General features: G+C 42.0%; 1 long non-coding RNA gene across 1 annotated transcript; it reads right to left on the reverse strand.

The window, feature by feature from the left end:
• Nucleotides 1–4,449: 4,449 nt before the first annotated feature.
• On the reverse strand, nucleotides 4,450–104,639 carry LOC117054915. The gene is made up of 3 exons (XR_004427554.1): nucleotides 104,405–104,639; nucleotides 95,816–95,864; nucleotides 4,450–4,526 (listed from the first exon to the last, which is right to left on the reverse strand). It is a non-coding gene; the product is annotated as an uncharacterized LOC117054915 (long non-coding RNA).
• Between the last annotated feature and the right edge of the window lie 18,881 nt (nucleotides 104,640–123,520).

The raw sequence follows: 123,520 nt of genomic DNA on the forward strand, positions 1-123,520 counted from the left end.
GTGGAACACAGGAATAAACAGCTTTTTATTTCAGAAGTGATAAATTAGTTTTCATTCAGACAACATGCAACAAATGCAGCTGACCAGTATTGTTTGTATTCATTGTTACTTTGCCTTTGGGATTCCGCCCCCCCCCCCCACATCAGTTTTAGGGCAGTTAGCAAATATTTAGCAGATACAGTTAGAGTCTAGATAAAGGATTTCGCTCCCCTCCACCTCTGTTACTTTTATGGACAAAGTTAGCGATGGGAACTGGCACTGTTTCAGCATACAAAACATTTTCATTTTATGTTTTAAACAAAGCAGAAAGAATAAGTGGAAACCGTATGCTACTGCCCTATTTGTATTATCCAAATATTGCAATGTACCATGTAAATCATTTTTTTAAAACAACAACAACGACTAATCTAACTAAAGAGAGCAGGGTTACTGTGTAGATTCTGGGATTTATATATACTATTGGTGTACTGTTTATTTTGGGCCTACGGACTGTAATAAAGCTTTGTGTGTTATTTATTTATTTTAAAATACCATATAAGTTGGATATAGTAATATGATAGTTCTGGTTTTTCTATCTCAGAATTACTATTTTAGAACAAAAGCATTCACATAATTTTGAATAAAAGGATGGAACAACATTAACATCAAAGGACTGACATACATCAGTTTATGACATTTCTGATAAAATACAAGATTTTCCTATTTTAATAAAAAATTTTTTAAAAATAACATACCCCTTTGGTTTAAAGTGAGCACCACAAAATTTAATAAGAAACCTGGATTTCTATATTAATATGATGAGAAACATAAGTGTAATGATATTAAACATAGAAGCCAAGAAACCAAAATACTTAAACAATTATGTTACATTGCAAAATTTGTGTTATAATCCTAGCCTAAAAGCAGAACATAACATGAACATGTTATATAATCTGCTGCAGTTTACCTGGGAGCAGGGACCACAAAACTCTGTGGTGCTAGGTTTTGAGTAGACATATACACAACTGCACTGCCGAATTTTATTAAAATTTGTTTTAAAATTCAATATATTAAAATGTTTAGTGGGTTTAATTTAAACATTATGATTGCCATTGAACAATGAACTAGTGGCACTTGGTTCTGCACGGGATTATGGCCAAAGAATTTTCTTACATCCAGCTCAGACAGAAAGGATATAGCAAAAACTTTAAAAAATAAACCAAACTTTATTACCTTATAGTCCAATATAGGCCTATTCCCACAGACTTTAATAGGGCATACTCCAAGGTAAGTAAATATAGGATTGCAGCTTAAGGGAAGAATTTAAAGATCCTGCATTATATTAATTCACTATCAAATAGCAAATCTATTGATAATTACTCAGAAGTAAACCCTTCAGTGTCCTATGGGGTTTATTACTGAGTGTGTTTAGAATTGTAGCCTAAAGATATAATTGCTTATCTATAGATGCATATTAAAAGAGCTGTAGTTTAAAATTGTTATTTGGGGGCACTGAAAAGGTTGGGCCTGGTTGTTCTAGCAAAATGAGCATATATTAGGGAAATTGGTACAATAGAGGGCTAAATTTTCTGTCAATCAAATGAATCAGAAAATGGCTTTTAACCAATACAGTAAAATTTCTGAGAGAGACTTCCTAGATCAGTCATGGAAACAGATAACCTTGTTTTTCCAATGCATTACAGATTTTAAAATAAATGAATGTGAAATGAATGGAAGGAAATTGTATGGTTTTAAAATACTGGGGCACAGTCCAGCACACATTCAAGTCTACTTCATGGTGGCCCTTGTGCATTAGCTGCTAAAACCAGTAAGATTGGGCTTCATTCATCGTCTCAGGCAAAATCAAGTGGCCTTAGAGACACAGCCATCTTTCTCTTGAGGAAACTGGATACATGCTGCTTTGCATTGTAATTTGGGAGAGATAAGGCACTTTCTCCCAATCATATTATTTGCCTTTCCAAATTATTTTCTCACAAAGTTTCTCCTTAGTCACGGCAGGTTGCCTGTTCCACTTCTAATAAATCTGGATCTTGTGGGCTGTTTGGTCTAGATATGCAGGTTTCCATGTTAGGAAGCTGGAGGAAATGGTCACCAGGGCCCTTTCTAGCCCAACGTCACAGTTACTCTCTCTGCTCTTTCTCTGGCTTGGAGGAATGAGTCCTCCATTTCTTTGCGTGCATTATGGGAAGACATTATATCCGTGGCCTACTTCACAACAGAGGATGGCCCCATCCAAGTATAATCATCTCACAGAGCAATTAGAGAATTATCTTAGCAAATGAAATGACATGAGTATTTCATCCCCTTTACTTCCTTCCTTGGGGGTTTCTCTCAGGAAAGGGTTATTGGCCCCATAATTATGGCAATTTAAAATTTTTAATTTCTTTTGAAGCTTTAAGGTCTATGGAGCTTACTTAGAGACTTTTAAATTTGTAGATAATAGATGTTAATGACTTAAAAGAGGGTAACATCAAGAATACTGTATTCGGTATTAAATCATCTTCTTTTCATTTGAAAGCCTCATCAGAAATGATCAGTTAGTAATCTGAAATAGCAGAATCATTTATATTTCATATTTATTACTCAGACATAATAGTTCATAGTATTAACTAATCAGTTACTCACTGCTTACACTTGGGCAGGTAAGGAAGGTCTCGTTTAAACTAAATTATATACCACTGCTCCAGGTCATAGATGTAAGTAGCTACTCCCAGATTCCTATAAATCCCAAAAATACAATACAGTGGTGCCCCGCTAGACGAAAATAATTCGTTCTACGAGTGTCTTCATAGAGCGATTTTTTCGTCTAGCGAAGCGGCAATGGAGCGCGGAGGTTTTCGTGCCAATTTTTTTTTTTTTTTTAAATCATCTTGCGAGGCAGCCCCATTGACATTTTCGTCTTGCGGGGCAGCCTTCTGCTAGCGAATGCCGTTCGTCTAGCAAGTTTTTCATCTAGTGAGGCATTCGTCTAGCAGGGCACCACTGTATATGTTCCTTGTTCATGGTCAGCTACATAAACCAAGGACATTTCCACAACTCATGGAAAGAGTAGCTGTAGCAAATCAGTTTATACCACAATTCCAAACACTCCTACTCAGAAGCCACTTTTACTGGCATAAAGGTAAAGGTAAAGGTACCCCTGACCATTAGGTCCAGTCGTGGATGAATCTGGGGTTGTAGCACTCATCTCGCTCTATAGGCCGAGGGAGCCGCTGTTTGTCCACAGACAGCTTCCGGGTCATGTGGCCAGCATGACTAAGCTGCTTCTGGCAAACCAGAGCAGTGCATGGAAACGGCGTTTACCTTCCTGCCGGAGCGGTACCTATTTATCTACTTGCACTTTGATGTGCTTTCGAACTACTAGGTGGGCAGAAGCTGGGACCGAACAACAGGAGCTCACCCTGTCACAGGGACTCGAACCACCAACCTTCTGATCGGCAAGCCCTAGGCTCTGTGGTTTAGACCACAGCACCACCCACATCCCTTTTACTGGCATTAATGGCACTATATTCAACACTGGATCCAACATGTAGTTTGTGTTCTGGGCACTCCCTGCCTACCTGAATGGAAACCATTGACCAGAATGGTAACATTACATTGGAGGAAAATATAAAATTCTGAGAACATTCCTGTGAAAATAGCGGCAGCCACAACTCTCAATTTGCCTGCCAATATAGAGGTATTTCTGTACACTGGTACAACATTTTGAAGTTTGAAATACATTAAAACAACAGCAACCTAGGATTTGAGATGGAAATGAAAAGAGTTGTCTATTTTCTGAAACTCACCTCAGAAATGAACTTAAATTATTCAGTAAATCCAAACCAGAGCAGAATATACAAAGCCCTGTTGCAAGAATCCTTCATAGTTAATTCAAAATAAAGCATTTTCCATAACTTCTTCTCTGTTCCTCGATGAATGTTATTAATTTAAACATCTTCCAGGTAATTATGAAAGATGAAATGAATACCTCTTATTTTTTACATTTATTGTCTCATTATATATGTAAATATAATACATGTCATTCAGGATTCTGTGTCTCCAACATTCTGTTTTGTGTGTGTTTAATTCCTGTTCCTTAGCACAATTAGCTAAGCATTCAAGAATGCATGAGTCAACTATTATATGTGTTTACCTCTGTCAGCGAGCCCATTATCTTCACTATTATTCTCCTCAAGCACAATTTTAGTTTACTTTCGTTTGTATCTCTTTTGGTAATAATAATAATAATTTATATATCATTTTAGAGTGCTCAGTAGCTGCACATGCACAGTTTCAATACACCTTACAATAGCGCTGTTAGGTGCCTCACTATTATTACCCGGATATTGCACAGAGGTGACTGAGGCACAGGGCGTTGCCTAAACCATCTAATCTCAGTCATTAAGGCTGCAATCTGATACACACTTACCTCGGAATAAGTCCCATGCAATTCAGTGGGACTTACTTCTGAGCAGACACGCATGGGATTACATCTTTGGTCACTGTGGAACACCAGCTTTCTCTAGAATGGAAGTTTCACACACCTGAAAGAGTAAAGGGTTTAGGTTATTTACCATTTTCTATGTTTATATGTTTCCCTTTCTCCCAGAGGAGCTCAGGGTGGTTCCAACATGGTAAAATATGATGAATCTCAAAGTAACAATTTCAATTCTGTATGTAGGTCTATTATGGTGGCAAATTATAATTCCCTAAAGAGTGCTTTACTTCTGTTAGCCAACGGCATTACAGACAACATCTAAACTAAGAACAAATAAAGGAACATCCAATAGATTGAGGAGAGCAGCAAACAATTCCTTTTCCTCCATTTGTCAAGGGATTGTCACAGGTACAAAATGTTAATTAAAACTGCTGTATTTTTTTTCATAACTTTCATGGCAAGTATGATTTCAAATTTCCAAATGCTTTCAACACTGAGAGGTGAAAAATTGGAGGACTGTGGATTTATGAGCCCAGATTTTAATTTGGTGGAAACTGGATTTGAGCTGAAATTCATGGAAAGCCCTCCCCCCCCCCCCCGAGAAAATTTCTGATGCGGTACTTCTGTTTTCTTACCACCCTAGAAAAAGACCTCTTTGCAGAATTTTCTCCAAATATTCTCCTCCATTTCCCCCTCACAATACCACAGAATAACGGTAGACCACAGGCATTGTGGAGAATGGGAAATGGTTGCCAGGCTGCCAGCTTGGAAGTGCCAACAAACAAACAAACAAACCTCTCAGGAGGAAAACCAAAACTAAGAACCTGTGCTACTACACTGTTACTGGTAAGCCTCACCCACTCCCACCCCCGCCAAAATTTGAATATTTATCTTCTTCCAGAATGAATTTAATGAAATGGCTTCTCCAGTTCCTCTTCTCATGAATAGGGTGAATAATAATGTTTTACACACAGCTCTAGTGAAAACCAGGTTTTATAGCAAAAAAAGCGGGTTTTGTGTCTCTTTTTTCAAGAGAGAATTTCAGTTGTGAAAGAAAACGGAGCAGAAAACAGTTTAGCAAACATTCAGATGAGAAACCACTTTTCTTTCAATATGATCAACATACCTACATATATACTGCTCTAGAGGGAAGGTGTGATACCTGGATGATAACCTCTACTGCTTCTTTCCTGTGGGTTAGTACCAATCTGAGATGCTGTCCCATTCTAAAAGTGACCTGAATCATTTATACTGGCAGAAATTCCACCATCCTCTGGTGTCCGAAGGTCTTCTGTTGCCCTCTCTTGATTGCTTCCTCTTCAAGTTTGAACCCACAAATACAGATTAGACGCACACACTCCACACTCTCTCTTCCATATAGAGAGGGGGCAGGGGATGGATCTCTTCTTCTCAGCGCTGAGCTGAGAGGACAGATTAATTCTTTCCTCTCTGCTCAGTGCTGAGATGGGACAATTTCTCCACCTAAGCACTATAATGTTGGGAGAGGTTTATGAAATCAAATTTAGGGAATCAAACATATAAGAACCTAGATAAACAGCAATTAAAATTGTTTAGTTAACAGAAAGATCAGACCTGGGTATTTGTCTTTTTTATTTTATTTCCATCTTTTATCTATGAGAGAAGAAAAGGAGAGGTTTCAGATATAGTACTTGAGTTCCATCCCCGACCCTGGAAGTAATATTTAAAAAGCATTGTCTAAAAATCCTGTTTTATTTATTCATTGCTTTTACAACAGAAAGTGTTTTTAACATTAAAAACCCAGAATTCCTTATTATTTTATTTCCAGTTAAAAATTCAGATTGGATGCTCAATAACTCGTGTTCATGATTAACTGACAGGTGGAATTATCTGGAGAAATTGAACACTTTGCTGTCTTAACAAGTAGCAGCTTTTCAATCTCTGACATGTGTTTGCCTTGTGCTATCTGTATTATATTTTCTGAAGAAGGTCGACTCCTCTGATCTAAGCAATGTAGCAGTTAAGGGGGTATATATAGTATCTTAGCAGCAGTTGCAATGTTAGTAGTATGTAGCAGAATAATCTTATTCTTTGACATAGACTTTTCTGTTAATAACAGTATTTTGAGAGAAATAAATGAAATTCCTATATTCCCTTTATTGTTTGCTTTTTGCTAGAACTTTTTTAAGGCTCTAAGAATGGTGATGTCTGATTGACACAATATTTGGTTGCAATCTATTAAAATTTCTACCTGCATGGTCTCCTTTCAAGGGCTTTGCTAGGTACTTAAAGGACTTGGTAGCCATCCTGGGTGGAAAAGAATCCAAACTGGTGCAATGGTTAAGATTGTGTTGTTACTCATCATGAGGTTTTATATGCTTACCATTCACAGTGGTATAGTTGCAGGGTGGTGCTGATTTGGATTTTGGGGCACACTGCCACAGATGTGGCATCCCATCAGCTCCAGCCAGCATAGACAATTGTCAGGATGATGGGAGTTGTAGTCTGACAACATCTGGAGGGCCATAGGTTCTGGCCTTGGCCAAAGATGTTGCATTGTGTTACACTTGCATTTTCATACCTCAGAAGGGCCTCTCAGTACATTCTGCAAAAAATGGATATAGTTGGCAAAATTGTGCACAGAATAAGCAGATTAAGAGGAAAGGGTATGCAAATGCATTGAAATTTTTGTATGAATTTTAAGGAAAGGATGTGCAAACTGATGCAGAAATAGTGCAACTTCAGATTGCAGAAATATACCAGCACTGACAATTTTGTCAATACCTAGCATTTTCAGAAACACAAGGGATAGAGCAACCTTTTGGTGAAAAGGTGTTTTTATGTGTTGCTCTGTGCTTATGTCCAATAATGATATTCTCTTCTTGAAAACTGACTTTTCCTTTATTACTCTATGAATCCATTGGCATCATAACCCTTCCTATTCACCAGGTATAAAGCCTTGATCTGACCTGCTCACCTATCTGGAACCTAAACATTTCTTTGGAAGCCTGTTTTTGTATGCCCTCACCAAATGATGTATGGTCAGTGGCATATCAATTGTGGAATTCCCTTCTCCTAAGAGCTCACCTTGCACCTACATTATAGTCTTTTCAGCTCCAGGGTAAGAGCTTTTTATCTACCTGTGTTTGAAGATCATTTTAAGATCTTCCGTTTTCTTGGCTTTTCTGTGTTAAGTTATAGTTTGCTGTCGCTGGCTATATTTACAGTGGTACCTCGACTTACGAATTTAATGAGTTCCGAATGCACATTCGTAGATTGAAAAATTCATAAGTCGAAAAAAGCGATTTCCCCATAGGAATGCATTGGAAACGAAAAATTCAGAAAAATTCGTAAGTCAAGTAAACCGCATCTAAAATTCGTAAGTCGAGTAAACCCCATCTAAAACCGCCAAGGATGTCCTTCGGATGTTGAAAAATTCATAGGCGTGCGGGCACTTTTTTCATTTGTAAGTCAAAAAATTCGTATGTCAAGTAATTCGTAAGTCGAGGTACCACTGTAGTTACCTAATTTTGTACTTTGGTTGGCTTCATTTTGTTTATTTTTAGAGTTCTTATTGTCTTTTATTGTTAACTGCCCAGAGAACATTGTTAATTGGTGATAAATGAAATAAATAAATACCTTTGAGTTCTTCCTTTCTGTTATCCTCCTTATTCAATCTGCCACCAAATTATATCTCTTCTCCCAACCCAAAGTGTAAAAAGCAGGGTGTATGCATCAGGTTCAGCATCAAAGTGGGGGGCACCTTAGAGAGTTTGGGTGCCTTTCAGAGGTAAAGCAGGATCTAATGAGGTGTCATGAGTTGAAACAGGGACCCCTGAAGTACCTTGTGGTGCAAACAAGCATCTACTAAAAGTGAAAGTAGTGCCTGTAAGCTTACCATATATGAAGTAATGGAGAGATGGGAGATGGGAGAGCAAAATAACACAATAGGAAGGAGGTATAGGAAGAGTTATTTGTGACTGACAGAATATGCCTGTAATCAGAGAGCGTGGTTTTACTCAGAAAGCAAATCCATTTGAGTTTTCCCCATCCCCAAATCAACTTAAAAGTGCCTAGCACAAATGCCCCTGGACCTATTCCTAGTAAGTTACCAGGGGAACCTCTCTTGTGTCTGCAATTTTCAGACAAATTATCCACAAAACACTGACTAGGAGAGAAAAAGTTTTTTTTTTTTTTTTTACCCACTCTAAACCTGTAACAGCTATCCCTGCAACTATCCTGGCAGGATTAATTCTCTCAGAAGGAGCAAAAATGCCTGCAAATTTCATCCAGTTCTGCCTCCCTTTTTATATAAACACACACACACACACACACACACACACACACACGAGAAACTTTAAAGGTGTTCAGTACAAAAGCCCTTGGACCTATTTGCCTGTAGTTTATTAGGCTTTATCCCCTTTGGAGTGGTTACTATGTCTGCAAATTTAATCCACTTATATAAAAAGGCAAAATTATAACTTTTTAAATGTACTGAATAGTGAAGCGGGAGAACAAATTGGGCAGCTTACAAAGCACATCAGCCTTGTTGATTCCAGTATCCTTTTGGTCAGGACCAGAACTGGAGGTAGCGATAGTCTTCAAACAATTATTAAACCTGCCTCCTCAGTAATGACATGGTCTGGCCCTAGTGTAACTCCTCTTCCTACCCATGATAATTGAGATTGGGGTGTCCCAGTGCATCCTCCCTAGTGGAACCTGCCCCAGCCATTCTGTTTGCTGGGGTCCATTCCCAGACAGCCCTGCCCTCCACCCTTAAAACAAAATAACTTAACTAAAAAAGAGAGCTAAAAATACAATGCAAGTTAAAACAACTACAGATTAATACAAGGGGGCTTGCCCACACCCTCATCCCACCCTCAAAAGGCCACCTGAAAGGGATGACCCCCTTTGGTGTCACCCCCTGGGGGGCAGCCCTGCCCCCAGGGCAGGCAGGCTGCCTTTATAATGCTGCCCCAGCAGCTGTTCCCAATGTGCCTGCTTGCCCAGGGCCCTGGTCCCTGCAGAACTCTCTGCAGTCATCTTCGCTGCTGTAGCCCAAACTTTTTCTATATGCCACCTCATATTTCTGGGATAACAACTGGAAGGCTGCTACTCCGTTGTGGTTGGTTCCCAAAAGGGCTGGCAGACTGAAGTCAGTGGGGCAGTGCCCTATTCACTCTAATCCTACTTATTCTATCCAACTCACAGCAAGGGGAAAATATAGATGTAGTACACCAGAGTTAATTAAAAAAAAACTAATCAGAACTAGAGAGGAAAATACAGCTGCATCAAATTTGACTGGGGCTGAGAAGTGTGACAGAAGTAATCTGAAATGAGACTGAAGGGGTATCTAAACATTGTACCAGAGATTTAACATAAGACCAAACACTCACCTCAGGAAAAATAATAATGCCACAGAAGCCCAACAGCAATACCTGAATTACAATCTTACTATACCATTTATATCCATTACTGTCGGACTTTCCTAGAAAGGGTGCTCAAGTTCCTTCTTAATTGGTATAAATCACATTAAGGGAAGAAGAGTTAATGTTTGGCACACTGAAACCTATATACCAGGCTTTAAACCTAGATCAGGTATTCCGAAACATGTGACAGTAGCTTATATCATGTGAAAAGGCACAAGTCAAGTGGAAAAGATGTATATGAGCTTATCCAGACTTGAGCTAAGCAATGCAATTAATCCTTACAATAAAAAAAATCCCACCTTGTGAGTTCTACCTTGCATTGGATTTCAAAAGACCCAGATTTCAATGAAAGATATTAAATCTGAAACCAGCTCTAGCTTGGGCTTTATTTCTGTGCTCAGAGTGAGATTTTTCTAAAACATACATCCAGATTACTTCTTCTGCTGACAAAGTAAATGAACGCTGTAGCTTTGACCTTACCCACCCACCTACCTTCCCTTTAAGAGAGAGAGAGAGAAAGAGAGAAGAAAGAAAAAGCTTTCCACTGAGTGACCCTAACATTTTAGCAGAGCATCTGGTTACATCCTTAACAATAAAGACTATTGAAGGTTGCATCTTGGAAGAAACCGTATCTCTAAAATTTCACAAAAGCAAAAAATCAAACACTTGGAAAGTACACCAAAATTAGTCAGGAAAAGTTGAAGCTATTATTCTACTTAGAGCCTCAAATAGTAACATCTCTTTAATAATAACTTTCCCCCCCATTTATCACAAATGATAACAAAAAAAAAGTCTGAGGCAAGATATTAACTTGCAAGTATGAGTCTTAAAGGGCAAAAAAAATAAAAAATATTATGTCCAAGCATTTCGCAAGAACAAAAGGGCAAAAAACTGCCATGAGTTTATGAAAGTGAAAAAGGGTTGTGATTGAAATCAGATGAATAAGCTACCTCTTTCAAAAGGAAATAGATCTATGAGTCCTATAGAGTGTGGTCCCACTGAATTCTATGGGGCTAACTTCCAGGTAAGTAGTATGGGATTACTGCCTTATTCAACCTGCTTTGCTGGAAGGGGATTGCCAGGTGAACAGGGGCATCTCCAAACAGAAAAGCAAAATGTGTTGACTACTATCCAGGTGAGACTTCGATTGCTTTCTTTTGTAACTGAGAGTGGAAAAAGAGGAGGAGAAATACAGTACTGAATGAGCACTGCAGTTTTTTTCTCTCAAGGTCTGGAAAATAAATCCATGTAGGTATGATTGGAAGGATCTATCTGATATAAGACATTTCAAGAGGAGGTTCCCCACTTAACATTGTTTTCCTTTCATCCTGAACTTATGAGTTGCTCTACAATCAAATTCCAAAGAGTTAGCTGTGCAAGCAAAGCAGTAAAGATTCCTGTGACACTTTGTGCACTAAGGTTTCATGGAGTAGAGCCCACATCATGTGATGAAGATGGTGACACTTGCTAGTCCATAAAAGCTGATGTCACACTAACCCTCACCCCTCTCCCACCTGTTAGTCTTAGACTGTCATTAGGATATAGTCCGGTTTCACCCAATGCCTAAGCCAAACCGTTCACATCTGTAACCAATAAAGTTGTGGCCTAATTTATCCCATTAACCCAAAATATTGGTGTACATGTGTTTATTATCTTAGGAAACTGCGGGGGACCTGGGGCCTCACCACGCAACCAGCAGAGGCAGGGAGTTAGTACTAACCAGCCAGTTTCTCTTATCTGTCCCCAATCCCCTCAGGCCAATTTTGGCAGGTGGGCGAGGCAACTCACCTGTCCATCACCTGGCATAATTAGCTGCCAAACATGAAGCACAAGGCAAGCAAAGCACTTTGCTCAGTGGTTCTTAAATGCTTGATTGATGGCAGGTGCAAAGCAAGTGGGCATGGCTTTCGCCAAATGGCCTCACAGGCCAAATGAGAAGGCATTCAAACATGTGTCCCATTGAAAGGAATGCTGTGTGAGAAAATGGCATCTGTGCTAGTATGAGCATTCCTATGTGCATTGGATATCCACCCACAGTTCTTGGGTTCAGCAAGTGATAAGTGCCCAGAAGCTTAGTTATGTGAGTGGATCGTTTTAGCCACTTAGCTCTAGCTGCATAAAGGTACCAGTGTTTTTGTTGGAAGTGCAACAGCAGAGATCATTCCATGTGCAACTAGAGTGTTAATTAAGTTAGTATGAAAGTCAACTAGCCAAGTGGGAGAGGTGGAGGTGTTGCTTAGCAACCAGACAGACTGACATGATGTTTGCTGAGGTAGCATGTGTCCTGATCAGCTGTGTGGTTCTCGGTATATATATATATATATATATATATATATATATATATATATATATGATTCATTCAGACCAAGATATGCAAAAATAATGCTATGTCACAGATACAGCACAAATAAGATGATATGTATTAGAGGCAGGATGGGGAAATCAAACCCTGGATCCAGAGGTTCCCAAAGAGTTAGGCCATTTAATGTGTTGCCTTGCTAATAGGTAAGGTAAAAGGTAAGGTAAAGCAGTGTTTTTCAACCTTTTTTGGGCAAAGGCACACTTGTTTCATGAAAAAAATCACGAGGCACACCACCATTAGAAAATGTTAAAAAATTTAACTCTGTGCCTATATTGACTATATATAAAGTAATTTTCCCACGGCACACCAGGTAACATCTCGCGGCACACTAGTGTGCAGTGGAACAGTGGTTGAAAAACACTGAGGTAAAGGACCCCTGGACCACTCAAAGGTGACTATGGGTTTGTGACTCTCATCTCGCTTTCAAGCCAAGGGAGCCGGAGTTTGTCCACAGACAGCTTTCCAGGTCAAGTGGCCAGCATAACTAAACCGCTTCTGGCACAATGGAACACTGTTACGGAAACGGGAACACATGGAAACACCGTTTACCTTCCCACCAGAGTGGTACCTATTTATCTACTTGCACTGGCGTGCTTTCCAACTGCTAGACTGGCAGGAGCTGGCACAGAGCAACGGGAGCTCACCCTGTTGCGGAGATTCGAACTGCCGACCTTCTGATCGGCAAGCCCAAGAGGCTCAGTGGTTTAGACCACAGCACCACCCACGTCCTTGCTAATATGCAGTCTCCACAACATTGTTCTATGTTGCTCCTGGAGCCTTATTTGCCCCAACGGGGTTCCTCAAGTTGCGCCCGGTGAGAAAATGGAAGCAGTCAATAGACACTGAGGTTGCTGGCTTCAGAGAGAGAAAGATTTATTTCTGCATGCAGAGGCACTTGCGGTGTTCAGACACCCAATCAAGTACAAAACTAGTCAATTTTCAGACAGTTCTTATAGACAGTTCTCTGGCTCTCCCCACCCCAGGAATCTGCCTCTTGTACATCCTTGTCCACTTAAGGAACATTTCCTGTTGTACATTTCCTGTTGTACATATAGGGCAAAATGACATTTAGCCCTGAGTTGGTTCATGCGCTAACATGCTCACTCCAGCAAGGCCATCCTATCTGTCTCTGACCTAGACAATTCCTCTTTGTGCAAGGTTGATCTTCTACTGTTATCTCCAGACTCTTAGTCATAGCTTACACAGTAAGGAGTGCAATGCAGATCAAAGTTCACAGCAAAAGCCTCCATAAGAAAGAGTTCTCTTATACTTCTGGACTAACAGTACATTCAGGTAAATATATACAGGTTAGCTAATTAACCCCTTCATTCCCACAATAATCCCCAAATAGAGAAGACATGCACTGACCATTTAATATACATTATCCCAAATGGATGTTGTCTACTTGTATACATCATCAGGTAAGTACGCATGTTGAGCATGTAACATAAGGAATCATTTTTATGCTGCACATTTGTGTGTGTGTTCCTTGCACATTCATGTGAAAGTGCACTGAATATGAAAATCGTATATTTTCTGACTACGCACACACCAACCAAAGTAGTAGCAGGATTGGTTTATTCTCCCTCAGAAGGTACATCAGTCAACAAGAATGTGTTGGGTGCGCTTGCATTGAGATTTTGAGCCCCTTATATCAGTTATTCATATACACTTCAAGAGGCATCAAGAGTGTATGCATGCATGCTACACATTTTCCTGGTTAGTGTGTATTCAGTTCAGAGTTTTCTGGCTACATAAGATTTTTACATACTTTACAGCTACCACAGACACCTGAATGCAATACTTGGTACCCAGGGACATCATTTAAATTTGTTACTCTGTCTGAAAACTTTGGGTCCATAAACCAATGAAGAGATTACCTTCATCTATATGCAGTTTCAGGATTTTGCTTCTGTCAGGCAGGTAATATTTTCTGTTCAACGACTAATGTAAGCATTATCAGCATACCTTTGCACAGTACATATTAGGAGGAAAATATATATTTAACCAATTCCGAGCAACTTAAGTGGGGAGGAAAAAAATGATGAACTAAAAATTCTCATATGAGCCATGAGAGAGCTCTCTGCAAGATATAACCGTGTAGCTTGGTTCCCAGTGAAGTAAAAGCCACGACACACTCTGGTTGCAGCTAAAAAGCCAGCTTTGCACTATTATTTCCACTTCATTGAGAGTTTATACCACATGACAAAACCCCCACAGGCCTGTTTCCCTTCATATATAGATGCACATTAATCAGGGGGAGCTCTACTAAACTCAGCTGAGCAACACTGTTGGAGATATGTGTGAGAGAAGCAAATCAGGTACTACAAATCTAATTGCAAGGCAAGTTGCTCAAATAGAGAGTGGTTGCTAAATTTATGCATCTCAAATGTGGCCTGCAGTGTACTGGTAGGGTATGTGATATCATAAACTATGGACACGTAGTGGTAGAATGCATGCTTTGCCTGTAAAAGGACCCGGGGTTCAATCCGAGGTGACACTGGGGAAAACTCCTGCTTGAAACTCTGGAGAGGTGTGGAGACAATACTGAACAAGATGGGCCAGTTGTCTGACTCAGTATAAGACAGCTTCCTATGTTCTTTTGACTCTATGGATGCAATGCAGGGAAATGTAGGAATGCTTAAATCATCAGTGGGGCTCAAGCATGACTGTTTCTGGGTTGCATCCCACAGGGCTGCATTCCCAATTACGATTGTCTGGATTGGGCCCTGTCTGCTGTCCTTATCACTCATACTGCATCAGATATATGGTGAATACAACTGCAGCGCAGCATTTGACTGGGCAGGTTTCTTGTTGTATGCTAATTACCTGACAAGACACCCTTCTTGTCTAGACTAGCCAGATGTCCCTAAATGGCCCATAGAGATTCATGGCCAGACAAATTATCTGTATCTGAACCTTAGTGGCTCATCTTTTAGATGCATCAGCAGGGGGGAAATGGCTATTAAAATCATACTGGATTGTGTATCTATCTAGAATGTAATTCATAATCATAATTATAAATAAAAACACTGGCCACATATAGAGTTCTTAGGTACGTTAATTCTGTTTTTCATATCATGGACCTTACTCACAAACAGTGTTGCATTAACCGTGTAACCTGGAGATGGTCAGATTCAAGCTAATTTATGCCTAAAACCATTTTCTCAGGAGTAACTCCCAGTGATTTGAACAGAACTTGCTTCCAGATCACTGTGCTTATGATCATAGCATTCGGTCCCACAGACCCTGAGCAGGAAGAAACTGATTCAAATTCAAGCACTCTAGCCAATCCCCTTTTGTTATGTATTTAAAATCAAGTATTGTAACAGAATTAGTATATGGACCATACTGTACAGCAGATACACAGGAAGAAATCTAAGAGATGGGCTGGTGTCTAAAATCTGTTTGCTACTTTAATATTAATATGGTGTATCCACACTTGGATTAGAAAAAGATACAGTAATCCTCAAACCACTTTATTTCAAAATGCCTCTATTAAATGGAACTATCCTGTGAGGAGTAGACTGAAAATCATAACCTTAAAAGGCTATGATTTCATTTTTGTACAGAGGTAAATAGGAAGTAAGTCCCAGAAGTGAGCTGTATACAAGTGTAAAAACCATTGAAATGTGAGTGCAAAATTTAGCCTTTAGCAATAGCATGCATCATTTCTGTGATAACTGGAAGATAGCTGTAGAAGATCAAGTGATTCTGAAATACTCATGCAGCCTTTTAAATAAAAATAAAAATAAATTTACAAAACTGAAATACCTTCAAAGTTGCTTTTGTCTATTAAATAATCCCACCCCTTCAAAAGTCTATGTTCCACAGTTTCAGCTATAACTCTCTCGTGGGAATAAGGGCTGGCACAATAAATAGAGCCAATGCATTGTTGTTGCACTCAAGTCTTTGACTTATCTTTGCCAGAATTTTACTCTGAGCTGCTACCTCAGAGTTCTAAGGTAACGCATTTCAAAGAACTTGGAAAGTGAAGAGATGTTTTCTTCACTATGGTATTACTCTACTTTATTTAAAAAAAATAATGATAATCTCAAACTAATCGAAGAAAAATCAATTCAGCATATTATTATTATTTTAAAAAGAATAAAACAAATTATTGCTTAAATGATTCTGCTTACCAGAAAAGTACACAGAAAAGGAGAAAAATAGCTCAGGCTTGGTTGAAAGACTAAAAAAAATGCACATGAATCAATTATGAAAAAGAGAAGGTCCCTTTGAATGAGGAAAAGCTGATTGGAATTAAGATAGGCTTTGTTCATATCTGCAAGGTACAAGGAGAGGACTTTTCAGTGGAACAGAAAAGGGGGATTTGGGAGTGTTTGGCTGCTTAGTGCTATAGTGCTTTAGAGCCCATGTGAAAATTTGCTGCTAGCTATTAATCATCATTGTGCCCCTGCAAAGAAGCTGTTACAATGATGACTATATGTCATTATATTCCCACTGTATGTAACGAATCAGAGAGCTGGGAAAGTTGGCTAAGAGCGGCTGGCAAACTTTTTAGCAGCGGAATCTATTTAAATAAATTTACATCACATTTGCTACTTTCTCTGGTATGGGAATCATACTTTAAAATGAAACAATATGCTGTGTTCATGGGCCCTGATCTTTTATTCTCCTGTCTCTGAGCCTCCTTTCCAGGTCAGCCTTTGCCAGCAATGACAGCATGCTTTTCTCATAGCGTCTCCTTCTCATAGCCTTTGGTTGCTTTCAAGTTCAATTTGGCACAATAAAGTTGTTATGCATGACAGTTTGGAGAGCAGAATAGGTGGTGTCTGAGCCCGCTGTGTCGCTACAAAGTGGGTTCATTCTCTGCAGGCCAGCTCAGTTACTGAAGCCTTGCTGGTGGGACACTGCACTGGACTTCCAGACGTTTCCATCCTGACCAAAACAATTAGCTTCAAACGGCAAGAAGCCGCAGGGTCGTCCTCTCTTTCAGTGAGACTCCACCATTTAATGTGCTGCAGTGGATTTCAAATTCATGTTGATTTATCCAGTTGTACCCCTCTTTTTGATGCTCTTCATATATATATATATATGTAGGTATACAGATGTGTAAAAGGAACGGGAGGCAGGCGGAGTTTGAGGCTTGCCCGGCTCAAGAGTTTCATTAGAAAGTCCAAGCCATTGTTTTATGTTTGTTTTCACAAAGGGAATAGACACGAAACATGTCAGCCTTAATTCTGTTAGGCTGGAGTGGCTAAAAGAGAGCCCTGAGGTTCTAAGGACTGGACCTGAAAGGAAGTGTCTCCTCTGGTAAACATCAACAAGCCAAACAATAAACAAGCCTTAAAATGCTAAAGTTGTCAAGTCGGTTATCTGTTATAAAAAAATTCACCGTGAGAATTTTTGTAAACAAACAAATAATGAATGCACCTACTTTGGGCTTAATAGTGACCAATTTAAAATAAAAGAGATCTCATTCCCCCCTCCTAGTAAATTCAAGATGGCAACAAACCATTGATCTAATGCAAGAGTACACCAGCACTGCAGCATCATGTGGATCCCTCAAAAGACTTTGGCAGAACAAGTTCCATCAATGCAAGTAATGCTTCCAGTGGTAACTGTGCTGTGGGCGGCTAGAATCTAGGCACTGAGAAAAGCCTCCTCCTTAACAATACCGGTCTGAAATTTAAATAACAAAGCAAATTCCAAGCTTCAGTCCATCACCCACTCATTCCAGATCTGATGTACACCAATAGGATTGTTCTTCAGATATGATTCTTTTTCCAGTGTTACCTGGATTGAACCTGGGACCTTTCGCACACAAAGCCTGCATTCTTTCCTTGAGCTGCAACCCTTTCCAACCTCCTCTATCCTTGCAAAAAGTGTTGCACTGTAAAATCTGTCTTCACATACTTGAAGCAACCTCAGATTGGCAGGGGTGTTGTCAGCTTTTTTTTGGAGGGGTGTAAACATAAAATAAACAATAAATAAATATTAAAATGCTACACAGCATCTTAACGACCCATGCACCATCAGCTACAATTCCATTCTTCTGGATGTGTAGTTCAGTATATGCTTAGTTGATTGTTACCTGGAAGCTTGCTTGCCCCTTTCTCAATATAAATTCGCCCAATTAAAGATGTCACTTCATCCAGTTTGGTCTCTTGTATATTGTTACACATTTAATCATCACACTGACAGACAACTTGTCCTCAGTCAGATACCAGTGAAAGAATGTCTATGTGCAAACTTTGTCTTTGACTGTGAAAAAAACAAAATATTATGCACTTGACAACAATATTTAGATACATTTCCCAAGCAGTTATATTCAACCACTTCAGGCATTTCAAAGTGAACTCATGCACAGGTAAGAAATGTGTGACTATGAGTTTGATGTGCTGCAGTCATTCATTTACCAGGTGGAGAACAGATTGCAAAGATCATTTCACTTGCTTTATACATTCTGGACTCTAGTCACGTTTTTCTTGATGCCTAAATAATCATGTGGATATTCTGATATTTTCCAAAACAAGAGCTTTATTCTATTTTTCCCTACTTAAAAGGACTTTCGCATGTTTGGGTCGATACCTTGCATTTTCCACAATTATAAAAAAGACTTAAGGTTTTTTTAAAAAATAATAATGACAGGAATCAAGTGAGATACGGGTAAGGGAGGCTATAAAAAACCAGACAGTGCGACTACAGTCTGTCCTCATATCCCTCCATGAGAATTTCAGCAAAACCATTCTGAATAAATGACTGTGGATTGTACGAAACATTCACTTCTAGGATGCTGGATCAAGTGGTCAAAATGTGATCAAGGAGAGGTATTCATTGACTCCCAAACACCATAATAATTGACGCTAATTGGCCGCCTTGTTGTGCCTCTCAGCAACCTTATAACCTTTGGAGAGGTGGTCCACCCATCAAAACTGAGACATGTTGTAAGGACAGTGCATAAGACGTTTGCTCTGCCCCTGTTTCTGCTACAACTCTCCTGTGATAATAGAGCTTCATTTGATAGTATCTTCTAGTGCATTTCACATCTACTAAAACTTGATAACAATGGAATATTACACACACACACACACACACACACACACACACACACACCCCTCACCAGGTAAAATAATTAACTGTGAAATCCTAAGCATGTTTCTTAGTAGTCCCATGGAACGCAAAGAGACTTAACTCACTATCAATTGTATGTAGGATTGCATCCCCAATGTGACTTTTGATGTGCGGACTCATATTGCGACTTAAAGTGAAGAGCTCTGCATTCTTTTTTGCCTGGTGATATTTGTTAATAATCAGGATGATTTGGAAAAAATAAACAACTAACACTGAAAAGCCATAAAAGGAAACTAGCCTCAATGTTAATTGCATTAAACAATCATCCTGTAGCTGTGAATAGGAAAGCTGACCCAACAAACACTTGGTGATTATATATATAAGAAGAAGTGCCTAGGAACATAGCATAGGTGTAAAATTTAAAAAAGCCTTAAAGGTGTTTCTGGGTTCTGTGCACAAGTGTTGAATAAAGACACATGCTCTGTTTTCCATATCAACATGCTGTACTACCACGTCTTAGGGAAGCACCATAACTTGTCTTCCACACAAAGTTCTGGCAAGCCTCAATAGATTCATTAGTGATTTTTTTTCTTTAGACCCAAGGAAGCTCAAAGAGCACCTAACAATGGAGCTAATCACTGCCTCTTCCCTGACCCAAGCTTATGTTTTCCTCCTTTTCACTCCAGTCTCTTATTTCATTTCTGAGCAATTGGCTTTCTATGGCACTCTCCAACTAAATAAGTAGCCCTTCTTTCCCTGTGCATATGCATCTTATCATGTATCTATACAATCTCTCTTTACCTGCATGCATTTATTGTAGAGTCACAAATAGTTGAAATCTTCTAAAGGTGATTCTCTCTCCCTCCCTCCCCCCCCTCTCTCCCCCCCTCTCCATAGGCCACAAACAGCCTGGCATTAAAATGCAGATTATGTTCTTTCAATTAGGGAAGGCTGTGCAAAATCTGAAGGGAAAAAAGACAAAGCTAAATGTTTACGCTAAACAAGTACATCTACGTTGTTAGAAGTGGGGTTTGGCAAGTTGCAATTTCAATGGTGCGGCTAATGAATAAATGTTAGACTGTATCAACAGTTCTGAACAGGCTTGTGGCTTATGTGTGCATGAAGTGTAATGGTATCAATTGACTGGTTCTTTGTGGTTGCTATAAAGTACTCTTGAATGTTTCGATGGTGAGAAGGCATGCAGACAATAAAGCCATGACAGCTGAATGTCAGCAGCGACCTTGAACCTAAACTGGTTTTGCCATTCCAGTGATTCCATATACAGTAGACACAGGCACCGCTGCTGGGCCTATGGCACCACCTTTCATTACCACTGTTCAATCTGCCCAGGCTTAGCTTCAACTGACATTTTTGCCATATCCTGAGACCCTGCATCACTTATTAGTAATGGTGCTGCCGAGATGCTTTGCATTTTAATTGGGCTTGCGGTGGCATTTACAAAACAGAAAACACAAAACAAAACAAAGCCAGTCACCGCTGATCAAATGGTTAGCGTCAACATGTGCAGCCATAAAGGCACAAGCTGCTCTGCTGTGTGACAGGCTTTCTGTCGCCTGATTTCTGCCTTGCATCACATACCAGGTGCTGATTGCTGCTCAAAATAATTTAGGATCTGTTAAAATGTTCTTGGGAAAATTAATTATATTAGCAATGCAGCGTTTGTTCCCCCCCCCCCATAAAACCGCCAAAGATTTCTCCTTAAGGACATCTATAGTGTGTCTTTAATATTTTCGATTATATTATGAAGCAAGAATTGGTTGGAGAAAGATGAACGTAAGCATTGCCTTACAGTCAACCAAGTTGAGACAGACATTTTGGCAGCAAGTGTCATCTCACACTTTGCAGTGCAGTTCCCATCGCTTTCCTTATGGCAAAAAAGTCTGATCTGTGGGGGAAATGGGTTTGTTGTGCAAGACCTCCAAGTCAACAGTAATTTCATGGCCTAATTTCAACATGACTGAATCCCACCTGAAAATGTTGACAGTCTGGATGCACCCTGCAATTAGCAACCCAATGCTTTTTTTTTTGCTACTGATCCCCTTTCAGAAAAAGAACCATAACGCCTCACTGTTACTGCTGTTGGCACAAGGCTGTGCTAGCCTTCATGATCACATAATACTAGAATTTGGAGGACACAGCTATCAACTAGTCATGATGGCTGTGTTCTACCTCCACTCTCAGAGACATGATGCCTTTGTATACCAGTTGCTGAGAATCACAGGTGGGCAGAGTGCTGTTCTGCTCAGGTCCAACTTGCAGACTTCCCCCAGACATCTGGCTGGCCATTGTGAGAATAGGATGCTGGTCTAGAAGATGAGTCATTGTCCTGATCCAGCAGATTCATCTTTATGTACAAGGAACAAGCAAGACTTGTAAGTCACAGGCATGGCTTCTCCCTGTTCCAAGGTGGGGAATTTGTGATCCTCCAGACTCCAGTCCAAACTAGGGATGATGGGAGTTATAGTTTAACAGAATCTGGAGGAAAAACAAAATAAAAAAATTCTTTCCAGTAGCACCTTAGAGACCAACTAAGTTTGTTCTTGGTATGAGCTTTTGTGTGCATGCACACTTCTTCAGATACAATCAATCTGGAGGGCCAGCTATTGTTCACCTCCTGCCCCCTACATTATGCTACTGGTTGGTGGGTGATTGCCAGTATGTATTTGACAGCACACTCACATGTAGAACTGGGCTGCTTTCTAACATTAATCAGAAAGTTTAACTAAACTAACTTGTGGATTGGTCTGCACACACAATGGAGTAAGTTCCACTGATCTCAATGGCACTTAAAACTGAATAAATGTGTGGATGATTAAACCAGGGGTCAGCAAACTTTTTCTGCAGGGGGCTGGTCCACTGTGCTCCTCAGACCTTGTGGGTGGCCAGACTATATTTTTTTTGGGGGGGGGGGAAATGAACGAATTCCTATGCCCCACAAATAACCCAGAGATGCATTTTAAATAAAAGGACACATTCTACTCATATAAAAACACGCCGATTCCTCGACCGTCTGCGAGATGGATTGAGAAGGCGATTGGGCCAGATCTGGCCCCTGGGTCTTAGTTTGCCTACCCATGGATTAAACAATTGATGGCTTTTTAAATGTGTTTGTGGGAAGAGGTAATTAGTTTCTGTTTGTTTTTGTTTTATTATGTATTTTGTGTTCTAATTTTGTATTTTTATGTTTTGAACCACCCTGTGATCTTTGGATGAAAGGTGGTATGCAAATTTAATAAATGATGATGATGATGATGATAACAGAAATAAAGCTTGATCCAAAAAGCATGGCTTTGTCATGAAGTGATGATGTGAAGTTATTCTGTCAAGCAGCACATTCTGCTTCTCTAGCTGCACATCCCACTGTGTTATTTGAAAATGGTCCAGACAAGATAGCGGGTGAGAGGTATCATTTAGATTATTCTCAGCTCACAATGGTGTTGGACTGGGGAGGCCTCTGGTTATGTTGGTTCCAGTAGTCTCACTGGAAGAGAGGAGATCTGAAGCTCAGAATGGGCCTGACTTTCAAACAAGCTGATTCTGGGTATATCTAAATCAAACCCAGATTTGGTTATTCTACATGAATCCATTCTGAATCAGATTTGGGGATGCTCACCCATCTTTGTGGGTGTTCTGTTCATTTTTGCCGAATGAACTAGGTATTCCACACAGACAAAACAAGGCAGCTAAATGAATGCACAAAATAAAACATAATTCTAATCAGTTGCCTACCCAAGCTCTAAACCATACTGGCGTGAGCTGGAACGCTTGGAAATTATGGAACTATTTCTGAAATCAGGGTGGTGGTTAACTGGAACCCATAGTACATTTTAAAATGATGGTTGCATCACAGTAATGAAAAAAAAAATCTATATCCGTTCCTTTGAGAGCTAGGAAGTTTCTGGGTCAACTCTCACCTCAGTTATGGCCTAGGGGGCCTTAAGCAAATCACTGTTTTCTCATCCTCTGATCTCCTACAATGCAAAGGCAATAAAAGCCCTTTTAATCACCAGCTTCAGTTTATTTATATGCTATCTTTCCATAAGAGGTTATGCCCAAGGTGGCTTACTGTCACAATCAAAACAATATATACTTCTCAGAATACAAATCCTAATTGCATCAACATTTCTAAAACTAATAAGATATTATAATGATAATCATTTAACATACCGGTAACTATTTTGAAATTGGCCCCAATCTCTCTTTCACTGCATAGAACTTTGCCAGTTTTTGCTCCCCCCCCCCAAAAAAAAACAACCCTGAAAAATGGAAAGAATATTAGTCTACCCCAGGGGTCTTAAATTTTCTGTCTCCGGATCCCACTAGAAATGATTGAAAATTACAGAGGCACGCTAGTCACAAAATAGTTGTTCAGAACCAGATCCAGTCGCAATATGGTAACAGATGGAGGCATGATTTGGCATAATCAGTAGGCTGTTACTGACATTATTTTCTATTGCCATCCAATCACTCTTTGGAGATAACTAAATTCTTTGCCACAGGGTTTTCCTTGTGGCAAGGAGTTCCATAGTTCAGCTTTCCTCACAATGAGTTCAGACATATTTGTTCTGGAGGTATTGAGACTCAGCCTCCCCATTTTAGGCAGGAATTGCTGGTCCAGAAGGCAATTTTCAAAGAATTGTAGAGTTGGAAGGGACTGTGAGAATCATCTAGTAGTCCAAGCCTCTGCAATGCAGGAATCTTTTTCCCAACATGGGGCTTGAACTCACGACCTTGAGATCAAGATCTCATGCTCTGCCAGCTGAGCTCCGTATTAATTTCTTTATTATTTTTCCTTCCACATGCCTCTCAAAGTATTTTTATGCCTCTCCTGTAATTGGTTATCTCATTTTCCTTTCACATGCAACTTGTACCTTATCCACACAGTCGCACACAGGTACTCACCACCATCCTACTCCACCCCCACCCCATCGTGGCAGACTTTGGATTTTAACATTTCAGCAACGCCCTGTGCAACGCCAAGATTCAGCACACACACCTACCTCTCGCCTTCCATTGTAAGTCATTGCTGTGCTGAGCGAACTGGTTTGTTGTTGTTGTTCAGTCGTTCAGTCGTGTCCGACTCTTCGTGACCCCATGGACCAGAGCACGCCAGGCACGCCTATCCTTCACTGCCTCCCGCAGTTTGGCCAAACTCATGTTAGTAGCTTCGAGAATACTGTCCAACCATCTCATCCTCTGTCGTCCCCTTCTCCTTGTGCCCTCCATCTTTCCCAACATCAGGGTCTTTTCCAGGGAGTCTTCTCTTCTCATGAGGTGGCCAAAGTACTGGAGCCTCAACTTCAGGATCTGTCCTTCTAGTGAGCACTCAGGGCCGATTTCCTTGAGAATGGATAGGTTTGATCTTCTTGCAGTCCATGGGACTCTCAAGAGTCTCCTCCAGCACCATAATTCAAAAGCATCAATTCTTCGGCGAACTGGTTGTGTTCCCCTAATCCACCTCTGCCATCCCAGCCCTGTCGAGCTAAGCAGAAACTAAGCCAGACTACCATATGGACCACTACTGATGTGAAACCTGCAATGATTCCAAACATTCTGGAGCCCTTACATTTCAATATATGTGGCGATCTTTATAGAAAACTACATTTACAATGGCATTTGATTGTTGCTGTTTGTCTGTGCACTGTGCACTTTTATGTTTTCTACAAACAAATTATGCTTTGTAAACTGTGTAGCGGAATAAGGACTCAAATGCCCCTTTCACAAATCTTATTAGTAAATACCCTTGCAAATATAAATGTTTTATATTGAGACTGTTTACATAAATTGTGCAAATATGTGTACTGAAAGAACTTGGAGACACCACGTGATGCGCAGCAGTGCATATTTTGCTGCATCATCCGTTTCAGGACTAACTTCATTAAGCTTTGTGACAAAGAAATGCCTTTTCCTCTATCAATCTGCCATACTTCGAGATCACTGGCCAATGCCCTTCCCTGAGTACCTCCACCATAAGAATTGAGACAAATGTTACCAGGGAGAGAGTGTTTTCATCAGAGGAACTCCTCCTAAGAAAGCCAGCCTGGTCTTATTGCCACCTAGGTGCCAAGCAACTGCCCTCTGAAGAAAGATTGCAATGTATGCAGACACATGGGGGGGGGAGGGAAGGAGGGAGGTAGATTTCCACTTTGTGGAGAAGTTTCTTCAAAAGTTGTGTATAAATAAATAAGCTTCCATTCTAAATCAGTGGTGTAACTACATTAATTGCGGTTTTACAGTAGATACTGTCTTGCATACATAACAGTAGCCAATGGCTCTTTTTCTTTGCTTTTTTTTCACGTGAAAACCCTCATTTCTGGAAATGCAGTTTGGACAGAAGTTAAATTTTGTCCCTTCCCTTCCACCAGGGACAGACTTTGGTAATATGGCGCCGTGAGCAATGACAAAATATGGCACATGCTCCTAAATATTTCTTCTTTTCACAATAATTCCTTTTGTATAGTTGCTTTTTATGGATTTTCTCAGTAGGCACCCACATAAATATAGGCATTACTACTACTACTACTACTACTACTACTACTACGATGATGGGAGTGATTTTGCACTTCCTCGGCTCAGCACCCTGTGCAGGAGATACGCCTGCACCGGCCTGCATGATACAGCAATTTGAAGCAAAAAAGTAAAAGAAAAAGTTGGGTGAGGATCTGATCGAACACACCTCCCCCCACAACGCTTGTCTGATCTCAGTTGTTTCTTCCAGAAGCAGCTTTTCCTGTGCAAAAAAGGGCAGCGTCACCACCTTTTCACACGTTGCATATAATGTGCAGTTTGGCCTAGACCCAAACTTGATCTGACACAGATTCACATGTATCTTTCCCCTAAAATTGTCATTTGTTTGTTTCCAAGAACAGCCCTGCTGGATCAGACCAAATGCTCATCTAGCCCAGCATCCTGCTCTCACAATGGCCAACCAGATGTCTATAAGAAGACCACAAGAGCACAACACCATTCTGCCCACCTATTCCCAGCAGCTGGTATTTAGAGGCCTACTGCCTCTGACAGTGAAGTTGGAACATAGCCCTGGTGGCCAGAACAATTACTAGCTTTATCCTCCATGTCTTATCTTCTTTTTAATCCATCCAAGTCGGTGGCCATCGCTGTCTCTCTTGGGAGCAAGTTCCAAAGTTTAGGCATGTGCCCTGTGAAGAAGTACCTAAACCAACCTCAAGCTATGATTTTTGAGTGAAGCAATAGCGGGGAGAGGGAATACCTAACTGATTTCCCTCCAACCATTTCTCCACTCAAACTCTGTGAGCAGGTGGTGTGTATGTGTGTGTCTAGAATATATTTATCAAGCGCCAAAGGGTTATGTGTTGGTAGGGTTGCCATACGTCTGTAAATTCCTAGACATAACTCAAAAACTGTAGCAGTGTCTGGTCAGAAATTGGCATAATGTCTGGGAAAATCTGGACGTATGGCAGGCCATGTCAGCAGTGTTGTTTTTGCCAATTATAAAAAATAGCTTTAAAAAAACCTGCATTTTTCTGCGGTTTGGCAAAAAGAAAGCTCAACAACTTTGGCCAAAACACACACACACCTTTCGTGTCCGGATTTTCACTTTTTAAAATATGGCAAGGTTGGCGGGAAGATGCAGAAAAGCCTCCAGCCAGATTGTCTTAAAGAACACCTTCCCTTTGATCCAGAGAACCCAATCTGTGCATGGATCAAGTTTTTGTATGTGGTTTGATCCCAATGCCAGGATGAAATCAGAAAACCCCTATATTCAGCATGCTAGGCTGCATTCAATTCCCATGTACAGCACCCCTGATCTAAAATGAGCACTAAATTTAGCTCAGTCCAGAGACCTTCCCCCCAGTTGAGGGGAAGAGCTGTAGTTCAGTGGCAGAGCATTTGCTTTGCATGCAGAAGGTCCCAGGTTCATTCATCAGCATCTCCAGGTGGGGCTGGGAGAGTTCCATGTCTGGAAAGTCACGGCCATGCAACTAAGCTAGACAGACCAGTGGTCACTCAGTATAAGTCTGCTTTTTATATTCATATATTCATATACATATGCACATGCAGATGCAGATGATAGATAGATGGATAGGTAGGTAGGTAGGTAGGTAGGTAGGTAGGTAGGTAGATACACTGGCGGAGGAAGAGAGGGCAGTGTACTCCCCCGCCCCCTCTTCCTCCACCAGTGTATCTATCTATCTGTCATCTGCATGTGTGCCCAGCGCGGTGGGGGGCAGCCATGATGGCACCCCACCGGGATCACGCTGCGTGATCCCGGTGGGGTGCCATCGCAGCTGCGCTCCGCCCACGCTGGGCGCCATGTCCCCACAGACGGTGCGCCACGCCCCCAGGATGTGCGCCACACCCCCACGACATGCACCATGCCTCGGGACGTGTGCCAGCCACGCCCCTGCCTGCTCTTCACCCCCCGGTGCCAGAGCATGAAGATCTGCCACTAGACGATAGGTAGGTAGTTAGGTAGACAGAGGGCTTTCTTACAGCCAGAACTCAGTTCCGGCACCTCTCAGGTGGGCTCTATTGCCATTATAAGAGAACAAGGGAGGCATTCATGGTGAGTTCCGGCATCTCTTTTTCTAGAAAAATAGCACTAGATAGATAGATAGATAGATAGATAGATAGATAGATAGACAGACAGATACATACACACACACACACACACACACACACACACACACACCCTTAATGGTGACAGGACTGTGTTTGAGCAAATGCAGCATCAGCTCATTTTCAAGTCTCCTTGATTGGGAGCTCTTGTTGTTGTTTTGTCTCTTAACAGATAAAGTTCCCCATAACCATTTCCAGGAAGGTGTTATTGCACCAATAAAGCATGCGAGGAAATCATAAAGAAAAAACACTTATGGTGGAAGAGTAAACAATATTTTTTGTTTGGCTGACTCAACTATGTTAACATATTTCTTTATGGCCAGTTGTCACTGGTGGAACCGCTTTAAATGTCATTTTTGGCAAAAGCAATTTACTGCCTAATATTTGCACAGCTACAGCGAGAACCGACGAGGAAATTAAGAAAACAAGAAAACAAGAGAGCATTTATGAAAATAAGGCCCCGCCAATATTGCTGATCTTTTAGAAGAAAAACAAGGACCAGATCTCCCAAGGAAAACCCTTCGGTGTGGGTTTTTATAAGGACAAATGAATGCAAGTGTTAACAAGGCCTAATCTTGCCTTTTGTATTTGTTTCTTCATTAAGCTCTAACTATGCTTTTGCCCTGTATATTGAGGATTTGATGAGAAGATGGTATGACAGGCTTGGCTTCTCCCAATGCAGCTGGCACTGCTGATGCCAAAAGCCAGAGACTGTTGTAGTGGGATCATGAGAGATTCGTTCAGAGTACAGTTTCCCTGTCAGTTTCCCATCCGCTTCAGAGTGCTCAGCTCCATCTTTGAATCCCCTTAATGAGAAGGGGAGGACAATGCCAGCATTGTTGTTTCCATTCGGAATTTTGTGGAAAGAACAATCGCTGTTTACCCAAGCATTTGTACTACCCAAACTCTTCCGATAATTACTTCTCGAGCCCCTGATTAACTCTGCTCTCTGCCTCAGCACAAAAAGCTATTGAGCCACAAACAGGACAACACTGCTATCACTCCGAGGGCACAATCCACCCAGAGCTGCTTCTGCACCAGCCCCGCATAAATGAGGGGTTTCAGCGGTGCCCTTGCACAGCTGACGTTCCTTTCAATGGGGCTTGCTCCTAGCAACCTTCCTGGTGGGTTGTGCCCATAGTCTTTTGGCAACTTACAGGATCATTAGGGCAGGCTTCATATTCATTGCAGGAACAACGGAGGGCCTAATATGATTTGCACTCAGCTTGTCTGTATCATGTAAGAACTCGCTGTGTCGATCTTCTGCTGGAAATGCTGCATAACAGATTATATTAGGGAGAAAATATTATTTTACTTTTCCATTTCTAGTGTCTAAATTTTCCCGTAATGAAGAAGCGCATTCAAACTTTCGCTGACATTTCTTAGCATTTTATCTTTGTTAACATTCTATGGCACAATATGTAGCAGAACATTTCCATTTATATAATTACTACTAGGGCTTTTCTTTTTCTCTGATAAACCAAACAAAATTGAGCAGTTGCTGCGTCTTTTTCTAGGATACTGGTAATAATTTCAGTCTGTCAAATCACTGGGTTATTCTCCCCCCCTCCTCCCCACCTAAGTACAGGCAGCTAGCGACTAGTCCTATGCAAAACAGCATCATGAATATGGGTAAATATGGAGATCTATGGTAATTTTCCAGGGTTATCTAATGTGACGTTTATAGGACAGCAGCACACATCATTTTAAACAAGAATGACAAATATCTTATGGTTTTATTTCTATAGTATTTTAAAATATTATCTTGCTCTTTGAAATAATCAAAAACTAGAAAGAAATTCAGGGGTGCCCCCCCCCCAAAAAAAATTCCTTCCAACAAAGCTCTCTATTAGCATATTACTGTTTAAAATGTCATTAGTTAAAAGTCAAATTTTAACTAAAAATAATAATCATAAACTGTCATGATTTAAGAAGGATGATTTACTGCCTTAGGGAAAAAATTCAGCCTCTGTTGTTCTATGTATGTTGTTTGACGTCACGATAGGCTACAAAGACAAAGTAGAAAAGTGGGCATGTTAAGTGTAGATTTTTGAAGTGAATTAGATCTATCCAATCAGTTTGAAATTCACACTGGTCTCATGGTGGAATTCATTGCTTGAAACTTCATTTACACGTGACATAAAATCTGTAACATTTCTACCTTGAATTGAGACATAATGTACAGTGGTACCTTGGGTTAAGAACTTAATTTGTTCTGGAGGTCCGTTCTTAACCTGAAACTGTTCTTAACCTGAAGCACCACTTTAGCTAATGGGACCTCCCGCTGCTGCTGTGCCTTCAGAGCACGATTTCTGTTCTTACCCTGAAGCAAAGTTCTTAACCTGAAGCGTTATTTCTGGGTTAGCGGAGTCTGTAACCTGAAGCGTCTGTAACCTGAGGTACCACTGTAATTCCTTTTGAGCCTTAATCCTTTTGATTAGCATTTGTTGAGCCTTTGTTGAACTTTTAAAGGATTTGCCCTTTAAAACCTGCATGCAACAGGATGGACTCAGTCCAGTCCCCATGCAGAACTGAGCTGGGCTGGACTTTAATAGTTCTGTCCTCCTTGGCAACAAATCACCTGCACTTGGCTGACGCTCTTCCTCCCAACAAATCTATCAGCCTAATTTTGCCCTACCAGCTTGGCCTTCTGTGATCTCAGTCATGGTCACAAGATTGGGAGAGACCCTAACATTCCATTTAGTCCAACCTGAGTCTGAAAGTAACTACACAACCTTTAGGAAACATCTGAAGGCAGTCCTGTATAGGGAAGGTTTTTTTTTAATGTTCAATGTTTTAGTATGTTTCTATATATGTGGAAAGTTGCACAGAGTGGCTGGGGTAGCCCATGGCACCATTCGTATAACAAAAACCAGAGGTGTCAACATTTTCAATCACAGGTGATTCATGGCTTGGCTTTTGAAAAACAGGGGGTCCGCAGTTCTTAGCTAATTGGGAACCACTGGAATAGGGGATAAAATTGAACCCTGAAGAACCCCACATTGAAGGCTCCACAGGGCTGAAGAGCACTCTCCAAGCATCAACCTTTGGAAACCTCTCCAAGTAGGACTGGAACCACTGCAAAGCAGTGCCACCCACCTCCAACTCAGCCACTCCAGAAGGATACCATGGTTCGTCAGTATTGAAAGCCACTGAGAGGTCGAGGAGAATTAGCAGAGACACGTTTCCCCTGTCTCTCTTCTGACAGACTAAAGACATAAATAGGAAGCAATCCTTAATCCACCTTGTTGATGGCTGGGGTGTGTGTTGTGTTGTGTTGAAGTGCAGCCCCCCCCCCCATTGCTGGCCTCCACTGGGGGAGAGGAGCTCTGCTGGTAGCAGGGTGGGGGGCCTCCACTGCAACAGATGTCCAACCTTCACCCAAGCGAACAGGAGGCTACTTCCAGTGGTCCTCCTGCTGGTGGTAGCTGGTGTAGGGTTTTATTTTAACACTGCATATACAGTGGTACCTTGGGTTAAGAACTTAATTCGTTCCGGAGGTCCGTTCATAACCTGAAACTGTTCTTAACCTGAAGCACCACTTTAGCTAATGGGACCTCCCGCTGCCGCTGCACCGCCAGAGCACGATATCTGTTCTTACCCTGAAGCAAAGTTCTCAACCTGAAGAGTTATTTCTGGGTTAGCAGAGTCTGTAACCTGAAGCATGTATAACCTGAGGTACCACTGTACAGTTATTTGCTTATCTGTTTGCCTTCTTATTAATTTAAAAGATGTACTTTTTTTAGAAGTGCAAAACAGGTCCAACAATTGTTGGGGAGGCATTTGGTCAACTCACAGGCATCAGCCAGTCAGTTCTATCTCCAGCCAGTTTCTGGGGGAAACCTGCAAAACCAACTTTTAGAACTCACTCTTGGAAAGGACTCACTATTTTTTAAAAAAATAAAATAAAATAAATGAATGCAATGATGCAGCTTCCATCCTGTACCTGCTGATCTAACTATGTTGCACCTGTCTTCAAGCTTAGAAATCTATTTAGTAGAATATCCATGCAGGTGCTAAATACTCCGATGAGGCAAGATGGTGAGAAAAGGCAAGAGAAATATGTGAGCACACACACATTTGCACTTCGGTAGTACAAGTCCAAACAGCAAATCAGCCCTCCTATCACATTTTTAAAAGTATTATTGTACCCTAAAGATTAACACATTTATCGTGGCAAAAACTTCTATGGATGAGAAACCACCTTGTCAGACACATGAAGTGATCAGCTAGAACAGGACTGAGCATAGGCCTAAAGGAAATCTGGATTTATAGGTAGCTCCATGGATGATATGAAATAGATTGGCAAGGGACATTGAGGGTCATCTAGTCCAACCCCCTGCAAAGCAGGCAATGCAACTGAACTGCAGGGATGCTTGGGTTAATTGGGAGTGAGTTTCAGCATGAAAAGAGCGTGAGCTCAGTTCTGTTCTCATATTGAGAACATTTAAAACACATCCTATGGACATTTATAGCACATGACTTTGCCCAAAGGATCCTGTGAACTGTAGTTTGATATGGGTGCTGGGAACTGTAGCTCTGTGAAGGAAAACTGCAGTCCCCAGAATTCTTTGTTGTATGCTTTAAATGGGCACTGGGTATGCTTTAAATGCACAGTGGGTGTGGATCTGCCCCCACAACAATGTGATCAGAAGCACCCTGTTCTTTCATTTTGCCTGTCTTTTGCACCTAGTTGTGGCTACTAAACACTACATCCAACAAAATCTGAAATTTGCCCACCTTGTCCTAGGAGCACAGGACTAGCTCAGTATTGCAAGTGATCTTCCAGCATTTCAGGGATTGAACCCACAGCCCTTTATAAGCAAAACATGTACTCTACCACTGATCTATGGCTTGTCTAGAAGCTAAGAGAGGGGGGGAGGGAGGGAGGGGGGAAAGGGAGGGGTAAGTTTTAAAAGTTGGGTTTGCAATGTTTGGGGTTTTTCACAACGAGGGACCAAAAGGTCAAGCAATGCAAGAGATAGTTTGTACGCGTGTCACAGAACTATGCAGATTCTAATCAAACAAATAAGATCCAGTTAGCTCACTCCAGACTAGCAGACATTGATGATGAATAGGCACAGCTAGATCAATAGTGTAAATAAAAGCCTAAGGAGGCAGCAATACTTTCTGTAGCAAGCAAGCAAACAGAAAGGATTTGTTGAGACCAAATTTCCAAGTGTCAGGTTGGCTAATAAATTTTGTCTTGGCAGCTTCACCTTGGAGTCTGCTTCTGAAACTTTATTTAGTTGGCATGTGGCCACCTTAAGATCTGCTACAGAATATGTTGGTCTTTCAAATTTCACCGGTGCCCTGTACGAGTACAAAATTTGAGGGCCCCCCCACCTCTCTACATCCATTCTGTGTGTGCACTACAACATAGTTGTGGCACACTGCAGCACCCCTCTCAGCTCAATGGCCAGTGCAGGGTACTGGTTGCACTGCCCTAAATCCATCTCTGCCTGCTGGACACTCCTGAACTTTGCAATATGCTATACTAGTCTATCACCCACAATAGCATTCTTTAAACAGGTCTTGCATTCAGTAGAGTCCTGATTAATGGGCGCCAATGACAGCTGGCTCCTCCAAGCTGCTGCAGCATCTGGAATCATAGAATCTTGGAACTGTAGGATTGGAAGGGACCTGAGGATCATTTGACCCAACCCCCTGCAATGCAGGAATATGCAGGGATCGTACCTGTGACCTAGGCATTCTGAGCACCACTCTCTAACCAACTGAGCTATCTGGAAGGAGAGACTAAAAGAACAACCCTAGGCTTTGATTTGATGGAAATTTTGAATTTGACTAGAGAAAAAGAAAAAAAGAAAAGAAAAAGATGGAGGGCACAAGGAGAAGGGGACGACAGAGGATGAGATGGTTGGACAGTGTTCTCGAAGCTACTAACATGAGTTTGGCCTTGGCCAAACTGCGGGAGGCAGTGAAGGATAGGTGTGCCTGGCGTGCTCTGGTCCATGGGGTCACGAAGAGTCAGACACAACTGAACGACTGAACAACAACAAAGAGAAAAAGAAAAAGGGTGCCTAGGTTTTTGGAAATGGTTAACTGAAGCACTTCTGGAGCTTCAGAGTTGCTGCCTTCTCTCAAGGTTGATGTTGTTGTGCACCTCTAATTCCTGGAAGTAGCCACTTGTCTTATATAGAGATTGCTTTAACTGTACTTTTAATATTTCCCCCAAATTCCCCCCAAAATGTGTTCATGTTTAGGAGTACAGGAAGCTGCCTTATACTGAGTCTGACCACTGGTCTGTTTAGCTCAGTATTGTCTCCACTGACTGGCGGCAGCATTGCATATCTTCAGACAGACGACCCCCCCCCCAAAAAAAAATTGAAGCTGAAACACTTAGTATGCAAAGCATGTGTTGCACTACTGAGGTATGGGTCTAGAATCCTTATAGGGATTGGCACAAGTGCACCTTGCAAAATGCAACCAGAAGCAGCTCCTGGGGTGCAACAGAGCCACTATGCTAGTTTCCCAACCGGTGGGAGACCCTGTTGCTCACTAAGACAGGGAGGGAGAGACAGCAGGGAGGTTAGCGTGGTGCAAACACATGAGCAGGAGTGCAATATTGGCTCCGATGGTGCATTTGTAGCACAATATGCAAGGTGAAAGGCATGTGCCATCATGGGCATAGCCAAGAGTGGGGGAGGCTGCCCCCCATCAAGTAAATAAATAAAAATACTTAACTAACTGACCAATTGGGCTGCAGGTAATTTGCCCATGTCTGCCATTTTGGCTCCACAGAACCCTGGGCATCTCCATCCTCGAGAATAGTATCATATGTCCAAAGGGGAATCCATATATATATGGAGCTGAAGAGATTCATACATTGGGTTGCACAAAGAAACAAGCACACCCCTTTATGTGGTAATTAAAAGTAAAGTTTTGTTTCATTGAACCTCAAGAAAACACTTTAAATCACTTTTCACGTTTTGCACTGCCAAAATATTTTTGATCTAAAAAACAATGAAAAACTAACTAGAAATATATTGTATACTCAGTATAATTCATAGGGTAAAACCCAATAATTCAGAGATTGTGTAATAAAAATACTAATGTACAGTTAGCTGGAAAAATTAATGAAACCACACAAAAGATTCGAGAACCAGGCAAATTAGGTATAAAATGAAATACTTTCAGACATTTAATTTATCACTCCCATTCAAACTCTTGTTTTAATTTGCTGTTAAAAATCCTATTGCCATTTTTATTTACAGGAAATAAGCTTCTCGCGTTAAATGGCCACATATTACAAATGACAGAGACTGGATGCGGTAGGTAGTTTTATTTTGGATGCTAAGGAGCAAAATGTAATAATTTAATGGCAAGCATCTGTCTTGCGATCATGTAAGATAAATTCCTAAGAATTACCAAGGAGATATTTATTTACTGCTACTTCTAAGCCAACCTTTATTTATCTTTTGAAGGAAGAGAGAGAGAGAGAGAGAGAGAGAGAGAGAGAGAGAGAGAGAATATCATCTCTAAGTGGAAAACAAACTTTCCTTCAAGAGGTCTGCAAACCGAATAATAAATGTCAGATCTAAATCCCGTATGAAAATAAGTTCCATTTAATCCTGGATATTCTTCAGGATGCAAATGAAGTCTGGAGGTTTCTTTGGCCTGCTGTCAAAATAGAGGCAGACCTGCTTACAGACGCTGGCACACCAGTGTGGCGGGCGGGTTCTCCTCCTGCCCCTCCCCCCCTCCCCATCCTAAGACTTGGTCTCAGCTGCCTGCCTTTCGCAGAAAATCACGAACCAAAGGAAAATATCAGTAATAGCACCCTGCAAATTAATTTGACGTTTGATGCAGGGGAAGGGTGAAAAAGAAGAAGAAAGGATGGAAGGAAGGAAGGAAGGGAAAGGGCACCCTCCAAAAAAGCTTACAAAAGCCACTAGAAATAAAAGCCACTCAGGACTCCCTTCCACATATACTTGTGGCTTGAAGAGATCTGGGAGGCATGCAACACAGTGCCTTCATTTTCTTTGTTAAGACAATCCGATCATTCTTTGTTAAAGGCAGAGTCTCTGTCCAATCAACATACTGGCAAACAAACAACCGCCTCACCTTCCACTTCCATAGAAAAACCCATATGTTCTAGCAATATCTGGAGAGAAACATGGCAGCTAATAGCTGCATTTTCCACTGGAAATATATAGCCATGTTGTTGTTGTTTTGGATAACGGTGAAGCCATCTGCATTCATTTGCCTAATATCTGAGACACGTGAGCACACACACACACACACACACCCTGGCATTGCCACATATACATAATAAAAAGGCAGTGTTTATGATTGGCAGAAATGTGCGAGTTCTGCAGAGAGCTTTGCTTGCACTTGAGGGATATTGTTAACTCTAATCATTTCATTTCTCTCACTCAAAACTACTAATCTCCCTTTTTGTAAAAGTATTTAATTCAAAAGTAAACTATTGATGAAATATTAACTGATTCTTTGACATTACTCACAATGTGTGGATATAGTGAGGCATGGCATATTTAAGCTATTAGACATGCAGGAATGCCATTATGCTTCATTGTGTCTGGCTGTCCCTCCCCCCCATTCCCCTCCCTCCTTCCCTCCCTCCCTCCCAATCTCTCTCTGGCAGCTCTGCATCTTACAAATGTCTGGCCTTATGGGTTACAAGCACAGAAGTGTAGTGGTAAAATGCATAATCTTAGCATCTCTGCTTCTTGATATTCATGGATTTATTTACAAGTCCCTGTGTTCTACTTCTCTCCCCTCCTCCGCTGTTTCTGTAGTTTATATTACTGTCATGCCCATGTTCCTGTGGAAATTTCAAATAAGAATAAAAATGCAACTAGCAAATATTCTGCAATGTTGTCTACATTCTCATAATTTATCACGGCTTCCGGGTTTGTTTGTTTATACCTCCCCTTTTTCTTTCTTTCTTTCTTTCTTTCTTTCTTTTTAGAAGAGAGGATTTTAAGAGGTTTATGGACTTGCAGATATATGAAGAGTAGTTTGATTGGCTTTTTTAGTACTTCGGCTACTTAAGGTTCAGTTTGTATAAAATGGCTGTAATAAAATGGATTTATGTACATGTGTATGCCTGGGTATATGCAAATGCATTTGGAAGGGAAAAGTTCGTAAATCCAGTCAATTTTGTTGATTAAGCTCAGTACTCACATACTAACAACATTTAAATATTTCACAAAAGGGTTAACATGCTGAAGAAAGACTTATTCATTTCAGCATTTCTTTTGGTTTCCACTGAAGAAAGGGTTTATCAGTTCAAAAGAAACCATTCATAGTTAATTTTCAGAGAGCTTTTCAGTCAACATTACAAGCATGAAATGGATATTTGCATAGTGGTTTCACTGTCAAATTGGCGTGGTGGGGTGGTGGGGGTTGTTTCATAAATTTCACCAATGATTTATTTGCTTAATATTTACAGGCTAGGGGCTTGATATTACAAATATGTATGTACTTACCCATTTATACACTAACAGTGATCTTAATATGACTTGCAATACCAAAGATTCTGCAAAGTACTAAAGGTCTTGCAATCACATCGCAGGCTTAATATACATCCCGCTAACTGATTCCCCCCCCCCCCCATCTCTCTGCAATTTACATTTGTATATTAATGAGGCATTTTGTCAAGACTGTGCATTAATTTATTTGACCCAGTAGCACTAATTTGGAAAAGCAGTTCGATTTATGCATACAGAACATGCATTCTTTTTGATACAAGATGCCAAAGCATCATACATTCAGGATGAATAAAATACACAGATAGCAAAGGCAGTTGCATTGCAACATATGCCGGGCACAGAGCTTATTAAATGACATTTATAACATTTATAAAATGTTCATTTATAGAGTGGAGCAGGCACTGGGCACTAAATATATGTTAAATAGGAGGAGGAGGAGGAGCTAAGCAATCCAGCTTTGGCATGATTGTATCGTTTGGGTGAATATTTTCTGTGTGTGTGTGTGTGTGTGTAAAATATACCAATTACAGTAGGTAGCTATTTTTAGAAGACACTCATTTGAGAGCTGTGGGAGAAAAGATAGCACAGTAAGATATGCGTGCATTTTTGTAATTCACGTTTTTTTTGCAGTGATTCTATTGTGTACTCCAAGTTTCCATCATGGCTGGGAAATAGGAAGCTGGCATTCAGTCAGTGCATTAGCAAATAAATAAATAAATAAATGCAGGATTTGCATTTGGCAGAGGCTTCTTTTTCCTTACTTTTCCCAAGCTGCTAATTATTGCATCTATCTCTATTCAGATTCAGAGATACACAAGATACATATTTGCAAACTGTGCATACAAATATATACAGTATATACACCAACATGTATCCAATTGACAATGTTTTCTTCCTGTCCTTCCAGGAATCTCAGTCTGTTCAAAAGGATTGCAGAAAAATGAGTCTGAATGTGCAGCATCAAACATTTAAGTTCTATACGCCCTGGTCATTATACTGACTATCGTATTCTACATCTCCCCCCCCCACACACACACACTGTAATTTTGCTGATTTCTGCTTCCATGTGGTAGTTATGCAGATAGCCTTTGTTCTATAGATATGGAATACGGCACACACGCAAAGCAAGTGGTACACTGAAGAATGGGATTTTTCTGAGTGTTTAAAGGAGGGTTCGTCTATCTGGCATAGGGGGGTGAACTATAAAGCAATCTTAATTAGGCCAGATACATTCTCTTCAAATACTATTGGCAACAATTATACACGCAATTTAAAAATGCATATGTTTAACATTTTCCAGAAAAAGCAAACCTGGTGTCTGTGGGTACAATCTAGAGAAAATTTGGGTGTTTCAAGTCCCGTTGATGTCAATGGTATTTAGATGCCCAGTTAACCATTTAAATTCCACGATCTCAACGGATGCACTTGGCAATCGCCAAATTTCTCCCAATGTGTTTTATGCATTAGCACATTTTAATCGTCTAACATATATGTAAGCAATAGGTCACAAACAGGTAATGTAGCGCTAATGTTAGATAGCCCAATCTGTTATACCTATTAGGGTCTTGAAAAAGTAATCCCTTGAAATGTGCAATGTACCTTTATGATGGTTGAATAGAAGGAGAAATGGAACTGGTTTATCTTTTAATCCGAGCTCTATTTTTCTTTGACCTTAAAGCAGAAAAGGACAGCTCTCAATGGTGGGATGCCATAACCTGTTCAGAGGTGAAAATCTTCTGAAAGGGCAACACTGAAGATCCTCTGATCAGGACATGTGATCGACTGCCCATGTCTGTAGACTCTAAAGGAACAGGTTGTATAGAGTGTATGGCTAAGCTGGACACACCACAACCCTGTTGGCACTTTCTGTTAACCACAGACCTTCACAGAGGGTGAATAATGTCCAATTCTGAGCATTCTAGCCTAAGCCCCAGGGACAACAGAAAATGGTCCCAATCACAAGAGATGAAGTTTGTCGTATTCTGTGCATGCAGATTTTTTTTGCTTTGCATATCAAGGTTGCTAGACTCAGATTGCTTTGATCTAATACATCAATTTAAAATTTTCAAAAACATGTCTGATATATGCAACCCTCCAGAGCTCTAGGTCCCATCATCCCTGAGCATTGGCTGTACTGACGTGAGCTGATGGGTGTTAAAAGCCCAATAAAATCTGGAGGGCCACAGGCTCCCTAGTTCTTTTCTAAAGGCTTTCTGCATTTCAGATTGATGCATCTGCCATAAAAAAGAAGCTTCTTTGTCTCTAGAGTTGAAAAAGAATGGGGGCACTTAGAAAAATCAAACAATTCTATTAATAATCCCAGAAAAAGGAAGCTGGTATACAGGTACAGTTGTAAAAGACACCTCCCCACCTGCTCTCTTGAGTGGGAAGAGGTAAGTTCAGAACTCTTTTCTCTCATGGGCAACTTGGCACACTGAGATCTGGTGCCTTTCTCTTAAACCTCTGAGCCGATGTAACTGTTAAATTGACTGGCATGCCATACCATCATAATCTATAAATCTACATCTATATTTATTTCAATGAGGCATATCAGCAAATATTAGAAAAACCCTGAGTTACGTGCTTCCTTACACTGCAAGTAAGTTGGCTCCGTCTGTGAAGAGTTCCATCTGCAGGTCTGTTTTTTTATAGGATACTACACTCTCAAAAGGGTTCTGCTTACAAGACCCCCATATTCATGTATCTGAGTAACAGATTGCTCACATGCTCAATGAACTGTGGGGTCAGTTCTGACAATGCCAGCCACCTATTTGGAGACCATGTGAGTATCAATAGTCTTCTAAGAAACCATGTGCATATGGGATTAAAAATGATTTGATTAATTTCTGGTCTTTTAACAGCTGTTAGCTGTGGAAGCTAAATGGAACGACCACATACAGGTGAAATTCAAAAAAATTGAATATCATGGAAAAGTCCATTTATGTAAGCAATTGTTTTCATTAGCTACTGGAGTTTAATATATGAGATAGACTCATGACATGCAAAGTGAGATATGCCAAGTCTTTGCTTGTTATAATTGTGATGATTATGGTGTACAGCTGATGAAAACCCCAAAGTTGAAATTGTTAATTTGGGGTTCTCATCAGCTGTACTCCATAATCATCATAATTATAACAAATAAAGGCTTGACATATCTCGCTTTGCATGTCATGAGTCTATCTCATATATTAGTTTCACCTTTTAAATTGAATTACTGAAAGAAATGAACCTTTCCATGATATTCTAATTTTTCAAGTTTCACCTGTATTGTGAGAAGGGAAGCCTATGGCACTCCAGTTGAAAAAATATTCTGCATTATGTGTATTTTTTCCAAGCTTGCATAGAATCATGACTGCACATAAATATAACCAGAAGTGCTGTTTAGATTCCAGACTACAGTTTTCACTTTCAGTTATGGTAACTGCACATCATTTTTTAACACATTCTTCCACGCAGGTTTGCCTCATATAGCTTCAAAACTTGGACTCCCAGAGTCACAGAAATTTAAGGTGAGACTTTCAACACTGCTGATAACAACTGTAGGTGTTCTCAAGAATTATACTATTGAACAGTTGGCAAATGTGTTTCTGCTATCTGCAGAGGGCCTTGAAATGTTGTGAAAATGTCTAGTCACACAGTGCTCAGCAGCATATTCTGGCTAAGCTTTCCTTGTGAACTTTCATTCTTTTTTTGTCTGTCGTGTAGTTGATCCTGAAAACTACCTAGATCCAGTTTCCATTTATTCTGAGGAAGTTCAGAAGCTGCAAGATATGTTCATGGCTCAATACTGAGCTTCAGTCAAGAAGACATCAAATATCAGACTGCAGTGTCTAGGGCAGGGGTAGGCAACCTAAGGCCCATGGGCCGGATGTGGCCCAATCACCTTCTCAATCCAGCCCACGGATGGTCCAGGAATCAGCATGTTTTTACATGAGTAGAACGTGTCCTTTTATTTAAAATGAATCTCTGGGTTATTTGTGGGGCCTGCCTGGTGTTTTTACATGAGTAGAATGTGTGCTTTTATTTAAAATGCATCTCTGGGTTATTTGTGGGGCATAGGAATTCATTCATTATCCCCCCAAAAAAATAGTCTGGCCCCCCACATGGTCTGAGGGACGGTGGACTGGCTCATGGCTGAAAAAGGTTGCTGACCCCTGGTCTAGGGGTTATTCTAAGCTTTGCCTACTGCACAAGCAGCTGGGCCCCTGCCTACCTCTTAAAGAAAGAGAACAGGAAGAGGTGGGCAGGAAAGAAGGGGGAAATAAGAGAGAAAGAAGGAAAGAGAAGAAAATATTGGCAAAATGAGGGATGGAAAGGAAAAATATAGAGGGGGGAATATAGTTATCTTGCTCCAACTATGGAGCTTCTCATCAGAGGAGGACTAGGAGGACCCAACCTTACACCAAATTGTAAGAGGGTAAGGACTCCTGCCCACCTAGCAGTTCGAAAGCATGTCAAAGTGCAAGTAGATAAATAGGGACCGCTCCAGTAGGAAGGTAAACGGCGTTTCCGTGCGCTGCTCTAGTTCGCCAGAAGTGGCTTTGTCATGCTGGCCACATGACCCAGAAGCTGTCTGTGGACAAAAGCCGGCTCCCTTGGCCTATAGAGCGAGATGAGCGCCACAACCCCAGAGTCGGACATGACTGGACCTGATGGTCAGGGGTCCCTTTATCTTTTTTAAGGAACCAGGATCCTATGATGAGGCCAAGGAGGGGCTGTCTGCAAGCAGGGTGAGTTAAGCCTCTGACATCAAGGCCAATGACGTAGCCTCCAACATTTCTCTGATGAAAATAGAAATGTCCTATTCAATAGTAGTAGTTGTTGTAGCAGCGCCGTAGCTAGGCAGTAGGAAAGTGGGCAGGCAAGGGGGGGCACAAAATCGGCTTTAAAATATGTACATAAATATGTCTATAAATAAAAATATTGATTATTGTCTCATAAGAAAAAGTTTTAAATAGAGGGTGAATTGCTCTCCCCTCCTTCTCTCCCTAATGTCTCAACAACAACAACCGATTTGTAAAAATGTTATATGGAAAAATACGAGAGAGACATTGCATTACCATTGTAAATCAAGAAAATCTTTAATAAAAATATTTAAAGCAAAAAATAAAATAAAATAGAGGGTGAATTGAATTGGGGGGGGGGTGTGGAGGAGAGGCAGAAAGAAGAGCTAATTTGTCTGTGGCTAGGAGGCGCAATCCAGACAGTTCTGCCAGGGGCGCAAGATCACCTAGCTATGGCTCTGAGTAGTAGTAGTAATTTTATTATTTATTCCTTGCTCATCTGACTGGGTTTCCCCAGCCACTCTGGGTGGTTCAAGGAGGAAGATGTGCCAGCACTTGCAGTGGTGCCATACTCTCCTGGGAGCCACCTGACTCGTGCAAGAACACGGCACCACTGCAAGCACCAGCACCAGTTTTAAGTGTCATCTCATCCTCCTTGTCGAGCACAGCACCAAAAGACTCACTTCCCGATTTTCATAAGAGGAATGTTGGAGAGTATAGAATATGTCTTATCAGATGTAACCAGGCAGGAAATAGCCTGGCCAAGATCATGAACAAAAGGGGCATTTTGTCTTGAAGTACAGCTAAAGAAGCTACCACTTGTTGCTAAACACCATCTGTGATAGTTTGTTTTTTCCTTTTTTCCTATTCTTTTAGGTAGCTTTGGACAGGACCTGGATCACAGAAAATAAAGCAGCTTTGAGTCTTGGATCTAACGACCCAAGGCTCCAGGCTAGATTTGTTAATGCGGCTTGATGGGCTAAGGGGTGCTTAGCAGGCAGCAGTATTTTTCGTTTGAAGTTTGAAGTTGAACTAGTACTAACTGATGTCAGACACCCAACTCTTTTGTCTTCTGTAGAACACTGTGTTAGCTAGGAAGCAATCGTGCTTTGGAATTGCTAGTTATGTGTGCAGCTTAGTTGATTAGCAAGTTAATTAACTTTTTTTCTGGAGAGTTGGTAAATTAAGCCTGTTTCTGCTTGGCAGAAAAGCCCAGGTTTAGTAGAACAAACAGGGCACAGAACTGTGTGTTAGAAGTGAAGAATTAATGAAAATTCTACTGGGATGGGAACTGGCCTTGGAAAGAGCTGTGCAGCAGAAAAACTGATAAAGATAATATCCTTGGAAAGCACGTGTCTTGTTATCTGTAGGTGATCTGACTACCTAAAAATATGCTATTGGTTTCAACTTGAGTTAAAACATTTTTAACTGAAGGTGGCTTAGAAGCTTTTCCAACAGCTGTAGTTTGCATTCTCTTCCAAACTGTCAAACTAGCAGAACCATGCATGATATAACTCCTCTTTTGTTCCTTAAAAAAAACCCATACAACTAAAATCATAATCATATAATGAGGTCCCATCTGAAGCTGTTCTTTGGGGATAAACCACAATTTAGCATAGGGTCGTACAAATTCTCAAGAAATTATTGAGCTTAGCTGATTTGCAGAGAAGTCTGCACAGGCATTACATTGTTCTTTGCAGCCATTTAAGCACAATCTCCCTGTGGAATCTCCCTTGACATTCTGTATATTTTCTTCTGCCCCTTAAAATAAATGCACCTTTTTATTTTACCTAGCCAGAGAAGAATTGCATGGATTTGCTTGTGGAAATACTGATTCATTACTTTGCAGAGTGAGTTATTTAAGTCTCTTCAGTCCCAGAAAAATGTAATAAGGCAAAAAAGGAACTAACTGTTGATTTGATGGTTTGGCAAAAATGAGATGTTAGACTGGGGAGAACCAAGCTCACAGAAATTACTCTACCTCAACGTAGGGACATACTGTGAAGTATAATATTATCTCTGGGTTGTGACAGATAATTTGTGGAATTCTGACCAACAACATTATGAGTCTCCTTATAGGTTTAAAAGACATGAGGCAGAGGAGAATCATAGTGAAATGAGATGGTCACAGTAGTGAAATAGTGTGGGAGTCTTCAGCACCTTGAATGTGAAAGTTGCTGACTGTTTATCTAGAATTTATGAGGATTAAAGTTGATTTTAACTGGTGTGTTTTAATGCTGTAGTATGTATGATGGATATTTCTTGTTTTGTTTTGCAACTTATTTGCTTTGTTATTGTTGGTTTTAGTATGGTTAGAGTAAATATCAGTGCTTTTTTTCTAAAAATAAAATAAAATGTTTAGGTGTACTCTCATTCCGTCTGAGACTCAGAAAACACCGTGACAGAAAATGAGGCTGCCATCAGGGGGTAGCAATGGAACTGACAATTCACCATGCCAGTGAAGAAACTATTTTTAGAGTCACAAAATGTTTAGGGTATGTGTACCCCTGCCCCCACAAAAAGAAAAAAAAACAGGTAAATATATGGTTTGTGGTCCAGTCTACTTGAAGATGAAAATCTAACATCTAGAATTGCATCTTCAGAGAAAAGAAGGATGTCATGAAGTAGTGATCCTGTGAGCAAGCACTGCTGGGTGGGGCCCCTCGGGCAGGTGGTAACAATTAGCCTCCTCAGGTGGGAGCATGTGATGGGGCTGTCTAGTTGCCAACATCCCCCAGCCCCTATAAATCTACGAGTTAACCTGCCGGGGGAGAAAGAGAACATGCCGTGTTTTAGACTTGCTGTTTGATGTTTTGTAGCTGGTGCCAGAAAAGAAGCCAATAAAACCTGGTAACCCATTCAGTGCCTGCGTGTGATTTATTAGCAGCTTGGAAGGAGGACTTGGGAAAGCGACTCCCTCCTTGACGGCTGTGTCCACATTGTTCCCCTTACCCCATTTAATTACCTTTTTTATTTTGACACCCCTTGTTGTCTGATCTTTGTTCCTTTTTCTTCTTGTGCTAGTTTTTACACAGCTGCAGTATACACATGCAAACATCAGTATAGGACTAAAATGAGCAAAGTCACTTCCTTGTGAGTGCATCCACTTGCCTAAGTGTACAGTTGTCACAGAGCGAGCCAGTCAGTAAATCACACAGTTCAAAGTTGGCATTAACTCTTTATTAGCAAAAACACGATCTTCACAGACTTGGCTGAGTGTCAGGCCTAATGAGCACAGAAGCTCATGCCCTGTAGGTCTTTGTCCACGAAATTAGTTGCCGAGAGTAAAGGTCCCCGCCTTCCCAAAGCCATCTATGTCTCCTCGCAATTGGAAACTGTGCCTGCATGCAGACTGCCTTTGCTCCTCCCACTTCATGCCTCTCCTGGTTCTGGAAGTCGGTGGGGAGGGGAGCTTGTCGCAACAAGAGGAGAAGACACTAGTGACTCTTCACCAGACGGGCTCATCTCTGCCTCTTGATCTCCCTCCTCCCCCTCACCAGCTTCAGTTTCAGCTTCAGTTTCTGCCTCTGATTCTTGACTTCTCTCTGTCACAGACTCTCCCAGCTCACTAAGCTGTTACCCCTCCAGCTTCTGACACATCCTCTTCCCAGTCTTCTCCCTCTTCTCCCTCTGACCACTCATCATTGTCCCATCACCATTCCCTGGGCTCTGAGCCTTCTTCTCTTGGGGGTTCCCCAGCTAGTTCCTCCCACCATTCCTCTGCTTCCAACCAGTCCATGACATCTAATTCCCTCCTGTTACAATCTTGCTGGTGCTCAATCGCTGGTCTGTTCTCTCCCTTTTGTGTGTGTGTGCATGAAATTGAAAGTGCTTTATACCACTTATTATATGAAATACGTACATTTTAAATGTAAAGCCCACCACTTTTAATTCTTTTCACTCAATTCATTCTTCAAATACACATTTTGTATGTGTCTTTTATGTAAAATATGTATTTTTGTGATCCCTCTTTGCACCCCAAAAGTGTGTTCTGATCTGCAATCAAGTTTGGGAGCTCTGAATCAGGTTGATCCACTGTAAACAGTGAGCCAAACAAATTCCTTGCCCATTGCTACATGAGCATTTGCCAGACCTATTTATGTTATCCCATCAGGTTTAAGCATCACAAATACTATGCAGGAAATTTGTACCTCTTTGGTGAGGAACTGGCTCCATATTATCTCACATTCTTTCTAGCATCTACATGAAATTGCTGGGGAAAGTCCAGTATGTCGATGACATTCAGCTCTGCCTTTCTTTTCCATATTCTATTAAAACCCTGAATGGAGATCATTCTAGGATAGATATGGGCAAAGAAACAGAAGTCCTGATTTTTTTGTCTTTTATTTTTTCTTGTGTCCATGAATACACACACACACACACACACACACACACCTATAGCAGTGGCCCAGCTTTTAAGTCCTGTAGTTACAAATTTCCAATTAACACTCGGGTGTGCATGGAATTATACTAAGATCTATAATGTGCTAATGTATTATTTTCCCAGCACCTTAGTGAAGCTATGTTTATAAATAATCTAATGATAATTCCTTACTCATTATCACTGTCAAACTTACAGTTTCCCCTTATAAAAAGCCCCCCCCCCAAAAAAAAATCACTAAAATACTTCTGGCTTTCTCTCTCAAGAATTATAAGCAGAGACCAAGTATTTTATTTTGCATCGCTGACAACTTAGCAGCCATTAATTATCTTTTACTCCTTCACACTATTGTCAATACAACTGATTTTTTTTTAATACTCAAAGGGGAGAAACAATTAGAGGAAGTTATTACATAATAATTAATATCTTTCAGGGAATAGGCCGTTATATAAAGTGAAGGGAGTATACATAATTTATGTAACCCCAAGGAAGCCGCCTCAGACAGAGCAGGATAAACCTCAGACCTCACTGCATGTTCTGCTGTTATGTGGTTAAAGCAATTCAGAGAATATGTTGAAAGGACATTTTAAAGGAAGCAGCTAGATTTTAATAGCCATGGTGTGCAATTGTACATTTCTGAAATGAGAGTTGTTGTCCCGGTGGACCAGATTCTACTGTTCTATTACACAAGTGCAGTTCTGAAGGAAAAGACCATAATTGATGTACACTCCAATGTTCACCAATGTTCTGGTGAAACAGATTAAGCCATGTGTTGGCAAGAGCTGCTTCTTTCTGCAGGCTTGTATGTTATCAAATCTCTTTTAAAAAAAGAAGAAGTAAATAAACAAGTATTTTGTAGTAGTAGTTTTTTTTAAAGGGTAATTAGCTAGAAAGGTTTTTCATTCAAATTTAAACAGAGCTCTAGCATTTGATTGTACTTTTTTTTTTACTCCTTGATTTTGTTTACTAGCCACATTTATTGGCCAGCAAGACTAACTACATACTTGGTTTCCCAGTACTGTAACTTCTGTACATTATCAGAAGACATGATGAGGGTTTATCTACTACCGGTATGTCTAGTCCTCCAACTGAAAACCTGTGAAAAAAGAAGCTTGCATTTATTGTGCCTTGTAGCGATGGAGTCTGTAGGTTTATCCATTCTCCCTGTTCTTTTGGCTTCAGGCAGGCAGGACTTTTGCCAGGCCTGCCACTGTCAACACACAACCAGCTAGACATACATCACTTTGGATTTCTTGCCTTTCATCAGAATTGCCTTAGACTGGCAGAGAAGGGCTCATGCTGGGCTTACTCTAAGAATCATCCCAAGCAGCCATTTCAGTTGTCCCTCCCCAGAAAAGAGCTTGCTAGTCATCTTCTGATCTGAAATTCCAAATCACTATTTTTTAAATAAAAAACCAAGCACTTCTATCATTTTCTAAACTAAAGTAACTAAGATTGTTTTTTTTTAACTTTCTGCATTATGTCTTTGTTATCTCCTGGGGAGGAAATAGTGGTATAGAACAATTTAACTTTTAGATTGTGTGTGTGTGTGTGTGTGTTTGTGTGTTTATTTACTTACTGTATTCATAAACCACCTTTTTCTCCAAGGAGCTTCGGGTGACTTACATGGATTGCTCCTTCTCAAGAAATCACCACAACAACCCTGTGAGGTAGGTTAAACTGAGAAGCAGTGGACTTCCGGCGGCGACGCAATCGCCGGGTGGTCGAGGGCTGCTTCGGGTCCGAAGCGCCCTGTCCATCCCGGGGGTTAGGAGCCCCGCTACCGCAAAGCGGGGCTCCGGTTGGGGTGCGGGAAGAGCGTCCCGCACCCTGGGCTCCCCGGCGGTGCCCGCGGAGGCTCCGAACCCTTCCCTCGCCCCCCCTGTAAAGGGGGAGTGGGGGTGAAGGGACAACGGAGCCGGGCTTCGGGGACATGCCCCAACCGGGATGCAAATGCGGCGACAAAGCCCGCGGTGAGCGTCTAAGTTCTACCTTTGAAGAATGGAGCTAGAGGAACCCGGTGGTCGTGAGTAAAGAATCTGATTAGAAATCGTGTTTTGGAACGATCCGGGGGTAGGAGAAAGGCAGCCTGCCTCCCTCCCTTCGAGCTTAGAAACTAACCAATTTGAGTGACTATTGCTACAGAACTGGCTATAAAGTATTTAAAATTGACACATGAGACTGGCAAACTTTTTTTTTGGGAAGCTACTAGAGGAAAATATCTCCATTTAAAGTTGCGGTATTTGTGCTTCAGCTCAGGAAAAATGGCGACGAACAAAGAGGCAGGAGTAGAAATATGATACCCACTTCCTCCTCCTCTGCCAGTATGCTGGGCTTCGTCCTTGAACTGGTATTGAACTCTGGACTAACAGATGAACAGAGACTCACTGCCTTGAAGGGGAACTGCTTTGTAGAAAAGTCAAAGTCTTGTGTGGGGGTCTGAAATGGAACCAATTGCCCACAGAGGAGGCTTTTAAAACTTTTGACACTTTGGAAGAAAGCCTTGCCAAGGAGCTGAGAGGGTGGATGGAAAGATGGAGAGAAATGAGTGAGCTACTTCGGAGAAGAAATTCGCTTTTTGGGGGTGGCAGCCCCAAGGCGACGTCAAGATTTCTTATATCCAGTCCCCGAGGTGTGAGCTCGGGGGCCAGGGACAGAGAATTAAGGTATTTACAAGAAGAAAAGGAATGCTACAAAGAACCGAAGAAGCTGAGAGATGATGAGATGGACACCCCTGAACTCGTGGCAAGGAGAGGTTTGGACTGTGCCTGGATCTGTGGACGTTGGAGAGGGAAGCTACATGGAAGTTCAGTGCTGATGCCACCAGGAGAAGAATAATGGACAGAGGGGTGTGGGGTGAAGCATTAAGTAAAACTTAAAGCAGCCTGATATGGTAAATTGAAATCGGAGGGTGAATACTGTCAACAATATTTTTTTATATTTTTATTTGAACATGAAAGAGATATTTCAAGGTTTTTATGTTATTAGCAGTGGTCTTAAGGATAGAAGAGATAGATTTGATACGAATGATTTGTGAAGATCCGTGAGGTGGAGTATAAATAAAGTGAATTTAAGTGGATTAAGTTTATGGATTAAGAGGATTAAGATTAAGATGTAGATTAAGATAAGAAATCGATAAGAATAAATGAAGAAGAATTACGACGAGGTATTATTATGACGATGCATTCTTAGTAAAACGTTGAAGATATAAATGGAATGTAACTATACAATTGAAATTTTCTTGTTTTTTTCTCAGGAGAAATGGTTATAAAGTAGATTAAGGATACAAACTCGAAGGTGAAAAGGCAGGGGAAGTCAATGGTCAAGATATGGAAATAGAAATTTTTTTTTTTTTAGAAAGATGCAATAAGAAAACTTGACATTGTTTGTATTTGTTTTATTTGTTTTGCATTTGTTTAATTGTAGGTGTGGGTGTGGGTATATGTTGTTATAGAAAAATGCCAATAAATTCTTATAAAATAAATAAATAAATAAATAAACTGAGAAGCAGTGACTGAGAAGCAAAGTCACCCAGTGATCTTCAGGGCCAAGTGGGGATTTGAACGCTAGTCTCCCAGGTCCTTGTCTAACACTCTAACCATTGCACCATGAAGTTCCCACTCTTAACTATGCATACTTAAACAAGTGTGTGCGTGTGCGTGGGGTGTTTTGGGTTATTGTTTTTATTTTTATTTTATATAATGTGATCTTTTCTGGGTATAGGGTGGTATATAAATTCAAATAATAATAATAATAATAATAATAATAATAATAATAATAATAATAATAATAATGAATGTGCCATTGATCTCAGTTGGCCTTACTTCTGAATAGACATGTACAGTCAAACCTCAGTTGTCGAACGTAATCTGTTCCAGAAGCCCATTCAGCTTCCGAAACGTTTGACAACTGAGGCATGGCTTCTGATTGGTTGCAAGAGCTTCCTGAACTCAAGCGGAAGCCGCATTGAATATTCAGTTTCCGAAAAATGTTTGAAAATTGGAGCATTTACTTCCAGGTTTTTGGCATTTGGGAGCCAAACATTCGAAAACGGAGCCGTTCAGGAACCAAGGTTTGACTGTATAGAACTCCACTCTTACTTTAATTTACTGTATTTTAAAACCACATTTTCTTATAAATTTGGGGTATGTGCATACAGTGCAGTTTATCTCTTCCCTTCATAATAAACATTCCCACAGGCACGGTTATGGCTTCCTGGTAGCAACCTCCAAATTTGAGAATGAACATCTGTCTGCTGCTGCAACCAAAGAAACTGTTCCCAAGAACCTGTGGCTGTATTCAGGTTGGATTTCAGTTAAATGTGTTGCAAACTTTGTATGAGAAATCGGGTTAGCAAAAACAGAACTCCACAGCACCCTCTGGTGTCACAGTGTTAGAGTGCATAAACAATGCATATAAAGCGTTTTTTCTCTGCCAATGTAGCTGAGTCCTCAGTGAGGGCTCAGTTCACACACTGCAAGTTTCCAAGTGATGCACCCATGTGGATGTCAGGGAGTACCATATGGAGTCCTTTTGTAATGTTTATTTTGGACCTTGTCATCAGATTGATGTATTTCACTGCACCTCTTCCTATGCATCAGGGCAGACAGAACCAGCTTGTTTAAACCGAAGAGAAACAATGATATGCTAGATAACAAGGTTTCCCTGCTCTCACAGCAAAGCTACCCACCCACCCCAGCAAACTTCAGCAACAGTGCCCAGATCACCAAAAATTTGACAGTTATCAAGTCCTAACTATTTATGCATGTCTACTCAGAAGTAAGCCCATGTGGAGTTCCTGGAGGTCTTACTTGCAGATAAATGGGTATAGGGTGCAGCTTAAATCTGTTTTGTGGGTGTTTGGGCAACGTGTCAAGATGAAGCCAAAATCAACTTGAATTCAAGTATTTTGGTTTATATGATGAAGGGGGCTGTAGGCACAAATGCTTATGGCATAATACAGTTAGTTGTTCATCTTTAAAGAACCACAAGGCTTTTGGGTTGATTTTGCTGCAACAGACTAACATGAATACCCCCTCTGGAAATTGCTATATGAATACATTTCCTATTCACAAGAGCTATATCAGAATGAAGAATAAATGTGTTTTTTATAACAAAATGCAAAATAGCATCTTTTTGGTGTTAGCAGTCCACAACACACATTCTATAAAGATTCACTAACAGTTCTATTTAACAAGCCCCCAAATGTACACTATAATACAGTACTACACACCGCATATTTTATACACCTACCTTTAAAATAGTACATAAGCCACAGAGTATTTGTTTGCATTTTAATCTGATTTCTCCCTTCCACCCAGAAGCAAGAACCTCTACTCAGCTCATAGGATATAAGGCCGAGAGGGACCAATAAAGTCCTTATGTCCTGCTCTGCCCCAGTATGTCTAGCCCAAACCCAGGTGGTGCCAGTTTCCAGCTTTGAGGGCTACTGTGAGTAGTGGTGGTAACACAATGTGACCTTGAACAGGCTCCAGCAAAAGAGCTTTAGCTTACTTTAGGTCAAACAGTAGGACCTCTTATTTAAATCTAGCTGAATACAGAATAATTCCTAAACAAGGATGAAAGGTTTCTGAAAATGTCGAGGATTCAGATGAATGGTATATTACTGCGTCTATAGGTTCTCTTATAATTGAGTAATCATTTCATAGACTAATGCTGGGAGTATAACAGTGGGATGAAACCAGTAGGGTTAAGTACAAAGGTTACTAGGTGAACAGAATGTCAAAATATGTGGCACAATGGAGCTATAACTGTCTGCTGCTGGATATGTCATAATACATTGGCCACCAATGAACCAAGTATGTCAATACAAACTTAGCACATTGATATAATGAAACATCTTTGCTATAAAGGGATTAAAATCAACAGGCAACACACTGACTCCCTGTTGTTCCCACAATGGGATGCTTCTGTAGCTAAGGTAACAGAAAACATAGCAGTTATGCCAGTCCCTAAGATCAGAATGTAAAACAGAACAAATATTTCCTAAAAACAAATATAACGTAGGTTCCCTCTGGCAATGTTCACTTGGCTTTATTTTTATTTTGCTCAAGGATTTCAGTAATCAAGATTGTTAACAATAATATACAAGTGCAAAAGTTCTGAGTCACAATCCACAATAGATATCATGCAAGATACCAGTAACCCACTTGCAAGAACAATGGATAAAGGTTGCAATTCATGTGCAGGAAATTATTTTCTCCCTGAACTTCAGCGCTTATGAAATGCTGCCCATAGATAACTCAGACATGTTTACCCAATCACTTATCTCAAAATAACAGTTTCTTGCCTCACTTCAATACCATATTTTTGTGGCCAATGGCTATGAGGTTAAGAGCAATGAAGAGAGACTCTTGAAAGCAACGGTTGCTTCCTTACCTCTGTTTCATTTTGAGATACCATGTTGGCAATTCCCCTAATTGGTATCCCAGAAAATCTGAGTTGGAAAAGATTTAGATTTAGATTTAGAAGACTACCGTTCTCTGCAGTATGGATTGCTTACACTGTCAAGATCCAGAGGATCACTGCTCCAAACTGCCTTGATGTTACACTCTATCTACATAAACAAGGAATTTCAATGCCTGTGGGCCAGGTACACGTCTTGCTAATTAAGGTCATTTTAAAGGCACCGTGTTTCTCCATAGAACAGTCAGCTCCACCCCCAAATCTAATATTGGTTATGCGAACAGTATCGTGGGATGAAAGGAATGAGCCTACTTGTCAGTGGCTGCCAGCAAGGCTTCATTTCACTTTATTCTGAAGAAGCGTCTCCACCCCCCATCATTAGCCCAAACACTGAGATCCAGCACGAGGGCCTTCTGGCAGTTCCCTCACGCGAGAAGTGAGGTTACGGGGAACCAGACAGAGGGCCTTCTCAGTAGTGGCACCCACCCTGTGGAACACCCTCCCACCAGATGTCCACCAGATGTCAAGGAAATAAGCAGCTATCCTATTTTGAAAAGGACATCTGAAGGGAAGTCTTAATATTAATGCTGTATGTTTTAATACTCAATTGGGAGCCGCCAAGAGTGGCTGGGGAAAATCAGCCAGATGGGTGGGGTACAAATAAATTATTATTATTATTATTATTATTATTATTATTATTATTATTATCCTTGAGTGTGTAAGCAAATCAGAAGCTGAAGTGAGTTCTAGGGTTGTTATTCCAGGATACAATAATAAAAATGGGCCCAGGGCATGCAACCAAGCAAGTTAAAGTGATCCCAAATTAACAGTGTTAAAACAAATAGAATCCTAGAACTGTAAAGTTGGAAGAGCCCAAGAGGATCATATACAGTAGTACAATCCCCTGCAATGCAGGAAACTATTGCCCAACATGGGGCTCAAACCCACGACCCTGAGATTAAGATTTTGGAACCATTAACACTTGATTTCAGTAAAATATACTACACTGAAATTAAGAGCCATGTGTCATTTTGCATTTACACTTAACCTTTGTTTGCTTCTTGATTCTAAAGTTGCTATACTCCCTAAGCGTTCAGACAGGTATGGATGAACAGAGATGATTTTTGAGACATTGTTGATTTCCCTCTATTTAAGATGTTAAAGATCAAGACAAAGGCTTTCAGCTGAGCCCAGAAGCAAATTGGTAACCAGTGAGGTGATACAATACCGGATTGATATGCTCTGAATTTCTCCCCTCAGTTGGCTGTATTTTGAACTAACGGCCTACTTATTGAGCATTCATCCTGGTTTGTTTACACAAAGTTTACGCAGAAGCTAGATTATATCTGGTTACATCAAGTTTTTGTTCTGATTTGTTTGCGGGTAGGTTATATTACATTGAGCATTCATCCTGATCTTTTTGTGGGTTCTTTACACATTTCCCCGTGGACCATTCATTTATTCTACACTTCAATGCATTTCTCTGTCACTTTACTAAGCCACATTTCCCAGTATGTGCTTGAATCTTTCCTGCAAAATTCTGATGGACTATAGGCACCATAATTTAAGTTTCCAAAAACTTTTCAGAGGTAGCATTGTGTAGATCATATTGCAGTAGTCCAAACTGTTTGTTGCTAAAGCATGAATGGCAGGTGTCCATCATCTCTAGGAAACAGTGCAGCTGGCATAATATCCTAAGGTGGTAAAAGACAGCCTGACCGCTGCCACCATCTGAACATACAGTTGAGCTGACAATTCTAGGTGCGCACTGAAAATACGTGAATATGATTCCTTTTCCAAAAACCAGAGAGAGAGAGAGAACCAAATTGAAAGAGTAACATTAATCAATAAAATAAATAAAAACAATTCTTTAAAAAGATAGTTAAAAAGACACTTCTTTAAAACCTATAAACTCCCTTAAAAGAATCAAGTCTTCAAAAAAGTTATACTGTATGATCTAAGAAAGTCTTTAAAAGAATCCTTCCAAAAGAATTAAAAAATTATAATGTAGCACCTTAGAGACCAGCTGAGTAGTTTTAGGTATAAGCTTTCGTGTGTATGCACACTTCTTCAGATACACTGAAACAGAAGTCACCAGATCCTTATATTTAATGAGAGGGAGGGGAGGGAATGGGTGAATACTACTTGAATCTAGTATTAATCAACAAAATATTGTGCTACGACAATTAGGGCTGGTGTTTAAGGTAAGTCAAAAGGTGCTGCAGTCTGCACAGGCAAGAGAAAGGCAATACAGCAGTGAATTCAAGAGATCGCTGCATATCTCATTTATCTATTCCCCCAGTGAGAAAGCCCCCTGCAGCACTTTAGCTTCTTTGGATCCTGCTCTTTCCTCACAGAAGCCCAGGGCCTTCATCAAGTCTTCATTCCTGTGCTCTTGTGCCTACTTGCTGCCTTGCCACAAGAGCCAAAACAGCTAGTGCCAACTAAAACTGATTATTCAGAAGGAGAGGGCATCACAAAAAGAACACACAGCCATTTTTGCAGTGCCTAACAGATGCTGTTTCTATCCCTTGCTCTCTTATTCTTGCTGGTTTCTTTTGCATTACAAATTGACGTTGCCTGAATTTTTGTCTCAATTTGAGAGCGGCGTTAGTATGCGGTGCTATCAAACACTGTTGGATGTTCCCCTCGTTGGTTTTAAAGCAACCACTCAAAAACAATCTGGACCAACATGTGGTGGCCAAATAGAAGATCAAATTTTTTTACAAACGAAGGCTTCAGTATACTGTGGCTACAGTTCATGCTAAATTGAACTCAATCAAATCTCATATTCTATACTCATTTACTATGTTCTATATACTTTATGCAATAAAATGTATATCATTTGATCTATGGGTACCACACTTGTCTACCCAAATGGTTCTTGGGATGCACACGTGCACAGAAACACACAACCTGTGCAAGCAGACATATGGGGAAACATATTGAGATGGGTTGCAGATGTTCCAAAATTGCAAATGTTCCAAAATTCCTGTACATAAGTTATATTTTTGTAGACTGGGTGAATTCTGGGTGGTGATGCTACATTGCTGCATATGCCTGGACATATGTGAACACTTCTTAAGACTGCTGTCTTTTGTATGCTTAGGTCTACACATCTTTATAGCACTTTTGAGTACAGTTGTACCTTGGATCCCGAACGCCCTGGAACTCGGATGTTTTGGCTCCCAAACGCCACAAACCCAGAAGTGATTGTTCTGGTTTACGAACATTCTTTTGGAACCCGAACATTTGACGGGACATCTGCAGCTTCTGATTGGCTGCAGGAGCTTCCTGCAGCCAATTAAAAGCCACAATTTGGTTTTTAGAAGTCGAACAGACTTCCAGAGCGGATTCTGTTCAACTTCCAAGGTATGACTGTATTGAAAACACTCTTATATTAAGGCAGACAGGTATTATTATCCCCATATTACAGATAGAGGAGTGAGGCTGAGAGACTGTGGCTTACCTCAGGCCACCTTGTGAGATCAACGCTGAAGATTTCCTGATCCATACCTTAGTCTCTTTGCCACTATGCTACAGTTTGCACCTGTGTCCAGGCTGCATCACTTCAGCGACACATGTGGGCTGACCACTGAGCCTCCTGTGCTTGCCGATCAGAAGGTCGGCGGTTTGAATCTGCTTGATGGGGTGAGCTCCCATTGCTCTGTCCCAGCTCCTGCCAACCTAGCAGTTCAAAAGCACGCCAGTGCAAGTAGATAAATAGGTACAACTGCAGCGGGAAGGTAAATGGCATTTCCGTGCACTCTGATTTCCGTCACGGTGTTCCGTTGTGCCAGAAGCGGTTTAGTTATGCTGACCACATGACCCAGAAAGCTGTCTGTGGACAAACAACATCTCCCTCGGCCTGAAAGTGAGATGAGAGTTGTAACCCCACAGTTGCCTTTGACTGGACCTAACCATCCAGGGGTCCTTTACCTTTTACCTTTACACAACTGACACACAATTGGCAGCTAAATTTCAGGCTGGCAGTTGGAAAGAATAGTGGGGTCAGATAAAAGGATTGTTCCTCTATACTGATATTGTGGATGGTGACAGCGAACTTAAGTCAAGAACAAAGAAAGTGGATTCTAAAGCAGTATACTTACTTTTGGGCCATCTAGTATAGGTATATCCCAAAGGAGTTACAGACTATATATATAAAAAAAATCAAACCTAGACAAGAAGTGTTGAACTGGGAGGATACTCTCCATATCGTTTTTCCAGCTAGATTAGAAAGCTCATATAACTAGAGCATATTCCTTTAAAAAAAATTAAATTTAAACTGAATGGATCCCTTCTCTCCTTCATGTCCAGTCATTAAATGCCATGAATGTCATAGGGTGGAGGCATGGGAAGGACCTCCTGAAACTTGTAGATTAGCAAACTACTTGTTCAACATTGCTTCACCCTATACACTAAACTAAAATGCAAAATGCAGCCTGTTCATTCATCTGAAAAAGTGTATATGTATCTATTTAGAGAATAGGGAAGAAAACATGTTATGCCACTTAACCTGTCTAAGATTACAGTGAAACAATGCTTTTCTTAACACTTTGTTCTGTGGGTTACAAAAAAAACAGAGTGTTTCCAGCAATGTCCAAAGATATGGAACAACCCAGTAACTCTGGTTATGAATTTACTTACCTCTCAGTTCAATAACAGTTGGAGTGAGTAATGCACTGGTGTACATTGCTGTGGGAATTCTACTGAAAACTGTACTTATGGACAAAATATGAATATGAGTGTTTGGCTTTTCAGTGAGCATATTAGGACAAAAATACAAAATTATTTTGGGTACCAAAAGAGGAAAACCATTGCAACTAACCGGTCCCAGACTTTCTGGTGAATGGGCTAGTGTGTTAATCTGTGCCTTGGTTACACTACTACTTCACTTTGGGCCTCACATGTTTGAATGTACCTCCATGCAGAAAAATCTTCTCACATAGAAAACCAGGGAGTGGGCTTCTAACCTCCTTTTCTCCCTCAAATCTAGTGTTCTATGTGCAGATAATTTCTTATTTAATGAAGGGGAATTGTTTCACATTTGCAGTAGATCTCACCTCAGGTTTACCATCTCTGTGAGAGCTAGACTATGTCTTGACCATGTAACCAAATTAGCTTTGTTTTGGGAATAGAAATTATTCCCAAGTAAGAGTGGACAATATAGATTCATAGGTCCCTGCTCCTACTCTTTCCTTCTCAAATGTAAAACAGAGCCATATCTGTTCTTCTTCTTTTTTTCCAACTTCACAGTGGAGGATTAAACCATGTCTCTTGGCTTGGAAGGGCTTGAAATACCATGGCCAAATCTGCAAACATCAGACCCAGGTTGAAGAATACACCTTACCTTTTACACATGATAAAACAGATTACAGCAATGAACTTCTCAATAGCTCCTGGAATAGAACGTTAAATAGATAAATAAATATATAGCACACAGAAAAATATAAATTGTGTGGTCTCGTGATTGCAGGTCTAACTGGATCTTAGTGCTTTCATTTAAGGATATGATGATGAGTAAAATATTATTGTGTGTGCTGCTCTCCATTTATGAAGGCATTGATTGACCTGAGGTTGAGGATGTGGAGCACTTCTCAAATGCCCATAATTTTTTTTTTTTTAAACCACAACCCATATTCCTGAATGTGTATGCAGAGATCAAATGATCCTTCAGATAATTTATAATATTCAAGGCTGTAAATTTGGTTCACATTTTACTGCTTTTTATGACACTTAAGAATACATAAAATACACTATAATACCCATTCTGTGATTCCTGTCACAATTGGAAAATACTTTAAATAATGTATCCTGCAACGTACACTCTTTTCTCCCTGCTTATGGATTGGCTTTCACAGATTTATGTTGGCCTGTATTTGCTGATTTTATTAAATTAATCTGCATTAGGAGGTTTTGGAAACAGGGTACATAATTACAGTAAAAGAGGTAAACAAAGAAAGCCTCTTGGACTGGGTACAAACAAAGGGAGAAAGGCCAAAGAAAAATGAAAAATACAAATGTCTATTTCAGCATTGATGGATAGACATGATAGCTTCACTTTCAAATCCTAAGAAGCCATTATTTAACTCTGAGAAGGTACATAGAAAGCTGCCATATACTGAGTGATTGGACCATCTAGCTCATTACTGTCTGCACTGATGGACAACAGCCCTGCAAGCAGGGGACATTCCCAGCCCTACAGGGAGGCACTAGGGATTGAACCTCTGACCTTCTGTACAAGGCACTGTACTTCATCCAGCTCTCTCTTACTTCCATCAGACCCTAGAGAGGTACAGGGAACCCTCAACTGTTGCTTCTCAGCTGTGAAGGACTCGATGGGGGAGAACAAATTGAATCTTAATCCTGATGAGATGGAATCAAATAAATAAAGTACTGTTGGCCAGTGCAGCATCAGATATTGGAATAAGAGTACAGGCTGTCTTAGACTCTTGCACTGGGGTGTTGTTTGGTAGGCTTTGTTGAGTGTTTCTTTTGTTTCTATTGGTCTTTGGTACCTTTATTTGACATTTTGTTGTGATTTGTGGGGAAATGGTTCAGTTTGGTTTTGTATTTTTAAATGTTCTATTTATTGGTGTGTGTGGTGTTGTAAGCTGCTTTGAGCATGGTTTGAACTGTGGAAATGGAGCATACAAATAAACTTATGTATGCATGTGGTTCTAGTCCTTAAGTTCATAGCATGGGCATGGTCCTGAACCAGATTTACCTAGATTTCTGAAAAGTGTTTGAAAAGTTCAGCTGTTGCAAAAAAGCAACCCCACCCTTCCTGCCAGATTATTGAGCTGGAAGCTTTCAATCAGAATACATACCTGTAACTCCAATTTTGTAAAAACAGTGCCAATTCCCTAATTGCTTCCAGACTAATTCAAGGTGCCGGTTTTTACTTTTAAACATAGAAATGGCCTAAGTTCTGAAAACCATAATGACAACTTGCTCCCACATATGTCCCCCAGGGAGAGGGGTCTTTAACTTCCAATGTCCTTCTCCATGAGCCCCTACAGACCAAGTTCTCGTGGTATCTGCCAGAAGCAGTGCCTATCGAAATGTGTCACCACTTAACGGAACATCCTCCCTAGGGTGACTCATGAGGTTTGAAAACATTGTGGACTTTCAGATGCTAGAACAAAGCTTGGCTCATCCAGATGGCCTTTCAGACACTATGATTTGAGTTCCCTGTATCCAGATCGGTCTATTTCTATTGTGCTCTTTTTGCTCTTATGAATTATCGCTGGAATTGTTTAATATATTTCATATTTATTTTATGGAAAACTGGATAGAATCATTTAAAATAAGCAACTAATAAATAAATGTTTCTAATTTCTGTCTGTTAATGAGGAACTGCCTATATTCTAAATCTCCTTAATACCCTATATTCTAACTGTCACACATTTTGCTAAAAAAATTTAGAGGTGGGTGTTGTAATTAGCCAAACTGATAATAACAGTTCTCAGTTTGTATACAGAAATTTACAGCGCAATCCAAGCCTCTGATCTGTGCTGCCAGTGGGGATTAGGATTCAATGGCAGTGTGTCCCACTGCTCAAAACAGGTAATGGCAGGGCAGGCTCCACCACTGTGCAAGAGGAAGAAGAAAAGAAGAAGAAGAAGAAGAAGAAGAAGAAGAAGAAGAAGAAGAAGAAGAAGAAGAAGAAGAGTTTGGATTTGATATCCTGCTTTATCACTACCCGGAGGAGTCTCAAAGCAGCTAACATTCTCCTTTCCCTTCCTCCCCCACAACAAACACTCTGTGAGGTGAGTGGGGCTGAGAGACTTCAAAGAAGTGTGACTAGCCCAAGGTCACCCAGCAGCTGCATGTGGAGGAGCAGAGACGCAAACCCGGTTCCCCAGATTATGGGTCTACCACTCTTAAACACTACACCACACTGGCTCACCACACTGAAAACCCCCATTACATCTGCCAAAAGTGCAGCAAAGCAATGCTACTGTCAACATGCTCCTGGCCTCAAAACAGGTGATGGATTCTCTGGATCCAAAGCTGGCCCATCACCTGATGAGCCTTCCATAGGTGGAATAACTGCCCCGTCTCTGCTACACTGGCTAGCTGGATCCAGCAGGGCTGCAGATGCAGCAGAGAATCTGCCACACTGTGCTCCCTCAGCCCAGGCACTGCTACTCTGTTAGACTATTCCAGTTAGTTAGTAATTCTTACAACAACCCTGTAAGGTGGGTTGGAATTATTATCCTCATATTGCTGCTGGAGAGCAGAGACTGAAATAGAATGGCTTGTTTCAGGCCACCTTGCAAATTCATGGTTTACAGCTTGCCCTTTTAGACTACACTCCTATACGCACTTACTTGGGAATTAGCTTTATTGATTCAATGGGTCTTTCTTCCAAGTAAGCATGCATAGGACTGAGCTGTTGGCCACTCCCACACTCCACTTAAACCAGGGGAAGAGCACTATGCATCATCTGGCAAAACAGGCAGGCGTTATTCCCACAGGCGCCTATCGGAATGAAACAATAACCATTCCATATACAGAACCATGCCGGAGAGTTTATTGCTGTGCAATATCAAAGATAAATTGGCAAGTGGGTGGGCCAGGTTGCTGCTTTCTAGCACGTTTGTGTGAGGTTTAAGTTTTGTAAAGGACCAAGGAGGAAAAACTAGGAAAGGAAGATGTGCTCTCAGTCTGCTGTATCTGTTTCTTCCTTTAATACTCTTGAATTAAAGCTCTTAAAATAATATTAAAAATGCTCTTCCTATGCCTTTTGAGTGGTTGAGTCTTCCTTGGGCCCCTAGCCTTGTATTATCTTGATTATCCACTTTTCATCTTAAAAGGAACAAGCAGCAACTGAGCTTTAATGAGTATCACACCCTACAAATAATACATACTAGATGGTTCCTAGATATGAAGGGCGAGGAATCATACAATCCATTTAACTCAGGTTATCAAGTCTTGAGGCATTTTTGTCCTGTTGAAGTCTGTTGAACTAAAACAGCCTAAATCCATATTCTGCTTTAACTAGGTTGAGGATCAAGTTTCACTTGGGTTTTAAAGAACAATCTTAGAACAATTTAGGTAACTGTCTTAGTGCATTTTATTGTATCCCCTTGTTATTACTTTATACAAAAGCTTCCACTTTGAGGAGCCTTTAGCTATTGTCAGCAAATTTTGTCTAGGGATGCCTGAACCAAATTTCCAATGACTTCAGTGAGAATAGTCTAAAAGAGCATTTAAAAAGCTACAGCAACACAAGGCAACTTCAAAGCTCTGTGTATCTGATGGTTGGTATTGATGCCATATACTTAGAATGAGGGGTAAGAGGTATTCCATGATGGATTATTGTACATGACCCAGAGAAGTGAGAAAGTTTCTGTGTGGCCTTTGCCTGTTCATGGTTGTTTCGTTCATCTAAACTTTATATATATAGCATAGCATGTCATGTACAACACAATGGGACACCATAACAGAAGCCGGAGTACAAAGAAACAATATTTACCTTCCCACCGCAGTAGTACCTATTTTATCTACTTGTGCTGGTATGCTTTTGAATGGCTAGGTTGGCAGGAGCAGTGGTAAAGCAGCTTCAGTCCCTAGTATTTCCAGATAGGGCTGGAAATGACCCCATCTGAAATCTTGGATAAGCCACTGCCAGTGTCAATATGACTGAACAATATGTGCCAACTTGGTATAGACCTCCTGTGTCTCTAAATTACGTATTTTTGTTAGAAGATCCAAAATTTCACGCCTGAGTTCTTTAAGAACTCTTAAATGGATACCATCCCGACCCACTGATTTTGTGGGGTGGAGAGTTTGTCAGTAAGGCCTAGAACATCTTCTCTTATCACCGCAATTTGCCTCAGTTCTCCAGGCTCCCTTTCTGAAAATTTCCGTTCAGACACAGATATGTACCCTACATGCAAAGAATTGATTCTGCCTCTCTGGGATCAACTAATCCTCCTTTAGAGTACCTTTAACAATGTTATCATCCAAAAGTACAACCACAACCTTAGCCTGCTCATGATGTACTTCAGCAATGTTTATTGTTTGTCTTAATTTTTTTTATTTTTTTTTATTAAAGATTTTTGTGTAATGTCTCTCGTTTTTCCCCCCATATAACATTTTTACAGATCAGTTTTGGTTGTTGAGACATTAGGGAGAGAAGGGGTAAGGAGGTGGGTGGGATGGGGGAGGGTGGGGTGGGGAGATGATACTTTTATTTTCCTTGATATATGTAGGATTTGGTGTCAGCGTCATTCGTGTTGGTTCTTTGTTGCTTGCTTGTGTTTCTTTGGCGGTGAGAGGTCGGGATTGGCGTAGGGCATTATTGTTCCTTTGTGGTTGGCTGTGGTGATCTTTGGTTTCCTGTGTGAGTGGGGTGGGTGGGTGTTTTGGATCAGGTTAGCCATATTGATTTGTTGTCTTAATATTTTTAGATATGCCGTTCACATTATTTTCTTTATTTTTCTTTCCTTATTGCCTGCTGGCATTTTTTTACTTTCACTTTCACCCAATCCCCTCCTTTTTCAGAACTCTTCTCTTCTGAAGCTAAATGTGGTTGTGTTCAACTTCCCTAGCAATTGTCCACTTAGATATAAACTGAACCTGATAGCCCTGTGATCACTGTTTCCAATCTGTTCAACAGATACATCTGGTCTAGGGCAGTATTTAGGATTAAATTTAGGGCTCCCCCTCTCGTCAGTTCCATGATCAATTATTCTAAGCACTGCCTAAAAATTGTGTCTCTTCTTTGTCATGACCAGCCAATATGAGGACAATTCAATAATCATTTACTGCAATACTTATTATTTGGCTGCCTCTCTTATTTCATTCTCCACCTCAAGATCACCCTGAGCACTTTGATGAAAGGGGTGATAGTATGTCCCGAGTACCAAATTATTTGGTATTGCAGCCACAGCAGTTTTGTGGAGAACACTGACCCTTTTAAAATTTCTAGGGTTTTGTTTCTTTTCATTTCTTTCTCTTTACTTCCTTACCGAAAACTTTCAATATAATGATGGTGATGATGATGATGATTTCTATGATATTATTATCATTATCATCATCGTTATTATTCAATGCCCTCTTGAACCTACAGAGCAACCTTGCCTGCAGTACACCCTTCCCTGTCCTTCCTCATTAATCAAAAATGAACCCTTAAGCAAAAGAAGAAAAGTAAGAAAAGAGAGTAAGTGATGTTTTCCACTAATCTATTTCAGGACAACAGCTTATATCATACTGAGAAAAGAGGTGGAAATATGACATGGGACAAAGCATTTTTCACACACACATAAAACCCCCTCCACATTTTGGGTTATTGTAATGGTAATACCAGGTGTTTATATATTTTGGCCTGAGCATTATTTGCTATTTTGTATTCATTTCACTGGAGCCACAGGTATTTTAATACACCCTAATCAGACTACTGATTTCTTTGGTCACTATTGTATTTTGATATTGCATGAGTGGGATGACAAAGTGGTCATTGTGTTGGGGTTAGTGCCTACTCAAGCCATTAGGAAGCCTTTTGTTCAGCTTCAGCTTGTGCTGTAATTCTCCACCCACAACACCCAGCTAAACTGAAATATATTTTGGCAAAACATGCTGCATAGGCCATGATCCAAGGACACTGTGTGTTCCTGGGCAAGAAACCAAAAGTACAGTTTGCCCGTACAGCTCACTTAACCAATGAGGCACACAACTTCTGAAACAAAACATTAGCTTGAGCTCTTTGTCTCAGGGATCTGTGGCAAGAAAATGAACAGAAACATTCCAAGTGTGAGCTCATTCACAGATTCTCTAGATCATCACAACGGCCTCTACCATCATACAGAATACCAGCAACAAAACTGTACTATTCAAAACAGTGGTTCTCTTGCCAGAACAAAGGAAATTTATATGGCTTCTGAGCACAGGCATACCGAGCTGCTTGGCTGCCAGGGGTGTAGTGTATGCGTCATGACATCATGACACATGCACTATGGAGTGCAGCATGGGCAGACTGCACATGTCCGCAGCAGCCTGGGCGGACTGCGCATGTCCGTACGTATGCAGTCCTGCGGGCTGCTGCGGACATGTGCAGTCCGCCTGGACTCCCAAGCCGCTGCCCAGCACCCCTTCCATGTGGCGGCTGCTCACGCAGAAGGGCTTGCGGGTGGTAGCTTGGGAGTCGCACTCGCGGGGGCTGGGGCTGGGTGGCAGCTTGGGAGTCAGTCCGCCCAGACTCCCAAGCCTACGCCCGGCACCCCTTCAATGCGAGCAGCAGCCGCTGCACGGAAGGGATGGAAAAGGGGTGCCAGGCGGCGGCTTGGGAGTTGCACTCGCGGAACGGTGGTGCATAGTGTCACCCTCCCCAGGCTGGAACTTGGGGCGCACCACCCCCAACACCCCGCCTCGCTACGCCACTGCTTCTGAGCAAGCACAATTCCACCTGGAAGTGAAAATGGATTTGCTGGTAAAAATAGTAATAATCGATAACAATGTGAATGACATGAATGACCACAAGGAATTAGCAGAGTGCACATTCAAAATGTGTTTATACTTCATTTGAGGGCAGGTAGCTGCCATTCTAACAAAAACAAACAGAGCTCTTCTTAAGCTTACCTAGAAATACCAGACTACAGAATGATCCCATTGTTAAACAATGAGATGCTCCCAACAGCAAGTCAAAAGGAAAGTATATTATTTCAGGGGAGAGATTGGGAATAAGCAATGGCAGCTGAAGGAGAAAGAAAAATGCATTAAGGCTGCTATTCCATGGCACTCAGGAATAAGTCCCACTGAATACATGCATAAGATTGAGCTGTTAACACTTAAAAGTATGTCTGCTCTTTTTCCACTAAATGCCTAATAGCTACCAGCTTCAACTAGAAAGAGATATGGCATGTTAGGGACTAACAGCTCAAACCACTATGTAGCAGCTGACAAGTTTTGCTAGATAGTAGCAACCTTCCCTCAAGAAGGTAGAGAAGATGCTAACATTTCAGATGCAATTTTAGAAGGGTAGCCCTAAGATCCTCTATGATATACCTGGGGAAATACAAAGCAGAATCTAAAGCAGATTTATGTATGTATGTATCTAAATTATATTTTAGGTCCCTTTTCTGGGCAAGCTCCCATTCAAAGCAACTTGCAAGCGAAACAAAAGATTAAAAACAGTACGAAATTCAGAGCAGATCTGAGAGCAATCTTGGAGTCATTTTACAGGTAGATTAATGCACCAAGGGACTGAGTGACTTAAAAATACATGGAACAACCAGTCTAAACATGAAAGAGAAGAATTTAACTTAGCGACCTTCGGCCTAAGAAAAAAGTCCTTTTCTCTAGAAATGTATGTTGTAAGTAGCTTATAGAATGTGCCAGGTCACTAAGCAGTTACAGTTCTAAGGTTTGCTATTAGGTGATCACTGGGCATGTAGAAAATGAGATCAACTGTAATCTCATCAAAATAATCCAAAGGCTATACAAAATGGACAGATTATAATACATTGCTTCTCTGTTCATCTAGATAGAGCTATCTAGAACTTTATTCTTCTCCTTACTGAGTGGAAAGACTGGGACAACTTCCAAAGCAGAGCGATTCAAGCAGGCATGGGAATAATAACCAAACAACAAAGCTGAAATTTCTAAAGACTTCACTAAATTCAATAGGATGGCAGGAAGTAGCCTGTCCTGCCACATATTTAATAGATGTTAAGAAACTGGATGCCCAGTTCTTCTCAAAGGAGAGGTAACGTCCATTCAAGATCCCAGTTCCAGCATCTTCTTTTTGTCTTTTGGGAAGTTTGTTTTTTTCATTATTTACCTATTGGAGACTACTACACTCTTTCAAGATGGTGATGCCGTGAATGTTAGATGGTGTAAGGAGGAATTTTTGTCATCAGTAAATCAGCTTTCTTCAGCTATGTTCCTTTGCACTTCTAAAAAATACTGGGATCAATATCCTCATTCATAACACTTACAGGCAGGTACCAAAGAAGAAGAGAAGAAGAAATAGTTATGAGGTTTTGCTGTTTAATTTATCTTCTGATTCTTCAAGTATGCAAAAGAAAAGGACTATATTGAAAGAGGCATGATCCAGCCAAAGCTAAACACTTCTGAATCCCATTGGATCTCCTTTCTGCCACTGGACTCATTAGGACTTCAAAATGTTTAACTTTTGGCTGGATCATGATCTCAAGCAGCAATCCTATACACAATTACCTGGGAATGAGCCCAATTTGACTCAGTGAGGTTTACTTCTGAGTAGTTATATGCAGGATTGTGCTGTTTTGTCCATAGTGACTAACTGGATTGTGTTTTCAGCATTAAATGCAATACGTAAATAGTTTTGCATTTGTCTCTATCTCAGAATATAGTCTGCATATCCAGAAACTGGAAGCCAATCACTTGCTGTATTATGTCCTGAGGCTTCTCCCCTAATATATATCCTTGCCGATCCTGTGCAGCATAAATACAGCATGGGGCAAATTAGTGTATCTTCCCCTGAAGGCTCCAGAGAAGGAATTATTCTAACCTGAGGTAGAATTCTTTCCTCCCTGAATGCTACAGGTCTTACACCTCACCCAGGGTTCAGTCTCCTGGACAGTGAGGAGCCTTCCAACAGTTAATGGCCTAAACAGAAGGGGGGGTACTTTTATTCCAATTGAGCTTGCCTGGAGCAAGTCCAGTTTCTCATGCATGGTAATTGAGAATGGGATTCCTAACCAATTGCCAATGTCTTGTTCACAAACATGCTACTAACTGCATTTTGCTTTGCATTTTCAGAACAAAAACATAGCCATCAATTCTCCGGTCTTTCATTGCATACTCCTCAGTCAACATACCACTCTGTTTATTGTCACAGGCAAAGATAAAGTAATTATATTAGGTGCAAAGGCGTTCTTTCTAATCAGCTTCCTTAGTGATCAATTATCAAATTCTTTTGTACTGCACTGAACAAAAATACAATTTAATTGCTTAGAAGGAAGAGGCTTTGCTCTTAGTATGAAGCTGAACAATATTACTTGCCGTTGTAAAGGAAGTTCACTTATATTCCAAGCTCACAATTTATGAATCTGTCACTTCATTCTCAGAAGCCTGGCAAGAAGCAGCCTCTGTGTTTAAGACTTTCATACATTACACTCTGAATGTCACACTCTGTGCATGCCTAAGGCCATATCTGTCAATAGCAAGCCCATTTTTACCAGAACGTTTTAGTGTGTATGTTACATAACAGGAATTATATGAAGAGTTCACTAATAAGAAATATACTTATTTCAGGGTATAAGTGAAATAAACTATATTGGTTCTTTAACTATTATAACCCACCCAAATCCATCAGAGCATTTGGTGTTTGTAATGCAACATCTGAAAATCAAAATTGGGGGGAGGGGAATCTAATTAAGATATGCATTGCATTGCATTGCATTGCATGGTGCCGTGCAACCCACATTTCAATGTAAATCATGTCCAGCTTCCATGTAAAGCAAATATCGGGGGGGGGGACCCATCTTAAGTCTCCAGCCCTCTTACATCCATAGGAAACTCAATCCTATGGTGCTACCCCAAGACTTCTGGGGTAGGGCATGTAACTATAAAAGAGGGCATGTAACAATAAAAATAGATATAATGCTTACATTCAGAACTTAGCTTTGTGAAGTCAGCTGCTGCCTGACTTATTTTCTCATGGAATCACTAGACAGAATACTGAATTTAGAATATCTCTGTGGGTGAGGCTCTCAGAGCTTCTTTAGGTGAGGAAAATAATGATGGTTTTCTTCTGATCTTTCAGTACCTCATTTCTTTTGCCCCAGCAACACCCGGCCTTCTAGTCTTTAAAATACATACTAAAATACTGAAAAGGGTTAAAGGCAACACTTTGTCTTTTGGGTCTTCTGTAGGCTGAAGAAAAACAGAAAAATATCAATTTTTAGTTCATGGCTTGAAGAAGGCCTAGCAGCCAAAACATCACCTTTAACTTGGTGACTATTTCTGAGTATCATTTGCTATTTAATATTGTAGTTTACATGCTGCTGGTGTTGCACCATTAGGACCACCAGCTTCTTTCTTTCTTTCTTTCTTTCTTTCTTCAGCTCAACTCCTTAGGAAGATTTGTCCTGTGATACACGCCATGCTACATTTTCAGGAAAAAGTTCTTGGGCAACACTTAACTAAGTTCTGCTTGACCTTGCTTGTAGCTCCCTCAGCTTAAAGCTGCTTCTCTACCCCACAAGAGCTCTAGATGCATGCTTATTGTTGAAAAACATCTGGAAACCTGCACCAGGAAAAGCAGTTGCAGGGATGGGGTGGAGTTATAGTGGAAAAGCTGGGAAATGTTAAACATCACCTCCCAGCTACCATTTCTTTGCTGAAAACTGCCGCCATCTGAAGCTGCCTTCTCCTAAAGAATGAACCATTGCATTTGAGTGTAACATTTAGTTTGGTCCTAAGATGCAGTCAAATGTAAAATCAATCCACACAGTCTTCCGTGTGTGCTGACCTGTGACAACTTAGCCGAGAGCCAATGCAATTGACTAAAAACACTGGCTGCTATGAGCTTAGGTGGTCATACAACTGCCCTAAATTTGATATACAGTGTGTGCCATGCATCTCAATGCTGCTGAATGTAGCCTGAAAGTCATATATTGCCTTGGTATGTTCTAACTCTAGAATGGGAAATAGTTGGTCCTCCAGTTGTTTTTGGACTACAATTTGCATCTTCCCCGACCATTGGCCATGCCAGCTAGGGATAATAGGAGCTGTGCAGTTGGATTGGCACAGGTTCTCCATCCCTGGTCAAAGTGATGCATCTAACCTTTATTTTCTCCTGATGAAAATAATACTATACATGTTGGGAAAGCTGTCTTGAATAAAGCTAACACCCCATTTCAATTTTCAACAATTGGAAATGCCGCATTGAAATACGTTTGTGCGCATCTTGTTTCAATTTCCCCCCCTAAATACTTTCTAATTGGAATTCCAATGAAAAGTAGGAATTCACATGTCTGTAATTTCCCATCCTGTGATACCTCCATCAATTGAAGCTAATATCTGTTTAGAAACATGTGAACATCCGTATGAAACGTCCACGTGAATTTGGCTTGCAGCCGGCAAACAGCAGCACATATTTGGAAGGTTAAAATGTGCATGGAGGCTGCAGAACTAAATTGTAATCCCTGGCCCCAGTCCTTTCCGAAGCCTGCACATCTGCTAATGAGAAGCAGCAAGGAATATGAGGCAAGAAAGGATGAGGCATCAGGGAAAGAACTGCAGGAAGGAAACAGTCAGATGGAAATGAGAAGCAGCTTGATAAGTGAAGATACTGTTACATGCCACCCCAATCTCCACTGTGCAGTGTGAGAGACTTCAGGGCTTCCAGGTGCTTACCCAGGGTTTGTGTTGCCTTTGGGAATAAGGCACAGCAGAGACTGTGGTGTCTTTATGATATATGATTAACTGGGACATCTACACTAGGGCAGCAGGCAGGAGGTAGGTCAGTTTCTCCTGGTAGATCACTGAATGATTTGCAGGGACTTCTGCAAATCAGCAGGGACTTCTGATTCTCAGTTGTTTAATAATGGCAACATAACAAAGGCTTTAGTCTTCCCTTTTCTCCAAATCAGGCTGCTATAATATCCCTCATCATTAGCAACACTGATGCAAATGGGTTCATGTATAGGGAGATCATGCCCAAGTTTGATTCTGCCCCATTCTAACTTTCGCTTTTATCTGACTCTGATTGGTGGACCTTAGGATTCCAGCAAAAATTAAATAGACAATACAAATGCAAAGTCTGCCCGTGCCAGGTAACTATGAGCAAGAGTGTAGCCTTTATATTATTACATACATATTCCAATAATACCCAGCCCTTCCTCCAAGGAACTCAGGGCAACAGACATGGAGGTGATCTTATTTTATCATTTTAACAACCTTGACTATGAAATTCACCAAAAGTGAACTTCATGGCTGAGTGAAAATTTGAACCACAGTGTCCCTGGTTCAAATTTACTATACCATACTAGCTTTTTAATTCTTTACAGTTTCATGCCAGAATTAATAATGTCTGGTTTCTAAGTTTCTAAATCAATAATATATTACATAGTACTGAAGCTGTTTCTAACTATCAAGGGGGTACAGTTTCTGTGAAAAACCCATTAAAGTGAAGGTGTAAGGAAACAGTTCTTGGTCAATTGCACCCATACAGGTCTTTGTCTTTTCTCCTTAAATGCTGTGCAGTTTTGCTGTGTTCTTCCATTAAAAAATAAGAATAGGAGCAAATGCATGGAACCTATGGCTCCAGAAAAGTATATGTTTAAATGTGTTTAATTTATTAATATGACTTCCTTATGCTATGTTTGGAATTCACCTTTTCGTGTAAAAAGAAAGTTTTAATGTGCTGCTTTGTATGATACAGTCGAAACAGCATAGACAATTCTTATCTATCTGTGTCAAATAAAGGGGAATAATGTACCTGTGTCAAATATAATTACACCCTTGGGATATACAGCATAAGCCTGTGCATCTTAAACCAGTCATTTTCATTTCTGATTTTTAAATTTATACTTCAAACCTATGTTTGTATTTCCATTACTCCCATGATGGTACCTGGGCAGGAATACTGCCACGCAAGGCATTCATCAGTGCTGCTTCTCAAACCACTATGCAAATTAGCCCTGAAGGGTGCTCTTAAAACATCAAGGCTTTATCTGAAAAGCAAGCTCAAAGTGTATTTTCATTTCTTTTCCATTTTTTTATTTTTAAAAACAAAGATCCATTTAAAAAAATGGATTAAAATTGTGATCTGCTCCATCTTTTTCTATGCGGCATTGTATCATAGATTATTTTCTGTTGGATTCTCTTATGATTCTAGATTTTAATGATGCAAGAACAGAGCTTCTGCTGCTCCCTTTGAGAAGCCATTTCAATGACGTACTTTGTCATTAGGAAATATGTGGCGATAGTCTGCCTGTGTTTTCCAGTGCTCAGCTGCACCTCATTCACTGCTTCAAGGTATTCCCCCTTGCACCAATCAAACTCACACCTTTTTCCATGTAAGGCCAAATGCTGCTTTCAAAGGCAAGCTTTGGGCATCTCCTGCTATTAATGGTAGCTTTGTGCTACCACTGCACCCTAAGTAAGGGTGCAATCAGTGCCCTGAACAAACTAAGAGTTAACACATTCCCATCCATTCCATTTGTTTATCAGTAAAGTAAGGACATATTCACAAGGGAGCTCTATGAACATCTGTTAGGCTCCCATGTGTAGCTTCAGAATGTTGTTATAAAAAGCAGGAGAGAGCCATATTTAAATTGTATTACGTTCTGGTCAATGTAGCTCTTTTACTGATTTACAAATCAGGAATGCCTTCTTAGAATTGCCAGTGGAAATACCCTAAGGCTGTGATTTTAAAGGACATTACAAAAAAAAAACCTCTGCAAAACACATGGGGGGGGGGTTGTTCCTAATTAAACGTTCATACAATCAGAGTTGTAGGGCAAGGCTTCTGTGCCTTCAATTGTTATGTAAAATAGTGAACATGTCATGCAAGCTATATCTGCTGAAATTCCTTTTTCTGCACAACCATGAAAGATACAGGAGCGCCCAACTACCCTCAGATTTGAGGGTCATTCTAGCATTGGACTCCTACCTGCAATTCCCATTCATTTCAGAGGAACATGCTTACAAGGAAGTATGCTTAGGACTGGAGCCTTCACAGTGTTGTGGACCCCAGCTATACAACATACATTCTGAAGCATTTGCACCTGCACACTGGAAATTATTTTCACTGATGGATAATGCAAGAATTAGACCATACCCTTTGGGGGTTGTAAGTATCCTTTGGCATTTGGACCCAGCAAAGTCTTCTAACCACATCATCACCAAAAGAAACCCACATCATTAAGCAAATAAGTATTTGTTCTTATCTTGCCTGTATACACTTATCATAACACAGCATCATAAGAAGAGTCTGCCGGATCAGGCCAATGGCCCATCTACTCCAATATCCTGTTCTCACACTGGTGGAACAGTTGCCTGTGGGAAACCAGCAAGCAGGATTTGAGCACAAGAGCACTCTCCAACTCCTGTGTTTTCCAGCAACTGGTATCATTAATTATCCTTTATACTGCCAAGTGCTTTACAATGTTTATTATTGTTACCCACACAGCAATGCTATGGGACAGGTCCACCATGATGGTTCCCACTATTATTGCCAGTGGGAGAACCGAACACCAATTCCAAGTTCAGCTCTCTACCAAGGAAGTTATTTATTATTATTATTTGGTGCAAGGGTTCACCCCTGGCCAGCTCTCTGAGGTCCACATGCTAGCAATGGTTGGCCCATGGATGCTTTGTTTACATGACATGAAGGCTGGCAGCATCACCCCTGCTGTATGGGGAAAATCCATTGTAGATGACCACAGTGCCTGGAGACAGACTGTCAGGTTGTACATCCATAGCAGTGACCAGAGGAGAAATGACTGCAGGAGGAGTGCAGAGAGAAGATACGCCATGGTGCACCTGCAGCAGCAAAACTGGATACCTTCATCTGCCCCAAATGCAACAAAAAATGCCTCTCTCTCTTAGTGGTCTCTACAGCCACAGAAGGTGCTCTAACCTTCCAACAGTTTGACTTCACCCCCCCCCCCCAAGCACACTCCTCCATTGTCTCCTCAGACAGACAGATGCCAATAAAATAAAGGTGAATAGGGCACTGCCCCATCAAACACAGTCTACCCTAAGCCAGCTCCCACCTGTCTGCCTTCTTACTTACATCTGGTCAGGGCACTGGCATTGTCTTCCTCCTTTTTAGTCTTATTGTTACCTCTGTAGACCTCAGTAGAGAGGAGGATGGGGACAAAACTAGAATGACTTGGCTCTTCCTGTCATTGACTCTGACTCAGCCTATTGTGGGTCTCCTAGCTTCCCACTCTGGCAGTCCCAATTGGCATCAGGCCCCACTGGGTCTAGCTATCCCACAGTCTTGCATGCACACATACAAACATACATTGAACAAACATGTACAACTGTGAGTCATTCAGCAAACACAAGACACACAGCCTCCTACCTCGGCTGACCCATGAAGATAATTTGAGGAGCAGGTTATCCTGTCCCCATTCATCAAACGATTGATCTGATAATCAGGATTTGCATTCCCAACAAGACTCTGGGTGGAGAAGCCCATCCCATCCCTGTGTTTCCTTTTGAAAGGGTTTTGTTTTGCTTTCCTGCTGCTGCTTCTGCTGCTGTAAAATCAGTGACACACAGGAAAACATACCGGGGGGGGGGGGGTTGCTGGATCAGGCCTCCATGCTGGGGTTTAGCCACCCCTGCTCTACACATTGAATTTCACAGTCCCACTCATCTCTATATGCTATACAGAATATGTGCTGTTTACCTGCTTACCACAGTATTTGGGGGAAAAAAATTGGAAAAAATATGAATTCTAAACATGATTATACCAATATGAGGTATTATTCAAATGTCTATTTAAGGCTGCTTCACATATGACATTATCTGCACCTGTGTACATTGTCACATCTGGTGATCGTATTTTGATAAATGCATTTTCATTGGAAGTGCTAAAATAGACTACATAATCTTCACATCTAAGAGTATACACCCATGTAGGAAAAACACAGAGTGTGGAATGATCCATATAAATTGGCTATTCTTATGAATTAGGGGACATTCCCAAGAGTCATGGAATGTAATCCTTTGTTATTTTGGGTCTAAAAACTCTCACTGTGTATATTTAGATCATACGATGTTTTTTCTAGATTAAAAATTCATCCCAACACCCTTTAAAAATTCCTTTTAGTCTTTTGCAATGAATAAGCAAGACAGCATTTATGAAAACAGTGTTCTATGAAATCAGATTTCCATTTATTAAGCATGTAAATTTCTTTCATTATTTTTCCTCTGAAATTTCTGGTGAATCTCTCATATAAACTGCTTGCTGCTTTATTTAATTATCAAAAGAAAGCCGAATATTTCAGCTATTCTAACTCCATATACCTGCAAATTCTTAATGCTGCATTTAATTAAGCAACATTTAACTACAGAACTGGGCAATTGCAATATAAAGATTTCATATGTGTCATGTATCAGAATAATCTATTGGTGGATTATGAAAGTCTGCATACTTAATGCAAAGGAAAGTGATAAACTGTTATGATTCTATGCATTCTAGGCCCAATGGAAACAAACCATTATGTGAACCCTATCTAAATACACGTACAGCCCCATGTTACACATTTCTACTCAGACGTAAGCCCCAATGAGTTCAGTGATACTCTAAATTAAGTGTGCATTGCATCTTTATAATATAAAATTTAAGCTTATATAAACAAGGACCACTAGAACAAAATAAATACCCTAAAGTGTGTTATTTGTCAGCAATAATGCACATACTTTTTTTTGTCCATCAGTTTTCTCCGAATTTTATCTTAGTAAAGTGAATTGTTTACAATTGCAATCTCTTTTGACAGGGTCAACATGACAGATTATATATACTGAAGCAGTTGTATTTACCAATGCCTTGTTTTGCTGTGTATCAAATAAGTATTGATATATATGTTTACATGGGCTAGCATCATGCAACAGTAACTCCCCTGTCTTACTGAATGCACCTGAAGAAACAATTTAAGCAGAATAATTCAAAATTTCAAAGACATGGAAATATGTAAGTCCTCCCACCCTCTCCAAATTATCAAGCATAATATTTTTACTAGATTAATTTACACATTGCAGCAGTTTCTCCCAATATTTACAATAAGAAATTCATATCGCCACTTGTCATTAAATATAACTGTACATCCAAGAGGCTTATAATAGCCTTTAATTAAACTGGCGATTGTTACAGGGTTTTCTGTTGCCCTTTGAAGATCTTAATTATTAGTTGTATCCAGCCTTTTATGGCACATAGATGGTTATATTAAATAATTGAACTGTATCGCCCATGGAAATATCATGATTTTTGTCTGTTTTAATCAGATCCTTGCATTTTGAGGTTTTAAAACGAATAACGCTCCCCCCTCCCCTTCCATGCGGTGTTACATTAGCATGCTAGGATATATATATAAAAAGGTGGCTTTTATGGGAATAATTGTTAAGCATGATGCATGTAAATGAGCTGCTTTTCTATGCATGGCTAGCAAAAGTGCTAATTAAATAGTTGGTATTCGAGGCTATGTTCGTTCATTGTTTAGTGACACACAAATCCAGCGATGTGTGCCAGCAGACATTTTAAGTTGAATGTTTTCTCTTCTGCGGTCTTTGTCATGAGATGGTGGCACCATGATGAGAACACTAGTGTAAGCAAAATACTGAAATATGCTTTAATAATGTTTTAACCATGTAGCAACACCAGCCTAGTTCCGTAATGAATTTTTAATTTCTTCATATAAGGATGTTTCGAGTTATCGCCGATGCATATTAAATCATATACATGAGTCATTTTCTCACTAAATTTGCATAAAATGGCTAAATGCTAATGCACCAAATGGGGTTTACTATATATGGTACAGTAAATATGCCCTTGCAAGCTCGCTGCAATCAATCTCCAGTATTTCATTAGCAGCTTACGCAGGGTGGGGTCAGAAAGGGGGGGCAGGAAGGGAGGGAAATGTTGTGATGCTTCCTAGAATATGATTACATGATACAATGGTGACAATATATGTGAAGATTCGGATTTAAGTAAGTTTTCCAAACGAGAAATGTAGAGAAATTAGCTTTCTGAAAGCATTGGTCCTATTCATATACAGTATGTCAGCAAAGCTGTTTGTGCATTTTTTTGCATTTGATTTTGAATGGCAAATTAAAATTTTATATATTTTACTTGTTCTATGCACATTTGGTCCAAATCCTGGCAGCATTTTGATATTTCCCATGTGCCAATTAAACAGATGATGATGATGAAAGAATCAGTTCTCTTCCACTATCTATTAATTGTGCCTACCTCATATTCATGCATTATATACTACTCCTATTAAATTCACACATAATAAGCTAGTATGAAGGCTATGGCATTGGCATGCCTAGCAATATTATTAGGCCAAACAACTGGGTCACATTAAAAAAAAAGACTTCCTCTTTTCTCTCTGCTGCGCCCCACCTCAATCATTTTGCCATCCAAAACATCTTTGTACCTGGTGTTGCATGTGTGTGTGTGTGTTTGGGGCATGCAATTCAAAAATAAATGTATAATTTGCCCTACAGTTATTTTAAATTAGTCCTGATAAATAATTAAGTAATGCATAATATATTATTTAGATGCAGTGGTCTTAAGAATTTGAGCGGTATTTCAACTACAATTAGAGTAATTTATTTATCAGTAAAAAATAATAATAATAATTTACATAATCACAGTTCAAAATCCAGTGGACTGGAGTGATATCAGAGAGACATCCATGAGTGTGGTAATGACTTAAGCATTAGATTGACTTAATAATGTAGCAATATCATATACAAGATGCTGGAATCTCTAATATCCCTTGTATTTGAGGAATCATTTTTAAACAATGAAGGTGCCCATATTGTTTTCTGCTTCTTATGCAGAAGCAAACTATTAGGGAAGGAACTAGCAGAGGCAACGTATCGTTTCTACTGTTTTGTTTTTGTTTTTGTCTTTTTAAAATACTAGAAGAGATCTGAGCTGTAGTCAATAACTAGGGTACTCTGAAAAACACTTTGCTTTTTTTCCAGATGATTCGGGCAAACAGCCCAATCCACAAACCAGTTAAGCCAAACACATCAATATTTATAACTCAAACCACAAATCAATCAAGCCACAACCACCGGATTTAAGCCAGTTTAGGTGCTACTGAAATACATCAGCTCCTTTTTAATCAAGAATCAAAGTTAAAAGCAAAAGCAAAGGCCCAAAGCTCATTATAGTTGGAGACTGGGCTAACGTGCCTCATATTAGATATGTCACATTATGGAATGTTCCTCAGGAGTAAATAGTTGTTTGTTTGCTTACCATATTTCTAGAGTAAGCCTAAATGGGATAGAGAGTGGTTAAATGCCACTATTTCCAAAGTTCTGCTAGGCTGCTCTAGCCATGGCAAAAGCTAGCAACAATTTTTGTTCCTTCTGATTTAAATGAGAGGTAAATTAACCAAGCCACTTCAGGATTTACAGAATTAAGGAGCTTGATCTGAAAGACTTTTGGGGCATGAGAGAGTTCTGAGGAGAACCAAGCACCCCCTAACATGCCCTTTGAAACATCTGAACTGCTCTGGATTGGACCCTACCACTCAGTGGTATATTTACACCCATGGAGCTTTCTATAGGTATACCAGAGCTGCTTCTGGGGTGGGTGGACCAGCCAGGAAGAAGAAGAAGAAGAAGAAGAAGAAGAAGAAGAAGAAGAAGAAGAAGAAGAAGAAGAAGAAGAAGAAGAAGAAGAGTTTGAATTTGATATCCCGCTTTTCACTACCCAAAGGAGTCTCAAAGCGGCTAACATTCTCCTTTCCCTTCCTCCCCCACAACAAACACTCTGTGAGGTGAGTGGAGCTGAGAGACTTCAAAGAAGTGTGACTAGCCCAAGGTCACCCAGCAGCTGCATGTGGAGGAGCGGAGACACGAACCCGGTTCCCCAGATAATGATTCTACCGCTCTTAACCACTACACCACACTGGTGCCTCCAAGGTGGTGCAGAGTCACACTACCTTCCATCCGAACAACCCTCAGCTGGCCTTTGGCCAGAGTTAGCTTTGGTCTATTTTTACTATATTTAATATAAAGCCACAAATATTTTCCAGTAGACAACACAAACTGATAAAATGCAATTAAAAGACACAATAGCCTAAAATAACTGCTTCCAGCACATTTCTAGCTTTAAAATTCCCCAGCAAAGTGAATAAAAGCAGATTATTAATATATGCAGATAATTAATATATGCAATGATTTTGAAACACTATGAGCACAGGTATTTTAGTTTTGTTTAAAAACAAACAAACCCTGGGAGAAATTTTCTTTAAAAAAACATTTTTGTCTGGTGCCAAAGTGACCAAAAAGAAGGTGGCAGGAGAACCTTCCACAACTACAAATGAGGAAGGTCTCTCTCTGGTAGTCCCACATTTCATTTTAGTTGGCAAAGGCACCTGGAATGGGGCCTGTGAAGAGGATTTCATTGTTTGGGTTGATGTATCTGAGAGACAGTGATCTTTCAGGCATGGCGGTCTCAAACCATTAGGAACGTACAAGGATAAAACCAACACTTTGAACTGAGCAGGAAACAGACTGGGAGCCAGCGCAACTAACAAAGCAGTGCCTTGATATGATCACATCACCAGCACCAGCTAACAACCTGGTAGCCCTACTTTGCACCAACTGCAGTCTCTAGCCCATTGTACAACACATTGCAATAATTGCAATAATCTACATAATTTGTACTATGTGTGTATTTATTGTAGGTCATTGAAGTTTAACACATTTCCCCCCAGGAACACTGCATTTTGAATACTATGTAGATGTTAATGGCATAAATTTTTATATTTCTGCCATTCTAAAGCCATTGTGTTTGATCTGGTTCATTCATTGACCTAAAACCAACAAAACAACACTGGGCATGATGCTGTCCCATTGAGCACATGGTTAATTCTGCCAGTAGCATCTGTTAGACTTCAAAATGCTTGACTCTGACTGAATACTACATACCTCCATAAACATCTTAGAGATGCTCCATCCCTAAGCATGCAAAAATTAATCCTTTTAAAATCAATGGGATTTGTTTCCAGATAATGTGTTTAGGATGGTGTTCCATCTGTTTAATATTCAATGTGTACATCAAAATAGTTGCTAGCTCTCTGTTCTGTAGCACCTGCCAACCTGGACTCATTTGGAAGGCAGGGCGGGATAAAAATTTAATAAACAAATAAAATGTGAAATATAACAAACAATACCAAAAAAATTGATCTATAATGAATGCAGGCTTTTTCTTCCCTGACCTATCAAACCTTTCCCCATAAAACAGCAGGACCCTTCCAGATGCCTGCTCACTTTCCCAGAGCCCAACCTCAGGATGACCAAATCACAATAGAAACACAGTGAAATCCTACCCAGGTCTATTCGGAATTACGGTACATCTAATTGAGTTTAGTGGGGCTTACTTGCAGGTATACTGTATAGAATTAACTTTTAACCAAATAAATAAATAGGTAGAAAAAAATGGAATGAGAAACAGAATGGGTGGGGGGAGAGGGAGAGAATATTTTTCTGAGTCTCTCCTTTACCCTAATATTTCATTTCCAGTCACATACATCTATTGAGTCACATAAATTGAGACAAGAGAAGACTTTTTGATCAGATATTCTTGAATAATGTAGTTCTATATCCATTCCTACAAGGAAGTAGTTTTGTACCTATAGATGGAGGAATCTAAATGGTCCAATAATTCCTACCCTCCAAAGTGGCTCAAATTACAGGTGGCATTTTTGAAAGGTACTCCCCCCCTTTTTTCCTTTTTTCTGGTAAGTTCACAATTGTTCCTGAACATTGAGTTATTTGTGCAGATACGTTCCGTCCTCCCTGGGTAAGCCTTTGTATCTACGTGGAGATCCAATAATCTCATGGATGGATGGTGCATCTCAGATCTGAATTACAGGAAACCAAAGTTCATGTCTTCTCTTGATAACAATATTTCTTTATAACCTGCATTATTTTTTCTTGAAAATTGTACTGCACTGGATAATCATAAGAAAGTGTGTTTTGCTTTCAAATTCATGACACTATACTTGCTGTAAACCATATTTCTGTAAGCCACACTAGAAATGCTTTACCAATGGATGGATGTGGATTTAGAACAATAAAATAAACTAGCCTTTTCTATGCCATTTTTAGGAAGTTGCCTTAGACTGAGTCAAGCCTTCGGTCTATTTAGCTCAGCATTGCTCACATGGACCAACAGTAGCTCTGCAGAGTTTCTTATGTGTAGATGCCAGGGATTGAACCTGAGACTTTCTACATGCAAAGCAGATGCTCTGCCACTGAGTTATGGCCTTTTTATATTTTAGGAAATGCTTTCTTGTTATTTACAAGTGGTGTCTTCATGACATATATTATCTTCTGTTTTAAAAGGTTCAATAGTGTAAGCAAGCATGTTCTACTAATACAATATACTTATGGTAGAAGAGATCAATGATACCGAAGAGGATCTACCACCTCCTTCTTTCTAGCTAACACCGCACTGAAACAATATTGGCATAATGAAAATTGCTAGTCCTTAAGGAACTGCAAGATTCTTTGTTGTTTTTGGCTTATGCTTAGACAATTATTATGGGACAATTGCCAACACGGCCAATAATACCTGGCAATCGTCACATACCTAAACCTATGTGCTGCCCTCCAGGCATATTTTCAATATGTACTGTACATAGAACGGATGCTATTGACATAAAGTACACAAAGTGATCTAATACACTGCATTAGATTAATCTCCGGATACATAGGATTCAGTCTGCAGCCATTCCAATCAGTGGGATCTTTGCTGCTGAATTCAGGGTGATATGGATTGTCTTCTTAACATCCCAACCTGAAATACATTTAGTGGAAGCAAATGTCATCCCAATAAATATGTATTTGTGGACTGAGGTCTCTGGTTGTTGTTGCTGATAAGCAACTTTGTTTCCCTGTCTCTGGTTTGCAGAGCAGTTGTGGGGTCATAATGTGCAGAATGCTCCCCAAACGTTGTTTTTGTTTTTTGTTTTTTAATGGAGCGATTGATGTGTTTTCCAGTTGTAATGTGAAATGAAATACTTATGTAGTTGGTTCCTGTTACAGCATTTGCTTACTTCTTAACAACATAGGCCTCTAATTTTAGCAACAGCTGCATGTCTATCTATTTGCCAGAATACACATTTGGACATATTTTTGCACACTGCATTTACTCACATGCTTTGTGACCTTGGGCTAGTCACACTTTTTAAAGTCTCTCAGACCCACTCACCTCACAGAGTGTTTGTTGTGGGGGAGGAAGGGAAAGGAAAGGAGAATACACATTTGGACATATTTTTGCACACAGGCATTTACTCACATACGCATACATTAGTCAAGACTAAAAATAACTGTCTTCTCTCTAAGCATGGACCATTGTGAATGTATGCAATGTTACTTGTAAGTATAAAAATTGTCACAAGATGGAGGAATTGAGAATGTATTAACTATTCCAGCATGCAGCATGTACAGATGCCCATATAATTTTGTATGTGTTCTGTACAATGTATGGGTGTGACCACATAAACACCTATTATAGAATCATTTCCAGAGCCTCTACCTATTTTGTAAACAGAATCTCTTGACATTTTGGGAGCCAACCAGCCACAGTAATTAAAAACAGATAACACTGAGCAATAGAACTGGATACCAGCAGGTATTAGAATGCTACTTTTAAAAAGAAGTATGTTTCCAGAGTGTCTATTTTTCAATAAAACAAACTGAAGCTCACAAAAGTACAAACAGAGACTATACACAATAACGGACCCTGCTGATGTCAACAGTGCCTTAAATAACAGCATTATTTCCATATTCCGGACCTTGGCTAATTGAGGGTACACAGACACATACAACTCTGGCTTCTTCATCAGCTTATTAGAAAGCCCATTAAGGTAGTTTCCCAAGCTATAGCTCATCAGCTGCCTCTAGAATAAGAAATTCAGCATTGCCCGTATCCTGGGCACTCAACATTAGTCATTAGAAACAAAACACTGTTGCCAGTGTAAGTAAAACATTTGCTTTGACAAATTCAGCAGGTGTATGACTTATTATTGTAAAAGACCAACATCCATTGAAGGTTGCAATCTGCCAGCCCTATTGAAACCAGAAGGAAATGTGTACTTGTCCCCTTATGCTCTTTGACTGGTTTTCTCTTTAAACTCAAGTCAAGTTCTTTCTTCCCTTCCTCTTTGGCCTATTGGCATGGGGGAAAGCAGTCTCCATGCCACACTGAGGTGGGTGGATTTAACTCCCAGTTGAAGAGTTAAGATGGTATCATTAGTTGCTCACAGCATGATTTCCCTCTAATCCTCTCTGGAACTTACAACAAGTTTAAATGTCCATGCATGATGTTATTAACTGGCTTTAGTGAGTACTTAAGACACGGAAATTTTTAAAGCCAACTCTAGACATGTTTTACTGTACCTAGCAACAAAGGTGCAGCTAGGCAGTGAAGACTACATTTTGCAAAGACTGGAGGAGGGAGAGAGAACTACATATGTAGGTGTTATTCCCTCCATGAGTGGAACAGATTGTAAATGTTACAGCTTGCTGGGAAACGGGTACACTCCTAGGGACTAGAAACTTCAATTTAAAAAAAAAACATATCTGACATTTCATTATTATTAAGAATGTGTTAGATTGTCATGCAAGCAGAAGGACTGAAGGCTTGCATTCTGAAAAACATGACTACAAAGCCAAAACACCTGTGTGTGTACATCCCTATATAGCATCAGAAATGTTTTGCATGTCTATGCCAAAGCTTCAGCTGGCTGAAGAAAAAAAAAAGAAGAATCTCCGAAGAGGAGTTTAACCAATGAAGCGGTGTTAAAAACTGACAACCTAACAAAACAACATCACTACCATTAAAGCCAGTTTGCTTCCGCGGTGCTATTAAAGACTCCACATTGCAATGATTCCTTGATGCCACCAAAAGAAAGACGTCACACTGTGGCTACTGGATGAAAGAAACGTAGATGGGAAATGCCGTGTTCTCACCACAACCAGCACCAAACCAGGCCGCCCCATCTAACTATAGAGGCGATTTTCACAGAGCCAGAGTAACAAATCAAAAGGAGCAATGACTGTCAGTAACTTTGCATGGATAGCTAATGGGAAGAGGCTACAGCTTTCGTAAGATCTTCATCGGAGGACTAGATTGTTGCGTGTTTAAAATGACGGTGGTGAGCGATGATGGAGCAACTAAAGATGAAAGTAATTCATTCAGTGCAAACCGGGTGCCTTTGCAAAGGGAAGTGGCTGGTGAAAGGAAGGCCAGCAACCTGAGGGCAGAGAGAGGGAGAGGGAGAGAGAGAGAGAGAGAGAGAGAGAGAGAGAGAGAGAGAGAGAGAGAGAGAAAGAGAGAGAGAGTACAGGGTGGGGGTGGGAAACTTTGACATGACTAACCTGACAAGGCGGAGGACAGGGAAGACGCTGCATTGCACTAGCAGAGGCAGAGCCTGCACCAGAGGGAGGAGAGAGCGCGCGCCAGCCTAGGAGATCAGCCATCCCGTCTCCCGGGAAACACCAATCACTGTTCGCGCCTGAGAGGCAACTGGTGCTTGTCACACAGCAGCCTGGTACTGCCCAGCGGCCCGCTCGCTGCCATTGCTACGCCAGTCCTCGGAGCAGCAGCAGCAGCAGCAGCAGCAGCAGCAGCAGCAGCAGCAGCAGCAGCAGCAACAGCAGCATCCGTCCTCAAACGGTTGAGTCAAGTGCACCTTATTCTGAACCAGCCTAGCCTTCTCCCCAGAAAAACGCACACACGCATCAGAATAATCTGATATTCTCAGCTCACGAGAGGGATAAAAAACAAAACAAATCAGTAATAATAATACAAAAACAAAAACAGCCAAAAACTTTCCTTCCTCTTTTGTCTGGTGCTGGTTTGGTTTTTAGCATGTTTGCAGGTAACTCCCCCCCCCCCTTCTCTTCTTGTAGCCTCAGGTCATTAAGCAACAAGCGGCAGGAATTCAGCAGGCCAGCTGCCTGTCTGTCCACCTCCTCCCTGCCCTCAATGATCTTCAGCATCTTTCATAAAGGGCTGCACTAAGATCACATTGCACGGTGCTAGGGAACGACCAGCATGGAGTCAGGCTCAGCAGCAACAACAGCAGCAAGGCTCTCTGTTCCAGCCAGAGCCCTCACTCCTCTGGGCTATCCAGGAGAGCAGCTAGCTTTGGAAAGGGGAACCAGAGCCACAAACCAACAAAGGCTTCTGCTTATACCTGCCTAGGATAATAGCAGAACCATAACATGAAAAACCAATAATATTAATAACACAATTGTCACTGCCTGGACTATCGGTATTCCATTTTCCTTTGACCTCATTGCTTACAATTCCACCCCACAAAGTGTTTGTGTGTGTATCAGGATAACACTTAATGAAACTGATGAAGTAGTCTGCAGTCCACAAAAGCTTATGCCATGACAAAATAATTAGTCTGTAAGGTGCCACAAGGTTGTATGCTGTTGTCTTTAGGGTAATAGACTAGAAAGGGTTACTGCTCTGGGAACTTCCCAAGCTAAGGTGTCCCTCCTGTGATCTGTGGATCTCTTCATTGGGCCTGAAACAGATCAGACCCTCGGCTCACTAAAATCTGTGACTAAAGAAGGTCTTCCTGATTTAAACATACTGTGTATAAAAAAACAGGTTTGCAGCCTAAACTACAAAGCTGGAAGACTTGGATGTAATCTTGTGTAACTCCACTGCAGCTAATGGGACTAAGGCCTTGTGCCTGCTCACTTGGGAATAAGCTCCACCTGACTAAGGAGAATTTACTTATGAGTAAGTATACAGTACATAAGATTGTACTGCACATCAACTTCCATACAGGTACTTCAGACAAAGAACTGGACAGAGTCAGATAGAGTCCTGGACAGAGTCATAACCTTGTTTCCATTGAGGTTAGCGGTAAATTGCTGCTGGATGCAATTTATGAGCCTTGGATTAAACTTCAGTCTTGGCAAAGTCCATGAAAGAAACTCTTACTGGTATATTTCACTAGAAAATTAAGTCCTGCACTACTGAAATGTATTAAGATGTCAAAAATCTGTATCATTATCAAAAGGTAAATAATATACATGTGTTGGTATTGTGAAATGCACTCCCAGTCAGTTTAGATAATCATTTAAAAAATAATGAGCATTTTCAAAATGTGAATGCCCTTTTCTTCTTAGGGTTACTTTCTGTTTGCTACCTCTTTCAAAACCTCCCTCTTGCCCCACCCTAATTAAATGAGAAACAGGCAAGAAATCCCAGTAAATCCACCATTTCTTTGACAGAGAAACACTGATTAAGCAACAGAGTAAAATTAAAAATGTTTATGAAATGCTTGTTTAAAAGAACCCAAAATGCACAGGTGACAATTATTATTTTAACCAATGGAGAGGCTCTTATGACACCCTATGAACCCCCTAGGTTCTATGTTCCTTTATATGGTAATAAACCCCACTGGTTCCATGGATCATACTTCCGAATAAGTATTTAGAAACACAAACTTTATGGTCCAGTTCTCTACTTGTGTATTCAGACCGTCCCTTGAGTACCCAGACTTACAGTTGATTTAAAAAAAAAAATGTTGGCTAGTTATTATGCATAATTTTTTATTTGGGGCCTACAGCTGAAATAGTTTACTCCAGTGAACAGCAATACTATAGATGTCTACTCAAAAGTAAACTCTACTGATTCCAATGGAGTTTACTCTCAGGTGAGTGAGTATAATATTGCAACCTTAGTGAACTGAGGACTCTGGCCAGTGCCATGCACTCTTGAAAGTTCAATAACTGAATTATGTTCAAAACCTTTAAAAATCATTATTACCCAAGTAGAGTAGACCCACATTGAAATGACTATACCAAAGTTAGTCATGCCCATTAATTCCAATGGGTGTACTTTGAGTATGGCTAACCCATAATTGTTAAGGGTTGCATTCAATAAAAATCATACTCATAGCAGACCCATGGAAATGAATGTACCCAAGTTAGTCATGTCAATTAATTTCAACGGGTCAACCCAAGTAGAGCATAATTGGATACAACCCTAAGAAAAGAAAACATTTTACCATTAACTTTTGGTAAACCATTTTGATACTGCCACCCCTTCCTCTCAACAAACAGTATTACGTAATCCATTACGATCACAATTTACTATTCATCTAGTTAATTAGTCTTTTATAATTCACAGTGTTGATAGCTGGAATACTCAACAACAGCGTGTTTTTTTTTAAAAAAAATACAATAAAACTTAATGGCGAACAAAATAGTGGAGAGAGTAAGAACTAAAACAAAAGCAGCATAATAATGTATAACATCACAAACTACTGATTTTTTTTTTACCAGTTGCCCCTTTTAAATGCTAAATCAAAGGCTGAACTGGTTAGGTCCATTATAAGTTATCATTATCAATTTTCTTAAAGCAATGAAAGCAAAGTATTTCATTGTGAAGCACTATTGTGGCACCCAATCCTGTATGGGCAGGCCCCTGTAATTCTACTGTGATTCCTCATTAAAGCTCCTCTCACATACACTGTGTTGTTTGTCAAGCTCAAACTGATTAATATTCAAAGAGAAGTCCTAAATATAGTAAACTGGAGAGCTAACCACAGCAAACTTTCTAGGCTATCATTACTATAAAACCAGCCAGCTGAAACATTTTTTAAGAATACAGACTGTATATGCTGTTTATTTTCAAGATTACTTGAGAAGCAGTTTTGCAACTTGAACTTCTAGAGAAAGGATTACCCTGGCTCTACCTCAGCAATTCAAACTCCCAAACTGGGAAGAAAGAAAGGGGGGGGAGTTTGCTTGCCTGAAATAACTTTTAAATGAAGACCCCCTTTTTTAGTTGTTTTTTTGTTATGTTGTGCATTGTACAGCCTAGCAATGATATTAGTTCTAGTGTGGGAAAATATTATAATTGAGATCTGGTAAGTTATTTGCAGACTTCAAGTTTTTCTTTACACTGTGCTGACATTTAGCATAGCCCTAGTGAGGAAAACAATACTGCCATTCATGGCTCTAGACGTAGGTTTCAATCGACTTAAGCGGGCACAATGAAACTTGGTCATTCACTGGTTACCCATATTGTGTTCTCAAATTTTCTCTCAGCAAAAGTATAATGACTCAGTATTGTATGGCCGCATAGACAAGGGCTCAGAACAAGAGACACTAGTTTTGTCTGACGGTGTGAGAAAGTCGTGAAGGGATCTTTTCTTCCAGATGGTGTTAAATTCAGCTGCCTTTTTAACATTGGCCTTGCAGAGCAATCTGGTGCTATCTTTTCAAAAAAGAATGAGGCTGGTTCCCACTAGTTAACATGCATACTCACGCAAGCCTGCAACTTCACTCCCAACTGTTTTACAATGCAATGGTATGCTAAATAAATTTGATCTGGGCTCTTCCAGTGTTAACGCTAGCCATCAAAGGCCTGCTCAGATTATATTTATACTTCTTTGGACCCAGCTTTATGTTTGCAGGCTATTTCAAGCTCTCAAAAGAAATATCACCTTACTGCCACAAAATTATTTTGGCTGAAATATTGTAAATCACAAACCAAACTGAACTTTTCTCACAATTGGTATAGGTTGAGAGTATGTGTGGAGTAAAAATAATAATGGATAAATGAACTTAACCTACTTTGTGTCAAATCAGTGGAAGAGAAATAATAAATAATAATGAAATAACATTAAAATGTGTTTTATTGATTGATACTCATGTAACATTAGCAGGGTACAAAACAATTCTGATGTGACAATGGCTAACACAGAATTATATCATAAGGGGGGGATTCTTAGGTGCTTTCCTTAACAAATGTACAGAAAAGACCAAGAGGTAAATAAGATCTCATTTCATAAAGTAAAATGTAATTTCACTCCACTAGGGTTTTTTTTTTGTTTTTTTTTGCTAATCAAAAGATTTCCCAAGACAACATCTTATTACCTTAATTGAAACTCTTTAAGAAAACTACACACTTTGTAATGTAAATGTTAATTGTAGTAGACAATGACCCTAGGTAAACAGCACCCCTGGACATGCAGTAAAGAAGAGGGGGGGGGAAGGCAGCAATGCACTTAACAATGAGAGGCTGGTCACACAAACAGAACTTCCAAAGTAAATAAACAAGGGGACTGTTCATTGGTCACTAGAGTAGTAAACTCTGGCACGTGCACAGCAGCCAAAACGGCCCTTTTGTAAACAGTCTCGCCATCCAAAATTCAGTGCAAAGTAACTAGCTAAGCTTCTTAAAACTAAGCTCTTGCAAAAATCATTTGTGTCTGCAGGCCACGGTGCCTTACTTTAAAGCCACATCCTTGCTTTTATTTTATTTTTAAATGCCAAGTACATGTCATTACTGGCTGCAGGTTTATATGCTGGGTCTTACTGCTGATTAAAAACACATAGGAATTTGCTATCACATGTGTTACACATGCACACATATACACACAGGGTGTATTCTGGCCTAGGGTGGCTCTGAAGTTTATCAGAAATGAAGAGTCTGCTTTCTTATCTTGGGAGCATCCCTGGGGCAAAGACTGCACTTCCAAAACAAGCTGATTTAAATATAATTCCTGAAACCACCACCCCAACAAAAATTGCAAAGTGCAGTAATTAAAATTAAATATTGTGGAGGGGGGGTGTTTGGTAGAGAGGGAGAGGATTTGCCCAGGAAATATATAAACACCTTGCTTCCCACCACTTTTCTTTTGTGAGCTTCACTGTAGAAAATTTCCATCTCAGAAGCAAAGCTACATTTGATTATGAGTAGCTGAAACAGTGGTTATAGAATTAACAGAAACAGACAGTCTGCAGCTACAGAACAGTTGGGGTCCCCACTTGGGAGCCTGCAGATGGCTGTGGGTGGGAAATGCCTCCACTTTCTTAAGGGATGGAGATGAGTCTGGTGTGGTGCACTTGATGTTTTTTTCATAGGCAACCCCCACAGGGCTGTCTGTCATAGGCTGCCGGGCCCATAGCTTTGCCACTTGCCCCCGAGCGTGGGAATGGGAGCGTCCAGCCGTTCACATCTCAGGCATTCCGTTTAACGGAATCAATTAGGCAAGACCAGACCCCTCAGATTCCCCACCCCCTTGCCTTCCCTCCCTCCCTCTCCCTCTCTCTCTCTCTCTCTCTCTCTCTCTCTCTCTCTCCCTTGGTCAGGTCTATGTATACGTCCTAATTATTTCAGTTTGAGATGCCTGAGCAGTTTCCTGGATAGATCTGATCAACCTTAAACAAGAAGAGAGCAGGCGCACACGTGGGTTTTGGCGTAAATGTCACTTTCATTTCTAATACTAGAAGCAGAGTAAGACACAGACTACTTTTTAACACTTTGACAAGGGCGGAGGCAGTCTCGTCTCCATCACGTTTTTCTGCTTCAGTAGCTTCCTCAAGGAAACCCTTTTGGAACAGAGAAGCATCTGTGCTTGCATTTTGAATAGAAGACTGGTCGGCACAAAAAAATTAATAATAATAGAAATGGTAATAGTAATCAACCTTCACCTTCCTCCTCCTCCCCAGTCCCAGTTTTGTGGAACTCTACCAGATCCTTGGTAGACCGAAATGATTAACCTAGCCTTATTCTTCAATCCAAATGTTTATTTTTTATTTTAGGCTTTGGCTTTCATCTCTTGGAATAACAACATACCCAGTAACACTACAAAACTTTTTAAAGTCTCACAGGCAGAGTTTGGCCCTACACACACACACACACACACACACACACACCTTAAAAATAAATTATAAATACTTTAAAAGCACACAGGCCACAGCATTGTGCTTCCAAACGCATGCTAATCGTTTCTCAATGTTTAGCAAATACTGCAGTCTTGTAAACACTTACCCAGGAGTAAGTTTCATTGAACTCAATGGAACTTGCTTCTGAAGAAGCGTGCAACCGCTGGAAAACAATTACATCAGAACTTAAAGCATTAACTTAATCACCCCCCCCCCACCTCCCAGAACTGCAAAAAACTTGCACATGCATTTGTTTACCATGAGCACCATATCCTCTTTGCAGCGTATGGTTTACTCTTCATCATCCTGTGCCTGTCATCTTGTACATGTATACATGTACAGATATATTTGGGAATCGTATGTCACTGAATTTCGTCCTCTCTCTCTCTCTCTCGCCTTGAGCTGTAGAAAACGTGCCATTCAATAAGAATTCCTGACATGGTTGGGTCTGTCTCTTGCTGGAGTTCCTTGTTTCCTTGTGCAGCACGAAGATCATGAAGGAGTTTTTACTTTCGGTTATCTAGCTTTATGAAGACCAACACACTCATACAGCTAGATAACCAAAGATAACAACTCGCTTCCCTCATATGCTCTGAGGTCGACTGGAGCGTCTTTTCCGCCCCTCCTTCTCTAGAATCCAGATTGTTTCTGCAAATAGACTTCTCCAAGAACACCAGCCGTGCCTTAAAATATTCATCCTTTCAGCGCAATTGTCACCTGCCTCACAGTGTCTGGACTTATGTGTGCTTCTAATAACACATCCCAAGTAGATCCGTCGCCTTCAAAGTTTTATTCCGAACTTTTCTTGTGTCTTTCTCTTTTACCCCCATCCTCTCTCTTTCTCCTTCCTTTAAAGCCAGCGATTTCCGGCAGCGATGGATCAACTATTCATCTGTTTAATATCAGAAAGTAAAACCAGCTATTAAGGTGCATCAAGCTGTTAAGAGTGCGAAGCATCCATCCCTCCACAGGCCTCTATTTGCATTGTAAATTGCTTCATTCTCGTGAAAAGTCTTTAGCCTCTATAAAGATGTAAAGCCACCGGCAATTTCCAGCGCAGAGCAAGGAGGAAGAAGGGGGTGTGGGAGTGTCTCCCATTTCAGCAGAAATTGACAAGATGATGGTGGTGGTGGTGGTGGTGCGAGGATCCAGCTCTCCCTCCTGATCCCTTTTGCGGATTATGCATCAGAGCGCTCTTAAAAATTCTTATTTTAACCAAATGGTGGCAGCAAATATCTTGCGGGTTTTGAAGGGGAGGTGGGGGAGGAAGCAACCTGGCAGACCCACGATTTCTCAGGATTCCCAGAGCTGCTGCGCATGAGGAGCTGCAGGTCTTGCTGGCTGGCTGGCTGGCTGGCTGGCTTGCTGCTGCTGCTGCCCCCGGTCTGAAAGAAGGAGAAAAGGGCTATCATTGGAGGGCTTGCAGTGGCAAAAAATGTTGACCAGCCCGGCAAGGTCAGAGGTCCTGGACCGCGGGAGACCAAGGTAATGATGATGTCACGAGGAAGCTCAAGTACACCCGGTTATTGCTATGCATGAGCGATCAGCGATCTGCCCCCTCCGCGCCATGGGGAAGAGCGGCGGCGGCGGCAGCGGCAGCAGCAGCACCCTCAGAACACCATTCCTACTCTCCCAACCAGCACAGGATCGCCTTCTCTAGCGCTACCGGGAGGAGAGAGAGGGGGCGGGATATATAGAGGTGTGTGTGTGTGTGTGTGTGTGTCGCGGCCTTTTACCTTCCCCGTTGCTAGCGCGGATCTCTCTAATATCCAAAGACTGGGAGGAATCTCTCTCTAAGGACAGATAAAAGCGTTTCAGGTCGGGGGAGGCGGGGAGCGGCTTGGAAATAGGGCGGGGTGGGGGAAAGAGAGGAGAGGCGCCTTTGCCTGCATCTCTCTCTCTCTCTTCTGGCAGACTCTGCATGTGCTGTGCAGGGAGATGTGTGTGACTGAGCCAGGCACTCGCGGCTCGCTGCTGCTGCTGCTTCTACGATAACTGCTTAAAGCAGGGCCTTGCTTTCTGGGACTGGGAATCTACGCGCGTCTTTACGCAGCGCAAGCGGAGGTGCCATTGCATTGCTAATTCGCTCTGCCCGTCTGGCGCTTTGGAAATGGCTTCACTTCTCGCTCCCTGCTCAGGGGCTACAAGCCCCTCTCCGCCAGTGCTACTTGTACCGTGGAGGTTGCACAACGCAGTTTACGCGCGGGGGGGGGGGATGCTGCAAAGAGCAGGCTGCTCAAGCCTCGTTCCCTCTCTTCCTTTCCGAGCTGCTCTCTGTCTCCAGCAAAGCCCCCTCTCCAACAGACGCGCGCTCCCGCTCGCCCGTTTCACACATAGCACATTTCTCCCGTCTTTCCCTTGACCCTCCCAGCTCTGTACAACGCAACGCAAGCGAACATGCGGCTTTCCTTTCCAATTTTAATGCATCCGTTTCATTTGAAGATGTGTCCAAACACAGCGAAAATGTACTCTGGGTTGTTTTTCAAACTTCCTACCGCTGCTGATGGCAATGGCAATGGCAAGCAGTATGCCCAGGGAAGCCCTCCATCCTGAAAGGTTCATATACACCCTGTTCAGCCTCTCCACATTCCCCTAACCTCCCAAAAGGCAAAAAGGAGCAGGCATTCAGAAAGGGGCATAAGGGGCATTACCCTATGAATTCCTGCTATACAATTTGGACAGGGAGATTTTATATATTCTTCCCAGTGTAAAGTGCAAACATTGCAGGCCCTCTTGATTATATGGGAAACCTTGAATCTCACGGCAGAGATCTGCGCTGTTTACTGATCAAATTAATAAATACACTTCAACCGCTTGGCAGTTTATAAAGGATGGATATTTAAACATTCAGCAAATCTATGTCTGCCCCCACACTCCTAAAAGAACCAGGAGTCCTGCTATTGCATGTTAAGGTATAGTGTGCTAAGGGCTAAAGGAAACAATATATACTATACTGTTCAATATGGTCCAGGATTGTTTAAAGGACAGTCTTCAGAGTGGATTTTAAAAAGGCATCTTTCCTACAATGTGCCATACCTGCATGAGTTAGCATTTTCTCCTTCACATATAAAAAGGCAACATTTGTGTATGTGTGTGTGCCCGCGCGCCTGTGTGCGATACCTAAGTGTATGTGCACTCGCTCGCACACACGCACACACACACATCACAACCAGCCATCATCACCATATTAACGTGCTTGTGTGTTTTCCAGGGTATCTAACCTGCATGCCTGTCACTACCCTGAAGGGCGAAAACTGTGGGGTTTTGTGGAGCGAGACATGTCTACTTTCCCAATGTCTACTTTCAATACTCGAAATTAGACATGTCAATGGCTAAAGATGAATCCTGCCATTTATACAGGCAAAAAGAAAGCAAAATAAAGTAATGGCAAGGCAAAGTCCCCGATTAATTGATTGAAATGATTCCTAGGTTGATGCTACCTTTAAATGTTCTAAAAACAAAGCACTTTCACAACTGACCATGCACTCAAGCCACAACTGTTTTTATTCAGTGCCCTCCCTGTATTGTTAATTATGCATCGTGAAATGCCATAGTAAGGTACACCATGCTTATGGCATCAGTGTCATGTTATATAAGACAACACGAGAAGGCCATGCCTCTGTTCTTCCACAGACAGAACAAAATGGTGAGGATTCCTATGTACTATGCAGCGAGCTGCGCTTTTTTTTAACCATCTGAGGCTGCATAGGTACCAGCGGCATTAGTGAGTTGAGCAGCAGTATGTATAAAGACACACGTTCCTTCTGATGGTCTGTAGAAGTCTAATGAGCTTCTCTGAATTGGCAGATACACAGAACAAAGCCCTGCCCCCCACTTTATTTCGCAATAGCTAGAGGCAGCAGTGCGAGTGATCGGGCATGTGCTATAACAGACCAGGCTTATGAGCTGATGCATTAAAATCAGAGACAAGAACATTCAGATAACGTGATGTCTCTCTGGGCATGCTATACATATTGGCATATATACACGTGCGTACACGCGCCCGAATGCGTTTAAAATGAAGTTGGCTAACGAGGTAAGCCTTGGCTCTTATTTATTTTGACGCTGCTTTCAGGATGCATTGAATTCAATGGGACTTCTGCTACTATTCACCTCCTGCACTTAAAAAGAGCATGACTTGTTTTCCTCTATCAGTTACCACGTAGACCAAGAAACACACCTGTGTCGTTTTGCAGATCGATAGCCTTTGGAGCCCTCATGACGTGAAAACAGCTAACGTCACAAGGATAATCTTGCTGATCATTAAACACAGAAAGGATCGCCCTCCCTGCTTCTCCTTTGCTTTGCAGGTATCTAGGAAATCCACACGTTATTCTAAATATCTTCGCATGGAAGGATTATCAGTTACTTTCAATGGGATTTCCAATTATGTGTGTTTAAGGTGTTGTTAAGGCAGCGTAGAAAACCCCTGACGTCTCTGAATGTCTACAGTGCCTATGAATCAATTGTTCTCTCCATGTATTCTTTACAATTCCGTTTTTCCGTAAAATAAACCACATTTGGATAAGCAGTAAATGCAGCTGTATGAGGCGCCTCTGGTACTGCTAAACTGACCACACCGCCATGTTGCTGGGTTTTGTTTTGTTTTTCGTTATAGGCATTTCCAGTAAGCGGGTTAGCCTTATTTTAAAATAAAAATTCACCGAGAACGATGGAATCGCCATTTTAAAGCAATCTGCTTTATTTGAAATATCCTGAACTCTAACTAGGCTCTCTAATAAATGGCCTGTATATTTGGATGTGATTGCCATGCTTATTTTCTAATCTCTTTATGTGTCTCCAGATGGTTGTGACGTAAAGGCGGAGAATCCTGCAAGGGGTTCCTTTGGAATAAACAAGCGCTGTTAACCTGAGAGTGGATCTTATCTGTTGCACCACCTACGAACCAAAATTCTGTTTTCGGGACAAGTCCTCCGGTTTCATGGTGGGGAAGGGTGTGTCTATATAGGAAGCCTGCTAGGCTCCCATGAAAAGATGTCCATAATTCCGAGATTGAAGAGCACACATTCCAATCCCTGATTCTTCGATAATTCACTTGGAGCTCAATTCTGCACATGGCTACTAAAAAGTAAGTCCAATTGAATTCAATGGAACTTACTCACAGGAAACTGGATTGCAGTCTTAAACGTAAACTGCAATCCTCTCTTTAGAGCCCAGTGTAAAGTCATTTCATTCCGCGAATCTGCATGCCCCAAGAAGTCTCGTTGTACCTGCTTGGCTTTTTATTGTATTCCTGATATTGGTTTCTATACTTACTGTACCTTCCACAAACAATATATTTAGGACCATATGTCTGCAGTATTGCCACACCTAATATCCAGGGCGCGAAAGGTAAAAGGTCTGAAAACGTTGCACAATGGTCTCTCAGAGGCAAATGTTATGCTATTACTTTTGTGTGTGTGTGCTGTTGCTTATTCGGCATCCACGTACATTTCTTAATTTAATCATTAGGTTTAAAAGGGATTACCTTTATGTGTTGATTGTCACTCCATTTGATGGTCGCTTGCTGTCTGGCTCTGGAAAATAGACAAAAAGAGAGAGAGGCGTACGATTATTTAAAAATAAATATTTATGTTTATTTATGGGTTGTACTAGTGCATTCTGATTCAAGGCCTGTATAGCAGCAGCAGCAGCAGCAGCAGCAGCAGCAGAAGAAGCAGAAGAAGAAGAAGAAGAAGAAGAAGAAGAAGAAGAAGAAGAAGAAGAAGAAGAGGAAGAAGAAGATCAGCCAATCCACTGAATCCTAGAGGCAAAATCCTCCAGGAAGTTCTCCTGCGCAACCCCCATGAAAATTAATGTGTTGGGGTAGGGCATTATCCTGCTGCCTACACCAGCTCTCCTCATGAGGGCTGCTCAGGAGAACTTATTGGTGGATTGTGACCCGTGGCTCCAAACTGCATTGTCCAAAGAGCTGCTAATGTTATTTTCTTAAAATGAATTGATATGCTGAACAGGAAATAAAAACCAGGTGTGTATGTTCTCTTCTGGTGTCAGAAGAGTTAAATATTTCATTTTAGATATATATGTATATATCCTCAGTGGTAAACTGGGATAGAAAGCCCAGAATCTGAGAGAAGGGAGGCCGAATTTCTAAACTGAGATTATAAGAATAGCTTGATTTGTGGGGTGGGAGGCGGGGAAGGGAGAGGCGTCTGTATTTACATGCTGTAGGCTGCCAGTTGCTTAATAAAGGTCGGAGGCTCCACCTAGCCTCCACTTTCAAAATATGCAAAACGCTCTCTCTCTCTCTCTCTCTCTCTCTCTCTCTCTCTCTCTCTCTTTCTCTCTTCAAGCCTTGCAGGTTCAGATCGCTGCTGGCTTCATGGAGTTGCTTGGCTCTAAACAGACTCAGGCTAGTTACAGATTTACTCAAAGAAGAGCAGTGTTCGTGCATGTATTCCTTCTCGCCACCCCCACTCCACCCCTCTTCTTTGCATCACAGGATGGTGTTAATCACTTCAGCCAAAAAGGGGGGGGAGAGAGAAAGGGGGTGTCCTAATGCTACTCCCAATCAATCACGTGTGTTTAAAAAATAAAAAAGGACGAGGAGAAGCACTATTTGCTCTTTTCCCTGAATATACTGGGTATCCTTCTTCAGTCTCCTCTCCCACCTTTTTTTTTTTAATGAGCCCTCTTGCATAAATACATGGTTCTCGACTTTGCTCCCCATTGGAGCTGGCGAACTGGGTGTGCTTAGAGTGAGTAGCATTCAAGGTGGGTGGGAGGAGAGAGCGTGGAGGCGAAACTCCACCGGCTTAATAGCAACCTGTACTTTGGAGGCTCCAAGACTCTGGCAGCTCAGCGAAGCCAGGCAATCTGGGAGTTTGGCCGATCTAGAACCCAACGCTACCTGAACGACCGACTCAAATCCAAGGGCGACATCGACTCCAAAACCTATCACCTAAGTCGGTCTACGACGCAAACCTGTGTGTGTGTCTGCTTAGCAGCAAGCCCCATTGATTTACTCCCAAGTAAGCTTGTACAGGATTTGGTCCTTTACTGACTTGTGCATGGAGCTGTTCGCAACTCGCCCAAGCTATCATACTTCTCACAGGCGCTCTCGAACCCACAACCTGAGCGTCTCATTCAGAACTAGCAAAACCAATGAAAACGTTGCCAACGACTTCTAATCTACACCTCGAAAGCTGCTTGCAAACAATGCCAAGGTAAATCAATCCACATATACTTGCGAGGCAAATTCACGTTGCCATAAATTTAATTACACTACTTTCTTTATAAATTTGGCAGTCCAAGTAGGGAACAAGTTTCAAATTAGGAATTCATTAGACATATTATTTCACCAGTCGTGCCTATTTGAAGTTACAGAAAGAACTGCTTCTCTAGATGTAAGGCACGACAACAACAGCTTTCCTCACTCTTTTCAACCCTTATGCAAGTAAATAATATATCTTTCAACTGGTATAGCCACAAAAGTCCAAGTTAAGGTGGTCAAAGGGAGGTGCTAAGTCGGGAAGTTTGGATCTCTAAATACATTGTGAGAAAGCGCCTCCCTTGCACCCTTCTCTAAAATAAGCAAATGTGCAGCCTGAGTTATTTTCACCGAACACTTTCTCTTTCCATTTTTCACTGTTCTCTCTCTCTTCCCCCCCCCCCCCCCGCCTTCGCTGTCAATCTGTGTGCTAATTAATAGTCCCCTCGTCCCGAGGAAGTGCCTGCAACGCCAACAGGTTTCATATCACACGTCCAAAATCATCAGAAGCTCTCCGGTTAACCCATAAAGCTCTCCACTTCTGTTTATCTTCCTCCTAGGTTGCAGGGAAAGTCAATGGAAGCTCTAACAATGCAACCTGTTCAATGAAGCAACTATCTCGCTCTTCCTCTTTCTAGCCCTGAACCTGACACAGACACCGATGGAGTTCACGTTCAGAGTAACACACACACACCGCTCGTGAATCAGCTGAACAACTGTAGCATAAAGTTCTCGCATAGTCCACACTTTCTCCCCCTTCCCCAGTTTCCCCACATTTAGTTTATAAAGAAGGCTGGTCGTGAGAAGTCGGCAGATATACTTACTTTTTCTCGTTTCTCCTCGTTCCAACAGATTTGGGGTGGGGGGAGGACAGTGTGATCCTAGATCTTAGGTGAATGTGGTGGAATCTTCGGCAAGCAACAAGGATTCCTTAGCCAAAACTTCATTTTAAATCGAAGAAAGCAGTTTCAAAGTCTCCCAAGATTCGGATCATCCCTTTCCTCATCTCTATTTATAACTGGCTTTTTAAAGTTCCATCGTAGAACACTTGCACGACTGCATTCTAAAATGGGTCCTTTTCCATCCAGAGGGGGGGTGAGAATGAAGAGGGGATTTAAACAAACAGTTTTCTTTTCCCAATACAGCTTGCACAAAGCGCCAGAGTAGAAAGTGAAGTATTGTATGTGTGAGCCACTCTGCAAGTTAAAAAAAAAAAAAACCGGGGGCGGGGGGGGGGGTTGGCGAGGTCTAGCCCAGCCCTCTCTGGAAAGCAGGACGTGCTCTGAAATTCAACCAGTTTCCCCAACGCTTTTGTTGCTCGCGAACTGAAGCCCTATTGTTCGTCCATTGCCACGGTCTTTTTCAATCCCTGCTATACGTTATGCGTTGCCAGAGATAATGAATTTGCACCAAACCCTCTCCCAGCCCTTTTCTGACAGACGGAACAAATTAGAAATGTCTAGCCTAAACGGGAGCAATGGCTACATTTCCCTGTGGTGGAAGAGCAGGGAAATATGCATTTCTGCGTGGAATTCTTCTTTTCTTTTCTTTTTCTTTTTCTTTTTAAAAAACTACCTTTGCATTAAGAGCCCGCCTTTAAAAACAAAACAAAAAACTTTTCACTTTCACGATTTTTCTTTTTAATGCTTCCTTCCGAAGAATAGAGTTGCTCTCTATGCCTTTCTTCCTTCCTTTCTCACTCCTTTTCTTTCTTCAATTCTTGAGGCAACCAGCTATTGTGAGTTTATGCTGTTGCCTTCTTCTTTGCAAAACACTCGTGGCCATCTGAGGGTTTTTTTTTTTTTTTTGTAAACTTGCTCCGTGCTCTTCCGCGGTAGGTCAGGACTCTGTCGAACACTTTGGCTGCCTGGGCTGCCGATACTTCAACATCGGCTTTCTTTTCCTTTTCTTAAACGCTTTTTAGGTAAAAGCCAGGCTTCTCGAGTTGATGCCTTCGGCGGAGAAGGATTTGAAAGGGCACCCGTCCTTCTTACTCACAGAGGCTAGCAAGAGAATGAGCCCCAGTACGGTTCATTTGGAAGAACGCGGGTGCAGGTTGCGCCCTATACACGCATGTTTCAGTGCAATAGGAGGCGGGCGGGCGCGTGTGCGTCTGTGTCCTAGGACACGGGTGTAGGGCTGCGCAACAGAGAAGGCTAGCCCCTTGTGTGATTTCGGGTGCTCAGAGTGCATACAGGAATACTGACTTGTGAGTATGGCCAGGGTGTGCTGGGGCGTTGCTAAGGATTCCGCGCCTTGGGAGAGAAGCGCTTCGGTTGGCGCGTTTCCTTCCCGACGAGGTTTGCATGTGGACACGTTTCCCCAGCAGCAGGGCTGTGTCTGAGAGGCCGTTGGGTGTCGTTTGTAGGTGTGTCGCGAGATGTCCACAGCTGCGTGTTGGAGACGAGTGTCTGGGATAGAGAGGGGGGAGGCTTGCAGGGGTGGAGCCACGCGAAGGGAGGGGGCACAGATTCAAATGAGCATCTCGTATGGAAATGTGGGCTGCCGGGAGGTGGGAGGGGGAGGACGGGGAAGCCGTTAATGAGAAACCCAAGGAGGGAGAGGCGCCGTCTGAAAGCACAGACCTTTCTGCTCTGGTAGCAACTTTCCCGCCAAATGTAGCCTAAGGAGAGGCTGTCGCTCGTGTTCTCGTCAATGGCTGCCATAGCCTTCTCTTTACACACCCACCACGGCAGGAGTATTCTGGCTGTTGCTTAGCTGCCTGCCCCAGCCTAATAAAGAGCGGAGAAAGAACACATTATTCGGGGGATAGATATAGATATATCTGTATATGTAGCAAGCAGGGACAGAATGTTCCATGGACTACGTATTGCTCTCCTGGACAATACGGAGCACAAATAGCTTCTAACTGTCAAGGCTACCTCGATATTTTAATACAGGTGAATCACTGGATGGAGGATTAAGGGGAAGGCGCTCGTTTGCCTCTTCGGCTGTCTTACACCTGGACTAGTTTCCAAAAGGCGGTGGCAGAATCGGAAGCGAATGCCATGGTGGACAACGTCAAAAGGATGGTTTGTGGGTTGGATGGTGGAAAGGGAGCCAGCCAGGTGACGCTGACTGAAGAGGGTCTTCATCCCCTCCCTCAAAAAAACCCAAAGCTGGATAGGCTCCAAGTATAGGGCCGATCCTCGAGAAAACTCGACCTAGCGCTTGGGAATCAAACAATACAAAAACGAGACGGGCGAGGGGACGGGGAAAGCAAGATTTCCAGACATCCTTCTCACCTCCACCACGCCGCACACCACTTCTATAGCTCCTTTTTCTTTTCTTTTTTTTTAAAAAAAAAAGTCCAGTGCAGAATTGACTGCAGGAATCCGGGTTATCCTTACATTCAGTCTCTGTCTCCCAACCAGAATACAGTAAAGCCAAAAGAAGACCGTGTTCTAGGTTGACTTCCGCATCTGAGCCCGCAGAAAAACTGTATGATAAGGTTGAATTGCCAAAGGTTACAAGTCACAGGTGATCTAGGTGCGTTTCCTAGTCGTCCTCGCCTTTCTCTTTTCCTTCCTTCATACATACAGAGGCCATGAATGCCTCCTTTCTTCCTCTTCTCTTTCACACTCTTTCTTCATCCTCCTCCTCTTTGTGTACATATGTGCCATCGGCATTCCCTTCATACTGCAGAACACCACCACTGTACTACGCAACACACGTAGGCTGGCGTGGTGAGTGGCACATACATGGCTGGCTATGGTCCTTCTCTGAAGCCCATGATCTTCTAGAGAGGTGAAGCAGTTGCTGCACCCCCACTTTTGTATCACCACTTCAGAGAGCTGCGCATTGGGAGGATGAGAGAAAAATAGGTCTACTGGGGGACATCTCCCCTACATGCATGCATGCATGCATGCACACATGCACACACACACACACACACACACACACACACAGTACGCACGTTGCATTTGCTTTCTTGTTATCAAGAGAGGGAATATATTGGGAAGCGGAGGGGTTATGCAAATGTTTATTTTGTTAGAGGGAGATGCTGCCAGGCTCGCACAGTGCTGTACAAGGAGGCAGAGAGAGCTGGCGATATCTGACTAGGAGAGACTCTTCGCCGGGTCTTTGGCTGTCTCTTTGCATCTTCCGGTCGTCTCCGCTGTTTCTGTTTGCACAGCAGCAGCAGCAGCAGCAGCAGCAGCAGCAGCAGCAGCAGCAGCAGCAGCAGCAGCCGCCGCTGCTGCTACTGCTCTCTCGCATCTCCCTCTCTCCCTCCCCCCCCCTCCTCCTCTCTCCCCCGTTTCTCTCGCTCTCCTCCCTCCTTCTCCGCTTTCCCTCATCCCAGCTTCACGTTCAAGGTTTAGCAGCGAGGTCACGTCCACTGACGTCAGCTCGAGTCTTACTGTACGTCCGGCTACATTTACATACATCAAGGAAATTAGGGCATTAAAAAAATATGCAAATCCTGCCGCTTGAAGAAGAGACTGTAGATTCCCGGAGCGATCGCCTCCTTTCATTGAAGATTTTAATTAAAGGAACGCAAAAAAAGAAGAAGATGAAGAAGGGCGGGGGTGGGAGAGAGAAAAAGCTGAGCTCACCAAAGCAAGCCTTTCGTCCTAAAACAACAGCAGCAGCAGCAGCAGCAGCAGCAACAACAACTGCCCCCCTCTCCAAAAAAACCAAACCAAACCAAACAAGCAAAAACCCAAATGGCCAAGATCTGCTAAAACATGGGGGGAATGAGATTCCTGCCGATCGGCTCCTGGCGCCAACCGAGGGAGCCGGCCTGCGCGCAGCGCTGCTGGGAGAAGCTGCTGCAGAAGCCGAGCAGGTTACCCGGAGGCTCCGGCACAGCCCAGACATCTCTCTCTGCATAATCAACGCTGCGCCATTCTGCTCTCCTCCTCCTCCTCCTGCTGCTGCTCCGGTTGGCTCCAGCGGGTATTATTTTTCATACTGATGCATATGTAAAGGTAGATTTGCATTTTTAAAACATTTACTGGAAGTTACGGTCTTTGGATTGCCTTTCTCTCTCTTTTCTTTTCTTTATATAAACAAAACATTTTTTAAAAAATAACATTTTTTGTTTGTTTATGATTTGGCAATACCTCTGTTCTGCCGTGTCGCTCCTCTATAGATGCAATTTTGCTCCCTGCTTCTTCCTTTTCCGTAGGGCTTGCAAAATATGTACAGACATTGTTCCTAACGCAATTTTTTTCAAGCGTCAGGAGCCTCTTTTTTAAAAAAAAAATTAAAAAAAAGAGGAGAGGTCGGTTGGTTGGATTTTTATATAAAAATATGTAATATATACTTGCATGTTGTGTTGATCGACGATAATGGCAGCAACCAGAGATTCAAAAGTTTGATTAGTAACCTCATCATGAGCGATATAATAAAATAGAGGGCGGAGCAAAACCGAAGCTTGCATAATAGGGACAGTTTAAAGTGCTTTTAGACTGCCTTGTATGAATATTTATTCCTGTTTTGGCTCCAGAAACCTTTAATTTTCAAATACGCTCTTTAAAAATGTGGCCAGACCCAGGTGAGGGAGAGCTTTATCTAAGGAAGACATTTTCAACCATGTTGTATGTTCTATCTTAGCTGCGGTACATTAGTAATGTATTGCATTTCGTTTAAAACTTGGCTTGGCTTAAAGCCAAGCACCGCTTTACTAAGCGACAATGCATTTGATATGCTGTTTCAAATCAGTGTCTATTATGCGAATGCTTTTCTGTTTGCTCCAAAGCCGAGGGGCCTAGATCTACCTTAAAATATTAGGTTATTTCAGAGACATTTTATTTGGAGGTCGGTTTTTTTTTTTTTTTAATAGTTCGATCCTGTTTACAAATAAAACATTTCCTTCACCCTCTCCCTGTAATCTATACACGTCTTTAAAATAACGCAGGGTTCACACCCAAAAGAACAATGAACGCTCACTTACATCACATACCTATTTAAAGCCAAGTAAGCCAAAGCACATGCATAGGTAATTAGGCACAGCATGAATGACTTACCTGCACACAGGCATAGGGTGAAAGTTAACTCTCCTCAAAGCCAGCCATGCATATGTTTTGAGAAAGGCTCAGGAGAGCTATTTTTCGTTTTTTTGTGGTATGCAGCATCTATTTCCCCGAGCTGCTCACTTTAGTTCTTTGAGCAGTCTTAAGGCATGTTCAGCCCTACCTCCATCTCCAGTTTTACGTGCCCTACACTAAAGTGCTCATATGATATGTCACCCAATAAAAAGTGGTCAGATGGCGACACGTAAAACATTAAAGGGGGGCACAGACACTCTTCCTCCATTAGGTTACTTCTTACCTATATATATACATAGAGAGAGAGAGCGCAACAATACATTTAGGTGAGTATGCTCGCCACATGCCATATATATATATATATATATAGAGAGAGAGAGAGAGAGAGAGAGAGAGAGAGAGAGAGAGAGAGAGAGAGAGAGAGAGAGAGAGACTATATATATATATGGTTCCAGCAACAGCACCGACTGACAGTCGCCTTGGCCATTTACATAGAACGTTGGGGACACCTCGCTGATTGAGACAATCCCAACCTCCTCGAGTGACTAATTAAACCACGTGAACCATCTGAGCTGGCTATAGCTCTAGTCCTGCAAAGATCTAAAGAGGATCGCCGCACACGGAGTATACATACGTGGGAGTAAAATATGTGTCCATTCAAGGAGCAGATCTGTTATCGCAGGCATCTGCTTGGGCGTCTACCCCATGCCTACAAGTGCGCTCTCTCTCTCTCTCTCTCTCTCTCTCTCTCTCTCTCTCTCTCTCTCTCTCTCTCTCTCACACACACACACACACACACACACACAAACAAACACACCTCGATCTAGATGTCGTTATCATGCTAAGTCCCTACCGAGGTCCATGCGATGCCTGGCTTCCTGCTAACCCCAGCTCTCTCCCGTTCCCGCTGGCTCCTGCTACCCTGGGGTCGACGGCTCCGTGGATGCTGTCGCTGCAAGAAAGGTGCAGAGTGGCGTCCGCTGCCTTCGGTGCCCGTGCTCTGTCCGAGCTTAGCTACTAGCTGCTAGTCGGGAACCCACTCCAACACACAAGCACACACACACACACAGGCACACACGCGCGCGCCCCACACACCTCCGCCCCCTGCCCTGCTAAAATTACCATATGGAGGCCGAGTCCCTGCGAATCGCAGCACCAGCGGGCGGCGTTTGAATGAGCCTCGCAATCTGCACAAATCCCAACTCCTTCGCACGCTGCTCTCGCTGTGAAGGCCACTTCCACGGCCCTCCTGCATCTCGCAGCCCCTCCCCTCTTCTCCTCGTCTCCCTCTTCGCCCCCACCCACCCCATCCCATCCCACCCTCAGCACCTCAAGTGCCTGGGCCCCAGGGAGATCAAGGGACAGCTGCCTCGTGTTGTGCCACATGCCACGAAAACGCAAAATGTGACGGCGCGAACAATAAGTAGCGAGTCACACACGACCACCATTACATCGCATCGCACATTGCTCTCGTTTAGGATTGCACCCCAAACACACAGAGATGCGATGCCCATGTATAAACGTTAGAATAACTACCGCCCCATTCATAATAGCCCCTCGTGCCACATCTTATTATAGCCAGGGATCACTTTTTTCATAATTTAAGCACTGGGTCAGAAAAACAGAAAATGCTCCAAATAATATTTTCTTCGTTTCAATTTAGTGGGATCTCTAAAACCAAAAAGCAAATCCATTGCTTTTATCTTTCTCGAGGTCTTCCGCCCTTTAAACCTGCAATACGTATTCGCAAGACACGTTCGATATGATGTGACACGTATAGAAACACTTCACGTATGAAAACGTGCAAATTTTAGGATACTTTAGATTTTGCAAAGTGGGAGGGCGTGGTTTATAGATCTGGAAGCAGAACTTTAAAAACAACAACAACAACAACAACAACCACAGCACATTCGTAGCCCATAGCGTTGTTTGCATGCTTTTAAGAAAAATTTCCACTGAAATGAGATACATTCCGAATGCAAATGCACTATGCCAATCATCTCCAATTTAGCTTAACATTTCTCTCACGAATCCTCCCCTCCCCCTTTTTCAATTCATAAATTGAGATCGAGTCTTGTGTAAAAGGCACGGTTAAAACACCTCGTGGGGGGGGGGGATGAGGATTCTTCCTGAAAGATTACAAAATAAATAAAATCCCAGCCCAGCCTCCTGTTTATTAATAATCTCTTGCATGACATCTCAAGGCAGAAGGCAAGAGGAGATGGGGGTAGAGCTTTTAATAGTCTGGAAATGAATATGGATTTCAGATAATTGAGAACTAGTTTTCCGTAGAGGATGAGGACCAGGGGAAGGTGGGTGTTGGGTGTGGGTGTAGACGTGGGCAAAGCTCTTTGTTATAAAAGCATTTAGGTGAGTCAGTAACACCGAGAGTATTCAACACGGTTAAGGTCAGGTTCACATGCGTAAAGTAGCCAATGCGGATTTGATTGCAACCCAACATTTCCAGAAGAAGCGTCAACCCACATATTCCCCCAGTGGCAGAGTAGTTTTATTTTCTGAATCTGGGTAGGCTTTTTCTTTTTTTCTTTTGGCTTGTTTCTTCTCCCTAATTCGGCACCGGGTTTTTAAATTTAAAAATTTCTAAAATCTGATGTGATCTGTTATTTCCTTGGTTTCCTCATTAGGCCCTTTTCTCTCTCTTACCAATTGGCTGGTTGGCTGATAGAAGGCAGCGATTATATTGTGCAGAGACCAAGTTAAAATCTGGATGTAGATGGCGCACGGGGTGGGGGGCGGACGGTGATCCCCGACACTGGATTTCTTTCGCTCGGCCCATCCGTTGCTTTTGCCCATTTAAGTAGTAGAGGAAAAGGCCTTCCAGAAAATGCCTCAGCTAAACGGACACAACTTTCGCGCGCCCCTTCCTGGTAAGATGGTCAAGTGCGAGAGGTGAGCCAGTGCTGTCTGTCACTTTGAGGCTATTTGCAGCCTTAATGGATCCCTGGAGGGAAAGGACCAGGCAGAGCATTCCTTGCCCCTGAATGGCTCTTGGCTACCCTATTCCGGCCAGCGGGGGGACAGCGACACCTACTGGCTGCCCACACAAATCCAAATGGTGGTGGGAAGGATGGAGGGGCCGAGTGTATTTGAATAAAAGAAGCGTTTAAACAGCTAAGATCGCGCTAGTCTCCCTGATATAACATCTTCAACAAAGAGGAGGGGGAAAGTGGGGGATGGGGGAAAACTCAGCACTTGTATTTAACACCTTCGCTACTAGATTTCAGCCACTCTTAAAATTCCAGGAAACACAGCCCTAGCACAATCATCCAAAGACATAGCTAGAAATAGAGATATAACCACAAATAACCACCAACGCTCATGGAGACTCAATGGACTGTAATCGTGCAATACTAGGTCTTCCAGAACTAGTCTTCTCTGGGGAAGCAAGTAAACGAATCAAAACCCCAAGCTAGGCCACTGAACGTTGACAATCCTCTTCTTTAAACGATAATAATAAAGGATTAGGTTAATCCGAAATTAGAAAGCAATTAGAAATCCTTAACTGGGCTCTCTTACGAAGGCAGAAAAGGAAGCCGTGGATGCGCAGAGCCGGGGGCACTGACTGCCCACAGAGCTCGCCTGCCTCGCTCCTTCCCCGTAGCCAGGCCCACGACCTGGCCAGGTAGACCCTCTGCCGCTGCTATAGATGGCTGGGGAAGGAGGGGTAAGGGAGGAGCGACTTTCCCCTTTAAAATATATATTTCCCCTGAGGGCTTTTTGAATGTATGATGACTTCTTAGCTCGCCGACGGAGGCTGCACTGTTTCACTAGCCCGAGGAAGGTAGCATTAAGGGACAGTATCTTCCCGCTCTCTGCTAGAAGGCAACTTCGAGGTTCCCCCATTGGATCTTTTTGAGCGCCCCACCACCACCCCGGAAAAAAAGGATCGAGCACGTCTTTTAAAGGGGAATCCTTATTTTAGGGACAGAAATAGCAGCGAAGTAATTGGGTAGACAAAAGGAGGCCTATAATAATACGCAGGACTTGCAGCAGGTAGCCGAGTACCCATGCTTGGAACAAGGAGCCATTTCGCTCATATCTTTATTTCAGCAATTAATTAAGCGTGTGCGTGTGTTAAAAGAGAGAGCGAGATAGAGAGAAAGTATATCTTATGTCTTGGACACCTATTCATAAATAAATCTTTTTCATTTACTCTTTCTTTTTTTTACACCTAGGGCCATTAAAAGAAAGAATGGGAAGAAACGGGGATAGGAGAAAATTAAGTTTTCTTGCAGCCGCAGCGAGCTGGGTGGGTCGATTTTTTTATTTTATTTTTTGTTTGCGGTTCTTCTTGTTGTTTGTTCTTGCATGTCAAAGGCTGGAGTCCTCGGCAGTCTTACTAGGAAGTAAGTACCACTTAAAGCAGTGCCACGTACTTCCGAGGAAACGCGCAGCGTTGCGGCGCGTGGATTTAAACGTGGATTTCTCCAAACGTTATACGAAACTGATTTTCTTAGAATAAGGGTAGGGCGTCATTTAACCGCAATTCTCCAAGGCAGATGTACTGTCAATAAGTGTTTTTACTCCCTTCTGGGCATACCTAAACTAAACACACTGACTTGGCCCGCGGGGGGTGGGGGGTGGGGAATGGAAACGGATGCAGTTCTTCTCGGCCTGGTCCACAACACAGTCCCAAGCAATTCTATGCACTGGAGCTGATCAAGTCTGGTGTCTGCCATAGAGCGCAAACTGATTTAAATCCAAAAATTTCGCCTTAGCTTGGCTTTGTGGATCAGACTGACTCAGTCCTTTCCTTTCCTTTCCTTCCTTTCTAGTAAGTGTAGAAAACTGCTGTTGCTATGCTTGCTTTTAAAACAAAATAACAATGGCAATATCATTCGGGAATTAGCGATAGCAGTTGTCGTAATATGCTACACACACATTAAATTTAAAACCCACTTGCGAATGTTTTAATACTGATCTTTCCCCGCCCACATTTTAGGCATTTTAGCACTACTAGATTGCAACTCTTTTCTTAATTGTTTGCACGAATCCTTAAACGGAAAGAACGGTTTCCAGGCAATTTATACATTTCCTCTCTTGTTTTTAAGATACAGATTGAACAAGGAAACGCAGGTTAGTCAGTGGCACTACGAATCGGCCTGACCCTTTGTCCTAAAATGTCATCTTCAAAATCCACTCTCCCCCCGCCCCGACCCCAATCTGGTCGTCTTCTGTCCACGCTTTTTGAGTGCTAATCAATGAAAGGAAACAAGCCGATTAGTCCAGAGCTGACAGTGTGCAGCTATGAGCTCTCTCTCTTTGCTGGCGCTAGTTCTGGAGATGCGGTGGGCCTATTGCATAACTCCCTGGGAGTGGCCGGCTCTGCAGCCATTTTCAAAAGGTTCCCCCCCCCCAGCCTCATTAAAACATCTTTGCACAGTCCGCCCCAGAAAAAAAAGTCAATTCCCAAGCTTAATTCTGCCAACAAAATTTGGCACACCAATCTACTTATCAGCTAATCTAGAATACTTGTGGCTGCATCCCGATCGCAAGCACGCCCATTTGGAAGTAAATTCCCTTAAAGGTAAACCGGGTCTCTGATTCGTATTGCAGCATTATAGTAACTATTAAATTTGTTTGGCCTGGCATCTGGGAGCACATTTTCTGACAAGTTCGGCTGGAAGGTGTATCAGCCACTGCCGAATGTGTTTGGAGCTGCACTTAAACAAAAGTAAAGACAGAACTCCTAAACTGAGGCCTTTGGTTAACTGGTCTCTGGATCGCAGTCTTCCACAGCCCAGTTAAGACAAAACCATTCGATTACTTCCCCAATCATCATCATCCTCATCCCTTAAGAGACCCACAGGTCTATTAACAAAGCAGAAAACAGAAAAGAATTAATACTTAGAATTAATATGGAACAGAGGGGCCAGTCCGGCTTAAAGCTAATATATGAACTGAGGATAGATTTATAATATTATATTTTATGCAGGAGCTAATGCGGGGTGGTTTAATGGAACCCGCTTGGCGGCCAACTCTCTTTGCTCAAGAGTTTCCAAGAGTTGGATGAAGCTGGAGGCCTTTCGTAAAGGTTTGTCTGCTTGCTCCCAGGGCCAGGCTCCGCTGGTGGGCAAGCCAGGACCCAAACTAGGCGAGAACTGGTATCCTTTTCCACGAAGCCAATTGTCTTCACACCTGTGAGCCAACAAGTGCCAACCTTTCCAGCATCACAGCAAACGACACCCCCCCCCCGCGCGCGCAAACACGCCCTGAGATAGAAACAGCAGCAGCCGCCTCCTGTTTCCTTCTTTTTAAAATAACGAAAGAAATTGGTCTCGAACACCGCCTGGCCTTTTCGAAGGGCTGTCATGCCACCTCAGATCCCCCTGCGTCGGGGGTAAGTGCGTCACTTCCATCGCTGACCCCAGAAATGGAAATTAATGCCCACAGTAATTCCCAAAAGGCCTTGGGAGTTCAGTTTGGTCGGGTTTTTTGTTTTAACCCTATTGGTAGGTTGCTACCTGATGATCGAACTTCGGGATCTATTTGTACTGGCATTAGCACGAGCATTTATTCCCTCCTCCTTCTGCAGAAACAGCTTCGTAAACAGCAAAGAAATGGAAAGGAGCTCACATTCGCTCGGGAAGAATCGAATAATAAGAGTACAGTAATAGTAATAAGTAATAATAATGCCCTGTCAGGCAGCTAGTCCTCAGCGTTCTAAAGTCCCCGCCCCCTCGGGGATTCTAGAGCTGCTGAGCGGAGCTCTTGCCTCAAGGGTGCAAAGCACGGGAAGGGAAGGCAAGGGAAGGGAAGGGAGGGAGCGGGAGATGGCGACCCGCCGCTCCTCCGCTTCGCCCCTCTTCTCCCGCGCGGCTGAAATGGCCGGCGTCCCGTCGCCGCCGCTCCCTTTCTCCCTTCTTTCTCACCCTCACGAGTTTCCCCTCAGGTGCCTGGAGAAGGACGCCGAGTCTTGCTCAGGCTGGCGCCACAGCAGGGCGAGAGGGTTCGCTTACCGCCGCCGCTCGCTCTCCCTCCAGCTCCCGGTAACTCACCTCAGCAGTGGCCCTATAAGCGGCGCAGGCGTCGGCCAAGGCGCTCTCCCGAGCTGGCTGGCTGGCGGCCTTCGCAGGCGTCTCCTCAGCGCCTCTCTCGCCGACACCCCGCCCCCCTGCGCTTATACTTGTGACTGACTTTTGCGAACCGAGCGCTTTTCATTCAGCGCGAGCCAAGAGCCCATGTGTGTGTGTGCGCGCGCGCGCTCCTGAAAGAGAGCGAGGTGGAGCGGCTAGGGGAGGTGGCTTTGGGGCTGCCCCTTAACTGGGCTGCTGGGACGCGGCGCCCCCCTCCGTAGCCCCCCTCCCCTCCAGGACCAAATAGCGCTCGCGGAAGGGCGGGGCGGGGCTGGGCGGGGTGGGGGAGAGAAGGGAAACCGGGCGAGGCGCCTCAGCAGCTGGCCAATTTTAACGCAGGCGCGAGGATTCGGGAAGCCACGGGAAGCATCCGGTGCTGTTTGACAAAACCTCAAAGCACCACCGCCAAGTGCCAGAAGGGGTTGTGACACATGTCCTTCGTGGAAGTGGAAGTCAACTACTCAAGTCCCACTGAAATAACGGGACTTACTGTCAAGCCAACATATTTGGGATTGGGGGCCTTTAAAATGGAGGTCAGGCTGGCAGCAGGCAGTGGCGGGCTCTTCCCGCCAACAGCTCGCCTTCCGGCCCTTGTTTTTCTCACGCTGCGTCCTGCGTTCTCAGGTAGCTTTCCTCAGTGAGGCGCGCCAACAAACCCTTCGGACAGCTTCGATTCCTTTTTCTCCCTCCACCACAGCTTCCTGTTTCAGTCTCTACCTTGTTTTTCTTTTTCAGGAAGTTTTTTTTTATATTAAGAACAACCCCCCTCCATCTTTTTAGACGCGGTCTCTTCCCTCAGGCCAAATTGCCTAAAACTCTCCCCTGTTAGTCTGCCTCAGGGACCAAACCAACCTGGCGTCGCGTTTCCCATTCCCTCAGGGTTTCTTCTCCCCTACAGGCGAGGCTGCTTCGAATCTGAGGGCGGCGTCGCGCAGCTCCTGCCGAGACTCGCGTCTCCCGCCTTCTCCGCACACACCTTCGCCTCCATATCCTGCCCATGCCGACATTTCCCCTGGGCGAGCTTTCTCTTTCTCTCAGCCCGGGGATCTTTATCGCCTGAAGAACTGGGTTCGAGAGAAGGGATCCTCGCCTGAGTAGCGCATGTGTAGTAATAATATGCGTAATAGCACAGTCGTGTTGCGGGAGATAACCTAGTCTTCCCCCCACTCCTAGCTCAATTCAGCCCCGGATTTATTTTGCGCATAAACTAGATTCTTTTCTTGTTCCAGACCAGACAACCTGCCGAGAGACATTCCCCGAGCAGCCTGCTTCAAGGAGCGCGCGTTTTTCAGACTCCCCACTCCCCGCGTCCCCCAGACTTGCGCTGGACCTTTTTAGGTAGGAAGGTCTTCGGGCGAGTCTGTGAGCCCTGAGAAGACCCATTCGCCACCTTTCTTCTCTATCCTGGAGGGAACCAAATGGGTGGCGAGAGGGGGGGGGAGAGATGAATGGGTCTCTCCCAAGTTTAAACCCGGGAACAGAGAACGGCCTCAGAAGCGGGACACTCGTTTCTCGAGGGTGTGGCCAGTTCAACTTGAGGGCTGAATCGGAGCTTGAAGGACGAAGGAAACAATCGCTTCGAAGGCTGGCGTTGTGCTCCTAACGTGTTCGCTTAGTAGCGCCCTTCTCCTTCCCGTGGATGTAGCCAATTAAATAAATCAATAAAAAAAATACTTAACTGAGGTTCTCTCCACCACCACCCCCAACATAAAGCCTGGCTACACCTATGCTCCTTCCACTGCCTCGATTGCTACATCCTTGAAAAAGGAACGTGGCATTAAACTCGAGAAGTTTACCTAGGATCGCAGCATTAGCCGTTTCCCTGAAAGGAAATGCAGTGTTGCGACTGCAAGGAAAGGGGTGTACGCAAGACAAATCTCAAAGATTCGCGCTGTATCCTAAGGATTTATTGTACGCACAGGTGGATCTCTGAATGGAATTTCGTTTTCTCTCTTCCTCTCTCTCTCACACTTTTAGAAAGCGGGCACAAAAACCTCGCCATTGTAGACACGCTAATTGCCTTTTTGATTTTCTGCATGAACTGAAAGTGAGCGGTGCTTCTACAGAAGACTAATAGGCATTAAAAAAAAAAACCTGCGCGCGCGCGCACACACACACAAAACACGGTACAGCTTACATTAGTTGACTCAGGCCTCCTTGAAAATAACCCCCTTTCTGCAGTTGTAATTGTTACATCTACAGCAGTCTGTCCACAGTTTACACAAGATCCGATGCAGCGGGATAATCCTCTCCTCTTTTAATGCAAACTCTGCCCCAGTATGATTGGGCAGATAATATTTAACTGGTGCGCCGAGCACAAGGGGGAGATGGTTGCTGGCATGAAGTTATGTAAGCGGTATTATGTGCCAGAGCGAGGGCTGCGTAAATAGAGATGTGAACACGTGCATGATGGGAGATATGACGATGTGCTTTACATTCAAATTCTAAACATATTTACACGGGTGGGGTGGGGTGGGGTTTAAATGGATTTTACTTTCAGGCAAACGTGCGTAGAATTGCAGCTTTAGTATTTCCATCGTCTTGGGCTGAGTTAGTGAATTCGCCTGCCTCAAATTATAGGGTGGCATTTACAAGAGACACTGTATTGAAGAACTTCCTCCCTGGTCCTAAACGCAAGGCTTGGGAAGTAAGTGTTAAATCAATGCTACCTCCAAGTTATGTGTATAAAGACAGGATTGTTAAAGTCGAAAGAAATAAAATGTGTTGTTTTTTTTTTTATAAATGCTGTGAAACAAAATTGGCTTTTTACTAGGAAGTCTCACAGACACAGCATATTTTAACAGAGACAATTTATATCAAACACGTGATTGGCACTTCCATCCTAAACACAGCTGGAAATAATTCCTATTGATCTCAAGTACTTAGTTGTAATATTATTTATTATGCCTGTGAAATCTATCATTTATAAGCCCTCAAGGCACTTTATTTATTTTATCTGGTCAGTTAATCACATTTTAAGTTCCATTGATTTCCATGGGATGGATGTTCAGCCCGATCCTATGGTTGCTTACTCTGAAGTAAGTCCTACCGGTATTGTCTTCACCGAGGTTTATTCCTAAATGTACACAGGATTCCCGTTTATTAATAAATTCCATTGAACTGAATGGGACTTCAGAGCAGACATCTAGCTATAGGATCTCTCTGTCAGGCATATGTTGTAACAACTCAGTAATCTTTTACTAAAACATAAAACTCCCCTATAACCTTATACAGTTGTTTCTTAGTGCCGTGATCGCAACACTTTCCAGATATCCCCGTACCCCATTTTATTCGTTTTATTCCACTGATATGTCAAACTTGCGCTGCAGTTCTATTACCTGTGAGTAAACCCACTGGCTACAATGGCACTTTTACTAAATAAACACTCATTGCATTGTGCAGTAATCCGAAAGCCAACTAGCTCTTTTTTTTTTTTTAAGGAAGCTGCAGCTGCGTTATTTCTCCAACATTGCCTGGGAGCCGGCTGAGGTTAACAAGTGCAATCTGATTCTATCTATGAATATCTGATGCCAGCCCTATAAGCAAATTATCCATCGCAGAACCACCATATTGACTTGCCTGAGGTTGCTCCAAATGAGTTAATGCCTGAATGAAAACCGGGAACCAACACGCCCCGCTTTAACCAGCTGGCTAAAACTACCGCGTAAGCGCTATTCAAACGATGACTAATCAGAGCGCCTTCCAAGTAATGGTGCTTGAAGGATAGCGCGCTTTCAGTGCGCTTTCTGGAGTGCATCCTGCAAATCCGAATTCTTACTGTTACTCAGCTACAGAATAGAGTGGTTCGCCTCATTCAATGCGATATACAGCAAACCAGCTAAACATAACCCTTCGTTTTAATCAGATTAGCACCTTAATCCTAGATGTATTTATTTAGTGGAGAGTTATGCGGATTTCAGAAGCAGTTAGTTGCAAGTAATCATATTTAGGACTCTGGAACGTGGTTGGGGCAGGAGGCGGAATTTAAAACCGGATTTGGGAGAGGGTGTAAAGTTCTAGTCCTCAATGTATTACTTGGAAATTAATCCAGTGTCAAGACACTCTCCTTTCAAGTAATGTGTTTAGGATCAAGGTGCACATGTGGTTCTTTGGTGGAGGCTCGAAACATGCTTAAGCCCGCCCATTCCCCAGGCATATTTACTCAGATTTAATTCCATTTTAGTCTCGCTTAGAAAGCAAGTCCTTAGAGTTTAGTGGGGCTTGCTAACAAGTGAACGAATTTCCAGTTGACCAGTACACCCTTCGTAATTTACTCGCTTTGCCGATCTGCCCCTCTCAGTAACTTTGACTTCTGTGCACTCTGGATGGTATTCATGCTTTGATGGTGTTTCCTGCTTGGCAGGGGGTTGGACTGGATGGCCCTTGTGGTCTCTTCCAACTCTATGATTCTATGATTCTATTATCTTGCGTGCGTCTAATATCCCAATTACTACTCTTATTGATCATTACTGTTATTGCGAATCATTGCTGTTGCAAATCGTCACTTTGTCCTTATTTAGCATAGATTTCAGTCTTGTAGGGAAAAAAATGACTTTATTTGCATTTCTTCGGCTTTGCCCCACGATTTACTATATCTACACACAAATAGGGCTATTGCATTCATGCCCTATTGGTCATCCCAGATACACCTAGTTGGCCACGGGGGTGGGAAGCAGATGTTGGACTAGACAGACCATAGGTCTGATCCAGCAAGGGCTGTGTGTGTGTGTGTGTGCCAGTCACCTGCAAAAGTATACTTTAGTCCAGGAAAGTTTGTGCCACAATAAATTCTTCAGGGTGCCACAACCGCCCGCCCTCTTTTAGAGAGATTCTGAACTCATTATACAGTTGGTTTCATAAATGGAGGAGAAACTGCTTTGTTTGAAGATCGACCCACTGAGAAGTTCTCCTGCACAAGCCCTATTCATTTCTATGGGGCTTGCGATGAGAACATCCCAGTGGATTGTGTTTTTAGGCCCTTAGTCTTCCACATAATCTGGTTAAGTTTAAATAAAATATGTATAATAAATCTGGCTTTATGCAAAGTGCACTTAATTATGTTTTTTAAATGTGGTGATATATTTTTCTGCAGTAATATAATTTAAACATGTTCTCCAAAAAATAAAGTTTTTAATGTCAAAACAAAACTGGGAACATCGTTTAAATTATATTTTGGGGCCAGGTTTCACTAAATGAAAAGAAAATCAACTTAATGCGACTATGAGAAACTTCTGGAGAACAATCGTCTGCATATTGTTTTATAATGCGCCATAATCTGAAGCATGTAAAATTTTGGTCCATTATTATTCAAACCAGGAATTAGCAGAGTAATTTTTCCTTCTATTGTCCATAAAATTGCCAAATGACTAAATTAACTGACTTCATACTGTGGACCATCAATTACATGGTATATTTCATTCGGATGGAGTTCGAAATTACCTTTGTATTTTTTATTTTTTTAAAAAAATCCTTTTCTTTTCTTTCTTTTTTTAGTATAAAACATTCCCCCAGTCTAAACTTTTGTTGTCAACTGTCAAAATAAAGCACCCCCCAACCCCACCCATTGTCAAATGCTCGGCTACAGTCTTGTCGGGACTAAACTGCCTTAAATGAAACTTGAAGCAACCTGGTCTGTCAACTGCAGACTGCATTCTCAGTTATCTATGGGGGTACCATTATTAGTGCTTTAGGGACTCTCATAAACTACATTTCTGATAAACCTCACTAATTCTCATACAACTTTGTTTAAAGTTAACAGATCTGAGTTACAACTGGGCTTGATATTATTATTATTATTATTATTATTAGTAGTAGTAGTAGTAGTAGTAGTAGTAGTATTAGTATACCGCCCTCCATCCATAGATCTCAGTAGGTTTATATGTAAATAAACAAAAAACCAGACAAACTGGAATCTGACATGAGGTCTTTATTTCAGAAACCTTGGTGTAACTTTGCAGTATGTAACAGACACTAAGTCTGAGTGCAGACCTCAGGGCTACAAGATCCTGCCCAATCTACGTGTCTTGTTTCGTATTGTCCTTCCTCGTCGCCCCGCCCTCCCCATTTCTTTGTGTAACTCGAAACTCGAAGGTTTGCTCATTATTTTGTGACATTTCGGTTGGTACTAATAAATATATTGCCCAACTCTGGATTTTGAAGTTTTTTTCTTTCTTTTCTTATGGACCAACACCTTAGTTGTTTACTCACCACCCCCCACCCCTCGTTCCTAAACAGTTTCACTAAAATAAGTAGCTGGCTTCTGGGCTACAGTTGCATCCACGAACCAGTCAAGGAGGAACATCTTGGTCACAGTGCAGAGATGGAGAAAACATGATCTCACTGATTTCAATTGAACTGAAAACAAACTGCTTACATAGCTACCCGCGACAACCTTAACCCGATTTATCAGTTAAACCGAAGAATTAGGATTAACATCGATCAGGTCCCATTGTAGCAGAATGATTATACCCAACCACACAGGCAATCATCGGCTTCAATGCATATGCTTCTGCCTAATGAGATTTCTGAGGTTCTTTGCCCCGCTGACTTCACATGCTACATTTATGTGATTATCTGGGGCTGTGCTTCTGGGGCTAGTTAGCTAAACTCCCTAGGACTTCCTTAGAAGTAAATGGGTGCGAGCATCAAGGTGCAGGCCACACAACTTCTGTTGGTATCTCCTGCCTGCTTGGACGTCAGAGTTATTTACTTAGAAGCAGAAGAGCTAGAGATGATGGCCCAAAACCTAACTGCTGATCAGATTTTTACAAAAAAAACCATTAACAAGGGCACACAATATTCAAAATTCTTTTTAAAACGGGGAAAACAAAAAATATATTGGGTTACATCGGACTACAGAGCAGTAGAAAGATCTACTGCGCAATTCCCATTGAAATGAACGGAAGCTGCACAGGAAACTCGGCTCTCGAGTATTCACCTTATTTCAATGGGGAGACGTTATTATTATTCCATTCTCTTTCATGACTTCCTTCGAATGGTCCCCTTCAACAACAGCAACACAGGACAATATCAAGTTCAAATTTGATATTTAAGTCCAGTTTAGCTTAATGGGGTAATTGTTAAGCATGTGATGATCTCAGATATATTGTTTTATGTTATCAAAATGATTTTTATACCGCTTTTCATTTACCCAGAACAAACTGAAGAAAAAAAAACACAAAAGTGGTTCACAGCATAATAAAAACATAAACAATATCCAACTAAGTGGGGTTGAACTCAGGGGGACGTTAAGGCTGCAGTCATGTGCCCACTTACCTGAAAAAAGGTCGATTGAACTCAATGGGACTTTTGAAAGGATATATATGGGAACAGCTATACAAAGTTTGCCTTTCTCTGTATTGTGTATCAGTGACAATTACAGTATCTAGGAAGGGTTTTGGGAGCTGGTGTTTTTTTAAATAAAAAATGGAGGCTAAAATTAGCATAAGTCATTTAAAAAAACCTTTGCATAGTTTCATTTTTCTCTTATTTCTAGTTTAGTGGAAACTTTTATGACCCTCTCTACCTTGGGAAAAACATTTTGCCACTTTCTTGGGGTGACTACTCTCTTTTGAGGATTCTGTGCACGCTCCACTTTCAGTTCAAAAATTTCCCATAAGGAACAATCTGCTTCGAAAATAATTCATTAAGATAAATAAATAAATAAACGTTCTTATTAACTTTTTTTTTAAAAAAGCTTTTCAAGCTACAACCACCTGCGCGCTTACTACTTGAGTTGGTGCTCCCATTGATCCATTGGGACATATTCCAGGGTGAAAATGCACAGGACTTACCTGGCTGCGTCTTGCTCAGTTATCACAAAAGAAAATATGAGATCCATAATAACTCTAAAGCAAGGCCGCTCCTGGTTTACGCAAAGCTGCCGAAGTTTAGGTTTTGTTTTGTTTCCCCCTAGTGACAGCGGAAGTATCACAAACTCTGGGGGCTACAAAACGCTACCTTGAAAATCCCTCCAGAAGTTTCCAAGGGTTATTCACTAGCCAATAAAGAACCCGCGTCTTATTAGTCTATGGCTGGACTCTTTTGATTGTTTTAAGATCTTGAAGAGCCACCCCCCCCCCCGCAGCTTGTTTCATTTTAGTGACATATTTGCCACTATCGTCCTCTAGTAAGAATTCTATATAAAGATTCCCTCTGATTTTTTTGGAGCTCAATGCCTAAACGGGCTAAGCCCCTATCTTAAACCACATACCTCTATCCTACCCACCAGGAGCGAAAATGCAGCTGAAACAAGCCTAACTCTGAGGAAATAAGAGGTGCAAGATGAACCCATTTGGATCGGGACCTTGCAAAGGCTTAAAAACGAAACGATTCCGTTGAACTTTGGAGGGGTTAAAAGCATGCCATTAAAATTGCGGCGCGCTAAGCGCTTCCACTTAGACGTGAGATCTGTTGAAGTCGGCGGGGCCTCATAAACTACGTTTAGGATCGAAGCATAAGTCGTTTCCAAACGCAAGCGCTCTCGCGCGAGAGGGCTTTATGGATGGCATCCTTTGGGACCTCCGCGTTAAGGACTCAGTGCGCCTATCCCCTGGGTAGCTCGGATCATGGCAAAGTTCTCGAAAAGGACCCCATGGCATCCTGAATTCTACCGGGGGAAGGGGGAAAGCCCTCCAGTCGGGAGTGCTTTCCAGAGTGGAAAAAAGAAGGAGCAATCACACAAACAAAAGCGCTTTCAGTCGTGCTGAAGGACGCAAGCCGACTGACGCTTGGTTTGCGCGCTCCAGCGAAGGGAAACGCTTTGGATTCGAATTGAGTGTGTGGGAGACGGGAGACTCTTTCCGCGGGCGTTGGAAAAGGGGAGAGAAAAAGATGCCTTTAAGTGCTAGGATGAAGGTGAACGAGCCCTCCTCCCCCTTCCCCTGCTCCCAGCCATCAAAGCTACTTTTGGGTGCCAGTTCTCCTCCTCCTCTCTCTCTCCTCTCTCATAGAGACCAAGCCTTTGTGGGTCACGGGCACACAGGTGAATCCTGCAAGGGACTGCATTGGCGTTCATACTGAACAGCAACTCGTTTGGATTTTTGCAGGATCTGGCTCAACGCTGCCAACTTCAATCCAGAACCACAGCCAAGCTCTTCTGACTATAAACGCTGTATCCGTGGGCAAATAAATGTGAATCTGAAGGGTGACGTGTATGTTTGTGTTTGTGTTGGAGGGAGTATTCCCGGCTACCTTGTCGGTGCCAAATAAGTGTGTTTGAGCGGGGTAGGAAGATCGCTTCCCGGTTTCTTCCCCTTCTCCATCCCTGCCACTGACTCGTGTCCTCCCACCACGCTCACACGGCCAAGAAGCACTCCCTACCCTCACACGGCTGTGCTACAGGTAACCCCGTCATGGGGAGAAGTCTCCTGCATCCCCATTGGTAGGGATCGCAATGCCAAACCTGTTACATAACGCTCTGATTTGCGGGATCAGTTTTATTTTTCCTTTCAAGACTAGCAGCCGGGATGGAAGCGAGTGAGGTGTGTATGTAGGTCTTGCTCTCCCAGGCTGTTGAGTAGTTTGCCCGCGATCCTGTGCCCATTAAGCCCTGCGGGCGGTATTCCAGCTGTCTACCGCGTTCACACCCACCCCGCTCCACAGCGCGGCCATTTCAACGTGGAACAAGCTCCTGTAAGCAAGAAATCTATGGCTGAGAAATCGACGGGGGGCACCTTCAAGGAAATCAAGAGGAAAGCAGAATGACTCGGGCCGATGTGGAAGGTGGTGGGATGGCCGAAGGCAGTTTCCACGGCCCCGGGAGCACAGGGTCAGTCCGCTAGCCTGGAAGGTGCGCGCCTCTCTGAGCATCGGAGCACCTCCAGGCCAGCCCGGAGCTTCCGACGAGGGTGCAGAGCCAGGCGGGTGCCTAAAATGTCCAGCCCGGCTGAGGAGAGCGCACAGGGGCGGGGTGGCGGCGGAGGGGAAGCAGGATGACATTTGACCCTGGGCCTTTCTCCCCAACAAAGGACCACCAAAGCCCTGCCCGTCCCCTCGGACTGCTTGACATCCGGATGTCTTTGCTCCCCTATGGAAATGCGAATGAACTTACGAGGGACCAGTCATTGACCCCAGTCACCCGTCGCCCCACCCTGGGGACCGCCGCCCGCCGCCCAGGCAGCTCGGCCCCTGGCGTGGCGATGATGGATCCCTACTTAATAGCTTCCGCCGCTGAATGGCTTCCCTCCTCCCGAAATCTCCCGGCCTATAGGAAGGGAGAGCTGGGGAGAGCGAGCGAGCGAGATAGAGACGACCGGTGCTTCAAAACACATCCTCCTAGCAGACAGGTAAAATTGGTCCTGGGAGAGGAAAGGGAGAAAAGAAGAAATCTATTCGCTTCCGAATAGAACCTCTTTCCATCAGGGCTGGTGTGGTGAGAGATCTGGTCAACGACACTTGGCGTTTGTCTAATCAGGAACAAGATGGCAAATACAAACCGACCGGGCCTTTCCAGAGCGGACGAAAAGACGTATAAACCCCAGAAAATAAAAGGAAATCTGTCAAGGTCGTAGCGTCGGGAGGGTTCCTGAGTATAATGTATATGTTGAAAAAAAATGCGTACTCCCCCCATAAAAAACCCTCACTTCCTACTTCCATTACAGTATCTTTGTTCTGTTTATCTCTGCTCCTTAAAAACAAACCCCTCTTCATTCATGCAATTGCAGAGATTGCCAGCTATCACCCGAAATATCTGGGACAAAAATCTAGTCTCCCAGAAGACTTTACTCTCTTCCCCCTTCTTCTTACTTGTTCTAAAACCGAAACATGAAGCCCATCTTGGGGAAGGGGGGATGAGAACCTAACACTGAGATAATTGAAGTATTCTTATTCATTATAATGTAGATTATTAAATAGGAAACTAGATTATTATTATTATTATTATTATTATTATTATTATTATTATTATTATTATTATTATTATTATTTTGTAAACTCAGGCTGGTTAGAGGAAGAGAATTATATTCCGGCACGAGAGAGAATTCAAGGGGGAAATGCCCGTTCTCCTTCTGCCCCCTCCCACCTTGGAAACATGCACGCGGAGCAGAGAGTTCATCGCAAGGAAATTAAGACCCCAAGTTATAAAAGACAGAAGGAACTGTACCTTGGAAATTCGGACGCTCGCCTCCAGTTTTGTAAATGACGATGGGGCTTTTTGGTGTCATTTGAAAATAAATCAAGAATTAGTTTTTTTCTTTGTTCTACACATACCCTGCGTTTGCACTGTGCTGTGGAAAGCCGGTTGATAGACTACAGCGTTAATTAATACTGTGCTAATTTGAGTTTAAGAGTGAAGGGAGGTGGAACTGGGGAGAGAGAGCTAGAGCGTGACTGTGATGGGACAGTGACCTCTAGTGGCGAATTGAGGCCATGCACGCCTGAAGAACCGAGGCATGGAAACTGGCTAATCAAAACGCTCAGGTCGTCTCAACTGCGCGTCTCTCCCCAAGAAAGTTTTCAGCTGGAACTCGAGTTTATGCGATGTTGCACCAAAGAGTCCTGCAACGATTCGAATTGTGGATAGGGCAGCTTCACAAGCTCAGAGCCACTGGGTCAACAGAGGCAAGCTTAGCAACAACTCTTTGAAACTCCACAGCGGATTGAACAAATACAGTAATTCGGTTATTCCGATCTGAAGCTTGTTGGAGGGATTGACACAGGCGATAAAACGACTCCCTTTAACGTGGGAAATCCGTAGCCAACACATTTCCCACCCAGACATAGGAGCCAACTCCTAGGGGCCAAGGGGTCTTCGCTCACCCACCCCCAATATCTGAGGGCCCCCTCCCAAGTTGATAGGCATTGATTGCCATTCAAATAGTGTGCGTGCAGGTGCAGCGTGTCATGTGATCGATTATGTGGAGCGGGGCTTACCTAGGTCTCCCCCCCCCCAACACACAAAATTTTGTTCAGGTTGGCCCGCTTGTGCCCAGATACCCTGAAGTTGCGATTCTGCCATAAGAAAAATTTATTTGGGAGGAAGTCCGCTGAGGTTAGCAGGACGTGCCAATTCACAGCGGAATCCTGTGCCTGTGCAATATCACAGGGGAAGGTCAATGAACCATCTAGCCCGGCGTCCTGTTCTCACAGATGCCCATGGGAAGCCTGCAAGCAGGACCCCAGCACAGGAGCCCTCTCCCCAGCGGCCATTCCCAGCAACTTTGCGCTTAGAAGCATTGTTGCTGCTTCTGACCCTATGGAGCCATTAACAGCATCCTCTCCCATGGCTTTGTCTAACCCTCTCTAAAAGCCACCCAGGTTGGGTGTCATCACTACCTCTTGCGGGAGCGAATTCCATACAAATCCCAACACTTTTCCTTGGGTATCCTATACACCCACGTACCTTAAAATCAGTGGATATCTGAATAGACAGGATTGCGCTGTAAATGTGTTTTAAATGTAATGTAAAATGCCGGCCAGGGTGACAGACTTGCACATATGGCTCTTGCGGGTTCCAATATCTTCCTTATCTTTGTTTCGTCTTGTTTTAATACCTTTGCTTCTGCGATTGATTTTATGGGCGTGTTGCAGAATAATGACACAATGGTTTTAGTGTTGCCAAGCACGCTGAAATAAAAGAAACAAAACAACAAAGCAAAATAAAACAACTCCAGAGGTTCTAAACGGGCGCGTTGCAGATACAGTAGTTCAACTGAATCCAGCGGGGATGGCCGAGACCCGCGCAGTCCGATCCTATGCCCGTTTCTTGGGAAGCACATCTCCTTGTTTACTCCCAGCCATGCGCGTTCAGAACTGTAGCCTAAAAAAAAAAGCTGGATTTTGAAGGAAGCCGCCATGGAAGGAAAGTACTTCCACAAGCCTTCATATGAAGAAATTCTGGTCGTAGCAGAACTTACTCTGCAAGGGCACGATCC

The sequence above is a fragment of the Lacerta agilis genome, chromosome 11, assembly GCF_009819535.1.
Source record: "Lacerta agilis isolate rLacAgi1 chromosome 11, rLacAgi1.pri, whole genome shotgun sequence".
Taxonomy (NCBI): Eukaryota; Metazoa; Chordata; class Lepidosauria; order Squamata; family Lacertidae; genus Lacerta; species Lacerta agilis.